General features: G+C 39.0%; 1 protein-coding gene and 8 non-coding genes across 9 annotated transcripts; 7 read left to right on the forward strand and 2 right to left on the reverse strand.

Moving 5' to 3' along the window:
* Positions 1-218: 218 nt before the first annotated feature.
* On the reverse strand, positions 219-290 carry TRNAA-UGC (transfer RNA alanine (anticodon UGC)). Its single transcript has one exon. It is a non-coding gene; the product is annotated as a tRNA-Ala (tRNA).
* Positions 291-14,112: 13,822 nt separating this feature from the next.
* On the forward strand, positions 14,113-83,885 carry LOC150088989 (potassium channel subfamily K member 18-like). Its single transcript, XM_090370988.1, has 3 exons — positions 14,113-14,732; positions 23,785-23,908; positions 82,508-83,885. The coding sequence occupies exons 1-3, from the start codon at positions 14,454-14,456 to the stop codon at positions 83,611-83,613; spliced, it is 1,509 nt and encodes a 502-aa protein (XP_090227114.1). The 5' UTR covers positions 14,113-14,453; the 3' UTR covers positions 83,614-83,885.
* On the forward strand, positions 48,216-48,287 carry TRNAA-UGC (transfer RNA alanine (anticodon UGC)). The gene has a single exon. It is a non-coding gene; the product is annotated as a tRNA-Ala (tRNA).
* On the forward strand, positions 49,558-49,629 carry TRNAA-UGC (transfer RNA alanine (anticodon UGC)). Its single transcript has one exon. It is a non-coding gene; the product is annotated as a tRNA-Ala (tRNA).
* On the forward strand, positions 54,543-54,614 carry TRNAA-UGC (transfer RNA alanine (anticodon UGC)). Its single transcript has one exon. It is a non-coding gene; the product is annotated as a tRNA-Ala (tRNA).
* On the forward strand, positions 55,659-55,730 carry TRNAA-UGC (transfer RNA alanine (anticodon UGC)). The gene has a single exon. It is a non-coding gene; the product is annotated as a tRNA-Ala (tRNA).
* Positions 57,359-57,429, forward strand: TRNAA-UGC (transfer RNA alanine (anticodon UGC)). Its single transcript has one exon. It is a non-coding gene; the product is annotated as a tRNA-Ala (tRNA).
* Positions 83,886-104,259: 20,374 nt separating the features above from the next.
* On the reverse strand, positions 104,260-104,331 carry TRNAA-UGC (transfer RNA alanine (anticodon UGC)). The gene has a single exon. It is a non-coding gene; the product is annotated as a tRNA-Ala (tRNA).
* Positions 104,332-106,236: 1,905 nt separating this feature from the next.
* On the forward strand, positions 106,237-106,308 carry TRNAA-UGC (transfer RNA alanine (anticodon UGC)). Its single transcript has one exon. It is a non-coding gene; the product is annotated as a tRNA-Ala (tRNA).
* The last annotated feature ends 20,814 nt before the right edge of the window (positions 106,309-127,122 follow it).

Here is a 127,122-nt window from a genome sequence, read left to right on the forward strand (position 1 = left end):
TATTATTATTAGTCATATGGCACAAAGAAGCCTGAGGCTTATGCTGCACCAGCTAAAACAAAATTTCCGAGTTACCCTGAGAGAGAGAGCGAGCAAAAAAGAGTCAATAGTAGAAAGAATCACCAAGAAAGAGAAGAATGATGATATCCAGCTGAGGACCCTGGGTGTGCCAAGCCCATACTCACCAGATGTGAGCCCCTGGGGTCAAAAGAATCTTATGGAGGTGCCGGGTTTCGAACCCGGGGCCTTTCACATGCAAAGCGAACGCTCTACCACTGAGCTACACCCCCACTTATTTTCACTAATATTGGTATCAATATATGTTAGTCAATTCATTGTTCGTTATGTCATGTTATTTCACTTGGCAAGAGGCCGAATTCATGCATCTGGAATAATTATTCTCCCAACGGATCTTATAGCTGGTTCTGCCTAGTTGTGATTTACATTGAACTTCCTGATGAGAAAATTGCCAGATAAGTAGTATGTCTTATTACCTCCAGGACAATTATCACTGAGAAGCCGGTGATTGCCCATGATGCAGACGTATGTAGAAGTCATTTAGGGACTATTTAAGGACGCCACTCAGCGCTTCTGTTACTTAAGGAAGCTTCTCGCTCTGTCAGAAATTCAAGCTAACTCTGACCTTGATTTCCTCCCACAATTAAATCTGTGGAAAGAAACATTACTGTGAAAACACTTAAAAATAAATAGGACCGAAGAACATTCATTACTATAAATAGAGATAACACAAATAAAACGTTTTGTTGTTTTTAAAAGTCCTCTCGGTGACACAGTGGATGCAATTTTCCTGAGTTCGAATCAGGATTGGTGTAGGATCCTGACGTGAGGAATTTTTATGGGCTATGTTTTGGCTCATTTAGTCAGTCTCAGGCGAGGATTACTTATATATATATATATTTTTTTCCCTCTCTCTCTCTCTCTGAAACTCGGGGATTTTCGTGCAGCAAACAGACCGAAGGACACATGTAACACATGCAACACATGGCACTATATTTAAAATAACGTTTCTTTGAAGAAAAAAAATATAGTACACATAAGAAATAATGCCTACATTTCCTCTTCCAACATAGGTTCACTTGAAGATAAAGCTGATAAAATGTTGTTCCCCTAATCCCACTCACGGATGGGATTAGGGGAACAACGTTTCCACACTCCCCTGTGGGTGCTTAAAGCAAAAAGGAATCTTTCCTTCATAACAACTACAGAATATCTAAATACCATCACATTTCTCCAAAATGTAGTGGTATTTTTTTTTAATTTTAGGATTAAGAATATCGTTTTTACTATGTTTTAAATACACGCTTGACAAGATTAACTGAACAAAACGTTTTTCATTAGTATTTTATTGTGAATATGCATTCTGGCATGCAAATTCTGATTATCGATCTATCACCTTACAGAGCTGAACATTGTGCAAATTATTCATGCATATAAAAACACTGGTTGCGACCACATCACTTCATTCCCACTTTTCGGCTTGCTCAGTGGGACAGCCACATCTCCAGTACTCAGGATGGCAAGTCATCGTCGCTTAGATGATTCTTTGAGATTCCGTTTAGACATCTAAAGAGCCAGTATTCAAGTCCTAGAAAGACCTTAATACTGCTTTCAGAAGCCGAAGACCAGATTTGTGACGCATATAGAGGAATAGAAATAACACATCTGTTCATATACTGCTTCATTAAACTTGGGTTTCTAATGCTGATGAGCTCCTGCCTGGTTGTCCAGAGTGCAGCGTATGTTTTCCTATGAATGTGTGCGAAGTGCGAAAGGCAGTTCAGTCCTTCTTCCCATTTGAGTCCAAAGTCAACATATGACTGAACCTTTCGAACAAGGATTTCGTCTGCTGATTCTGATCAAGGATTTCTGATCTTCTGATGCAATAATTTTTTTTATATGATCTACATATGTGATGAATTGCAAAATGTTTAGAGCTAAGAAGGGTTCTAGCGCTCTGGCAAAAAATGTGGCCAACAAGAATCCACATTGTTGAGAGACTGTGAGACTCCTTTATCAAAGTGATACGCAGCACACATGTTTCCATTTGTTACTGCAATTTGTCTGCGCCGAAGAGTGTTCTTTAAAAAATGGAGGATATTTCCCGTAATGAATAAGTATTCCCGCAGAATAACTATGAGCGCTAGGACGGATATGATGTTGTCATATGCGGCTGCCACATCTAAAAAAACGACATCCAGTTGTTGCTTGTTATTTAGCTCTGTTCTCTGATGAGTCCCGTTTTAGACTACAAACAGATTCTACACGTTTTTCATCTGGAGACAACATGGAATACGGTACCATTCCTCCAACATCAGAGAAAGGGACACTTACGGTGGAGGCAGTGTTCTTGTGCAAGCCGGAATACTGATCAATGGCCGCACCCATCTCCATGTTTTTGATAGGGGTACTTGTAACTGAACAGAGATACCGAGAACAGATCGTCCAAACCTATTTGCGACTTTATAGCGGTCGGCCTAGATTTTCTTTTCATGCATGACAACGCCGCTGCACATAGAGCTCAAGTGGCGGAGGAATATCCTGAAACTGAAGATAGCCAACGACTGTCGTGACCAGCACGATCATCTGATTTAACTCCGATCGCACATGTGTAGGACGCCGTTGGGCATTGCATTGCACGCCGACAGCCGATTCCTCGATCACTTGGTGAGTTAAGGTCTTAGCTGCTGGAAGAATGGGATTTGTTTCCACAGAATCTTATAGATATCTTTATATCGAGCATAGCTCACTGTCAGGCCTGGTTAACGGTTGCAGGGGATCTAAGGCTGTACTAGCATTAGCATTAGCATTAGTAGAGGCACATGTGCAAGAAAGCAAGCTTATACAGCATCAGCCAGTAAAAAAAAAAAAACTTCCCATTTCACTGATCCATTCGTTCCAAATGTTTATCTAGTTCTACCTTGAATTTATTTAAGCTATCAACTTCCACAATAACAAATGGAAGTTTGTTCCAGCAATCAACCACCCACTGGATCTTCTCGCAGCTGCCTAGTCTCCAGAAGCTGCAATTTGCAGAACTTAAGCCTTTCTTCATAAGAGCATCCCTTTGTTCCCTTTACCAGTCTTGTTGCTCCTGTCTGTACTTGTTCTAGCAACTCTACATCCTTCCTAAAATGAGATTTCCAGACCTGTGCGCAGTACTCAAGGTGTGGCCTGACCATTGTCTTAACAAGGGGATAATCACCTCCTTATCCCTGCTCGCAAAATTCCTGTATATCATTGACAAGACCCCATGACCTACTCTGGCAGCCTGTCAGAAAAATTCATATCTGACTGCACAATTGCCCCCAGGTCTCCTTCATTCTCCACTACCTAGTTGGTACATTTCTAAAACTGATGCCATATGACCATATTTTTGAATACCTTGTATCGACTTCTGTAATGTGACCTTTTTGGTGATTCGCATACAACTCATCAAAATGTCCCTTATATCTGTCCGCAGTTTCTCGCTGTCTCCTCATATCATCGTTCTTCTATGGTACATCACCATACCAACTTTTGCCCCACTCCATCACAAGCTGTACGACTTACACCACGTTTTTGACGTGTTCTGCTGATTTTGTCGAGCAGTACTTGGAAAATTTTTATCTTGAAATTCTGTCATGTTACTGCTAAACGTTTGGTGTTTTGGCTGTTTAAAAGAGCGACACCTATCAGAGATATGGAAATAACTGTTATCAGAAAATTCTCGTCAGTTGGCACTCTTCTGCTAATTGCATTACTTTTGACAGCTGGCCGATGAACGTTACTACTCTTGAAAGTATAAATAACCCAAGTGTGTGGAGAGCCAAAGCAAGCTCATTTATCAGTTCTTGAGGGCCGCCAAAAAGATATTATTAATAATAAAGAAGGAGTTTAAAAAAGTCCTCGTTTGCCCTAGGTAATTAGATTATTTCAAATTATGATGTTAAAGACTCGCGTTATGATACTAGAGTTGTGGTGCTGTTCCATCTAGTGTTTGTACTATTTTGTTATGTTAATTTTCTTTTCATTAATTTTTTAAATTAAATTATTATTAAATAATACAAGGAACGACATTCAATTTAATTTCAATTAATAGTTTAAAATTGGGAACGTAGTTATGTACAGGTATAGATTGTCCAATCACTGCGAAGCAGTGGGCGGAGCTACTTCACTCCTTTTCGCAAAGATCCATGGGTAATTGCCATTAGTAAATTCCAACCATTTAGTTAATTATTCAATAATAATTTAATAAAAAGTTAAATTATAATTATATTAATAGTTTGATCAGCTGATTAAGTTTTAATTTGGTACGTTCTTCGTTTTTTGACTTACAAATATGATTGTATAACGTTTAATCATTAATAATCTTTTTTCTAAATGGTATTTACTTTTTTTCCCTGTCATTTCCTAATTATATTTACTTTTATTTTTTAGTGTTTGGGTTTTCACAACCAACTGATTGATATTAAACTTGATCTAATTTTCTATGAATTTTAATTTATTAGAAAATTCAAAGTGCAGTAATCCTTAAAACTGTGCTGTAGTATCGATATTTCATTTTTTAAAACATAATATCATAATTATGATATTATGTTTTAAATCCGGAATCTAATCGTGAATCTCGCGAATGTTTTAACCCCTCGAAGTGCATAATTTTTTTTCTTTTTGGGGTTTATTATTTTCCAAGTGTAAAGTGTAAAACCTTGCATTTCTGAGTATGGAACCCATCACTTGCAAATTTATCATCACATTTGTATCTCTGCATTCGTTCATCGGTGTCGTTTAAGAAATAACAAACAGGTCAGCATCAATCCCCTAGGGATCCGAACGTGTCTAACCCTAGCCCATTCTGAAGAGTAATCATTAATTACAACCCTTTGTCTCCAGCAGTCCACCTAAGGATCTGCCTCTGATCCCAGTACGCCACAGCATACATAGCAATTTCTTGTGAGGGAGCAATTCAAATGCTTTGCTAAAACCCTCGTAGGTGGCGCAGTAATTACGATCAATGTCTTCAACACAACAATAAAAGACCAAGGTTTGAATCCCATGAAGACGGGAATAATTTTTATGGTCTTTTTCACACTGTTGCAGAGTTAGTTGTGTCAAGAGAGGATTGCGTAATCTTATTTCCAGGAGATCGGCCGAAAAATAGATGATATTCGATAGAAAATGTATTGGCACCTCATGGCCTTAGTTTCCCTTTCGCTTAACATACATCTCCACCTTCTATTTTTTGTTCAACAGTCTCGCTAATTTTGGAAAACTTGGTGAGCAGAAAAGAATGTTTGCATTATTTATTTCTCCTCCAGACTAAAATGTCTGAACCCAGCATTGGATCAAAGGGTTTGCGAACCCATGATTTATCAACGAATTATTACCGAACCCCTTCAGCTCACTAGTGATCACCACCATAGCCTTAGTTGCTTTGCACAAGAACAATAGGAACAACAAATAGTTTTTCTGAAGTGCAAATAAACAACATCAGCACAAATAAACATCAAAGTAATTTTTTGGATCCAACTCATGAGTGATACTGTCATAATAGTTTATGAGATTACGAATATATAGCAATTTTTTACCCACTTCTTTAATATATCCACCATTATGGATTGGAGAAAAGTTGGCGCTTCTCTAATACATGGAATCACCCCAGTGTCTAATGAAGCCACCATGATTAACCTTAATGGTGTCATGCATTCCCTATCTGCTTCCTTTAAAACTGGCAGCAGAACAGGAGGAACGAATTGTTGCGTATCGAAATTTGATTGAGATGGTAGACAGTGATCCAGATTACTTTTAAAAGTTCATAACTGGTGATGAATCCTGTCGCTTTGCAAATGAACCCGGAACAAAAAAGGCGATTAGCTGCATAAGTTGGAGAAAATTCGCCGAGGGGCGAAGAAAATCTGGTTGCAAAAGTCTCAAACTAAAACGATGTTGGTTGTTTTTTTTTTTTTTTTTTGATTGGCAATGAGTTGTACACGAAGAATTTGTACCGGAGGGACAAACAGTCAACTCTGAATTTTACAGATGAGTGATGGACAACGCGACCATCGTCAATCAGTTTCTCGCACGAAGGGGCGTTACAGTACTTCACCATTTTCCTGATGATTATTTTCTGTTCCCCAAAGTGAAATTCCACCTGAAGGGACACCATTTTGACAGCGTTTCGGAGATCCACACCAGAGTGATGAGGACGTTAAACAGGGTTCACAAGGTAAGTTCCACAGAACCACCTAGAAGCTGTACGAACGTGCAAAGAGGCGTATCAAGTTACGAGGGATGTAATTTGAAGGCAATGTCGAGTCAGTTTGGTGTGACATAAACACCGGGAAAAGGAAAATGAGAGTAGGAGTGCGTTATAAGCCTAATGACTCTAATGAGTACAATGAACAATTGTGCAGAGAAATAGAGTGGGTCAGTAAATCAGAATGTCTTATAATGGGGGATTTAACTTTCCAGATATTGACTGGAACTTGTGGTTTAGCCACTCGCACGCTAGCAAGACTTTTGTTGATTTATTGGAGGATTGTTTTCTACAGCAACATGTTTGAGGGGCAACAAGAGGGAGAACACTCTTGATCTGATTATCAGCAGTGATTATTCATACATTAAAAATTTGCAGATAAGGAAACCACTAGGTGACAGTGATCATAGTGTACTGATGAGGGATTTAATTAAAGATGTAACTACCATCAAGGGTAAAGGGAAGGGTTTTTGCTTTCATAAAGGTGACTACAGTGGTCTCAGACAGTTTTTAACGTTTCTAAATTCTATACAGTGGGATCAACTGATGATGTTACAAACGGTGAATTCTAAATGGGAAGCCTTCAGGGACTTAATATTGGAGACTACTAGGCTTTTCATACCAATTAAGAAATACTGTTCAAGGTTCAGGCCTAAATGGATGTCAGATGAATTAATGAGGCTTGTGGCAGAGAAGAATGTATGGGATGCATATAAAGTATCAGGTGACACAGAAGACTATGGCAGGTATAAACTAGTCTGTAATCCAGTCACAAAGGAGGTTAGGCAGGCGAAGGCAGATTACGAGAAAATCTTGGCAAAGGATACAAAGAAAAACAACAGACTTCTTTACTTATGTAAACTCTAGAAGAAAGGGGATGAATCAGATTAGTCCACTTGATATTGATGGTTTGACTGCTGATGATCCTGTACGGATAGCTGACAAACTGAATGAATACTTTGTATTTACATTCACATATGAGGAATTCTGTAAGGAAGGGGAGGACAGAAGTTTACTAGAATCTAACAAAGAGTTAAATGATTTTTAAATAACAAAGTGGGGGAGAAATTGTTGAAGATAAACATAAAAAGGCATCTGAGGTGGATGGAATCTCTCCAGATGATATGAAGGAGGCAACGAGGGAAATAAGCAAACCCTTAGCTATAATCATGAGAGCATCCTTAGATTCTGGGAAGGTCCCCATGAACTGGAGATGTGCTATTTTTTTCCCCAATTCACAAAGGGGGTTCAAAGGGTGACGCAATTAATTATAGATCTGTTAGTTTAGCTTCTGTTCTGGGGAAAATAATGGAGTCACTGTTTGAAGAAGTGTTGCAGCATCACCTAGATAAGACTGCAGTAATAGTTCAGACACAGTATTAGTTTGTTAAGGGAACGTCTTATCTGACCAATTTGATTGGATACTATGGTGTAGTCACAAAGGAACTGGATGCAAAAAATAATTTTGATATCATATACTTGAATTTCAGGAAAGATTTTGATACTGTTGCACACGGAAGACTGCTGTAGAAATTGCAGTGGTATGGTATTAAGGGAAAGTTGCTACAATGGATAAAGGGATGGTTGAGTGGGAGACCGTAGAGAGTGGTAAGAAATGGACACTACTATACGTGGACTAATGTTATCAATGAAGTTCTCCAGGGTTCGGTGCTGGACCTATTGTTATTTTGTGTATTTATCTATGATATCGATGAAGTTATATCAAGCTTTATGTCTAAGTTTGAAGATGATACAAAGGTTGGCAGGGTTGTTAATGACAGTAAAGAGTATGCTACTACAACAGAATCTAAAAAAGTTAGGCAGATGGGCTGAGAAGTGGCAACTGAAGTTTAACCTTGACAAATGCAAAGTACTGCATATGGGTAGAAGTAACCCCAGAGAAACGTACCAACTGTGTGGTACTACACTTAGGGTGGTAGAAAATGAAAGCGACTTGGGAGTAATTGTGCAGTCAGATATGAAGTTCCCTGAGCAGATGCAGACGGGCTGCCAGAGTAGGTCATGGAGTCTTGTAAATGATATATAGGAATTTTATTAGCATAGACACGGTGGTGATTATCTCTTTGTGTGAGCAATGGTTACGCCACATCTTGAGTACTCCGTACAGGTCTGGAGGCCTCATTTTAGGAAGGATGTATAGTTGCTAGAACGAGTACAGCAGTGGTGTAACTACCATGTAGGCAGACAAGGCAATTACCTCCGGGCCCTTTAGGGGCCCGGCGTCTTTGACTGTCTCCTGTTTTTGCAATTTTCATTAATTAAGTAGGGCCCTAACATGTTCTTTGCCTCCGGGCCCGAAAAACGGTAGCTACGCTGCTGGAGTACAGAGAAGGGAAAGATTGGTGAGAGGAACAAAGAGAGGCTTAAGTGCTGCAAATTGCCGAGTCTGGAGACTAGGCACCTGCGAGGTGATCGGATTGAGGTGTATAAGGCCTTGAATGGCTTGAGCAGGCTCACTGCTGATTGGATCCTTCCGTTTGCTCAGATTAATAACCTGAGGGGTCATAAACTGAAATTGAGCAAAGATCGTTATTGAATAGATGTGCGAAAATTTGCCTTTAGCCGTCGGGTAGTTGATTGCTGGAACAGACTTCCATCTATTGTTGTGGAAGCTGATAGCTTAAATAAATTTAAGGCTGAATTGGACAAATATTTGGAGTGACCCGATGGCAGAAATGGGAAGTTTTTATTTATTTTTTTGGCTGATGCTGTATAAGCTTGCTTTCATGCATCATATGCCTCTACTACTGCTAATGCTAAACCTTTTTCTCTGTACTTTGAATTTATAATCGCTAGTAATGGAATCGTTTACAATTGAAAATATTGATTCTCATTAATTTTACTTCCACCTCTCAGAGATTTATAAATAAAACAAGTCTTTCTGTTTACACTCTAGTACGGCCACCTAAGGACATAACAGTTCACAAAATGGCGAAAATACAAGAACATTATACTGTATTTAGTAGTCACATGAACTTGAATTACGTAAAAGCGTGGACATTTTTACCCTTATATTTGACCACTTGGCTACGAAGGTCTTCAATCATTTCTTTAAGGTGCCTAGTTACCAACATATTCGAATACTTTTCTAATATCGACGCCCCTTTCGCAGATCTTACCAAACCGGATGCCTTTCGACTCTTTCAAGAAGCTCGATGTGGTTTTTTTTTTTTTTTTTTTTATAGGTGTGGTTCCCATAGTCGAACACAGTACTCCAATATTGCAGTCTTACAATTGCCATATACAGAAATGTTCTAGAGAGTTCATTTGTCTGTCGAGAAGCATTTCCTTAGGATATTTATTGATTTAAGAGGAACATTTGATTGAATATGGTGGAAGGTGTTATTGGACGATTGAGAAGGGTAGGATGTTAGCCTAGTGGTCAGGCGTGCGGGTGCATAAGTACATGTGCCTTGAGTGAGCGAGGTTCAAGCCCGTGACTACTGAATACGGTTCTGTTTCTTGTATTCTGTCTATCTTATGAACTCCTCTGACCGTTTGGTCGTCCCGGAGTATAAACAGAAAATTTATTTATTTTATGTTCTTATAATCTATATGAGATTATGAGAGATTATTTCAATGAGAGAAGGGTGGCAAACACATCTAAATTTCAATATTTGGAAAAGACTGTAACACGTAGTTGTCTACAAGGATACATTTTGGAATTGTTTTTGTTGGAATCTGGTATTAGAAGAATGTCTGGAGATAGATGAGAGGATAAATATGCTGATGGCTTGATTTTGTTTAATTGATTTTCTAGATTAAAAAAAGGGAGACATCAAGGAAAGATTTGGTTGATTTAAATAACAATTTGTAAATATTAGTCAATATAATGAAAATATAATGACTCTCCCTCCTGCTGAGAGATTTGTCGTTTTAAGAATTACTAGGGCCTTCCAAACTGTTTCTAGCGATGCTCTCTAGGTTATAGAAGGAAACCTGTTATAAATGAAGAATAACATTTCGGTAGAAATATTGTTGTTCGTGTACGCCTAAAAATAGATAAAGATTATGGATGGGATGATTTGAAATAGAAAATAAGAAATTTTCTGTGGAATTGGAAAAGATATTGTAGAATCGTTGGGAAAGGATCACAAAAACCAGAGTAACATATACACTGAGTTGGCTTTTAAATAGCAACACCTAACTAATACCTTGTGGCTACTTTTTGCCCGTAATACAGTCCATATACTTCTTAGCATCGACTCCACGCCGTGCTGCATGGTGTCCAGTAGTGCTACCCATGAGTTGCACAATGTGTCCCAATTGGCATGTTTGGGACCTACTAGAAAAAGGACATGCGACGCTATTACCATCCACCTGACAATGTGCAGCATTGTGTCAATATGTGCATAATGCTGCACATTGTCAGGTGGATGGTAGTAGCGTCGCATGTCCTTTTTTTTAGTGACAGATTTTCACGTCTCTGGTCACGTGTTGGTGCTGACGTCCCCATGCAAGGCACAGTTTCTTCTGTTTCTCAGTGACGAAATTGGTGAAGTACTCGTTGCCGCTTGACAGAATACGCACACACATACACACACGTGGCTTTCCCTTTGGCTTGTTCGATCGCTGTTGAGCCAGTTATGGTAGACTCATAACACCACAAAACAGGCACACTTAAGTATGTTGACGCTTGTTGAGATGCTGGCACCTGCACATCTAGCCTCTACAATCATCGTTTGGAAAGTCGGTAAGATCTCTTAGCCAACCTATTCTTCTTCGTAGACACTCAATAACTGATCGCCAGCGTTATAGACCAGTCCATTCCTACATAAGGGAGCGCTGCTGATGCAAAGCCAACTCAGCGTATATGATGTCAGGGTTACTATGAAGGCAGAATAATGGTTGAATCTCGGGTTATGTGCAGTTTTAGTAATTGGACACGATTTTCCTTGTAAGTTGTCGAGTTTAAGTTAGGTAGAGAATGATGTTTGTCCTTATGGATCTGAGGAGGAGGAGAGCCATTGTATTGATTTTCATCGTGAATGGTATAATGAGTATAGATATGACTTGAAGCTCTTATTAGGGATATTGAGAAATGTAGACTTATCTAGTTTGTTGAGTACTGTTTTCAAGTACAGGCTCTGAGCCTGTGCAGAAGATATTTCAGAAGGTGAAGAATGTTATGTTAAAATAAATTGTTGCTTTTTAAATTATAAATGGTTTTTGTGTTGCACAGTCGTAATTAATGCGTAGATAACGTATATTGATTGTAGTACTTGTGTTATACAGATCTAAAGCGTGGATGGGCATAGTGTTTCAGAGAACATTAATAAGAATGGTCAATGAATATAATAGTAATCTGAAGCCAGAATTATGACACCTGATATTAACACTCTTGAAATCCATCAGTATAAAATTACTTACATTTATGCCTTCTCCTCCATTTTTAAACTGAATTATGTCATCTCCTTATATACAAGGTGGGATTCATGAGGAAGGGACATGACTTCGGGAGTTGCCATTGATCATCTAGGGCAGAGTTTCCCAAATATATTTTTTTTCCAGATAATAGACCATTTTTATATTTGAGCTAGAGCCCATGGATCACAACAAATATTAAATTATACATGCAGATATATTAATAACTATTTTTTTAAATATAATGATGGTGCACCATGCATTAGGTAGTTTGGGACCGACATGTTGGTCCCAAAAAAAACCTGATAGCATCACTTTTCCAGCGCTTGGTTGCACCTTTACCTCTTTTTTTTTTTTTTTTTGGGGGGGGGGTGATTCTGCATGCTTCCGTTGTTTGGACATTTGTTTAGTTGCGAGATCATATTGATGGATCCAAGTTTCGTACATGGTGACTAGCCATAAAAAAAGAAACTTCTCTTGCTTTTCCTGGCACATTGACAACATCTCATGTGCACGTTGTGCCTTTTCCTTCTGGTAATGGGTCAGAAGTCTAGAAATCCATCTAGCAGACACTTTACTTATATGCAACTGTTGATGGATGATATTCTCCACGAACCCTACACTAATTTGTACCTCTGTAACTAGTCCTCTGAAGCCAATACGGCGATCTTCCAGGATTAATGCCACAATTTTTGCAATACTCTTCTGTTACAGCAGTTTCTGGGCGTCCTGGGATTTCTTCATCATGAACTGAGGTTCTTCCACATTTGAAATTTATACTAATGTATACAACAATTTGTAACCTGGGCAGTCTTCTCCATGAACAGTGACCATTTCTTCGTGGATTGTTTTGGCGTTTTCTTTGGGGGAAAGAGGAACCAAATCACTGTATCTATATTCCACTTTATCCATTGGGACACTTTATTGAGCCCTGCAAAGGAAGAAAACGAATTGCCAAATTGAAACCAAAATTTGTGTGGTTGCTATAGTGATTACAAGGTATCAACCAAAAAAAAATTCATCTTTTTGTACGTGAACCATGTTTACGTTTAACTCATTTTGCGTTAATTTATGGTTTATTTTTACTTTTTTTACACATCGGATGGTGGGCTACTAATATGAGCAGCGCGGGTCACAAGTGGAATGTCTGTCGCCCCTCACCTAGAACACATGGAACCACAAAGAAATATGGCAGCAAGCCACAAATAGAAGTTATATAAATCGTGCCAGTCTCATTCCTGATATAATACCTACAGGTTTCTTGGAAGAGGCCACTCACCGATGACGTCATCGACGCCTGTTTGCATGTCAGCCCTCTAATAATTTCTTTCTGACAAATAGCACTCTTCCGTCTGTAATTCTATCTTGAAAGCTGCTAAATGGTGCTGCCGCGTGCTTCTGGAAGGAAATGATGGTGAGGGGAGGAAAGGGGGATCAGCTTATTTTAGAAATTATATTGTTGGCAATGATGTGCGAATAGAGTAAATATGGAGTTTAAAAGTGCTGATTCCATTTCGAGATATTTTCGTATTCGAAAAAATACTAAATGAAAACTTCATGAAGTAAAAATTTATTCTTAGAAAAATTTAAAAAAAACTTTTAAACTAAAATTTTATGTTACTCGTTGAAAGAGATTTTTGTTTTCAGAACAAGCCCCCACCAGGCCTTGATAAATGGAGGAGATTAAAGAGACACTAGATATTTGAGAGAAATAGATAAAACAATTATTTCATTTGATTATTTTGATTATTGGATCCTTTTTAATACCAATAGTAAATAATTTCAAAACAATCGAAGTTACATCAGCAATTAGGACCAGGTTGTATGGTTGACTATTTAAATAACTACATTTATTCAGAAATATAGAAAGCGTATTATGCAACTGGCTTTTCACAGCCAGGAGGCCCAAAGGAAGGAATGAACCCGGGTCGTTTCACATGCAAAACGAAAGCTTTAGCACTGATTCCACCCATCTCTCAATAATTAGAGAGGACTCTGTAGCTTTTTCAAGCAATGGTCAGTTAGTTTATCTCCTTTAGAAAGGGTACAAGCCTACCTTAGAACACACTACATACTAATGGCTTTAGTTGCCATTACTGACCAAAATTTGCACTCTACTCTTCAGCTATTTAAATTTCATCCCTGTGAATTAATGTCAACGTGTCTATAGAGCGTTACATTTATTCGACACACATAATTAGGCAAAGAGCAACACAGATTGCCCCTTTTCTTATTTAGCGATGACTGATTGCCAGTTTCCAAGGTAACTCACGTGCATCCCCAAAAATCAAGTGGCGGTGAAACATTCTCTAACGTCATTGGACCTCGTCTGAATGCAATAAGTCGTAGACATGCGCAAAACACTTCCAGAATCTCTGCGAACAGAAAACACAGTTCAAGAAACATTTCTAAGAATTACTTGGCAATGATCACTGCTGTAGACTGGCTTCTGATGTCTTGTGACATTCGGAAATCCTGGGATCTAGAGTAGCTAAGAAATGGCTGCAGACTGGGACTTAACACGCAGGTGATGCCTTGGATGTCCTAAGAGGATGCGTGACTTCTCGTAACATGTGATAAGGAGATTTGATGAGAGGGAGATTAGGGGGAGGGATGTGTGGCTTAGGTAGGAGGCGCTTCGGTGAGCGGAAATATAGCGAGCGCCTTTTGACATTCATCATGTATACAGTACTGGTGAAAAGTATGGGTGCTAAAAGTTCTCATGGAGATTTTTAGATCTCAAATCAATTGTGACTAAATGGACGTTGGCCATTTCAATTGAAAACTTGTGAGAACGATCGCCAGCGATCAAACCATGAGGGGACCAACATCTCGCTGTTCCAAGTGTCGTCATTACTGCAGGGCGGCTCTGACTTTTCTGTTCTCCCACGTGGGCTTGTGTGGCCTAGTTGTTGGATACGCTATTATTGGAGCATTCACTTTCGAAGCTCTGGAAGCGAATAATGAGCGAGATAAGAGGGAGGTCATGACCCGAGAACGTCATCACGTGGTTGAAGAACTGTGGAATCTTACAATGGGAAGCTCCACTTTGATGGAAACTAATTGGAGTGCACTTGCTACAGTGGCCCTGCAGGTAAGCGCATTCAAATTGCAAATTCTTTGAGCATTCATAAACTGTTTTCAGTTTTTTTTTTCCAGTTTACATGATAAATTTCCTTTCACGGGATGCTCTCCTAATTTTATTTCATAATGACAGTTGACAGATTTTGTTGATTTAGCAAGATTTTTTGGGAAATGGGAAGAACTCAGTTCCTCTCAGCTGTCATTAAATAGAGTCCTACGTACTCGTACTCTGGAAGTTAACTTCTAAGAAGAAGAATGGACAAGACGAAATAATGCTAAGAGTAGCAAAAGGAAATCTAGGACAGTAATTGAGATGTAGCTATTTGTATAATGAACCCTGTTAATGAAAGCAGTTTAAGAGATTTGTTCCTTCGAGATTTTAATGATGTCCAAGTTTCCTTGATTATACAAGGCATTTCTTATATACTTTTTTTTTTAATATTTATCCTATTATGATATACTTAGCATTATGAAAAGCTCTCACGACACACTCAAGACCAGGACAAGCAATGCTTATCAAATTTTTTTTAATGGTTTCAGTTTATCCTGACAGGCCCCTTAATCAGAGCGCACAACTCCTTGTACCTTTTCATAGAAGGGAATATCATAGCCAACGACCGAACAGGGCTCCGCTCTTATCATTAAAAAACAAGAAGGTGCGGTTAAAATAGGCGCAGGAACAAAAATACAGGATAATAGAGGATTGGGAAAACGTTGCCCAGTCTGACGAATACCTATTCCTGCTGCTGCTGCTGCACGCCGATGAGAGAACCAAAATGTGGCGAAAACACGACACATCTTCCACGTGTCAACAAGGCTGGTGGTGGCAGTAGTTTGGGGAACGTTTTCATGGCGAATATTGGGCCTCTTGATTTCAGTGGAGCAACATTTGGATACTACAGGATATGTGGAAATTGTTTACGACCAAGCGCATCTCTTCATGACTAGTGTATCCATCTGCGAATGAGTCCTTTCGTAGGATAATGTCTCACGTCGAATTGTGCAGAAGTGGATCTAGGAACATGGGAGTGAACTCAACCTAACTCACTCACCTTCCCGGTTATCAAATCTCAGTCCAACTGAGTACTATGGGACGAAGTTGAATGAGCTCTTCGGAGTAGAGATCCGCAGCCATCCAGTTTCAAACATGATCTGCAACTTGCCGGAAGAATCCATAAATAGAATGAAGAGAAATTCCAATGATTTTTCACTTCCCTAGTCCCTCATCTCGCAAAAATTAAAATTATGATATTAAGGTCCCCTGTAAATGATTACATCTACCAATATATTTATTTGTCCATAAATTGCGTGTGTTCTCTGGTCTATCTGCCTGTTTTGCTGGACGAAAAAACTCAGTTTCTGGGAGAAAAACCTTGCTATCTACGCCTGAGACCCACTAAATCAGCCACGAAGTGAAAAAAGCCCACTAAAGTTCCTCGCGTCATCGACGGGATTCGAACCCGGGCCTCTTCCACCCGGTGTGGGGAGGACGGTGACAATACCACTCTGCTACCGCGCATACTATATTTAAGACCTCGTGGGTAACATAGTTGGTAGGATCGCCGTCCTCCTCACACCGAGTGGGAAAGACCTGAGTTCGAGTCCTGTCGATGACGTGAGGAATTTTTATGGGTCTTTTTAACAACATAGCAGGGTTAGTCGGTCTCAGGCGAGGGCAACCTGGTGTTTTCTCCTGGAAATTCGAGTTTTCATTTCATCCAGCAAACAGAAAATCGACCACAGTACACACGAAATTTACAGACAATACACGGAGCAGCATAGCCTTAGTCACCGATGCCCCTAAAACCCAACAACAACAACAACATCTTAGGCGTCTCCTAACATCCTCCTGCTTTGGGATTTGAATGAAGGAACTGATCTTGTATGAACTCGCTACGATAGCCCCAAAATCACTAACGAATTCACTTTTCTTGTAAAAAATAAATCAGCAGTAATATCTAGACATGAATGTTTAAAAGATTGTAACAAGTTTTAAAGAATATAGTGGGGAAAAACGGGGGGGGGGGGTGAGAGAAAATACACAACACGTGCTGATAAAAGACACCTGCGCTACAAAATTAAATAACCTAAATTTTGGATGTTGTCCAGAACTTCAAGGACGCCTTTTTTCTTTATGAAAATGAACTTTATGTATCCGTTGGGAACTAAGAAAAGAAATAGGTTTGTGTGAAACAAGACAGGCCACTGTAGCAAGAAATGTCAGCGTTCCAACGTGACTCAAACTATCTATTTGTAACCAAATGATTAAAGCAACATTTTAAATGATATTCCAGACACGCTCCTAACAAGACAAATTGGGCTATTCTTCCATTCAACACTGGAAAGCAGTATTAAGGTCTTTAATCAAGAATTTTAAGAGTCAAACCTTTTTTTTTTAATGGTCACTGTACAGGGCGATCATTTTAAAGGAGTACCCATAAAAATGCGAATAATTGGAGTAAAAGAGTGCTAGAGACACGAAATTTACACGCACATTCTTTATTCTCTGAAATTACTTAAATCGTTATAAAAATGTTGAAAATTATCACCATGATCACAACTGAAATAAACACAACCAATCATGTTCGAAAACACTCTCTGCAGACAGTTGTTGTTGTTATTGGGTTTTAGGGTCGTCGGCGACTAAGGCCATGCTGCTCCATGTATATTCGATTTTCTGTTTTATGGACGAAAAACCATGCTACCCTCGACTGAGACAGATTAACTCAGCTACGTTCTGAAAAAGACCCATAAAAATTCCTCATGTCATCAGCGGGACTCGAACTCAGGTCTTTTCCACCCGGTGTGGGGAGGACGTCGATTCCACCAGCTGTGCTACCCACGATATCTTGTTGAACCCACGCTTTAACAATCTCGTCCTCAGTAAGGTGACTCAGGAATTCATGGCCTATGTCAATGTTCCAGTGGTTATGGTTTCTGTGAAAAACATGGGCTCAACAATCACGCAGGCTGTCCGGTCCACGTTTATAATAACTGCTTTTTTCCACAGTATAGTGGTAAAAACGTGCAAACACCACTTTCAACTTTCACGCTTCCATTTTCTCTGAGCATTTTCACGAGTTTTCCATATTGCAGATTTTGATGGTTCCTTACGATTTTCAAACTGCCTATGAAAATCTAGTTTTAAAAGCCTGTTTTAACTTAATGTTCCATCACGAACACAATGCTGAACGCCATGTTCATTTACTGCTTGAAATGCGCATGTACACTGGTGGTTTTATAGGTTCTTAACCAATGGTGACACCATGCACAAAATAAAGAATGTTACTTGTAAATTTTTTATTTCTAGTACTCTTTGCTCGAAGTTATTTGCATTTTAATGTGTTCACATTTAACTCAAACACTACATACTTGACTTCTTATCTTTTGTCTGTATTGTCTTCTTGTAAACAAGAATAGCGAGTCTATTTTTAGAAACAAATATGCAAACATTTGTTTTTAAATGTGATCTCTAACATCAAACGGTTGGCAAACTCAAAAAAAGTTGTTGACACTGGAGATGAATCTATTTAGGGCTAGGTTTTAGGGTAAAAACCAAATAAGCCTAACGCCAATGGAAAAGGATAAATAATCATGATCTCATCACCTATAAAAGTGAATGGGCTCTATTTTTAAGGCGAAAAAGAATGGTCCACAGTATTCTTCTTGAGATAATGCGTCACTGAAAAAGAATACACGTTTGCTCAGAAATATTCTGTAATGGAAGAGAAGACCTTCATTGAATTAACCTTGGAGCAGCCCAATTCTTAGCTTAATCAATTCATCTTTCCCACAGTAGGGTTCATGAGCAACCTGGGATTCATTGGTCTCACCATTCCAGAGACAAACTTATCAAAATAATAACGAAATTTCCACTAAAGTCAGTAGTAGATCTGGACGGATTTCCGCATTTTTATAATTTTGCAACTATTCAGTGTCTACTTGATAACCTGCTGCATATCTTTTAGGAAACCCTCATCAATGCGAGTCCCACAGATATTTAGACCACATACTTTGTGCACTCCGATACCAAACGTAAGCATCCCAAGGGACCAAAGGATTCCAGGCCTATTGTCACGAGTTATGGATTCTTGAAACTGTTTGTTAAGACCATTCAGCCAGCGTTAACAGAGCATTGTTTTAAACACAGGGATCCAAACTATAATTAATGGTTGATCTACCAGTACCAATCTCTGTTTGATACATAAAATTAGAGAGACTCTTCGGGGATCGAAATTTAAAAATGGACGCAATCAATCTGATCTTATTCAAGCTGGTCTGGATAACTTTGCTAGTCTAAGAAGCATGCTTTTGCTGAACACAATTTGACTTTTCAACAGACCAGCAATTGATCTGGACAAACTATTTCAAGCTATATTGGAGAAACTGTTGAAAACTTTCAACGCCTTCAGGAACTTATTCGTCAAAATGGAGGACGTGTTGAACATGTAAAATTAGAATGTTTTTTCCCAAGAACGTGAGCCTGAACGCTTGTAACAATTAATGAATAAATGAATTCCTTAAGAAACGCGGACGAACGCTTTAGCCAAATGGTCAGACGCGTGGGGCATAAGTACACGTGCTTTGAGTGACCGAGTTCATGTCCCCGTAATTACTAAATACGGTGCTGTTTCTTGTATATCTTGTGAACTCTTCTGACCGTGAGATCGTTCTGAAGTATCTGCTCTCTATTTGCATTCGCGTTGTTCTCATCGTTTACTACTTCGGATGGTGTTCCGAATATTCTGAGAGGGTAGTGTAATTAAAAAGATTAATTTAACAATCAACTTCGAATGATGTACTGTAAATATACTGGTTACAAAAAGTTAGTAATCACAAAATGAAAAGTATTTCAGGAATTAGTGGACTGGAACTTGTCAAGCCGATGATTAAAAAATAAATAAATGAAATTTATTTTTATACTCCTAAACGGCAATACAGGACCACAGAAATATGGCACTATCGTATTTAGTGGTCACTTGGTCTTGAACTAGGGTCAGCTCAAATGTGTTTGCCACTCTGTTCTCTACTCTAGCAAGTACACTGCGATATTTGAACCTGCTGAAGTAAAAGTCTACACCATTTTGCAAAAAAGGAACCGGTCAGCTATGTTTCAAAGAAATTTTTATAGAAATGTTTTTGCAATAGCACAGTAATTATAATCATTGCCCTCCTAACACGAGTGGAACAATGTGGGTTCGAATCCTATCAGTGACAGGGAGAACTTTTATGAGCATTTTTCACAACGTGGCTGAGTTAGTTGGTCTCAGGAGAGAGTAGATGTTTTTCCTCCCGGAAACTTGGGTTTTTTGTCCAGCAACAGAAAAATCATATACGGCTCAATATGACCTAAGTCACTAATGTGTCTAAAAATCCTATAACAAACAAACAACAGCCACCTTTGGCTTTAAATGTAAATTATATTCTCGTTGGTAGATTCCCAACCGCTTTTTGATAAGTGGAAGGCTTTATTTTGGTCTACAGCGGTCAATTCAACCATTCATTGTGAGCGTATTGGCCTACCAGAAACTTATCATTTCCTTCATCCCAGAGGCATTCAATGGGATTAGGTCAGATCTCTGGGCAGGTCAATGAAGCTTTTGCATGACCATGTGTTCAAAGTCGTGGACGCGCAAAAGCCATTGTCCATGCCCCTGTGTTCAAAGTCATCACAAGTTGTGCTGTACATGCTGAAACATTATAGGGCCCTCCCTATACTGCTTCCATTGTGTAGGAAGAGAGGAATTATCTTGAATATTAATGTACAGCATGACATTTATTGTAACAAGAATGATGGCTAATGATACAATATGAAACCACCAGCAATAATCGCCGACCGTCACAGAACTTCAGCCAACGTTCCTAGTGGGATGACACACTTTTGTCTCAGGGCAGCCACTAGATTCAAACACAGCCATCAGATTGGACAACTGTGTGCAATGCTTTTCTACTCCATAATACAGCTTTTCGATGTTCCAGTAACCACTTGCAATGATTTGTGCACAAGGAGGTAGATGCTATGAATTTCTCGCTGTGATGTCTGTGTGATGCAGCTCTTCTGCATCACACAGACACCTCATTGAATACTGTCTGATTGACAGTATTCAATGAGGGCTGAATAGGATCTATGTACCGCTTTTCTTATTATCCTCCGATCTCTCTCTCTCTCTCTCTCTCTCTCTCTCTCTCTCTCTCTCTCTCTCTCTCTCTCTCTCTACCTTCTGACGTCTACCCCAATGTTTCCTGAATATAGTATCACCAACAATTTATAGTTGGTGATTACATCAGCCACCGCTGATGTAGTGTGTTGCTGTAATGGCACGAACAGATGGATTGCTGATATGGAATCCTATGATAACTGCCAGGTGGACGTTTCTGAGCTCAATGCCTCGAACTCTATAGTGCATTTCGTTGATCTCCCAGCGTGGAATGAGAATAGGATGCCACGTAAGCAGTTGGTGTGTGTATGTGACATTTCACCCACACCAAAGATCCCTAAGTCGATAATTTACAAAAAAACTGGTGGAGAGTTTTCACACGGGAAATAAAGGTTGTTGTAAAGGTTGAAGATTTTAGCACAGTTATTAGTTTTCCTTGTAAATAAAGGTTATTTGTAGATATGCAGGTGTCCGGATATTAATGGTAAGTCAGTGAAATGTAATGGTAAGGTCTTTCGATGAGCGTTTAGAAGATGCTACAGCAAAGACAACTCTGCACTTATCGAGTTTCCAAAGAGTAATATCATTTAGGTGTTTAACGAATGGAAAAATGTCAGACGCCAGTCATAATAAAGTGGCCAAGAAACGTACGCTAATACTTTTGGTAACGTAGCTTATGTTTCCACTGATTTTGTAAGAACTAAAATGCATATTTCTCTTAAGAAGATGCATGGCTGGATTTAGACACTATGAGACTCTTAGGCTAAGTGGACCCGAAACTTTCTTCAATATCCATTTGACATTGTTACGAGGGGTGGTTAAAAAGTTCTGAGGACAGGGTGAAGGAAATGTGCTAAAATAGGTTATTTTGATAGCTTAATGTCTTCAAAAATAACAGGAAAAATCTTGTATGTCAATGTCGTATTCGGTTTGTAATATTTAATTTTTTTATATTGGTAGGTGGAAGAAGAAGAAGAATGTCCAACCAAATTTTTGACTGTAATACATGGGCACTTTGGGTATGCCCAAACTTTGGGTATGCTCAAAGTTTGTGCAAGATGAGTTCCCAGACACCTTTCCATTCATGAAAAACAGAGGATGAAGTCATCAAAAGAGAATTTAACATTAATTCTATTCTTGCAAATCGAGATAGATTTTCAATCCGTCTGGTAACTGGTGATGATCCTGAATGTAAATTGGATATTGTGCATTGGAGAGCATGCATAAGGGTCATCCAACTTCAAAAAATTTTCGAATTCGACTATCAGGTGGAAAAGTGGCCTCAATTTTCTGACTCACAAAAGTATTGCTTTTAATTGATTACCTTGCAATTAAAACCACAATAACAGGAGAATGATATGGGAGTCATATGCCAAAGTTAAAAGCAGCAATTCGAAGAAGAGAAGAGGAAAGTTGGGTCATCGGTTTTGCCTCTCCAGAACAATGCTCCCGTGCACAAAGCCTGGGTTGCACATAATAAAATTCATGAATGTGAATTTGAACAATTAAACCAACCACAATAAAGTCCAGATCTGGCTCCAAGTGACTATTATTTATACAAAAAACCTTGTCTCGTTTTCATGGAACTTATTTTAAAAATAACGAAGAAGTAAAAGCAGTTGTGAAATCCTGGTTTGGTGCCCAAACGGAAGAAGAATTTATCATATATACTCAGTGATCACTGAATTATGACCACCCCATCCTAAATGGATATGTCACATGTTTGCAATATAAAAAGCCGAACAGCTTCTACGCTAGAGAAGTGGTAATTTGCATCTGGTCGTGCGAGTCAAAGTGATAAAGTAGCAGTTGTGGGACGTAGAAAAGCTATCACGGAGTTTCAAAAGGGTATGATTGTGGGAGCTCGTGCATCAGATGCTTCTATATCAGAAACGCCACTTCTTGTTGGTCGCTCACGATCTACTATGGTTAAGGTTACAAAGAACGGTGTCGAAAGAGTCACACCACCTCCAGCCGACAGAATCGTAAAGGATTCCACAGCCGACGACCCAAGAGACACCCTCTGCTCACCGCTGATCATCGTCGACAGCGAATACTGTGGTGTCGACAACACGCTTGTTGGACACTGGAGGACTGGAAACGAGTGTGCTGGTCGAATGACTCCTGGTGCAACACGCCGACGGACGCCTTTGTATGTGTAGTTCAAGCAACACGAGTCCATGGACCCATCGTGCATGGTGTCCATCGTCCAGGCAGGCAGGGCAGCGGTTGTTGCTTAATATAGGGCATGTTTTGCTGTCAAGAACTGACCCCTCGTGCGTATGGACTAACGTTTCAATGGCGAGGTCTACCGGCAGCTCTTAGGAGACCATGTTGCATCTTTTCCTGGACAGAAACGGGATCTTCCAAGACCATAATAGGCTTTGTCATCGAGCATGCACTGTGTATGAGTGGTTCAAGGAGCACAGTGAAGATATTGCCCATCTTAATTTGCCTCCAATCGCTTTACCTCAATCCATTGAACATCTGGGAAGTTTTGGAACGGGAAGTGAAGCGCATGGACACGCAACTGCCAAATATTCCGACACTGTGGAAAACAGCATGGCCACAGATCCTTACAGACGTCCTCAAACATTTAGTGGACTCAATTCCTAGGAGTATAGCGATTGTTATCAGTGAAGACAGTAGCCTAACACGATATTAGGTAGGTGGTCATAATTCGGTGATCACTGAGCGTATATATTTTGAAGGATTAAACTCTTTTCAGACGAATGTATCGAACTTCGTGATGAATACATTTAAGAGCAAAAGAAAAACAAAATTTGTACCTTTTCTTTTATACCCCGATCTCAGAACTTTTTTGCCCACCCCTTCTAGGTTCAAATTAATCGCTTTAAAACGATTAATTTGAACCGATTCTAAAAGTGTTATTTTTGTTCGTAGAGTTTCGAAGTGACCTTGGTGCGATCAGTGAGAAAGGAGGGATACGATGGCAAAGATGAAAGTCCTCTGCAATGGTCCTTCTCGGGAGCATTACTGTATTCCATTATTGTAATCACCACAATAGGTAAGTGTGACGTAATGACCATTAAAAGCTGTAACCATGGCAACATCTGTCATTGTAAAGGTAAAACTTTCTTCCTTAATAGTTGACTGTTCTTTTTTCGGGTTTCTTTTTAGCTTTTATTAGTGGCTGCTAGTAATGAGTTAATGGTATGTCCCGGAAATGCCTTGATGAGGTAATGGAACTTGATAAAAGTTCAACTTCCGATTTTCTACACCAATATCCGGTGATGACATCCCTAAAATCAGCCTGCAGAAGGTTAGAAAGAAACGTCTGGACATACATTGTAGCGAATCATTTACGTTTTCATTTTATTTTTAATATTTCAGAAAGTAAACATCGACGCTCTCTTTAATATTTGAGGACTTCTTCCATAACTTATTATGAATTGTATCGCACGGAATTTTTAGGGATTTGTGAAAAATATTTTGTTCTACAGAATATCACCTTACCTTTAGTTTAGAACCTGTGGTTGGCTTTGCATTAGCAACATCTCTCTTGTGTGGGAATGGACTAGTCTGTTACGCTGGTGAAGGCTCAAAGTCGAGAACGGCTGATATAAGATTGCAGTTCTAGTTCTAGTTATCTTGTCCCTTAACACAGCAGCAACTCTGCACAATGGCTCACTTAACCACCCAATACAACGTACAACGTAGGAACAGCAAGACTAATCAATATCTACATGGAATTTTTTAGTGTTTCATGTCTTGCGGCTTGCGTCGGATACAGATAGTGTGGATTAGTGTGTTTGCGTAGTGTTAGTGTAGGTTGTGTTGATCTGTTATTTAACTGGTCACTTAGCCAGCCAGGGGGAAATTTTAGGTTTCGGGGGGAGAATTGGGAACACAGATTGACAGACTCAAAGTGTTGGAATATTGATCTTTCTACAAACTACAATTCTACAGATTGTACATAATCTAGAGGACATCACACTTTATTGGATGTCACATATTAAATTAAAAATAAAGATAAATATTTCACTTTTTTTATCTTTTTGGAATGCATCTTTTGAGTCAGACAATCTTGGAAAGGGGGAATGACATCAATCTGGGAAAGGGGGGAATGATATTCTGACGTATGGTGAAAAGGATGCATGGGGCAAAAAAGATTGAAAACCACTGCTCTAAACTTCACACAAGGGTGTACTGAATTTGCGCAGCATACGTACTCCGACTTTTCCAATCGACACACATCCCTTATAACATTCACAGGCTCCTTCATATAAATGTGCCCCGAATGCCCCACAGTCAGCGTCAGATTTTTTATCTCCTCCAGGTGACGAGCCAGCCGCAGGGCTCACCAGGGCACCCAGAGTCGTCCAGCACCAAGGAGGAGAGTCCTAGCAGATTAGTATTAAGGTCAGTTATAGTTTTCAGTGGTATGTTATAGTCATTCGTTGGGCGTGGCAGTGAGACTTGCACAGCGAATGACTGGAGAGAAAGTCTAGGTTAAGTCTGACTTAGTCAGTTAAACGGGTATTTTGCAATTCTTGGCGTTGAAGATTTCGGATGTCTTTGAAATCCGAAGAAATCTTCAACATTCGCACTGATTGTGCGAATTGGGTGAGGGCTTTATAGTAAGCCTCCTCCATAATAAACTGATGCTCCTGATTCCTTGACAAGGGATCTTATAGTACATGAATATATATCTAGCACTTGTCTACATAGATTATGTGCCTGACATTAGTTCGTTTAGACTATGGCAGTGGAAGACCTTTCACGGGTACCCACGTTTACTGAGAGACACAAGAAAATGCACCTTGTATGGGCACATTAGCATCAACACTGGACCACCAACATGTGCAGATCTGTTGCCTGGCCTGATGAATCCCGTTTCCAACTTTATCAAGCTGATGATCATATCCTTATTTGGAGAAAGCAACATTAGGCAATGGTACCTGGATGCACTGTTTGGTGCTCTGCAGGCTACAGGTGGTGTTAATTATGGTTGGAGACTATTTTCGTGGGATGTTCTGGGTTCTCTAATCACTGTTAATCAACGGTTCAATGGGAACGCCTATCTTTTTATCATCTCCGATCAAGTACACCCCATCATGATGACGGTTTATCCAGACAACTCCGGGCCCTATCACCAAGACAACGCTCCATGCCACAAGGCCCAGTAGGTTGCTAGCTGGTTTCAGGAACATGACAATGAATTCTCCGTCCTCCATAGCCGCCCAACTCACTCGAACTCAACCCAAATGAGGATGTTTGGGACCTACAGAAAATTTTGTCCTACGATCACCAACTGACAATGTGCAGTACTACTGGACGCATTGTGCAATACTACCACAGAACACCCTGTAACACCTTATGGAGTCCATGTCATGATCTTTTCGGGCTGTATTACGAGCAAAGGTGGTCCCACGAAGTATTAGTAGGTGTTTCTGATATAAAGCCAATTCAGTGTACAATACTTAGAATTTTTCCAGGTTAGATATGGCAATGTCTATTGATTCGTGTTGTAGATACTTCCAGTTTATTTCTGTGAGACCTGCAAGGATGATTTCTGGGTTTAACCACTATATTGTTTTGGTCATAACTTCGTTCCTGAATGCTTCGTCAGCGTTTGAGTTGTTAATAACGATGAACTCAAACGTAGTGGGAGAGTGATTAGAAAGGAAGCTGTGGTATTCAATGGTCCGACTAAGGTGAGGGAGATTGTAGAATAATAGATCCAGCATCTGGTTTCCCCTGGTAGGAGGCTGAAATAAGCTAAATATCCCAATGACTGTTACGAGATCTTCAGTGGCCTCGTTATGTCTAATGAATTAGCATAAGAAGTAATATTTTGTACACAAAAATAAAAATAAAATTAAATGCATGTACGTTTCAAGAATTTAATTTAAAATCTCATCTTCAGAACAATTCCCATTTGCATTTCGCCATTCTGCTACCCCATGCATATACTTTCTGTTTTCCATCTCATCGCTTGTAAATAGCTGTGTACACCTTCACAACAGTTCTAGGATAACCCAAGGAGTTACCAACCCTCGTGCTACTAACAACGGTCTTTTCGAGCTCAGACATGGAATCCAATCTGCCAGTAGATTAGTTCACGAATACAATTAGTAATGTGAAGTGCTTGATAAGTAAAGGGACGAGTCCCTCATTAATTTTGGTAGGACAGTGTATGTTACAAAATGGCCTAAAATACAATATCCTGAAGCAGTTTCTTATTGGCATAATTTTTCTTTTTATAATCGGCGCCAAATAGCGAGTTACTTTTGAAACCTCCTGTTGTCTAAACAGCTGCGCCATATGGATTTGAATGGAGGTAAAATGAAATATTGATTTATTCATAAACAGAACAAAATCTTCAGTTGTGGCAGTTTTATTCATTTGTTTGAGTATTTTTTTATTGGAAGTAAGAATCGCCACGCTAATTTCTTCATTAGCCATTAGAAAAATGTATTTTTACCTTCAGTTTGTTATGATTGCAAGTTTCAATCGAATAGCTGATCTCGACATGTGGCAGACAATGCCTCCTCACATTGGTTGCTCTCCTTAATCTCATAAATCTCTTTATCTGATAAAGGAAATTGTTAGACAACCATTGTGGTTTATTTTATGGATTTAAGACTGAGGTCTTTATACACATTGAATTGAATGTAATGAGATTCCCATTTCAATGTACATATTCTGAAAAAATATTTGTGCGTGTGTGTGAAAGAGAGAAGAATAAAAAAGGAACAAAATGAAAGGAAGAAGAGCCACAAAGATTTAATTTCGTATTCTACATTAACTTGGTGTTGCCCAAGCCATGGCTGACGTTATTCAAGGTTTCTATTTAACCGTTCCAATGTAAACTACCAATACGGCAAGGGAGTCTATTTTCGTTCTTAATAGATTGCTTACCTTCCCTTTTATCTTCTACCACATGACAGATGGGGTGTTTTAAAAGGCAAAGGTGCACAGGAGGCGATGGGCAAATAAAAACAAATGTTCGCAACGTTTGGGAGTTTATTTTTAACTCTAACTCCCACTACTAACGGCTAGTCGACTGTTGCATCACACGAGGGGGAAAAAGGAGAGAATTAACCTTTACTATCTCTTAAACTTCATTTCTCTGAAGTTCATACCACCGTAAAAAATGCGATTACAGTAAAAGCAAGATTGGAAAATAAACTGAACTTCAGTCGAATGAGCCACTGTACGTTACTGTGGAGTTCTGCCAAGGATAACATAGAGGAAATCTTCTTCTTGTCGAGATTATAAATCTGAGGCTTTATTCTCTTCTCTCACTTATGATAAACTAGCAAAACATATTTTCCAATAATTAACATGATTGTAAATCTTTGAACAATTTTAATTTGCTTTCTTATGGATCTTGTGTCAATGCAAATATGGAAGGCAGCATTCGAACCCGTGACCTTTATTTTGTAGGCACGTACCAATCCGACAGTACCATCTTATGTCAAACGCATATGAATATACACCGTTATAATTAATCACTATTAATTATGGAATTGAGATACGTAATCTTCAAATAATTACCATTGTTAAGGGAATATTTTATCTAATAATAATAAATTCCTGTTTATACTCCGGCATGACGAACAGATCAGAGGAGTTTACAATAAATTATCAATACAAACATTAATCGTATTTAGCAGTCAAGGACACTCGAATCCCGGTCCATTCAAAGAGCGTCTGCCACTGCACCTTCGCTCCTCACCACTCGGCTACGTCAGGCCAAGAGAGCTAATCTAAGACACAAGCAGGAGCGCAATTATTCCATCCTCATGGACGGAATAATTGGTAGAATCGCCGTCCTCCCCACATCGGGTGGAAAAGAGTTCGAGTCCCGTCGATGACGTGAGGAATTTTTATGGGCCTTTTTCACAACGTTGCTGAGTTATTCGGTCTCAGGCGAGAGTAGCATGGTGTTTCTCCCGGAAACTCGTGTTTTTCGTCCAGCAAACAGAAAATCGAACACAGAACACACGCAATATGGTCTTAGTCACTGATGCTCCTTCCTTAAACCCTACAACAACAAGACGGAGGAAATAGGAACACCGTTCTATTATGTCACTCGACTGATCACTTGAAGTTCAATTGAAACTTAAAGTTTATGACTTCATATAAATAATCAATAGATAAAGTTAATCCTTGATATTCAACACGAATAAATGTTTTGATTTAATTATATATCTTTCCCTTTTTCAGAAGCAAAAATCCACCTGAAAACTTATTGGAACAAAATCTGCGTTTGCCTTTCGATAGTTTTCAGTGATTATAAAATAGACCTTATATTTTCCTATACTGCCTTTCAACTAATATCTTAATGAGTGAAGGTTTTTTAGGAGTGGATTATTAGAAATATTGATTTAAAGCTGTTTAGTTTTCGGAGTAAGAGTACCTCAAATGTGTTTACCAAGTCCATAATGTGTGATCGCTAGTTTATTATTAGACGCCAATTACACATAGTTTACTTTGCTTAGTTTTTCTCTCCCTTTCTTCCTTCTCGTCTGTCTTTGCTAATGTATATCCATATTCTTTTTTCGTTTCCTTTATTTCTTATCATTTTTATATTTTTTATTTTTATTTATCGTTTTCTTTTTTGATATATTCAAATTATAAAAAATATTTAAATATAATATAAATATACATAAAAACATATCAAATACATTTTTATATATTTAATATCTTTTATAAATATATTATATATATATTAATATATAAATTTATATATATTTTAATATACAGTATATATTATACTATATTATTTATTTAATATATTTTATTTATTTCGAGAATACATATATTTATATAATTCCAGGGAGCGCTGCTGTAGAGATATTAGTCTTAAATAGTCTTCTGTTTTTTTTTTCAGTTGCTCATAAATAAGAAACTAAGATTAAATGTTTTAGCAAATAACCATGACGATTGCAATATTTTAAATTATATAGAAAAATATTCCTCATTTTTGATTAGAATAATTTTTATTATATTTAATTTTAATTTATTTTTTACTGTATTAGTGCTTTTGAAACGTAATTTCTCTTATATTATAATTGTTATGATTTCGTGTTTATACGTACTTTAATGTGCGTATTGTTATATAGATGGCGCTACTAGATCCTCGTCGTTCACTAACCTACTTTTTCATAATTGGAAAAATATAAAAAATTAAAAGGTGAAATAACTTTTGAAATAGTTCGTTACCTAGCACAATCATTTTCAAGGATGTAAAGGGTGCAGAAAATAAATAAATAAAAACAATGACGAGATTTAGATGGAAATTAAAAAGAAAAGAATACAAGCAGTTATTAACACGAAATTTGAATGCTTTCAAAATGTTTATGTTAGAAAATCATCAAGTGAACATTTAGAACAAAAAATTGCTTTTGTTTGGATTTTGGAGAATTGAAGTAAATGATTTCACTATTTCATACACTAGGTGAAGAAGTATTTTATCTTTGCTCGCAAAGGAAGGCAGATAATACGCATTGAATAGAAATGTTCATATGCTATGGAAAAGTAAACACTTCCACTGCTTATCTCGAATATTGTTATTTTTTAACGTTTTCCACGTGTTATTTATTTTTTCCCCCAGCGTACCTGTTGACAACAGAGCAAAAGTCTAATAAAAAATTTAAAAAAGGCTGCTGAGTGAATGTATTACCCGAAAGAAGTGGGTGTCAGTTCCATTATGTGACTGCGAGAAGGAAGGAGTTATGCTTGAGTTCCTCTCCTGAAAGGAATATGAAGTGTTTTTCAGTTGATTCGTCCTTGCCGTGTTCAAGGTTACACTGTTTGTGGTGAATTACGATATAACGTCTGAATTGCAGTTTTCCATTTTGGTTTAGTTCCTCGTCCTGGTAGTTACATCAGCCGCTTGACCCAGTTACCCAGTTCAGCTGTCCAACGTGACTTACACCTTCTTTTAGTAGTATTTGAACTACCGTAGGGATTATTTGGATTTCTTTATCTAAGTGACAATGAGATACGTGACTGAAATTACAAAACCTACATATAGTAGGTTTTGTGATTTCAGGAAACAGAAAACCGTGAAGGAAGCGATCCGATTTTGACCAAAGTTGTTGAGAGGGATTATAGGAATAAATGATTAAATTTTCAAATGATAACCATGAGTTTTATTTGTGTTATCAATAAAAAAATAGTTATACTGTTCAAATTTAATATTAGGGATGACCCTGCATGCTTGAACACAAGCACTCGCTCTGCCCTGCATTCAATCGAAGAAGTGTTGGATATCATCATGCAGTATGTCATTCTGAGCTTGTTTCACTTGTGCTTTCGACTAAGGGATCGAAATTGCAGCTATATAATTTGAGGTCAGTTGCCTTGAAATCATGTCCTAGCCATTTTCGACAGATCTGGTGCTCTTGCAGGCCAGGGAAGGACATTCATGTTTGAAGAGCCAATCTGGGTAAGTTAATGGGGATTTTCCCGTTGGAATATCGCATTAGTCATATGCACCAATAAAACGGGATGTCCACTGGGTTTATAACATTTCCAACGTAATAATGGGCTATCACACTGCCCTTTATAAACACGATAGCTGTTTTCGTGTCATAATCGCTGGCTCCTAAACCACTGCATCGGAAGTTTGCTATGTGTGTGTGTGTGTGTGTCTCTCTCTCTGTCTCCCTTATGCAGATTGTTTCCCCTCCCGAGCATCTTCTGATCCTGGTTTATCTTAACATTACCTGATTCTGGCAATGTGAGACTAGCCTGCCTTTTAACTGTCTGTTTAGCGTATTGCTTATTATACACAGTATAATATGAACAGCATTCGATATACAGGGAGATGGACAAAATAATGGAAACACCTGATATGAAAGTAATAGTTTTGTTGTTTTTTTTGTAATGCATGAATGACATATTTTTGAACATGAAGTGATATTTTTTTTTAGTTTCTTGCAAGAAAATCTGTGTTAAGGAAAGACGATAGAAGCCGAATTTTATTTAGAGGTTATATAAAAAAGTAATTCTCTAGATCTGAATCCAATTTCGAATGTGTGGTATATGTTAGAAAGGGCAGTTGGATAAATAGCAGCTGGCAAATATCAAATAAATCTATTGTACAAATCAACAAGCCAGCAATGTGACATCTGATAATGACATCTATCTTGAAACGTCAGTTCAACTCGGCCACTGTATCGATAGTGATGTCTGCATTCACCAAATATGGAAAAACAGTCTGATAGGACGAATTATGGCAGAAAATCGAAGCCTACTGAAAGACACTGCTGTCACTGAAAATGTTTATAGCCCGAAAACATAAAACTACTGCCTCAAAAATAACTTCAGAATAATGTAAGTCTCAGCAATCCAGTTTCTCAGTAAAATAGTTTGGGAAGAACTTCATAACACTGCAATTTATGGCAGAGCCGCTATTGCCAAGCCGTCTTTTATTGATAGCAATACTAGAAAGAGGATGCAGTGGTGTATAAAGCATAAAAACAGGACACTTGAAGATTGGAAGCATGTCCTATTTTCAGCTGAATCATCAATCACACTTTTTCCAACATTAGGGATAGTTTACGTTTGGCGAATGCTGGAGGAAGCTTATCATTCTGACTGTCTTGCGCCAACTGTCAAACATGGAGGAGGATCAACAATGGTTTGGACAACAACACCTTGGTATTCTTTAGGTCCTATGACCACCCTGAATGAGCGAATTACTGCCACTGATTACTTTGATATTCTGAGTGACCAGGTTCATCCCATGATGCAAATATTGTTTCCCAAAAAATGCCATTTTTCGAAATGATAATGCTTCAATGCACATAGCCAGATGTGTACAATATTAGTTTGAGGAGAATAAAACTGTCCTACACAGTCTCCAGACAATATAAGTTGAGCCACTGTAGGCATATTTGAAGAAGAAATGTGAGAAGCAGGTTTTTCCTCCATCACTCAAGGAGCTTGAAATGTTCCTCCGTGAAGAATGGCCCAATATTTCTTTTACTTCAGTTCAAGGTTTATTTGAAACTATTCCACTCAGAATACAAGCTTTTGTTTTAAAAGAAGGATGGCTCAACATATTAAAGCATACCTGTAGCTCTTATCACAGGTGTTCCTATTATTTTGTCCACCCCTTGTTTATCATTTGAACAAAATAATTGGCTACATTCATTTCATGTAAGGAACAAGTAGATTTTTTTCCAAATTTTAGTTATGCAAATATTGTAGGTTTCACTGGAACTGCACAGAGGTAACTCAAATAAACATGGAATGAGTTTAGTGAATTCGAAGTGGATAGGTGGTGAGAAGGGGTAAGCCAGAACGTAGTAAGCGATTTATTTCTGAACTTCTCAGCATTCCTGAAACGTCCAATTGGAACATCGTATGCAAGTTTAAGGCAACGGGTCTTATTAATGTTTGAACTTGACCAGCGAGACGTGTTTTGACAATAAATCTCACAAAAAAAGTAGGATGTGTTGTCTCTTGAAAAACATTGCCCAAATTTGCCGAGAACTTAATCCATTTAAGAAATTATAGGCGCAGTCATAAGTGCATACACTGTACGCAGAGCATTGCATGAAACGAACTTCGCAGATAAACTGCCACTTATAAACTTTTCATCAGTAATTTAAAACAATAGTAATGAGTGTTATGATTGCAGGAAACTGACCTCAAAAGAGGTAGAAAAGGATTCTCTGGAGCGACGAATCTCGATATATATATAAAGTGCTTCCATTGGCTTGAAGACCTTAGTTGTAATGCCAACCGGATAGCGTTTCAAAAATAATTGACTTCTCCCAACTTGGAATCTTGGTTGGAAAGTCTAGTAGAATTTTTTTTTGGTATATTGCTATGAATGGATAAATTGTTTCTTCATGAAGATGCATAAACCATCTTTGTCAAGAAGGATTTTATTTATTCGACATATTTGATTCGCTCAATGGAGTTTATTTTCCATAGATAAATAGGGAAAGGTGAAAGGTGTTCCACAAGATACACCTTTAACCATATTGGCAACAGAGTCCTTGGATAGCAGTGATGCGATAAAAGTCTATTATGTAAATGCGTCACTCTCACGATAGCACACTGAGTGTTAGCCTCTAATATTTTTATTTCTTTGGAGTGTAAGGAACAGCATGCCTCCAACTTGTACGATCACACTACTTTTTTAATCTACACTAATTATCAACAGTATTAGCACGATTCTTTTCTATCCACAAGTGCACTCAGTATTCCGTACGTTAACCACTTTCGAAAGAAAAAGATATGTAGTCGTACAAGGAAGTTTAATAGCCCAAGAAAGTAGTGGCACGTGCAAGTATTGACCACAGTGGAGGCAAGGAAGGGTTTAGAGGAAGTTTAATTAAACGGACACGATACACTGAACCCGGTATCATAATCCAATTTTAAACACCTGTTGTGATATGTTGGGAGTACGTGCCAAGGCTACCAGCGCCACCTCTTGTATAGTTCTGGAATACCTCGTGATTTTGGAACTGGCTAGTATACAAATAGTGACCTCCCCAATGTCCAAGGAACTCTTTGCGGTTGGTGTATCAGCAGTGATCGCAATTTTTCAACACCGGTGGAAAAACACCTGGATTCTAATTCTCTTATGAGAGAAGAAATTTTAATGAGACTTTTCACCGTAGCTGAGTTAGTCGGTTTGGAGCAAGGATTGCATGCATTTTTCCATCGAAGAAAATTTTCAGGAATTCATAGAATGAATAACCGAAAAAACAAACACCCACAATGCACATTAAAAAATAATACGCTATTATATCACGCAATCAATGCATAATTATGGAACGCGATAAATTCTCTGTTAGTTAAGTAAAATTAATTAGCTGAAATAGTTTTAAAGACGATTAGGATATATTTGATTCTGTGGGGGTTGGGGGGATATTTGATTTAAAGGTAGCTTCTTGTAGGATTTTAGGCGCATCACTGACTTAGGCCATATTGCGCCTTGTGTGTTATATGTAAAAACTGTAGAAATAAAATATTCAAAGCTGATCAAGACAAAAACAGGCATCCTGGCATGCAAATTCAGATTATCCAATAGAAATCGATCTATGACCTTACAGAAACGTATGTTATGCAAATTATTCATGCCTTTAAAAACGCTGGTTCCGACCACATCATTTCATTTCCGTTTTTTTTTTTTTTTTTTGACTTACTCAGTGGAGTTTCCACATCTCCAGTACTCAGGATGGCAAGTCACCTACGTTTGGATGATTCTTTGAGATGGCGTTGAAGGACTTGAACCTGATGAGTTGGAGGACTTGAAGTTGGGCAGTCGTGGACAGAGGTAGAACGTTGGCTTAATGTGTTACGCTGTGTCGTCTCGGCACTATAGAAGCAGATTGTCTGCGCGGTAGCGCAGTGGTATCGTCACCGTTCTCCCCACACCAGGTGGAAAAGGCCCGGGTTCGAATCGCGTCAATGACGCGAGGAACTTTAGTGAGCGTTTTTCACTCCGTGGCTAAGTTAGTCGGTCTCAGGCGTAGATAGCAAGGTTTTCCTCCCAGAAACTGGGGTTTTTTCGTTCAGCAAACAGGCAGATCAGCCAGAGAACACACGCAATTTACAGACATATGTATGGGTAGATGTAATCATTTACGGGGGACCCTAATATCATCACCGTATGGAAGCAGATTCAGGAACAGTCCCGAACCATTACAAGACGATCTCACCAAAGTTGCCCGAAGGCTACGTCAACCAGTTATCTGGCTCTAACAGCAAGACGGAACTCTATGTTGTCCTGTCATCAACTGTCTCGTGAGTTTGCTGTGGCCACAGGTGAAAATATTTCCAACCAGGCTGTGTTAAGAAGGCTCAATTCAGTGGACTCTACGCAAGGAATCTAGTGGTTTGTATCCCATTAATCCCAAACCACTGCAGAGCGCGTCGAAACTGGTGCTATGAACATGCGTCTTGGAGCACTGACAATTGGGGTACAGTTCTGTTCTCTGATGAGTCCCGTTTTAGCCTACAAACAGATTTTAGACGTTATCTCTTCTGGAGACAACGCGTAACCCGGTACATTCCTTCCAACATCAGAAAAAGGCACACTTACGGTGGAGGCGGTGTTCTCGTGTGGGGAGGAACAATGATCAACGGCCGCACACCTATTCATGTTTTTGACAGGGGTACCAAGAACAGATTCTCGAACCCTATGTGTGACATTTTAGGAGTCTGGTTGGTCCAAAATTAACTTATCCAATATCCACCATCAATTAATATCAGTCTGCTATGGAAGGCGAAGAAAACTTAGTTAACTTCAATACTTTTAAAGCTGTGTCCTCTCTTATTGCTTCCAAAAAAGAGTGTATCGTCATCGATGACAATCAGATTTCTAGACAAGGTATTCATATGAGATGTTATCCTAGCTTCTAATTTCTCTTGGTCTAAGCATATTACAAATATCGCTTCCTATGGAAAAAAAAATTTTTTGGTCTCATTGTTCCTTCTCTTCTGAACAACTGCTCTCTCTGTACAAATCTCAAATCAGTACTAAAACGGAATATTGTTGCCAGTTGTCAGTGGTGACCACAAAACTTTTCTCAAACTTCTAGACTCTGTTCAAAAGAGGGATAACCTCTTTTGAACAGAGCCAGGTTAATTAATGATTCACCTCGTACAAAGTCTTCTTCCAAACCAGTCCCAACACGTGCTGCAAACAGTCAGCACCCGTTCGCTGATTTACTCCAATCTCACAGAACCAAATTTTTTTATATTCTTCAATTTTGTTTCCTTCACACGTATTTCCCCAAATTTACAACCTACAGAAATTCAAATTCACTTTCTTTCTTTGCATATCTTCCGAAATTTCAACCCATGTACACTCTCGACTAGCCCTCATGGGTAGCACAGTTAGCAGACCCACCACCCTCCCTACACCAGGTGGAAAAGACCTGAGTCCATAAGGTTCAAGACCTTATAGAATCAGGTTTTTCGTCCAGCAAACAGAAAATCGACCTCAGAACACACTCAATTTACTAACAATATACTCAGAGCAATATGGCCTTAGTCGCTGATGCTCCTACAACCCTGTAACATAATTCCTGCCTAAAAGTTTGAAATCATGGCACGACAAAGATTTTCTAACATTTTTGAAATAATAGTGTCCTTGAGTAATATTGTTCCAAGCGATCTGCAAGGTTTCCCTTAAATTTTGTGAAAATGGGCAGACTTCATTGACTTGACGATCTAGAATCCCATAAAAGCTCTATTGGGTTTAAGTTAGACGATTAGGGCGGACACACCATAATTTGCAATACGCCTCCTGTTGTTTAGTTGCTAGAAAGTCATTGCACAGCTGAGCTGTGCTTTGGGTCTTTGTCTTCTTGTAATATAAAATTTATTCCTTAAAGTCAAAGTCCAGAGGATATTGAATTATGTTTAAAAATGTTTTTATATCCTACTTTTCTTAAAATTCCTTCAATTCTGATGATGCCACCCACTCCAGAAAAAATAGAAGTAACTCCAGATCATGATGGAAAGAACACTGTGCCTGACTGTAGTCGCTAAATAATGTGGCACCATTTTTCCTTCAGTCTCACATAAACTCTACGCTTTGATATAAAATTTCCAATTTTGATTCATTCGTCCAGACTAGATTTTTCCACGGTTCAGTTTTCCAATTTTGATGGTTTCTCAATGTTGATGGAAAATCGAAAGAAACGGTTGGCACAAGCCAAACGTTTCTTTCGATTTTCCTGTTTTGATAAAGGTTTTCGGACCGCTACACGACCATGAAATCCTGCTTGTTTAAGATGAAGTGGGTGTAGACACGGGAGTTTCTCTGTTATTATTGAACTCATCACGGATTTCAGCTTCAGTAAGTTGCCAGTTGTGTATAGAAATCCGTGTTATGATCTTATCTTGTTCTTCCGTTGTTATATGCGATCAACCTGATCGTGGTTTGTCCATTAAACTGCCAGTCTCCTTAGTCGTCGAATGCTAGTTTGTACTCCTTTAAATGAAAACCTCTAGTTTTTTGCCAATCCTTTTCATGGAATAACTTTTTTTTATATACAGAGTTATAATGACGCTTCTTTTTTCAATACTCAGTTCCTTTCTTGCCATGTTTATCACGAAACACACAAAACGTACAATAAGCACTCTTTATGAAAGACGGGTGTTTCATTTTATAAGTTACAGCTTTTACTCCCCAATGCAAAACACTCCGAAATCATCTCCCACTTTGTAGAATATTCTAGAATCATCTATAACGTTCTACCACATTCGAGAATCTTCTACAACGTTCCACCACTTTCTGGAGTCTTTCTTATCCAGAAATTTCTTAAATATTTTTAAAAATATTATTTAAGTTTTTGATTTCGCCGGGTGCTGGAGTGGCGGGGGTGGCGGAGGGAGGAAGTGGTGTGGGTTTGTGGGGGGGAGAAAGAGTGTGGGGGTCCTGTAGGTTATGATGAATTAAGAGAATTATAGGCTGAATTGCAAGGCTAATTAGAGGTGAGGGAACTGCAAAGTGAATTGATTGGTGCCAAATGATTGAACAAATAAAATAAAAGGTGGAATTGCTGTCATCAGGTGTGGGTGGGCAGGTTTGGTTATGGGTCGGGTGTAGGGATGACGGGGGTCTGATGCAGGGATGACGGGGTTCTGATGCAGGCTGAAGTAAATATTGATATATTTACTTCCTGACCATGTATCAATGCTGAAGTAAATATTGGTATATTTACTTCAGCATTGAAGCAGTACCAATATTTACTTCAGCAGGCTGAAGTAAATATTGGTATATTTACTTCAGCCTGCGTCAGATTTTTGCTGTCCCTGTGTTCGACTTCTGAATTTGCCCATCCATGTCTGATTTGTTTAATCATTTGGTATTGGTCATTTTTCTTTTCGGTACCCTCACCTCTAATTATCAGGGCTGGATATCATCACTCTTCTTTCTTGGTGATTCCCTTCTACTCTCTCTCTCTCTCTCTCTCTCTCTCTGTCTCTCTCTCAGGGTAACTTGGAAATTTATTTTAGCTGTTGCAGCATAAGCCTTAGGCTTCCTTGCACCATGTGGCTAGTAATAATAAGAATAAGAATAAGAATTTTTGGACATAAAAGAAAATATTTTAATAAAAATTAGAAAACAAGTTAGTCCTATTTCAATAAAAAGTTGAAAATTAGTTAAAATGAAACGTGATTACAAACGTTTAGGCTCTAATACCTTTCGTCTTTGAAGTCAACATAAAAATAGTTATCAATTTTGGCTATTAATCTTTGAAAATCTTCACCCAAAAAACTGCTTAAAATTTCCCCAGAATTACAGGAGATTTTTATGATCAAAGTACAGACATATACAAAATATTTCTCCCCCCATCCCTGCCCACGTGAATCGCAAATCCGGTGTCTTTAGAAACAGTTTCTTTTGAACATTAATATACCTTTTAGAAAGAGAACTTCAAGAAAGCGAATCTAGTTCAATCACCTCCCCAAACAGCCTTAGGTCTAGTAAACGGAAGCACTTGCTCACGGTCCATTTCAGAGGAATTTGTCGAAACTCTTCATAGTCATGCTTGCGATAATTTGCCACTTTCTGTACGTAATTTTGTTTCTTGATGGCTGGTACATATAAATGGCAAATAACATTTATTCGTCTAGTTCGCATATCTTCTCAAGAACGATAAAAAATATATTTAGTGCAAATTTTTATGCTAACTACGCCCAGGGAACAATGACATTTTTCTGGTCTGAAACGATTTAATTTTGTTTACTATAACTCTTTCGATTGAGGAAAGTCCATAATGGTCCTTGTAATGGTCCATAAACCTTGAAATATTATTGTAGGCTAATAAACCCCAAGTTCCAAAATCCTACTCAGAAATAAAACATCTGCAACCCCTATTTAAACGAAGTAATTAACAAAATTACTTAATTAAATAAAAAATGTGGTTTTTGAGGTCACGTTCTTCAATTATAATTTATTTCTTCACTTAAAATAAACTGGATTTTTAGGTCGAATCGAGGATTATATAATATAGAACTAATGTTTATTTTGGCCATATCTTAGGTGGCGCTGTGTGTAACAAATCTCTTGTCATGTCTAACCACATAAGAATTAACCGGAGAAAATTTAAAACAAACAAAACTTCCGCGTGTTAGAATGAAAACGAATTTTAATTAAAGAATAATAAGTGAAAAAATGGGTCATGGCACCAAAGAATGTGAATTATTTTATGCAACTTAGCAGTAGGAGGTTATGACAACTGGAATTATAAAAATTTATGCCTCATACGTTGTTGTGAAAAACAGATTTTTTGTTAATTTTGAGATTGTGTTTTATTCTCTCTCTCTCTTTTTTAGCTTCCATTTTGAAAAATGGAAGCTAAAAGGATGGATATCGATGGAGTAAAAATAGAACATGCAGAGCACTTTAGGTGTCTGGGGCAGTTGGAATGTCTTGTGTCTGGACACAGGACATTTCATGTCAAACTGGGATTCAATCCAGAATTGCAATGGCAAAACAATCTTTCAAGAATAAATTTTCGTTGATTACACAGAAGAAGATGTCGCAGGAAATTAGGAAGAAGATAATAATGACATATATCTGGTCAGTGGCACTATATGTAGCAGAGACATGGAGTTTAACAAAAAGAGACTTGAGGCCTTCGAGATGTAATACTGGCGCTGGATGAAAATTAAATGGATTGAAAGAGTGGGCAATGTGGCTAGTATTAAGATTTGTCCAAGAAGAAAGGAAAATTTTAGGTAGAATAAAATCAACAAGACTCTAATGGATGGGCCACGTGATTCCACATGGTGGGTTGCTTCTGGATGCAATGGAGGGGACTTTGAAGGGAAAATGCCCTAGGGGTTGACCAAAAAAGACCTTAATCGGGACGTTGCTGGATGAAGCAGGACTTCGAAATTTTGAGGAACTAAAACAAACAGCACAGGAGAGACAAATATGGCGACAGAGGAACTGACCAAGACTCAATTACTGATGATGATGATTTTGAAAAATGAAAAGAGGACTTATGAGACTGCCATGTTTGTGTAGTTCTCTGTTTTCTCCCAATACTTTCTACATTTCTCGTGCAGCTTGCGATGAAGCGCGACAAAATTTGTTATGGTGGTGTACCATAGAATAACGATAACATGAGGGGACAGCGAGAAAATTCAGACAAGTATAAGGGACATTTATAGGGGTTGTATAAGAATTACCAAAAAAGTCACATTACTTCCAATGGCTAAAGAGGACTGACAGCGGTGATCCATATAAGGTTATCTATTACATTCTGTGGCAACAAATCCCATTCTTCCACCAGCGCAGACCTTAGCCCAAGGGCGTTCCACACATGTTCGATCGGATTTAAGTCTGCTGATCGTGCTGGCCACGGAAGTCGCTGGATATCTTCAATTTCAAGATATTCCTCCTCCACTTGAGCTTTATGTACACTGGCGTTTTTGTGCATGAAAAGAAAATAGCGTAAGGTTTAACTGAAAACTAGATAGCGAGTATAGTAGTGTCAATTAATCAGTAAAATTTATTAATCTTATTAAATTTCATTGTCAATTGAATTGTACTTTTTTAACTAAATAAATATAGCGACCTAGTTATTGCAAACGCAACATCATAAATTAATACAAGTTGACAGGGGATAAGAAAATCATATAATGTAACTTGGACATAATATTCGATACTGAAATACGTATATATAGTGTTACAACTGCATTGGGATATGGGTTTAGGGTTATATTTTGTATTGAAATTTTATTGAACTTGAATAGAAATCATGTCTCAGACCAGAGCAGCAAAGCAAAAGGCTCAAACTAGTGGAAGTGCTGTGGCTCAGGGGAGAACTGAGGGGGGAAGTTGTCCTCTGAATCACAGTCTATTGAAATGCACTGCTTGTTTGATGTTTGTGGAGCAATCAGGAACGGGACATGATATTGCCAAAGGGAATGGCTTTGTGTGTGCGCGATGTAAGTAGTGCAAGGAAATCAGGCACAAAATCGGCACTGTTATGGGCTTATATGAGAGCTTGAAGGACAGGGTGGATGCCCTCGAAGGATTTAAATTGAGGGGCCCATCAAGCTCTAAGGTGCCCACATCAATGCCAGAGCTTGCACTTGAACATCACGCAACACAGCGGTAACCCCCAAGGCAGAATGCGTTGGTCCTAAATGAACTAGTTGTGTAGGTTACTCTATTGTCAGGGAAACGGGAAACATATTGTGCAAAAAGGATAGATGGAACAGGACCAGGGTATGTCTACCAGGGGAAAAGGTTGATGACGTTGTAGGGCAGATATCATCCCTTAAGGGCACAAAGGGTGATATTGTTGTACACGTTGGCACTAATGATATTAAGAGTAGGAGACCGGCAGAATTACTTAACAAGTACAGGTCGCAGTTGAAAAAAAGCCGTGAATTAGGGTTGAATTTGAAAGTGTCTGCAATTCTGTCCATACACGATAGGAGGGAGAATATGATGAGAGCCTTGTCGATCAATTCGGCCCTGGAGAGATTATGCAAGGCTCAAGGCGTAGAATTTTTCTCAGCCTGGTCTGTACTTGTTAACAGGAGAGACTGCTTCTACAGGGATGGGATACACTTAAATAGAAATGGTGCAAGAATATTTGCTGATGCTATCGAGGCAGAGTTAGGTGGGTCGGAAAACTGCTGGCTTGTAGGGCACGCTTGGGGATACACGAACTAATAGATTAACAGTAGCCGCTGGTAGAGGTAAAAGTGATTCTTGCACTACTTCTATTGAAATGCAATTGAGCAGCAGCCTGGAAAGCAAGGCAATGGGAATTCACAGGACTGCTGGGAGTCATAGTGGAACAAGTAAATACATGGGTTGTGTTAGGGTAACTAAGAGTAGAAACAGGTGCATGTATACTTGCATGTACCAATGCTAGGAGTAAGTTATTGAAATCGATGAGCTTGAAGTGCTAGTCAAGACATCAAAGGAAGATATTGTTGGAATATCAGAGAAGTGGTGTTACACAGACATAAGAAGTGCAGAACTGGAATTTGGGGAGTACAATGTGCACAAAAAGTATAGACAGGATAGGAAAGGAGGAGGGGTTATGCTATTAGTTAAGAAACACACAAAATCTAAGGAAGTGCATCCAATTGATGTTGGTGGACAATGCAATGTTGAGTCTGTTTGGTGTGACAAAACACTGGAAAATGAAAAATGAGAGTAGGTATGTGTTATAGGCCTAATGAATCTGATGAGTATAATGAGCAATTGTGCAGAGAAATAGAGTGGGCCAGTAAATCAGAGAGTCTTATAATGGAGGATTTTAATTTCCCAGATTTTGACTGGAATTTGTGGGTTGGTCACTCACTCACACACAAGCAAGGCTTTTGTGGATTTATTGGATGATTGTTTTCTACACCAGCATGTTCGGGAGGCAACAAGAGGGAGTAATACTCTTGATCTGGTTATCAGTAGTGATTCTTCGTGCATTAAGAATCTGTAGATAAAGGAACCACTGAGTGGTAGTGATCACAGTGTGCTGAAGTGGGATTTACTCAAAGAGGTAACTACCATCAGAGGTAAAGGGAAGGGTTTTTGTTTTCGTAAAGGTGACTACGCTGGTCTGAGACAGTTTTAAAATTCTGTACAGTGGGATCAACTGATGATGTTACCAACGGCAAATTCAAAATGGGAGGGATTCAAGGAACTTATCTTGGAAGCTACTAGGCTTTACATACCAACTAAGAAATATTGTTCAAGGTTTAGGCCTAAATGGATGTCAGATGAACTAATGAGGCATATGGCAGAGAAGAAAAATGCATGGGATACATATAAATTAACACGTGACACAGAAGCCTATGATTGATACAAGTTGATCTGTAACCAAGTTACAAAGGAGGTTAGGCAGGCGGAGGCAGATTACGAGAAATTTTTGGCAAGGGATGTGAAGAAAAACAGCAAAGAGTTCTTTACTTATGTAAACTCTAGAAGGAAGGGGATGAATCTGATTGGTCCACTTGATATTGATGGTACAACTGTAGATGATCCTGCTCAGGTAGCTAACAAACTAAATGAATATTTTGCATCGACATTCACACATGAGGAGTTATTCAGCGAGGGGAATGAGAGAGGTGTATTCAAATCTGGCAGTAAGCTAGAGAATCTTGTAATAACTAAGAGTAAAGTGGAGGAGAAATTGTTGAAGATAAATACAAGAAAGGCAACTGGGGGTGGATGGGATCTATAAAGTTATATTAAAGGAGGCAGCAAAGGAAGTAAGCAAACCCTTAGCCATAATTATGAGAGCTTCCTTGGACTCAGGGGAGGTACTCATAGACTGGAGATGTGCAAATGTGACCCCAATTCACAAAGGAGGATCAAAGGCTGACACAAGTAATTACAGACCTGTGAGTTTAACTTCTGTTCTGGGTAAAATAATGGAGGCACTGGTTAAAGAAGCACTGCAGGATCATCTAGACAAGACTTCAGTTATACCTCGGACACAGCATGGTTTTGTTAAGGGGAAACCTTGTCTGGCCAGTTTGATTGGATACTATGATGTGGTCACAAAAGAACTGGATGCAGGGAATAACTTTGATATTATATACTTGGATCTTAGAATGGCTTTTGATACTGTTGCACATGAAACATACTTTTGATACATGCTGCACAAATTGGAGCAGTGTGGCATTGGAGGCAGATTGCTGCTAGGGATAAAGGGGTGGTTGAGGGGGAGAAGATAGAGAGTGGTAATCAATGAACACTTCTCATCGGGAACTAATGTTATCAGTGGAGTCCCTCAGGGTTCAGTGTTGGGTCCATTATTGTTTTCTGTATTTATAAATGATACTGATGATGGTATATCAAGCTTAATGTCCAAGTTTGCAGACGATACGAAGGTTGGCAGGGTTATTATGACATTAAAAACAGTACGCTGCTGTAACAGGATCTAGAAAAGTTGAGCAGACGGGCTGAGAGGTGGCAACTGAAGTTTAACATTGACAAATGTAAAGTACTACATATGGGAAGCAGCAATCCCAGAGTGACGTATCGACTCTGTGGTACCACACTGACAGTGGCAGAGAATGAAAAGGACCTGGGGGTAATTGTGCAGGCAGATATGAAGTTTTCTGAGCAGTGCAGATGGTCTGTAAGAGTAGCTCATGGTGTCTTGTCAATGATAGACAGGAATTTTTCTATCAGGGATAAGGAGGTGATTATCCCCTTGTATAAGGCAATGGTCAGTCCACACCTTGAGTTCTGTATACAGGTCTGGAGGCCTCATTTTAACTCATTTTAGGAAGAATGTAGAGCTGTTGGAACGAGTACAGAGAAGGGCAACAAGATTGGTGAATGGAACAAAGAGTTGCTCTTACGAAGAAAGGCTTAAGTTTTGCAAATTACAGTGTCTGGAAATTAGGCCCCTGCGACGTGATCTGATTGAGGTGTATAAAGCTTTGAATGGTTTGAGGATGGGATTGCGAATGGGATTCCCTCTTGCTCAATGCGGATGGGATTCCCTCTTGCTCAGAATAATCGCCTGAGAGGGCATAAATTCAAATTGAGGAAAGATAGATGTAGGATAGATGTGCTGAAATTTGCCTTTAGTCAGCGGGTAGTTGGTTGGTGGAACAAGCTTCCATCTGTCGTTGTAGAAGTTGATAGCTTAAATAGATTCAAAGCGGAACTTGACAAACATTTGGAGCGGTTGGATGAGTGAAATGAGAATGGGGTATGTTTCTCTGTTTTTCTTTTTTTTTTTTGGCTGATGCTATATAATCTTGCTTTCTTGCATCATGTGCCCTTGCTAATGCTAATGCTAAAATCTGGGAAAACTGCTCCCCTAAAAAGTCGCATATAGGGTTCGAGGATCCGTTCGGTACCCCTATCAAAAACATGAAGAGGGTTGCGGCCGTTTGTCATTATTCTGCCTCATGCGAGAATGCGGCCTCCACCGTAAGTGTCCCTTTCTGTGATGTTGGAGGGACGGTACCGCATTCCTCGTTGTCTACAGATGAAATAACATCTAGAATTTGTTCGTAGGTTAACACGGAATTTATCAGAGAACACGAGTATAACACGAGTTACACCACGTTTTCTAACGTGTTCTGTTAATTTTGTCGAACAGTGCATTGTACATCAGTCAAATTATCATAACATTAAACTAGTTTTAGCTCATAGTTGGCAGCAAAATAACTTAAAATTTCGTTTAACAATATTAAATGGAAAAGACAAATGCAAGTTATTTTCAAATTATTGTGTTGTAACTCTATTTGGAGCTTCTGATGTTTATACCGGAAGGTATTTACATTATCGATATCTATCTATCTATCTATCCAGTTGACCTGTGAATTTCTTCAAACTGCGGAGGCAACTTGTTACAGCAATCAACGACTCGCTGGCTAAAATAAAACTTCCCACAGTCTAGTCCAAACGTCTTCCCCTGTAATTTGAATTTATGGGGCTTAGTTCAGGAACTCTTTATAACAGTGAACATCCCCTTATTCATTTTATAAACTTTTCTTTAGAGACTTATAAACATCAGTCAAGTTCCCTCTGAGGTGCCTAGTTGCCAAGCTCTGTAGCCCACATAATCAGAGTCTTTCCTCGTATAGTCGCCCTTTAACTAATCTCACAATCTGAGTTGCCCCTCTTTGGACCCTTTCAAGAAGCTCGATGTCTTTTTTTCAGATGAGGTCTCCATACTTGAACACAGTATTCCAAATGCGATCTTACAATACAGTGGAATTATGATCACCTTATCTGTACAGGATAATGTTCGATAAATCATTAATAGGACACCATAGACTTTCCTGGCCGTCTGTTTACACTGCTCAGATGAGATCATATCTGCCCTTACCATAACTCCCTGATCCTTTTGTTCCTCTACTCTTTTTAATTCAACTCCACCAAGTGTATTTATTTGGGGGTGCTATTCCCCAAGTGTGAGACCTTGCATTTTACGGCATTAAAACTTAGCTACCATTTTTCTGACCATTCTTGAAGTCTGTCAAGTCATTATGAAGGATCAATGCATGGCATTGATCATTAATGACTCTACCAATCTTTAATTCTGCAGTTTAACTCACGCCCTTTATTCGTTCGTCAATGTCGTTTATGAAAATCAGGAACAACAGTGGCCCATGATGTGATCCTTGGAGAACTCCACTTCTGATGTTACACCAATTCAAGAATATCCATTAATTGGACCATCTGCTTTCTGCCCTGCAGCCACCCATCAATCGATCTTAGAATCTTTCCAGTAATCCCAACATGTTCCAGCTTATACAGTAACTCCTCATGGGGGACTGATGCCTTGCTAAAATCCAAATAAACTATATGAAAATTGTTCCCTACATCTAGCTCATGAGTAATTGTGCCAAAATAGTTTACTGGGTTAGTTAAACATGATTTTCTCTTAAAAAAACCACGTTGTGTGTTCTTCAGAATGCAATTTTTAACTAAACGTCCCTAGATTGCACTGTTAATCAATGTCAGAGTTTTCTCCACTGTAAATACGTGTCTTAGAACGCATCCATTTCCACAACTGTATCGGTTATACCGAAAATTTGTTCAAGCATGCAACCAACCCCAAGTTGTTGTTTATTCTATCTCCCCATACAGGAAGCAAACAGTAACTTTTCTGATGGCGCCATCTTTAATTTCCTTGAGAGAAATTCGCTTTTTAGCTTGTCACAAATGTCAACTTGGAAATGATTTGCAACTGTTCTACTTTTGAAATTATGAAATCTTCCAAGCTTATTATAGCTTTCGGAACTTCCTATGTTATACTTGGAAAACTAGTAGATAATTTACCAATCAAGGACCAATGTCTTTTACAAATCATAAAAGGAATAACGTATTTGTATATTAACTGAACCATGACTTCCTTTCAAAAATACTTTCGAATTTACTGCATTGAAGAGAGCTATTATTTTAATCTCGGTTGTCTATCTCTCTTCTGTTACTTTTAAAAATTTCAAAGTTAAACTATTTCCTGTTTATACCTAAAGATTTTTGAAATGCTTAACAAGCCATATTTTATACCTTTCAAGAAGTAACTCTCTTTTTCTTTCGTTCCACAGATGGAACATTGAATTGCATTTCCTTCATAAAAAACAACTTTCTTTAGGTTCTTTAGAGCTACAAGTAAGAAATGCAACTTCTGAGTTCGAGTCCCGTTGATGATGTGAGGAATTTTTATGGACATTTTTCACAAAATGGCTGAGTTAGTCGGTATTTGGCGAGGGTAGCATGGTTTTTTCTCCCGGAAACTCTGGTTTTTCGTCCAGCAAACAGAAAATCGACCACACAGCCCACGTAATTTTTTTTTTTTTTGTATTCCATTTAAGGGCAAGGACGGTGGAATTCCCTTTCTTATAAAACACGTTGCCAAGTGCTAGCTAACAACGGGGGTGTAGCTCAGTGGCAGAGCGTTCGCTTTGCATGTGAAAGGCCCCGGGTTCGATCCCCGGCACCTCCAGTAGTTTCGATTACTTTTTTCCTTGCTAAATTTTGAAATTCAGCTCACATCCTAATATGTAGTCAACATTTTTGTAACATACTTTCCTTATTTCTTCCTGAATTTCAATAACAATTGAAAGATAACATGTATTGTAAGTCTCTCGACTGAGATTAACATAATAATCAATGATTAATTATTGATGATTAGCAATAATTCGTCATTAATGTATTTAGTAAACTGATAACAAACAAGTTAGTTAATTTAGCAGTGCGTTACATTTCAGTCGCTTTGGCCAATGGTAATAATTCTTGATTATTAATTGAAAGAACAGAAAGCAACGACTTTTATTTGCTAACCAAGAACATTTCCTTTATGCACATCTACCACATTGCTTATTCGTTTCTTCAACCAGAGCATGACAACAAAAGAATATTCAGTGATTCGGCTCCAATATACGGTATATGGATAGTTTATGTAATATGTATGAAAATAAGAAATAATAATTGCCAGATTTCTATTGGTCTGATTTTAATTAAATCATGGAACTCGACAGATTGTTCTAAAAGCGCGAAATATAAAATATGATGAAAATCCATCCACTGGGAGACAAATAATAATTGTCGGATTTTTATTGGTCCGATTTTAATTAAAATTGGAATGGCTTGCCAAGATTCTGTATAAGGCTCAAATCAAAAATTTCGTGGAAATGTATCCAATAGTATCCGAGTTATTTATTACATGTGGATGGACCGACAGACGTGGTAAAGACAATTCCACGATCGTCTAATCCTTGTCCAAGAAAACCAAGTTGTCACGAGTTTGAAGAGGGTGGAACAAAATCCACCCATCATGATTGGATGGGGTCTGCGCTGGACTGTCATAATTTATAAATTTTAAGTAGAAATGCGATGAATTCAAAAGGGAATTATTTGAGTCACAGTGGTCTTTCTTCATCATAAATTGATATTTTTCCACATAAACATATTTTACCACAATGGGCCGTGAAGAAACTTCTTTGAAGGCTCTGAATGGAATATTTTCCATTCGTTGGTATTCTATTTAGTGAAAGGGACAATGGAATGGAAATATATGGATTTTATAGGTGGTAGTAATGGAATGCAGGACCCCCTCAGTCAGGAGAGAACGCTGTACCACTGAAGTATCAGTACGTCGAGTAGAGGCCATCAACAGCTAACAAATCGTTAACGCTTCTACAAGGACATCAGAAACACGAACTACTTTAAAAGGCTGCTTTCTTATGACAAATTGCAAACTACTGGAGTATAACGGGGGTGTAGCTCAGTGGTAGAGCGTTCGCTTTGCATGTGAAAGGTCCCGGGTTCGATCCCCGGCACTTCCAAGTTATTTTTATTCCAGCTTATATTCCGTTTTTTTTTTTTCATACATTTCCAGTTGACCCTGCATAACCAAGAATGGACAGCGTATGTCATCATCATCTTTTCAAGGATTTAGACCACTTGGCCTGTTCCGGACACAGTCCATCTTTTCTTCGGACGTCCTGGATCTCTTCTTCCAATTGGCCGATATTTCATAATCTTCTTTGGTAGTCTTGCTGGGTGCATTCTGTCCAAATGATCAATCCATTTTCCTCTGTATTTGTAGATTCTGTCTATTATTGAATCAATACCTAATTATTTGCGAATATCAGAACTTTTCTTCTTGTCTAATAATCTATAGCCACTGCGATTCCAACTTTAAATTCTGATACAAATTTACAGTTGGAATCGTAGTCTTGTTGACTGATATTATCAAGTTGAACAGTCTCTTATGGGTAATTTAAAGGAGTTCAGATTTAGAAGGTTAAATCCATCTAAGAAAGAACAAATTCGTTTACCCTCTGGAAAAGAAGAGTTTCAGAGACCATCCCCTATTGACAACTAGATATTTAGGAAGAAATCTGGTTGAGGCTGAATGTGGAAGGTGTGTACTTCTTAGAAGATGAAGAAAGAACATGGGTGTGTGTGGGGGGGGGGGGAAGAATATAAAATCTCAGGGAATAAAAGAATGCTGGATCCAATGAAGTTCATCTATGGGCAGTCGGTGGTGGAACATTACAAGAAATTTGCTCCCAGCAAGGCCGAGGCAGTAAGTCTGAATGATTCCAAAGGGGAATCAGATGTCTACCTTGTTGAAAGTGGGATTGTATGAATCTGATTTATTATAGAAGAACTCTTTATTATATACAGAAAGCACATTGCTGTGTACAACTCCCTTCACGGCTACAAGCCAGGGGTTTACATAAAAGAAATCACATAAACACAAAAAAAAAGAAAAGAAAAAAAAAAGCATTATGACTCCTGAAAGGTTTGAACACTGGGATGATAGATTCTAGGCAGTGATGAATAGGTCTCCTGGAGCAGGTTCTAATGTCCTGCGACGTGGTCCTGGGAAGGATGTCGACCAAGTACTTTCTGCCTATATTCCTTGTCGACTGCGAATTTGTAGAGGTCACCGTCTAAGGACTGTATGTCTTACAGCATTTGCACGGCTGGGAACCGATCAGTTAGCTTTAACCGGTTTGAAATGACCTGTAGGATGGTATTAGCCCTAAGGCTTGGGACCGGGATCCTCCATCCGCTGTTAGCCCAGAAATCTGGTACTGAAATAATGCCGACCATCATTTTGATGGCAAAGACGAGTCTTCTCTCGTGAGTGATGACAGGAAGACGTCTGATGTTGAGAGTTGCCTCCATCTGGGTGGTCCTTGGTGTAGGGGGAACCCGAAATTTCCATATGGCCCACTTCAGAATCCAGAATTCCCCCGCGAAAATCCGTCTAAGATGGGTCGTAGCAGTAGAAGTCCAGACTTCGGCGCCATAGAGTATGACCGGATAAACACATATCTTAATATATCTGCACCCAACATCCTGGTTATGGCCGTGCATAGTTGTTGTTTAATCATCCACCGGAGTCGACAGAACTTTATTTGCAGGTGGTCTATGTGCGGTAGAAAGGAGAGCTTTTGATCAAAAATAACGCCCAGATCTGTATGTTGTTGGAGGTAGAAATCGCGGATCCTCTTAAAATGGGTTGCACTATTATTGGGTTCCATTTGAGAGAGAAAGTCAACTGTTTTGACTTCTCAGGATTGACTTAAAGTCGGAAACCGGAGAGGAAAGCCTCAAGGTTCCGGATTTTCTGAAAGATTAAGGTATTGATGTATTCAGCAGTGTCTCCAGCGCTGATGGGAGTAAACAGTTTTATGTCATCGGCAAAGGTGACGATGTCAATTCGGCTTGTCACAAATGGCACGAGAACAGCTGAGAACAAGATTCCAGACAGGACCCTGCCTTCTGGGACTCCAGCTGTAATAGTCATGGTGTAACACAGATTGCCATCGCGAACAGTAATGGTCCTGTTTTCCAGCATTGTCTGAATAAACCAGAGCACGTCTCCACTAATGAGGTAATACTCACGTAGTAGCCTTGCCAACGCGCAAACGGATATGGAATCAAATGCTGCCTGGACGTCGATATACGTAATGGTGATTTCCGAACTGTGCTCAAGTGCCTCGAGGACCTTGGTAGTGGTGGTGACTAGATTTGTAGCGGTGGACCTTGATCGGGTAGCATAGTGGATCTGCGGCAGCTGTTGTGGCATAACATGGATGGTTAATGTTCTCAGAAGAGATTTCTCAAAGAGCTTTAATAGGCATGATGCAGAGGAAATTGGAAGGAAGTGACTGGGCTGAGAAGCAGAGCGTATTTTCAGCATCGGTCTTACTAGATTGACATGCCACATAGGAAAAAAAAAATTTTGATTAAGGATCTTGTTAAATGAAGACAGGATAGGATCAACAACAAATGTACTGAGGCGTTTCAGCATAAACTGAGGAATTCCATCGGTACCTGATGCAGCCGTAGGTGCTAAGCTATTCATTGCGTCGATCAGCTGGTATTTGGTGAGGTGAACTGAATTTGAGGGGTCTGTCGAAATCGGATTGATTGGGAATTCCACTGGTGTGGTGGATTCTGGCTGAGCAGCGAATCTAGTTATATGGTCGAGCCAGCTGCTCATATTGAGTGAGTCAATGGCGTCCTCTTATTGGATTCTATGGAAGGGTTTCCCCTTATTTATGGTATCTTCTAGGTGAAGTTTTATCGCCTCCCTCTTGTTCCGAATAAAAAGCGCCCTAGCTCGGGAATAGGCAGTTCTGTCCGAGGGTGAGCCTGAGTTTTTCCATTTTTTGTGCAAATTCTGTTTAACGTGTAAACTTTCAGAAACTTTTGGATTCCACCAGGCCCTTGAATGCTCTGTAATGGTTAGCTTCTTCGTTGCAGCATTGAGAGAAACAGTGGCTATCCATCTTGTCATCAGGCCAATCCCAAGTTCGGGATCGCATTCCTCGAGGACATCCCATGGGATTGCTTGAGCCGCATAAACACACTTTTCAGGATTAGGGTATTTGGGCGCTGTAATTGTTTTGGTTGTGACTTTCCTTCTTCCAGAAGTGATGGGCATTTCTATTTGCACAGAGAGAATAATGGGGTTATGATCAGACTGTATGTTGCTTGTAGGGTTTTGATTAGCCACACAATTTGCTGACACGAACGCAAGGTTTAATGTGCTTTCGCCCCTCGTGGGTGGTGTGCTAACCAGTTTGAGATCTAATATATCTAGACGCTGACTCAGTCTCCGCTTGAGGCTTCCCTGAGAATTCGGGAGATTGAAATCCCCACACACGACGTGTTTCAGTGATGAATGGAGATGGTTAAGCAGCCAATTGAGGAGTTCATCAACTACTTGTGCGTCTGGAACCGATGGGATATACACTGCGACAATGTCGAGAGAATTGTTCTGGCTGTTATTGTTTTTAGATTTTAGCGTAACTAGAATTGCCTCGAAAGAGTCAGACTGGCTCGATACTGAGTGGAGGATAGAAAATACCTGCTCATTGAAAAAAATTGCAACTCCTCCTCCTCCTCCTCCTCCCCTCCGGTTTTCTCTAGACGTGCACACCATCTGATACCTTGCAGGACAAATAGAGGAAAGTGTTTCTTCATTGGGGTCAAGCCAGGTTTCTGCGAAGCAAACCACGTCCATTGAACTGGACAGCAAGAGCTCCTCAACTTCATTCAGTTTATTCCTCATGGATCGCACATTTTGGAATAGGAGTTGGAATGAAGCCGTTCTCATTACCGTGGCGAGGGATGTACGCGGTCTGATCCGTTTGTGATGAGTCGCTGGTCTTCGATATGTTGAAACCATGACAGGGATCGCAAAATTCGGGGAGAGAGATGACAGAGAATTTGGGTAATTTTCGATCTCATCATTTTCAATCACCGTTGGGAGCCCCTTTTCCGTGGGTATGTTAAGGGCGAAGCATGGATTTACTTTGTTTTTCCTAAGGCTATTCCCATGCTGAGCAGTTGGGTTGTTAGTGGAGAATAGAGATACATCGTATAGTCAGAGTCTGGACTGTTGTGGACACATCTCAGGAGCGTGTATGGATATCACTTCTTTTCTACTCCGTGCTTCATAAAATGGCTGGAAGTGAAGAGAAGAATAAATTTTGGATGGACAGCATTCAGGAAATATAGTCACATTCTGAGGAGCAATGTCCCAATTTGTCTGAAACGTAAAATAATGAACCAATGTATACTCCCCAGACCCTTCTAGGCAATTCTGAAGTCTTAAAGTAACAATTTCAGTAATGGGTGTAGCTCAATAGCAGAGCGTTCGCATTCCTGGTGGAAGGTCTCCAGTTCAATCCTCCGGTTGTTGTATAACGTTGTTAAACAGCCATGAATGTCTATTGAAACCATACGATCTTTGGGGACACTGTTCAAGGAGACAGAGAATAGTTCAAAGAAAAGGTTGACCAAGTGCTCTAATTCGAGAAGATAAATTTAAACGAAATCACGTGAGATGTGTGGTGACTAGAATAGAATTATAAATTAGGTCACCTTCTCTGGTCCATCCCCTCAATTTCAGTTTAACTGATTTATTCTAAATTGGTATATGGAGGATTTTCGCTGTCCTTACTACGAATGGAGGTGGAAGATACAGAAGTGGCTCAAAATTAGGATAACCGAATTCATCCATTTTGATTTCAAGCTTATTTTTTTTTCCAGGGAATGCATTTTAATGAATAAATTATATAAGTCGTTTATTAATGTTTGGCTATAAAGGAACAAAGAAGCCATTCAGAAAGCAAATTTTGATTTAAATTGAATGCTCTGCCACTAATAGATATCACCCATTCTTCGAAGCATTATTGTAAGAATCGATTAAGTGCGCTACTGAACAAGTGGGGGTGTAGCTCAGTGGTAGAGCGTTCGCTTTGCATGTGAAAGGCCCCGGGTTCGATCCCCGGCACCTCCAGTAATCTTTAATTACTTTTTTCCTTGATAAATTTTGAAATTCAGCTCACATCCTAATATGTAGTCAACATTTTTGTAACATACTTTCCTTATTTCTTCCTGAATTTCAATAACAATTTAAAGATAACATGTATTGTAAATCTCTCGACTGAGATTAGCATAATAATCAATGATTAATTATTCATGATTAGCAATAATTCGTGATTAATGTATTTAGTAAACTGATAACAAACTAGTTAGTTAATTTAGCAGTGCGTTACATTTCAGTCGCTTTGGCCAATGATAATAATTCTTGATTATTAATTGAAAAGAACAGAAAGCAACGACTTTTATTTGCTAATCTAGGACATTTCGTTTATGCACATCTGCCACATTGCTTATTCGTTCCTTCAACCAGAGCCTGGAAAAAAACAGAATATCCAGTGATTCAGCTCCCATATACGGTATATGGATAGTTTATGTAATATGTATGAAAAAAAAAGAAATAATAATTGCCAGATTTCTATTGGTCTGATTTTAATGAAATCGTGGAACTGGACAGATTGTTCTAAAAGTGCGAAATATAAAATTTGATGAATATCCATCCACTGGGAGACAAATAATAATTGTCGGAATTTTATTGGTTCGATTTTATTTAAAATTGGAACGGCTCGCTAATATTCTGTATAAGGCTCAAATCAAGAATTTCGTGGAAATGCATTCATTAGTATCCGAGTTATTACAACGCGACTGACAGACAGACAGACAGACGTGCTAAAGACAATGGGTGCGCAGAGCATCCATTGTCTTTACCACGTATTCTTAATCGTATTCTATTTAAGTGCAAAGGACTATGGAATGAAAATATAAGGATATTATAGGTGGAAGTAATCGAATCCAGGACCTGTCAGTCAGGAGAGAACGCTGTACCACTGAAATATCACTACGTCCAGGAGAGGCCATCAACAGCTAACAAATCGTTAACGCTTCTACAAGGACATTAGAAACACGAACTACGTTAAAAGGCTGCTTTCTTATGACGAATTGCAAAGTCTAAGAGTATAACGGGGGTGTAGCTCAGTGGTAGAGCGTTCGCTTTGCATGTGAAAGGTCCTGGGTTCAATCCCCAGCACCTCCAGATTCTTTTTATTCCAGCTTATATTCGTTTTTTTCATACTTTTCCAATTGACCCTGCATAACCAAGAATGGGCAGCGTTCTGCCTGTTAAGAAAGGGAAGTCTCGTATATGAGGCGGTCAAGTAATTCTTTTTACAATGGCAATCAGTTTCTTATTAGAGATCCAAATAGAAAAAAGCACTCACAGATTGTTATATGTGATCATCATCCTTTCAAGGAATTAGAGCAGATGGCCTGTTCCGGTCTCAGTCCATCTTTTCTTCAGACGTCCTCGATCTTTTCTTTCAACTGGCCGATATTTCATAATCTTCTTTGGTAATCTTGCTGGGTGTATCCTGTCCAAATGATAAATCCATTTTACTCTGTATTTGTAGATTCTATTATTGAATCAATACCTAATTATTTGCGAATATCAGAACTTTTCTTCTTGTCTAATAATCTATAGCCACTGCGAATCCTGATGCGAATTCTGATGCGAATTTACAGTTGGAATCGTAGTCTTGTTGACTGATATCATCAAGTTGAACAGTCTGTTATGGGTAATTTGAAGAAGTTCAGATTTAGAAGGTTAAATCCATCTAAGAAAGAGCAAATTCGTTTACCCTCTGGAAAAGAGTTTCAGAGACCATCGCCTATTGATAACTAGATATTTAGGAAAATATCAGATTGAGGCTGAATCTGGAAGGTGCGTACTTCTTCGAAGATGAAGAAAGAACATGGGTGTGTGTGGGGTGGGGAAGAATATAAAATCTCAGGGAATAAAAGAATGCTGGATCCGTTGAAGTTCATCTATAGCCAGCCGGTTGTGGAACATTACAAATAATTGCCTCCCAGCGTAGCCGAGGCACTGCGTTTCAATGATTCCAAAGCGGATTCAGATGTCTACCTTGTTAAACGTGGGATTATATGAATAATCTGTTTTATTATTATTATTATTTTATTTCTTTACTTGCATAATTCGGTCTTACTAACTCTTCTTACAATGAACATTTGTAATTATACACTCAGCTGGATAATTAGAAGTAGTATTTTAATGGTTAAAATAATTGGTAAATAGCTCTTTATTGAATTTGCTTCTATAAGAGGAAGAAGATAAATATGAAGTGGAGTTGTTGCTTTGTAAGTAACCTGCATCTTTCGCATGCAAAGAGATCTATAATCCGGCTACACCAATTGAGAAAGGCAAAGGTTATGTCAGCTGCATAACAGTACAATTGGGACTCTAATATTTTTTCTGGGGAGTGTATCTTAATGATTAAAGCTTTGGCTTGCAGATTTTAAATCAATAACAGCTGTTAGAAGAACGTCCACTACTCATTATAAAAAAGATGCGCCCCAGAAAAAGCCAATAAGTAGATGGATGAAAAATTTTAAAGAAACTGGATCAGTTAATGACCAACCACGATCTGGGAGACTTCAATTCAGTCAACAATGATGGCGGCCATGTTGAAGTGTGATAATTAAAAACTGCATTAAGAATAAAACTTTTTCTCGAGTGGAGGCCCTCAACAGCTAACAAATCATTAACGCTGCATGAAGAACGCTTACACTTCTAAAAGAACATTAGAAACCAAGAAGTACTTTTAAAGTTTCATTTCTTAAGACATAATTCAAGGCTTAAATATGAAAGGGGGTGTAGCTCAGTGGTAGAGCGTTGCTTTGCTTGTGAAAGGTCCCGGGTTCGATACCCGGCACCTCCATTTGAGTTTACCTTACATTTCATTCCTTTATCGGCGATTTTTTTGTTACATTTCCAATTGACCCTGCATAGGTACCTGTCCAATTGTACCTATTAAGAAACGGATGGTCCATGTATGAGGAAGTAAATTTATATTTTTCCACCATGGACTGTGAAGAAACTTGTGTGGAGCCTCAAAAGGTTGGTGGTTCAATATTAAATTGGACCACCAACCTGTAAATATATGTCTCTTTTTTTGGTGAAATTTAAACACCACCACACATCCTAATATGCAGTCAACATTTTTGTAATGTACTTTACTTATTTCATCCTGAATTTTAATAATAATTGAAACATAACATGCATTTCATGTCTCTCGTGTGTGATTAATATAATAATCCATGATTAATAATTCACGATTAGTAATAATTCGTGATTTAATTATATTTAGTAAACTGATAACAAACTAGTTAGTTAATTTACGCAGTGCGTTATATTTCAATCGCTTTGACCAATAGTAGTAATTCGTGATTAATAACGTAAAAGAACCAAAAGCAAGGAATTTTATGCGCTGACCGAGAACATTTTGTTTACTGCCACATTTCTTATTCGTTCCTTCAACCAGAGCATGGCAAAGAACATAATATCCAGTGATTCAGGTACAATATATGGATAGTCTATGACACGTATGAAAAAATAAATAATAATTGCCAGATTTCTATTGGTCCGATTTTAGTGAAATTTGGGTACTCGAAAAATTGTTCTAAAAGAGCGAAATGTAAAATATGATGAAAATCAATCGACCAGGAGACGAATTGGTAATTGTTCGATTTCTAGTGGTCCAATTTTAATGAAATTTGGAATGGCTCGACAAAGCTTTCTAGAAGGGACAAATAAAAAATTTCATGGAAATCCATCCAATAATATCCGAGTTATTACATGCGGACGGACAGACGGACGTGGTGAAGGCAATGGGTGCTATACGCATATATGATAAGGCTCCTACAATTGTTCTCTTTGAAATAATAAATGAAAAAACATATTTTTATAACTTCAAAATTTTTTGGAACATACAGTAAAATACAAAAAGTATAGGTTACAAAAATCATGTAAATACTAGGTCTTTTATCTCGCCTTCCCTTTCCTCACACTCTCTTTCAATCCACGAATTCTTGTGGTCCAATTTGTGAACTCCTCGAGACCCTTTGTGTCAATTCTGAACCTTAAAATAACAGTTTCTATAATGGGTGTAGGTCAGTGGGAGAGCGTTCCCTTTGCAGATGAAAGGTCTCCGGTTGTTGTATAACTTTTTTATCTTGCTGATATTTGAAATCCATCTCTCATCCTAATATGCAGTCAACATTTTTGTAACATACTTTACTTATTTCTTCCTGAATTTCAATAAGAACTGAAAGATGATATACATTTCACGTCTCTCGAGGGGATTAATATAATAATCCATGATTAATAATTCATGATTAGTAATAATTCGCAATTTATATATTTAGTAAACTGATAACAAACAAGTTAGTTAATTTACGCAATTCGTTGTATTTCAGTCGCTTTGGCCAAAAGTAATAATTCATTATAACATAAAAGGAAAAAAAAAAACGACTTTTATGCACTAACTGAGAACATTTCGTTGAATAAAATACAAAAATTACAACGTACAAAAATCATGTAATTTTGTATAAAAATACATTAATTTCTTGTAAGAATAATACACTTTAATTTTTCTGGATCATTTAATACAAATTTCATCTACAGTCGTCGATTTTGTATGCAAATTATTGTAATGTAATTTGAGATATTAATTTTTCATATCTGAAAAATTAACTCTAAATTAGGGCTTGACACGTTAATGCTTATAGGGATGTAGCTCCGTGGTAGAGCATTTGCTTTGCATGTGAAAGGCCCCGGGTTCGATCACCGGCATCTCCACATATGAATTTCTATTTATTGTAAAATTTTTCTTTATTTATTTTTGTATACATATTGATTACATAACTGAAAGGATTATACCAAAATTACTTGTCTAAGGACAGATAAATACACTCGCTGAAAAAAGTTAATGTACATGCTGCTTAAGTTTGGGCATGACCTTCAGTAAGTTATTTATCGATTTCTTCGATGATTTTCCCAATAATATTCCAAGTAATTATATTACTGGTGTTCAGTACCCTTTGAGAGGTACCACAGGAATCCAATTGGCAATAAAGGCAGGTATTTTCATGTTCGATAGGGATGGGTTTGAGTTTGACGTGGTACAGAGAGCGAGTCTTAAAGAAGTCCACGATCAAGACAATGCTGATCATGGTTTTCGACAAACTGGTGCAATTTACAAAGAATTTAAACCTGAAGAAGGAAGAGTTCTGCCTTCTTCGAGCTCAAAATACACCAGTTTGTCCTTCTGATTATAGAAAGTTGTTGTTGTTGTTGTAGGGTTTTTGGAGCATCAGCAACTAAGGCCTCGTGTCTGTAAATTGCGTGTGTTATGAGGTTGAATTTGTTTTCTGCTGGACAAAAACCCGGGAGAAAAAACCATGGTTCTCTCTCCTGAGACCGACTAACTCGGTCACGTTGTGAAAATGGCCCATAAAAATTCCACACCTCATCGAGGAAACTCGAATTCAGGTTTCTTCTACCCGGTGTGTTGAGGACGATGATTCCAGCAACTGTGCTACCAGTGAGGGCTCTAAAAGGGTGCCTTGAGAAAATTTAATAAACAATCCTAACATAAATACACTATTTAAATGCTGAGTGTAGGATTTAGTACTTATTGTACTCACCTTGAACCTAAATAGGAAATTAGTGAGTGATTAGGTAGATTTTCCCCAAGGATTTTTTTTTAAGAAGTGGAGGAAGTTGAGAGGGAAGGTTGCTTGGTTGGTTAGACGCAGAATTTGACCTACTTTACAGATTTTAACCGCTATTAATTCGATTTATTGCCTTCCTGGATGTAATAAAGATCATTTTTCACGCCACGCATTTAAAGCATAATATGGACTGGCTTTGGACAAGTGTATGTTGTATTGGTGTACGTGTGGATGGCTGAAGTTGCTTTTGTGTCATAATGGATGAATCGAAATCTGGGAATATCTTACAAAAGTCAGTTAAGTTCTAAAATACTAGTGTTGTTTATAAAATTAAGGAAAATTATAATCAAAAGCTTTGCATTTCGACGAACACAAAAGTTGGGGTATATTATGGGTCCTTCTTGAAGTCACGTATTTTATCTGATAAGAATAGGATCATGAACTTTAATATTAAAGTTGGATTTGCTTTTTCAAATGAAAGCAGATTTGACGGCTTCTTGTTTCCAAAATGTTAATAAATTTTAATGATAAGGTGTGGTTTAAATGGAGGTGTAGCTCAGTTGTAGAGCGTTAACTTTGCATGCGAAGGGCACCGGGTTCCATCCCCGGCAACTGTTTCATTGCCTGGATATCGATGGTTCGACTGTTGATGATCCTGCTCAGGTGGCTAACAAACTAAATAAGTATTTTGCCTCTACATTCACCCATGAGGAATTATTCAAGGAGGGGAATATGGCAGAGGTGAGTTAAATTCTGGCAGTGAGTTGGATGGTTTTGTAATAACTGAGAGGAAAGTGGAGGAGAAATTGTTGAAGATAAACATAAAAAAGACACCCGGGGTGGAAGGGATCTATCCAGTTATATTAAAGGAGGCAGCAAAGGAAGTAAGCAAACCCTTAGCCATAATCATGAGAGCTTCCTTGGACTCAGGGGAGGTACCCATGGACTGGAGATGTGCACTGACCCCAATTCACAAAGGGAGATCGAAGGGTGACAAGTAATTATAGACCTGTTAGTTTAACTTCTGTTTCAGGGACATTAATGGAGGCACTGGTTAAAGAAGCACTGCAGGATCATATAGCTCGGACACAGCATGGTTTTGTTAAGGGGAAGTCTTGCCTGACCAATTTGACTGGATATTATGATGCAGTCACAAAGGAATTGGATGCAGGGAATAACTTTGATATCATATATTTGGATCTTAGAAAAAAGTTTGATACTGTTGCACATGGAGGACTGCTGCACAAATTGGAGCAGTGTGGCATTGGTGGCAAATTGCTGCTGTGGATAAAGGGATGGTTGAGGGGTAGAAGACAGAGAGTGGTAATCAATGGACACTGCTCATCGTGGACTAATGTTATTAGTGGAGTCCCTCAGGGTTCAGTGTTGCGTCCATTGTTGTCTTCTGTATTTAGAAATGATATTGATGATGGTATATCAAGCTTAATGTCGAAGTGTGCAGACGACAGAAGGTTGGCAGGGTTGTTAAAGACACTAATGACAGTACTGCTGCAATAGGATCTAGAAAAGTTGAGCAGATGGGCTGAGAGGTGGCAAATGAAGTTTAACATTGACAAATGTAAAGTACTACATATGGGAAACAGTAACCCCAGAGCAACGTATCAACTCTGCGGTACTACACTGAGAGTGGTGGAGAATGAAAAGGACCTGGGGGTAATTGTGCAGGCAGATATGAAGTTCTCTGAGCAGTGCAGACGGGCTGCAAGAGTAGCTCATGGTGTCTTGTCAATGATATACAGGAATTTTTCTAGCAGGGATAAGGAGGTGATTATCCCCTTGTATAAGGCAATGGTCACGCCACACCTAGAGTACTGTATACAGGTCTGGAGGCCTCATTTCAAGAAGGATGTAGAGCTGCTGGAACGAGTACAGAGAAATGCAACAAGATTAGTGAATGGAACAAAGGGGTGCTCTTAGGAAGAAAGGCTTAAGTTTTGCAAATTATAGTGTCTGGAGACTGGGCACCTGCGAGGTCACGTGATTGAGGTGTATAAAGCCTTGAATGGTTTAAGCATGCTCAATGCTGATGGGATTCTTCCTCTTGCTCAGAATAATCATTTCGGAGGGCATAAATTCAAATTGAGGAAAGACAGATGTAGGATAGATGTGCGGAAGCTTGCCTTTAGCCAGCGGGTGGTTGGTTGGTGGAACAGATTTCCATTCTCTGTTGTGGAAGTTGATAGCCTAAATAAATTTAAGGCTGAGTTGGACAGGTACAGGTTATTATGATGCTGTATAAGCTTGCTTTCTTGCATCATATGCCTCTACTAATGCTAATGATAATGCTAATGCTTTTTGAATCCTGCATTCTAAAATAAGGTTGGTTGGTTGGTTGTTATAGGGTTTAGGTGAATCAGCAACTTAGGCAATATTACGCGGTCGTAATGTCTGTAAAGTGCTTGAGTTCTGTGATCTCTGTTGCTGGATGGAAATACAAATTTCCGAGAGAAAAACAATCACTCCACCAGCTGACGTCGACTAAGTGGATTACGTTGTGAAAAAGACCCATAAAAATCTCTCACGCCGTTGACAGGATTCGAACTCAAGTCTCTTCTACCCGGTGTAGAAGGATGGTGATTATATCAATTGTGCTGTCCACAAAGACAGTCAAATAAGCTGCCCAAAACAGTAAAATCCGCTCTGCATTTGATAGAATTGCTTACACCCTGTGAATATATTTCATGGTTAAAGGTGGTTTTCTACATTTCCTACATACTGAATTGTCCACCAGATCTGTTGACACTGGTATTCCATAAGGTGGAGGTCCTCTCTGAACTGTTGTTTTTAGGACTTTTCCCACCCCTTTGTTCAAAGCAGAAATGTACTTTTATGCTATGCTCATGATTTAAAAATAAAGATCCAGTTCAGATTTACAGATTATTATTATTATTGTTGCTCTTATATTATTTCTCCCTGATTGGGGGATTCCACTCCGTGACGGGTATTGCTACCAAGTATGCAGGGTGGATGCAATGTCTTGTGTTACTGTTGGTCGAGGAAATCTCTGACTGTCCTGCAGGTGTTCAGGATTGCGACTTCCTGGAGTTCCTTGTAGGTGTTTTCTGAGAGACCTATTGCTGCTAGGCTGCTATGTAGAATCTTTGGTACCATACTGGTGGTTGACACAATAATCGGGATGGTCGATACTTCTTGCATATGCCACATCTCCTTGACCTCATGTCTCAGGTTCGTGTACTGTACTTCCTAATTTTTTCATCATGGGTTTTCTGGACATTGCTAGTGTTGGGCACTTCTATGTCAATCAGGTAGGTAGCCTTTTCCATCTTGTCCAGAAGGGTTATGTCCGGTCTGTTGTGCGGGATGGTTTTATCCGTTATTATGGCGCGGTCCCAGTACAGCTTGTGGGTTGGGGTTTCTAGTACTGTCTGGGGTTCGTACATGTAGTATGGCACACTTTCTTTGGTTAACTGGTATTTCCTTGCTAGCTTCTGATGTATTATCCTGGCTACCTGGTCGTGTCTATGAATGTACTCAGTCTGGGTGATCACCTTTCACCCTGCCGTGATGTCCTGGATCGTTTCTGATCGTTTATTATTATTATTATTATTATTATTATTATTATTATTATTCCATCAACTTTGCGAGACCGCGAAAGATATCCTTAGGTATCCTGGATCACTTGACAGAAATATGTTCAATAGTTCATAACGAAGCAAAGCCCGTGTGGGCTGGCGAACGTTACGTTCCACCACATCCAACAAATTTTCGATGGGATTGATGTCAGAAAAAATTACCAGCTAGGGGATCACACGAAATGCTTGCTCATGATCCTAGAAACATTGTTGCGCAATGCAGGCCTTTCGACACAGAGATATCTTGTTGAAAGAGTCCAGTGCCATCTGAATACACTGTTACCATATAGGGCAAAACTTGGTCCGAAGTAATGTGGAGGTTGGATCTGGAAGTGAAGGTGTGTTCAATGGAGATAAGGGGGCCCAGCAATGTCCACGAAAACATCCCTCCTCAAATATGTACTTTTCCATCAACACAATGGAAATGGAACTCTGATTCACCAGACCAGGCGACTGTTTTCTAATCTTCAAAATGTACAGGAACGGTGCTCCCATGGCAGAGGTGTCGGTGACAGTCGGTCATCATGGGCACGCAAAAAGATCGCCTTCTCCTCAAGAGCGTCCGTTGGGTGGTGTAATCGGAAACGTTTTTCTGTGTGCCTGGTTGTAGTCTGTCATTAATGGAGAAATTCTGAGCTGTCTGTTGTTCTGGAAAGCATGAGCCAACTGTCGTTCACCTCTACTGTCAACTAGCGGTGGTCGCCCCGTCCTGGCACGTTGGGTAGTTGTGTGTCCCTTTTTGGATCATTCCCGCCACATCTTAAGTACGGCAGCCTTCGAGCAGCCAAAAATGCTAGCAGTTGCTAAGATGCAGCCCCATACCTTCCTAGCACCTCAAATCATTCCGAGATCAAACTCTGGTCTTTCCCTTTCCCCATTGCATGGATCCAGTACTGACGAAATGGCAGGTACTACTTATGTCGTCACTATATGTGCTGCGTCGGTCAGTGAGTGACTCCTAGGTACTGTAGGATGCCCTGTCTTGGAGAAAGGGGTGGTCATAATGTTTTGACTCATGAGCATATATGTGAATTCCCTAGCCTTAGCTTGCCACGAACAGACAGAAATCATGGGATATCTACCTAGTAACGGGTAGGCCCACCTTTCGCCCGGATAAGGGCAGTCACACGGCGAGGCATTGAGTCCACTAATTCAAAAAAGCGTTCCACAGGTATTACCATCCATGCTCTGCACTGCTGTCCATAATTCAGTTGCATTCCTCAGTGGAGGTTCCAAAGCTCGAACAGACCTTTCCACAGCATTCCAATGCCGCTCACAGGGCTCATGTCCGGTGAACAAGGAGGCCATTCCATTGTGCTAAAATCTGCGGAATGCTCTTTGAACCGTGTTCTAGTACCACGGCTCTGTGGGGAGGCGAATTGTCCTGCTGGAAAAGTCCATTACCCTGTGGGTGCACGATGACCATGAAGGGATGCAGATGGTCTGCAGGGATGGACACACAACCTGGACTGTTTAGGGATGCGTCTAGACATACCAGAGGTCCCAAAATCTGCCAGTTGAACACGCCCCAGACTATTTCCGACCGTCCACCTGCCCAACAGTAACTTGTTGACATGACGGATGCATAGCTTCGTGCAGTTTCTGCCAGATACGCACCCTCCCATCTGCTCGAAATAACTGGAAATGGGATTTATCGGACCAGGAGACCCGTCTCCAATCATCCAAGGTCCAGTGCTCATGTTTTTTTAGTCCAGTTGAAGCATAGAGTCCTGTGTCGTGGTGTTAGTAATGGGAATTTGGGTCGGTGGCTCGCGTAATCTATTGCGGCTAATGATCACTTGATGGTCTTGGTGGAGACGTTACTAGTAACTCCCTCGTTGAAGTCGGCGGTGATTTGTGGCATTAGCGGTCTCCGGTTGGTTGAACAATGTGAGACAGACGTCGACGGCCACGTTCATGCACCACCTTTCTTCACCCACAGGAACATGGTTCTCTATGGCTTTCTTAACCTAGATCTTGGTAATGTCAAATCTCAGGCCTGTGCAGATGATCTGATCCTGATGCTGGCTGAAGACACCTGGGCCAAATTGGAAATCTCAGCTAACTGTGCAATAGACATCCTACAGGACTGGACTGCTAACAACAATCTCCGTATATCACCGACCAAAACAAGCTCAATACTGCTAAAAGGGACCCTGGATATAAGGAGACCTCCCCAAATCCGGATTCAAGATACTACCATAAAGCTGACCACGGAATTAAAGCATCTCGGCGTTGTGCTGCATAAAAACCTGTCATATACACCGCATGTGACCTATATCCAGAGGAAAATCAGAAGTTACTCTGCACTGTTTGCGAGAGTCTCCCGCAAAGACTGGGGCTTGCATAGGAGGGCCGTCGAGCTTTTCAACAAAGCAGTCTTCTTGCCGGCTATTTCGTATGCTGCTGGTGTATGGTTTCGCAAGGCCACCACAGTGGTAAACAGAAAGAAATTGGAAACTACACAGCTATATATATATATATATACTTCTTACCATTTCGAGATCTCGCAGCACCGTCAGCACCCACGCACTCCAGCCCTGACAGGAGCCCTTCCCCTAGATCTGGAGATCATCTGCCTTGGAATGCTCCACCAGCTTTCAAAGGGTAGAAGTGTCACCTGCCTCGATTTCACGACAGATCCCGCAAATGACTCTAAAATTGAAAAGAAACACCTCTTCACATACCTCCAGCAGGCCTAGCAGACTCGCTGGCAGTCATCAACTAAAGGAGAAATTTATACCCAACATACAAGAGGTTTACCCCAACAATTCTCCTTGGCCCTCCCCTGGTCTTCTTACTTCCTATCTGCTTACTGGACATGGGGCAATAAGGGTTAAACTGCAAGGCTTCGGACTCACCGACACCCTTCTGTGGTGTCGGTGAGTCCGACAGTATATTAAGTGTACGTTAAGTGGTACATTAAGTAGTACATTAAGTGTCCCCACGTTTCACGCTGTGGCCAGAGTGAAAAGTGGGGACACTTAATGCACCACTGCTGTCTGTACGAAGATCTTCGTTGCCAACTTATTACGCACATTCACCTATCACTGCAAGACCAGGAACATCTCGTCCTAATCGAAGAGGACCTGTTCAAAGCATTTACCCAGTTATCCCAGGACGACCTCTTCACAAGAAGACGGACATACCCACAACCGCAACTGCAACAATAACCAATCAATTATGCATCCTGCATCACTGACTGAACCACTGGATTCTGGCAAACCACCAGCGAACAGCAAGCCTCTCCCTGCCTACAAATCGTTCCGATCGCACACCTCAACAGAAAGAACCACACGGACTTGCACGATGGACAGGAGTCAACCCCATGCATGTACATAAATCCTGAAGGAGACATCATCTCGTGAATGACTATCCACAAATCCTGGACGGGACACCATCCCATGAGAAAGACTTCACATCAACCCTAGATAGGACATCAATCAATTAATGACGGGACATCAACCAAAGAACCTACCATTCTAAAATCCTGGACGGGACCCCGTGCCATGTTGACTTCTGCAGTTGGCTATATGCCTTTTGGCGATCTGAGCTGGGTGCCCTTGCCTGGCTCACTTTCACTCCTTTTCCCTGGTGGTGGGGGAGGAGATGGCAACTACGTCTCCCCTCGCCGAAGCCCCTCTTTCTCCTCCTCGTGAGGCATGGGCTGCCCCACAGGCCACTCCTGGGGATGCCTTCTCTATTGTCCTCATATTTCTGACTTTTCTCCGCAGCCTTCATTCTTTCTCCCCCACTCTACCTTCACACAAGCGAACGTCCCAATAGGGGTCCAACGGCTAAATGACCAGATGAACAACAGTACACGACACTACACATATATACACTTTTAAACCACTGGCATTGACAGTGTTCTATTTCATGCCCACAATGTATACTACGCGGAAATGGGGGAAACCCCTGGTGCCGTTTGACCCTAAACACACTTTACACTTTACTTTACCCACAGCACTCAAACTTATCCTTTAAGCAACATCTTCTCTACCGGAAGGAGAAACTCAGAAAATACACGGTCATGATTGCAAGAATCACTAGAAAAGACTTGGGGGCTAAAACAAAGAACTCGGCACTGTACTACAAAGCGATTTTTATCCAGGCAATAACCTACGCCTCACCTGTATGGTTTACCAAGGCAGTTACAGCTGTTAACAAAAGAATTCTTGCCCCGACACCATCCAGAGAAATAATCTACTAATTATAACTCGTGCCTGTTATACGGTGAGCACTCATGCCTTACAGACCCTGGCAGGCATGCTTCCCCTTGATCTAGAGGTGGTACGTTGTGAGCTAATGTACATACTCTCTGGAGGAATCCAAACGACCTTCATAGGGTACGCAACAGATCCGGCGAATAATCGAAAACAGGAAAAAACGCGGCTGGTGCAGGCATGGCAAGAGAGATGGTCAAACTCCTGTAAAGGAGAAATCAAAACAAAATTCATACCTCAAGTCAGCAGAGTGTACCCCAGAACCCCACATTGGTTCTTCCCAGGATTACTCACTACATACCTACTGACAGGTCATGGTGCCATAAATGCCAAGCTAAATAATACTGGAATTGTAGACGACCCAAATTGTAGATGCAGAGAGTTAGAGACTTGGCAACACATAATGTATGAATGTGAATGTTATGAGGATCTCAGAAGCATCCTGATAACCAAGATTACACACCTTCCTCGTAATCGGGAACACCTTTTACTGGACAGGGAAGAAGAATACAGAGTTCAGTAAGTTTGCGCAGGATCTTTTCGCAAGGAGGAGGACATTGATTGCGCTGCACAACAACGCAGGAGATTAACAAAGTAGACCATAGACCCGCACCAAATGAGCAAGAAAAGAGCAGCAGGGAACCTAAGTAAGGGAATGGTGCCCCTATCAACAACTCCTTACTGACTGAACACCCAGAAATGCCACCTAAACTTAACGCTTCTAAATAGAAAAGGCAATGAACAAAGAGGAGGATGCCTATGGCGACACGACACTGATGATGGATAAGTCCCAACTCAGCCTCATGTCTGATGGATCAGCACTGACTACCTGCAATGCCCCAAGTAGCAGTACAAGATTCCATACCAAAACCGAAACTAGCAAATGGAAAAACTGGAAATACAACTGAAGTATAACAAATGCCAACTAATGGAACGATCTTCTAGTCCCCCAGTCGGGGTGTTAGGAAGAACCACATCCCAAATCCGACCTTCTGCCATTTAGCGCTCTAAACCGGGTGCCCTAACCTGGTTTCTTCAAATCCCCATCCCCTGACATGGGGGAGTGTGCGGTTCCCGTCTCCTCCCCTCCCTGAGAGGGGGGAGGGTTTTTCTGTACTCCCTCTTCGCCTCCCCATATTTTCACTCTGGTGGGGCATAGGCACACCCCCACTGAAAATGGGGGTTACCTTCCTATCCGACTCCTCTTCTTCCTATTTCACCCCCCAGTCTTCACCCTCTCCTCCCAACACTTTCTCTTGTACAGCGACTACCCCATATGTCCAAATTTAAATCACATCAAATTGTGCCCAACCTATTAGGCTCTGTAGAAACCGTTCTTTCAGTGTAAAACCCCACTCAGCGCTTTCTAAATGCAGTTTTACCGAAATCAACCGCGATCGTTCCAACCTTTATTTTAGGTCCTAGCCACTAAATCTCAGGAAAGTAAGTGGCAGGACCTTAAAGAGTATAATTAGTCTCTTGGTACACCTGGCCGGCCTCCCCGTCGCTAGGTATGGAAACGCCGGGTTCCACTAGGGGCCTGGCGGCCAACAGGCCGGATGAACAATGGGCACAACAAACTACATACCACATTACCCATACATTAAACTTTTAAACCTCTGGCATAGACAGGGTACTATCACTTGATACATAGAACATACACGGAGATGGGAGAAATCCCCAGAGCTGTCTGACCCTCAACATACCTATACCCACAGCACTGTCCACAATGAGATGTTATTCCGGAAATGGCGTATTCCTGATACACTCTTGATACTGTCGAACGGGGATAGTGCAATTTCTGTATCACTTGCGCGATAGAGGGACCCATGCGTCGGGCATCCACTATCATTCTTCTTTCAAAGTCTGTTAACTCACGACGTTTATCCATACTGACATCGGATTACCATCTACGTGAATGCAGTTTACCTATATACCTGCCAAGAGGTGTGTTTGTCCACTAGCGAGATGGGTGACAGCGTCACGTTGCCCAGGAACCAGGTATCCCCTGAATTCTGTTCTTTCAGTATATATCAATAATAAACAAACAACATTAATTCACAGTTAATAACTTTTGAAGTAGGATGTAAGATATATAGAAAGCGAAAAACTGCTTCGGGCACTATTTTGATTTACTAAAAATTAAAATATTATTTAAATACGAGTATATGGTTGAATTAAATACAGTTTGCAATTAAATTGTAAATATTACCAGAGAATATTCATTTTTTCACGTTAAATTACTTTCATAGCAGCGACCTCTATTAGCAGTGAGGAGTAACAGCAAATAGCAGACGACAGTCGGACTGGCTGCTGCTTACAAACGTTTCGAGGGTTAAGCGAGGACAGATTAAACTACGATGTTTGTAAGCTTCGTTGTGAGGGGTGTTTTGGGTCAGTGACGTGGAGTTGTTTCGGAGACTTGCCGTAGATGTACGAACAGATGGCGGCTTGTCGGAAACTTATTTCTCACCTGCCATAAAAGAAGGACGTTTGGAAATGTTTTTGTGTGGCTAATGCAATAGGAATAATGGAATTTGTTTTGAATTTATGGCCGTTGGTTTCTTGCTGTTACTACCTGAAAATGAAATATTAATTCAGGTAAGTTTTAAAATCTTTGGGAATTATTCGATGCAAGTTTGACGTTAATTAACTTTATATAACGAGTGTATGCATTCTCAAATTAATGCTCGAAAATATGATAAATTAAAATATTAAATAATACAATTGGAAGTATTACGACAGCTAGTGGTAGAAGTATTTAAAATTAAAAATGAATATTACTGTAATTTAACGTATAATGAGCTAATTATGTAAAGTTTGTGTTTTATGTAATATTTTAATGATCGAATCGTTAGGCCTGGTTACAGTTATTGGACTTATATAATGAATCTACGCATTCTATCAAATTATTAATCTAGAATTCATAAATCAAAATATTAAATAATAGGGTTGGAAGTATTGCGAAAGCTAGTGGTAGAAGTATTTAAAATTAAAAAGAAATCTTAATGTAATTTAATACAGTTCCCTAATTATGTAAATTGTGTGTTTATGTAATATTTTAATGATCGAATCGTTAGTCCTGGTTACAGTTATTGGACTTATATAATGATCAAATTATTAATCGCGAATATCATAAATGAAAACAATAGGGTTGGAAGTATTGCGAAAGTTAGTGGTAGAAGTATTTAAAATAAAAAAAAGAATATTAATGTAATTTAATACAGTGCGCTAATTATGTAAAGTTTGTGTTTATGTAATATTCTAACGATCGAATAGTTAGGCCTAGTGACAGTACTGTTATGTTTACACTGTTGTATCGAGATATTCGTATAAATTAGAAATGATTTAAATTTCGTGTTTTATGGTTTAATAAAATTTCTTTATCGTATATATGAAAATATTTCCTTATATATATATCCTGCTGTGCATGGAAACTGTGTTTTTCCTCGGTAATTCGCGCTAGAATGGGTTTTACTCCAGGTATATGTTGGTATGTAAATGCCCTATTTATGTCTGCATGTAAATAACGGGAAGCGGAAGTACTATCACAGTTTGTGCTTTTTCTTTTTAATTTCTTGTTACTTAAGCATGTATTGAATTTTTGTTTTAATTTTATTATATCATTTAATAAAAATTTAAGAATATTTTTATTTAAGAATTTTTGCATAGTACAGTTTACTTTGTGTTATTATTGATAATACATTCCAGGTATTTGGAACATAGTTTTAGTTTGGGTCGGACTATAAATATATGCGTTCAGGTGCCCTGACTAAGGACCCAAGCACTTTGTCCGCATTATTTATTTATTTATTTATTATTTATTTTTTATTTGGATTTTAGATTGGCCTGCAAGCCTAAAGTGTTAATCTAAGGGACTGTTCAAAAATTTTTAAATATTAAATTATATCAGATTCACATACATATTTATTATTGCTTTCAAACAAGGAGACCAAGTAGTGGTTTTAAGATCACATCTGAGCTCCGCTTTAATTGTAATTCCATTAATTAATATCTTAATTTATTCAGCGTTCTTGGAGAAATAATAAATTGATTAAAATGTCACTACCCTGCGCCATGTTTTGTATTTTTGACTACCAGTGACAAATCATCAGCAATTACTTCACATTCTAACGTTATCTGGCAGAAACATCTTTTGTGTCCTATATGATGGAATGCCACTACATTTTGCAAGAAATTATGTGATAAAATTCTCTCAAAGATTGATTGGTTTGCTCGAAATAGAGCTGGTTTCATTGAACTTGTATAAACTGTAGTCAGGCCATCGGACTAACAAACTTTCATGGATGGGGGGGAGAGAAGGAACCCCAGTCACAACGTTTCTTCTAATATGTTGATTTTTACCAAAGGTAGTGTTTATCTATTAATGTTATCGCTTTACCAGTGAAAATAAAAGTGATAAATAAATAATAAATATTGATTCTCCCCCTTCTCCCATTAAATACTTTATTAAATGAATTCGCATTCCAGCGTGTTAAAAGTAGTGTGCGATTACTTTTCTAATAATAAATGTTTGTTTGATTATGTTTATGTGACTGAGTTAGTCGGTCTCGAGCGAGGGAAGCATGTTTTTTCTCCCGGAAACTTGGGGTTTTCATCCAGCAAACAGAAAATCGACCTCAGAACACACGCAATTTACAGACACGGAGCAATATGGTCTTAGTCGCTGATGCTCCTAAAACCCCAACAAATTCCTTGGAAGTATTTCTTAATTTAAATAATGCATTTCTGATCTCGTACTTTTATGTCACGAAATTACTACTAACGTCCACAAAACGATTTCGTTCTGGAACATTTTGAAAACCATTGATTTTAAATCATTATATTATTGAAGTTACCCTACCGATATTGAAGCATACAGTTCTAGGAGCTTATTTATACGAGTTCTTGTGAGTTCTTATTTGTAAAGTTCTTAGACAAGGACCATCGTGGTAGCGCAGTTGGCAGAATTGCCGTCCTCCTCCACCGGGTGGAAAAGACCTGAGTTCGAGTCCCGTCGATGATAGGAGGAATTTTATGGGCCTTTTTCACAACGTAGTTGAATTAGTCAATCTCAGGCGAAGGTAGCATGGTTTTTTGTCCAGCAAATAGAAAATCGCCCCCAGAACACACGCAATATTCACATAGCAATATGGCCTTAGTCGCTGATGCTCCTAAAACTTTACTACAACTACATCCTTGACAAGGACAGATCCGGGAGAGATTTGGAAATCCTTAAGGTTATTTCGAATTCATGTTCTTGCGTATTATAATTCTTCATTCTCTATAAACAAAACAGTTTTTTGTATGCTGTTATCCCTCCTGCTCCCGACTAGAGTATCCTTATTTTCATATGCATGCTCTCCTCCTCCAAAAAAAAAAAAAAAAAAAGGGCTGGATATGTCCTTGTTCCAGGATATTAAAGCAATAAAAAATGAGTCCAAATTTGATAGTTGTGTTTTGCAATGCCTTCAGAGTAATCACCATTGAAAGTAGTTTCTGAAAGGCCGTATTGCTCCTTGGTGACGACTTTTTGTATGCTGCTACTGATTCAAAACGAGTTCTTTTCATTGTTTTATGTCTTTCAAAAAACGAAATAAGAAAAAAATTGTAAGTAGGCAAGACCCAATCACAGTGATTTTGTTTTGTTACTGAAACTTCTCTCAGAGCGCCATATTCTGCATGGTGGTGATGAAGAATCCTGTTGTATTGTCCATAAAACGTATTTTTTCAGACGTTCTAACGATTCCGGGTAAATTGATTGGTTTGTCCTGGAGACCTTGTGGGATTACCCACAAGGTTTTTGTTTCTCGAAAAATACAAATCAATATCGCTTTGACTTTCAATTTTGACGTAGTACATAGTTTATTTTAGCTTTTAGTTTCCATGTTGTTCATGCTGTAATTTACAGAACGAACTCTGCGATATCTCTCCTTTGTCTTTAAAATATCTGGACCATGCGCTTAATGAGCTTAATTGCGAAATATCAAATGGTGTTTGTGATAACAATCCTTGTAGCTATCTTATCTCGGGAAATTGCATTTTTCCATGTTTATTCGTTGTTCCTGGCCATTATCGCTGTCTTGTCCTTCCTCTTGAAGGCTTTGGACCTTGGAATACCTGTTCTAGATCATATCTTGTTTATTTTATTATTATTTTTTTTTATCTATTTCTCTTCTCCGATATCTCCATGATGTTTTTGCACTGTGCTTTGCATTAGACGAGGTGTGGCAATAAAGTTCATGGATTGGTGCAATTAAAAGAACACGAAGTGAAGAAGCTCAAAAATGCTTTTATTTTTATTCAAATAATCACCACCTGATTGAATGCACTTCTTACACCGTTCTAAACGTTTCTGAAAAGAGTTAGTGAAGTTTTCCAAAGAGATGATATTTAGTTCGGCGGTTACGTTTTTCTTTGTCCTCAACATCTTGAAATCTCTTTCCTTTGAGGGCAGTTTCCATCTTGAGAAAGAGGAAGACGTCTGCCTGGTGCTAGATCGGGGAGTAGTGTAGTTGGTTGATCTGTACAATACCATGTTTCATCAAAAATGTCTTCACAATAAATGAGGAATGGACAAGGGCTTTGTCGTGCAACAAGAACCGGCTGCCTTTCTCTCGAAATGACGATCTCATCCAGGAAACGCGCTTCACTACTGTTTGAAGCACATATACGTAGAAAACAGCATTGACTGTCTCCTCTTCAGGTAAAAATTTCTTGTGAAGCACATCCTGTTTGTCGCATAATCAGCATCGTCTTGATCCTGGACTTATGTAAACGAAACTTTTTTTTTTTTTGGGCCTTGGCGATGATTTTGAAGTCCACTGCATGCTCTGACACTTCGTTGATATTCGTTCGCTGCTCCATTGCAAAATTGTGACACGGAACGTTAACTCTTTTAACGAAACTGGTTGTTTCTTGCAACCTGTCAACTTAATGGACAATCTCTGCCACCATCTGTTGGAGGAAGTTTGAACTACAACATACCACTTCCGTTTATTTTGAAACTCATCGAGCATAACCGCAACAGTTCGGGAACTTTATTGCCACGCCTCGCACTATTTCTTAATTATTCTAATTCCCCCACCCCCCCTCTTTGATAATTTGATATTTTTGCAATCTTTCGAAGAAATGTCATCACTATTGCCCCAGTTTTATATCGGATGCTTTTTGTTGTTGTTGTTGTCGTCGTCGTCCCAGTAGGCCTTAGTGGGGTTTATTTTATTAATTCAAGAAACATTTCGTTATTGTCATTAAATTGCAAATACAGTGTTTCTCAACTAGTGAGTCTCCTCCATTGTTTAGCCTACTTTCGAAACATTGAAAGTGGGATTTTGAAATCATCACGTCTGTCTAGTGATGTATTTTGATATTCTGTGGCCTTAAGCTTCATCTCAAGTTGGATACCCCTACCTGTCCCTCTGCTGGCATTTATGTTGCACGATAATTTAGCTTATGCTCAGATTTCGGATGGTGATGTAAAATTGTTCTCGTGCCGATGGCAATGGAACCGAATTTCTTGTCATTAAACGTTTGATGACCTTGACATCAAATCTCTTACCATCTTAGACATTCGTTTTTATTATAATAATCTTTCAATTATATTTTATTAACATTCTTACTAAATGTTAATTTTGTTAGATTATTGTGCTTTAACTTACCATTTCTGTAAATTGTGTATTGCATGGTAAGTTTTAGATTTGCTGGATGAAAAATCCTCTAGCAGAAATTTCAAACTGTTAGGAAGAACGGCATGAGCAACATTCACAGACGTATTATCAGATTAAAGGTAATTTTGTTATGACCATTAAAGAAATTATGTACGTAATTTTGGAACAACTCTGCACTAATAAAAAAAAAGTATAAAATACAGGTAATCCATGTCACATAAGCTCTTAATACGAAAGCAGGAAGCTTGCTCAGAAATGAATTAATAGAAGCCGGATGAGAACATCCACAAGGATGAACAGCAGTAAAGCCCACAGCAGCGAACAACACCAGCTGGAAATTGTTACGGTGCCTGGTCCTCACAATGATAAAATTGTCTACTTTGGATTGCATCGTTGATTTGCTTGACATAATGGAGATAATCTCATCTCAGTATGCAATACAAGCAATCTGTTGTTTTCGAGTATGTCTTGTATGTGGACCACTGAATGCAAATGAGTTTTGGTTTTTGGCTATGCTGGTGGTATTAGAGTATCGAGATGTGACCATATTCTGGATTTCCAGATCTGTTTTTTTCTTTCCCCGTAATCTCAATGCAAACGGAATGGTTTTCTAATATTCTGGCAAGGGGTGTAATATTATACAGAGTGAATCAAGATTCACGTAACCCAAAATGACGTTTGTGAGGAATCCATTATGACGTATTCTAAAAATTTATGGCTCTCCAAACTTCGTCAGTTTATTATAATTTGTAAAGCTATTTGAAAGGCTAAGTGTATAAAAAATAATCCCTACACACATTGGAGGAACTGGAATCCAACACAGAATAAAACTGAGAACACAGATGTTCAAATATCACAAAAGATGTCGTCAAATATGAGGATAAGAGTTTGCGCATTATTCAAGAAGGAGGCGGACAATTTCAGCATCTATTACAATTTTTATCAACCGTGTAAAGGACTCTTTAAGGTACGGGGTACTCAGGTCTTTTCCACCCGGTGTAGGGAAGGATGGCGAACATACCAGCTGTGCTACTCACGAGGTCCTTTGTCCCATTCAAAGGAATTAAGGAAAAATTCAAACCTAAAAATCTTTTGTTTACTTTACAGTCTTTTATGCTTTCAACATTAGAATACAGTGTTTGTGTTCGCATGTCCAACCCATTATTAACCTATTGAAACCAAGGTCATTAAGCACAAAGCAAAGTCATTAAAAGAAGCAGTCATCATTGTCATTATTACACAAGGGTTTAAGTTTACATTTACAGCCATCCATCATCGAATTTAATTCAGTAATCCAACTGCACATTCGCTTCTATAAACAAGACCTCACAAGTCCAGCTTCGGAAAGGACCATGTAGGTCATACGAAAATACTTCTACCTTCCGATTTATTAACTTAATCGTGGCGTTTTACAAAGTAGAAATAACAAAATTGGCTTCAACCGGTTATAATCATGTGTTTTCTGATGTTTCAACCCAATTCTTTCCTCCATGAAAAACAAATGCAAACCACTTTACGACTAGCCTTTAATAGCGGTTTATTAAAAAGAGCTATTGAAATTTGCGTTGTTTGCATTCTCCCGGTAAAATTTTACTTTTATTTGTGTTTTCCCAAACCTCATTTTTATTCCTTCTTACGTTTCTGTTGCGCCATCTACTCATGTCATTATACAGTTGGCCAAAGCGTGTCCTCCTTCCCAGCGCTCACTAATGAAAACCGATGGGGAACCCATCATTTGGCCCCATGTAGTCAACAACCACAGGGTAAAAGGAAAATTTTGGATGTAAACACAGCTATTTGCGAGACTTGTCTGATTTTCTATTGTGTCGTACTTCCCAGTGCTTGTAACGATATGCAAACTTCCTCCAGGAAAATGGAGAGCTGGTCTGTTTTCATATTGGAAGATCACAATGCTAATATTTAATAGTGAGTTAAAATTGTTTTTATTGGAGAGTCATTGCCAATTATTCTTATCTCTTCTTTCGTGCGCAACCGAGTTAAATCCTGGCAGTCTACATGATAAACAACGCCCATCTTTTACTGGCAAGGTCAGTACCAGACAGGTGATAGATATGTGTGATGATATCAAGGTCGTCAAGCAGCCGCTTTGTATTTTAATAACATCCAATTTTTCTTTCCTTGTTTGTGACTGAAAAGGGTTGTAGGTGTCTTGGGAAAAACACCTGCTACTGTTTTAAGTATTCATTAATGTAAGGATTTTGCCTGCGACGCATCGGACAGCAGTAGCCAAATCTGAAACGGTAGAAAGACTTTGAGCTGAATTGCATCTCTTTGTTGGAATTTCGTGCAATCAACTGGTAAGGATGACCTTTTTTTTTTTCGTGATATTTCTTGGTTAAGTATGTTTGATATCTTAGTTCGTTGATTGTTTTAGGCTCACTGAATACTTTGATCATAATGATTGTTCATATGGTCTTTACTGGGTATTATCTCTCTCAAAACATGGAATAACTCACGAGACAGCTGGGGGGCTGGAGTCCCTAATCCCTCTGCCTGAGATCGGATATTTTCAACTTCTAGTGCGGATGAGTTTAAGCATTTCTGCAGTTTTACATGGAATTTTGAGAGGTCTAGAAGTTAAATCCAGGCCTCTCCAAATGTCATGGACCGCTGAAATCTAGGAACTGGTAGCGTTTTACTTTAGAGATGTATGTAGTAATTAATGGAATGTACCATTTAATATGAATGTCAGAATTTTAATTACAAAAACTTTTGATTTCATGTTAATGAAGACCAATACTGTGAAGAAGGTCACAGTATTGGTCTGGACATTTTGGACTGAATAAATACGATACATACTAGCTGACAAACATCTTGATAACCCAGAAAAATAGCACTATGTAATTCGTTTTGATGATGCTTTGAATAATTTAATTTGAAGTTAAAAAAGAACTTGGTTAACTATTTATCTTTTCGAAAAATATTGTTGATGATAACTTGATTAAAGAATTGTTGTTGTTTTATCTAGTGCTACATCCCTGGAAGTTAAATTCCCTGGAGAGCATTAATTTTGAATCCAAACATAGACTCGAACGCCCTCTAGATGAATTAGAAGGTCCCTAATCAAATGATTTTCTGAATAAGTGCCTACTATAGCAATCCGGTGCACGGAGAATCAAAATTTTGGTACACAATGGGACCTGCTAAGTTTGGATCTAAACTTAGTTGATCACCTTCCCATATGTACCTTCTGGTTTAAGTGGTTTCTTACTTCGTCCAGGGGAAGACTGAGACTATGTGTGAATTCAAAATTTTATCTTCTTAGGGGTACTGTAGTGCAACAAAATATCTATTCTGGAACGATGAAAAGAGTTCTTTTGGGGCGACTAGTACATATTGTTCAGGTTAAGTGGTCGAATGTAGGTTTGGAAAATTCTACTTACCAAGGTGCGCTGTTCTAACAAAGAATTTCAAAGAGAGTGTGTGATTGGTTGTGAAAAAGGCCCATAAAAAGTCACCACGGAACCGAACTCAGGCCTTTTCCACACGGTGTGGGGAGGACGGCGATCCAACCAACTGTGCCACGAGGGCAAATATTTGGGAGTGTAGTGCATTTCGTATCAGGTGTTAGACCTGATACGAAACATTGATGTTAGACTGCAATCTTACTATCCTTCTGTGGAATTATAAGGTTTTAATTATGCAAAGTAATGAACTATGTTTCTTAACAGAGATTTTTAGCCATTTGAATTGCATGTTTTCTTGAGGAAATTGCAAACTGAATAGTCTGTACGAATTGATAAAATCTGCGATGTTTTTTCAGTTACTGCTGCTATTTGGAGTTTGTGTATATGCAAATCTATTCCCACGTCCTTGAACACACAACAGGATGTTATTTTGTTACAGTTTATGCTCTGGTTCGTTTTTTAAGCCGCCAAGCTATTGAAGGTAAAACCAAAACTGGATGGGTGTATCAGGAAAGGGGGGGGGGTGATATTCTCATAAAAAATCTGCATATTAATAGCTTATTTTAATGCCAATCAGTTAACACTATAAGCCAGTTTTGTAATCACAAAACTATAAGCGTTTTGTGAAAACGAGAAGTGGAGTGTAAAACGCGCATGGGAGATAAAATCCTCTTGCAAAGTTATCGCCATATTAGATACTGTTTGTTGTTGATATTCACTCTAGACAATTACAATCTGTTGGTCAAGTTTTAATATGGAGATCGCTGAGACTATCTCCTGATCATACACAACTGTCTTAATGGATTGGGCAAGCTGTCCTATTAAAAACAGACAGGTGAGCCCATAACAGCACACCTCTGCCTTCAGAGATTTATAAAATGTGTGTATGTTACTGGCATTAAGAGAGCTTAAATCTGTTGATGTCCTGTTGAATATCGTTAATGACTCGCACTTGAATAAAAGGCTGCTTGAAAATTAATTAATGAAGCAGGGGTGAGCAGGTATGCGTAGTAAAATATAAAATACGGTCATTATGCGTTTTTCAGGAGAGTCACAGAAGCAAAACTGCAGGCGTAACTCTTCACATAACCCGAGGTCAGTTTCACTGCGTGACTATTCTCATGGTTTTTTGGACGAAGGAGAATCGTGTGAGTGAGCGAGCGAGAGAGAGCATCCAGGTAATTATTCATCCTTGGTATAAAAAGTGCTTCATCCTTGGTTGGATCTAAACAGGATGTGTGCACTACATCACCATCAAGGTCTTCCCTTCTTCATTCTTTGCGAGCGCTATATCAGTAGCAATCGTTCAACATGCAGTAGAGTGACTCTTGTTCATTATTTGGACACTTGACGTATTCGTATGTATTTTGTTATGATTGTAATTTACATCGTTTAGATATTTGACGTACTCCTGCGTATTTTATGATTGTAATTTACATCGTTTAGATGTATGACGTACTCCTGCGTATTTTGTTATGATTGTAATTTACATCTTTTGGATATTTTGACGTACTCGTGCGATTTTATGATTGTAATTTACATCGTTTGGATACTTGATGACGCTTGCGAATTTTGTTATAATTGTAAATACTCCAGAAACTATTTTCATTGTACGTAAAAGTAATTTTTAGATTAATTTTTACTGTTTGTTGCTATCTAAAGTTTTAATAGTCAACTTTAAAATCACCTAGTGCAAGTATGAAATTGAAATTTCGATATTCACTATTATTCATTGTAATATTAGTGGGGCATGCGCCCATATTCTGTGAAATAAGTCGTGCAATCAAATACTTGCCCTTTTAGTTCGTACATCTGACTATAAAACGTTGACCTATATTGTACAAGTGGCTGTCAGTTGGGGATGAATAAGCGTGACACATGCGGAAATATGCTGCCCAGTTATTAGTCCATATCTGTGTAAGTGTGGGCATTGTGCGCGAAGTTCACTTGGTGCGAAAGGGAAAGTTTTTAGATTAACATATACACTAATTGACGCTAATGGAATAAACACTCGATTTATTATATATATTTTTTTCTGATATAGTAATTTTATGTGATTTGTGACAGGTGGCGCTATTCGCTACAATCGTGCCAAGCGATTTTGTAATAAAGTTATGGGTAGTTTGGCAGAAAAAAGAAGTTTCCCCGAAAAAGGGATATAGAAGATAAAAAGAAGAAATATATAGAAGATAAAATAAAATTTGAGTTTGTTATAAAAAAGCTTAATTTCAGGTACCTCCTGATGTATGATATGAAATATAATTTCTAAAACTATATTAGAAATCGCTATAAATATATAACGACTAATGTGTATTCAATTTATGTTTAATTTCTTATTTCTAATCTAGCGAAATCAGTAATTTTGATTTTTTTTCTCTTCTTCGTCTTCTGCGAACTTTATTTTTATCAGTAATTTTTTTATTTGTATTTTTTTTACAATTTTAACATATAAATAAAATAATTCTGCTTTTTTATTTATATTTTTCGAATAACATCTAAAAACGGTCTTGCACATGAATAATGACTTTGCCTTTACTTATAATAGAACCAATAATAAATTATCCTTAGAAAGCATACATTTTAACCAAACGATATATATAAAAAAGTCTATAAATATCAGTGCCAAACGATATATAAAAAAACCTCTATAAACATCAGTGCCAAACGATATATAAAAAAACGTCTATAAACATCGGTACCAAACGATATATAAAAAAAACTTTTATAAATATTAGGTTTTGTCAACATTGAATCGAACATGTTATATTTAACTTGAAAGTAAAATCATCTAGAATCATCCTTCTAGCATGTTTGGTTTTGTTTATTTAATGATGAAAGAGAAAACATGGGTAGATGGCTAGGCACCGACGGATTTTAATATATAGACGTTTAGTTTCATGCTTTGCTGAGTGTAATGAATGTTACGTTGGATCTTTTGTTCAATCACTGCAATCAAAAACGAAGATGGTAGTTACAGCTTTCATTGTAAGTGGAGTGAAGAATCGGATCGTTATCAATGTTTTATGGACTTAAAACTTTTGATACAACCAAACTTCGTTTTTCATTTCAGAAGAGATATTATAAATCAATTTAATAATTCAAACATGAGGAAGTTTTCAATATATTTCCAATATATCGCTCCTGAGCTACGTAGAACGTTCAATCATTGAATACGTCTTCTCCGAAAGGTTATGCCAGAAGCTTAAAAGATAATAGATGGGATCTTTTTAATCAAATGATAAACATTTCACTGAATAAAATCTTGATAAGTTTAATGTTGTTTATCTAATTAATATATAAAATAAATGTGCATGGATAAATAACTTTAGTAATTTCTTCCCTCCAGGTTACGGAAACATCGCCCCTAAGACTCCCTGGGGCAAAGTGGTGACAATCCTGTATGCCATCATCGGCATTCCTCTGTTGCTTCTTTGTCTGTCCAACATCGGGGACGCCATGGCCCATTCATTCAAGTTCCTTTACTGGAAAGTGTGCTGCTACTTATGCGTCAAACCCAAGACACGACGGAAAGAACGGGTACGCTACGGCCATCATCGATATCCCACCAACATACCACCTTCTAGCATACCGGACTATGGTGCAGTTCAACAGGAATCTCCTCCCGCAGACAGCACGAGTCGGAGCAGTTACTACACAGCCCCATTATCTGCGGAAGAATTTAGTTCTGGCGAGCTCACTCCTCCTCCTATTCCTCCTCCACCCCCTCGTCCACTAGTTGCTGGATCTCCCGCATCAGCGCGGTCCATTCGTCTGAGTCCAAGTCGCTTGGCTCCCGTCCACTCTCCTCGGAGATCGGTCAAGTGCCACGATCGTGTCGACATAACTCTTGTGCCTATTATTTCAAACAAATATGTTTTGCAGAATGCAGAAGACCTTACCATGGACTTACCTCCGCCCACTGTTGGTCGAGCAGAGCCGGGACACGTGTACAGTATTTCAGCGAGAGATGTTCATTGTTCTCGGTTGCCTCCCCCTCCTCTTCCCCTACACACTGGAAAACCTGGAGAGAGGGACCCTTGGAATTTTCGCTTGGAAGAGACAGACATCACTCTTGTAGATGAAGATTCCGGATCTCAGAGTACTGATACGGAAGAGGAAGTGAGCGTGCCCATGTGGTTGTGTTTGATGTTAGTGGTCAGTTATATCTGTGGTGGAGCAGTTCTTTTTACCTTCTGGGAAAAATGGAATTTTCTGGACAGCTCTTATTTCTGCTTTGTTACTCTCACGACAATTGGTTTTGGAGACTTGGTGCCTGGAACAGCCGTCCTTTCCGACGATGCCCAGTTGACTCTGGGACTTTGTTCATTATATCTGTTGTTTGGCATGGCTCTACTTGCCATGTCGTTCAATTTAGTTCAAGAAGAAGTGACCAAATCGGTGAAATGTGTTGGAAGAAGGATTGGAATTATTTCAGACGATGATGATAATTGACCCTCCCAGTCTGGAACACATTTTCATTAGGAAAATCATGCATATTTTTGATGTTGCTTTGTAAATAGACTCATCCATGCTTTCATCAGTGATAAACCGGTATAATTCCCAAGAGAAAGAATGATTTCTGACTGGATTATTTTTTGAATTATTTTTTCAATGTATTTTTGAAGTTTGTAACTAACATTATTATTACGTTTAGGATCCTAGTGCCACATAATTGGATAGTCACAAGGCTAAAAGTTACGTTTCAGCCAATAGGGCCTTGTCCTTTGAAGCCAAGTAAAGCACGTTTTGTTGTTTATTGATAAATAAAAGAATTTCTTTGACATTCTTCGATTAATTAACTCTAAAGATACCGAATTGTAGAAGAGTTTCTTTCTCTTTTTAAAGTAAAACCTCGTTCTGTAAGTAGCAATGATTAGCAACTAAGTTTGCTGCTTAGTGCATTTATCTTATTGTGAGGACACTTCCCTACGAGTTACCTTGGTATTGCACTATTCTAAATAAAGAGCATAGTTCCAATAGATAACTATATTGCTATTTATTTAAAAAGTATGCAATTACCCATTAGTTTTGATCCTGTTTAAGGTCTCTCTTCTGACAAGTGGAATAGATTTTAAATAAATAGCAATATACAATTACTGGCCAAAATATTAAGAAACATTTTTTTTTTCAATATCTAGTAGGTCATCCACGTACACGAAATTATAGTCCGTGTACGTGGTGGCATGGATTCCACTAGTCAAACCCAAATTGTGTCTGAGGGAGTCTAGCAACGTATTTGAGCTAGATTGCCTCAGACAAATATTTGTAAGCCAAACAGGAACATGTCCTAGACATTCACAGATTGGACTGAGATCTGGAAAATTAGGCTGCTAGAATAGGTGTTGTCCGTGAATCATTCAGACACAATTTTTGAAAGATTGGTAGTTGTATTGCCGTCTTGAAAGAATCCATCGCAATCAGGGTCAAAATGGAGCTTGTCGGTTGAAGTTTTTCAGATACGACAGAGAGAGATATTTATTAGTCTTTTTTTTTCACAACGTGACTGAGTTAGTCGGTCTCAGGTGAGGACAGTGTGGTTTCTCTCTCCCAGAAACTCGGGTTTTTCGTCCAGAAATCAGATAATCGACCACAGAACCGCAATTTATAGACGGTATACATGGAGCAATATGGCCTTAGTCGCTGATGCTCCTACAACCATACAACAACCGAACCAGAAAAGCGAATACACAGTTATGAACAGTGACAGCTAACGCAACAGAACCAAATAAGATGGCACACCACGGTAACTGCGTCTAAAATCAAGTTTTAATATTTGGCTCAGGCTATTTGAAGTACTTCGTGGTTTTGGAAAATGACAGTCTCGAGATCCTTTTCTTCAGTTAGGAAAAAGACCAAAGAACTTAATGTAGACTGTAGTGATTCAGGCTTTACAACACTAATCTTTGAATTGGATTATAAATTGCTATGTTATAAATTGCTGTTCAAGGCAAAATTCTAAAATCATTGGAACTTCCTGGTTTATTGTCATTCAACAACGAGTTTTGCAACCGGTATTTTGAGAGTTTTTGGAGAATAATGGTGCATTGATTGCCCTCATCACTAATGTGCTCGCCCTTCTTTGAACCCTTTCGAGATGTTCTGTCTTCTTCAGAGTGCAATCTTCCAATTGCAGTCTAACGATGGTAAGACCGCATTTTGAAAACTATAAGCCCTTCTAATCCCCGTTCACCTGTTTATACTGCATGGCAAATATGTTAGATTGAGTCATAACTCCTAAGTTGTTTATCATCTTGACTCCCTAGCTTATATTGTATGTGATTTCAGGATTTCTATTCCCCAAATCCATAACTATATTGTCAGAAGCATTAAACTTTGGTTGCCATTTTACAGACCTTATAATCAGCCGCCGTAGCCGAGTGGTCATGCGCGCGGGTGCATAAATACACGTGCCTTGAGTGACCGGGGTTCAAGCCCGTGACTGCTAAACACGGTGCTGTTTCTTGTATTCTGTCTACCTTGTGAACTCCTCTGACCGTTTGGTCGTCCCGGAGTATAAACTGAAAAATTATTTATTTATATGCAACAGATGAAAGTCTTTTTGAAGCAGCATGGAATAGCTTGAAATGTTAACTACCTCACCATCAAATCAGCAGTAAACTTGGATAGTTTCTGTGGGATACCTTCAACAAAATCATTTATAAAAATCAGAAATAGAAGAGGAGATCTAACATCGAACTCCTGGTTTATCCTGAAGACTATTTTACAGAAATCTGGCACTTAAAAGTCCTCTAAGATTCGAGGAAGGAGGGTTGGTAGTTGTTGGCGCATCGGCTTCTGTGGCCATAATGCACCTCCCAAGGTTTTTGCAGTACTTTGATCCAAGCCCGAGGCGGGATTCGAACCCGCGACCTTTGGGTTGCCAGGCAGGCACTTTACCCACCTGGCTAGCCCGGTCGGCCTAAGATTCGAGTTTGCTTTCGACTAAATATCGATGAGAAGTAGCTGTTCGATTCATCTGCTGTTTCTGTTTGGCTTTCTATGGGTCTTTCACTACTACTAATTAAGGGACCTACTTGATTTACTCTCTTCTTTTTTGTATTCACATAAGGGGAACATAAATATATCCCCATGGTTAGCTCCCTTTGCTGCTGCTGCTTTCTCGAAATCAGTTTTCTCCTGTTTTACTCCATTCAGTGATTTTGTTACTTGTTCTCTTATAATACTCGTGCAAATCGTAATCACACGATGGTCTGTACCGTTGTTTCTTTCCATTGCTCAATTAAACTCTTAACTTCATCTGCTATTCATTTTGACATGTTACAATGGGGGTTCAAAGAAGGTTTACATTTACCAGGGAGTTGTGATAGAAAGATGATTTTTTTCTGTCACATTTTATTTTCAGTTTGTGTCTCTGAATAGCACTAAGTCTCAATAAGTCACACTACACTAGCATTAGTTAATTTGATTGAAACCTCAAATTAATTTGTTGACAATACTCCAGGCATTACTGTGTACAAAAATTAAGTTTTGTACTTTATTGGTTTAGACAATAATGCTTCCTCAATGATATTAGCAAAAATCCTTAAACCTCCTCTGTTTAAGTGAATACCATCTTTGCAAAATAAATTTCTTCAACCAGCCATTTTGGGAAAATTTTATCCCCATAAGTCTTGCAGAATTCCTCAAACCTGAAATTAATCTACAAGGCTTTCATCACTAAATCCTTCCTATCGTGCCTGAACAGAGTTGCAGACAAAAGAACATCCTATCTAGTTATACTTAAGTGATGCTGAATTTGGGGAGTACAATGTATACAGGGAGGGGTGGTGAGGGTAATGCTCTTAATTAAGAAGCATTTTAAATCTAAGGCAGGGCAACCAGTCGACGTGGGTGAACAGTGCAATGTTGAATCAGTTTGATGTGATATAAGCACTGGAAAACAACATTGAGAGTAGGAGTGTGTGATAAAATGCTTAATGACTCTGATGAGTACAACGAACAATTATACAGAGAAGGCCAGCAAATCAGAATGTCTCATAAATTTTCTCCCGGAATCTCGGTTTTTTTCCAGCAAAACAGAAAATCGACCACAGAACACAAATTTACAGATAGTGTACATATTGAGCAAAATTGACTGTCTCTGATGCTCCTAAAACCATGCGACTAATTGGCAATTTGATGTCAATGGGCTAATTGTTGATAATCCATCTCAGGTTGCTGACAAGTTGAATACGTATTTTGCATCTACATGAAGAATTCTTTAGAGGAGGGGATGCCAGAAATTTATCAAACCTCAATGGGTAGTTGAATGACTTTGTGATAACTGAAAGGAGAGTGGAAAAGGAATTTTTGAAGCTGAACATAAAAAAGGCAGTTGGGGTGGATGGGATCTATCCAATCATATTAAGAGAGGCAGCAATTGACTCCCCACTAAAGACTACCTCCTAAAGCATTTTATGCCAGTGTTAACCCATTTTTGGGCCAGATTCGCAAGTATGTCGCTTACCTCAACATTGTCAATCCACTGCAGGATGGAGGCCTAATCAACAAGACAGTTGAGGAAATGGATCACAATCTGCCACGTTGGTCCAGTGCGGGTTGACCGACCGTATTTAGCCTTCAACCTAGATCTAGTCAAAGAGCATATGCTATTGCACTCCTGCACCTTACCACATCGCTACGGAAGCATACCTTCTATATATACAAGTACTTACACCATTTATGATGTTTTTATGATGGCCTTCAGTCTTCGCGGCATGCTATCAACCTGCTTTTTATAAATGTCAGGTGATCTGTTCCTCCACTCGGTTTTTAACGCAGCAACTGATTGGACCTTGTTTTTTGGGCGATCTCGACGTGTACATACTCGATGATCTAATACATCCCAAAGATGCTCGATAGGGTTCAGATCAGAACTCTGGGCTGGACAATCCAACTTTTCCACACCCATGTCCTCAAACCACTCTGTTACAACCCAAGCAGTATGGCATGGTGAGTTGTCTTGCTGATACAGGTATGGACCTTCCTCGAAGTATTGCCATAATATTGAAATGCATAATTGTCCAGGCTGTCCTGGTATTGCACAGCATTCATGGTTTTGTCGATAACGACTAATGGGCCGAAGCCACACCATGATACTGCCTCCACCAAACTTCATTGTTGGGAGGATATAATCAGGAAGGAACTGTTCCCCTGACATTCGCCACACCCAGGGGAACGGCCACCAGACTAGTAGAGTGCGAACCTCGACTCGTCTGTCCATAGGACTGTTTTTTACTGCCCTACAGTCCAGGATTCGCGCTCCTTGCACCATGTTAATCGACGTCTAGCATTTGTTGAGGCGATCAATTCTGTTTAACTGTTGAGGTAATTCTGTTGCAATTGTCTGTTCGAAACCCACTGTGCATATTTATAGCAGGTTCTCTAACGTGTGGCATGCATAGGACTGTTTCCCCCCATGGAGGGGTGTCAGGATATTAATGGTAGGGTAGTGTATATATACACACCACTCCCGTCTAAAAGTTTGGAATCACATTTTAATTTTTCTTAATTTTTAAAATAGGATCAACTTGTTTATTAATTTTTTTATTAAAATAAGTTATATTTTGTTTTAAAAAAATCCAAAATCTTAAATAATATTTAAGAAATATCTGAATATTCTTGAATACGTTAGAACATTATAAAGATTACTGAATGTGGTAGAACGTTGCAGATGATTCTAGAGTGTTTTGCAATAAAATAAATCGAGGAGTAAGAGCTGAAACTTATAAAATCGAATACCGGTCATTCAGAAAGAGTTTTTGGTGTAAGTTACTCCCTGAAAAGTACTGGCATTTTAAAGGACAAACCACAACCAGAATTTCTAAACGCAGTCGATGAATTGCTGAATCTGAATTGTAAGCTGAGTTCAATCCGAACAGAGAAACTTCATCTTAAACAATTAGGACTTCGTGGTCGTGTAGCGGTGCGAAAACAGTTATTAGAACCAGAAAATTGAAAGAAAGGTTGACTTGGGCTATGGGCCATCAACATTTTAAAATTGAATAGTGGACACCGTACTGTGGACTGATGAATCCAAATTTGAAATCTCTGGATCCAAGCGTAGAGTTTATGTGAGACGATCAACAGAAGGGAAAATGGTGTCACATTGTTTAGCTCTTACAATGCTGATGGTTCCATCATGTTCTAGGGGCGCTTCTGTTTTTCTGGAGTGGGAGAAGGAATTTTTAAAAAAATAAGGCTATAAAACATTCTTGAACATATCCTCTGGACTTCGACTTTGTGGAAGAAATTTTATATTATAACATAACAATTACCTGAAGCAAAGCTATAAGCTGCTCAGGGTCTTTCTACCAACTAAACAACAGGAGGAGCATATTGAAAATTATGGTGTGGGCACTCCAATCGCGTGACTTAAACCCAATAGAGCTTTTATGGGATCATTTAGCCCTGCGAAATATGCCGATTTTCACAAAATTTTGGGGAACCTTGCAGATCGCTTGGAATAATGTTAGTCAAGACACTATTATAAAATTAATCACCAGAATGCCACCTCTGTGAAAGGCAGTGATAAATTCTCGTGGATAATGTTGAAGAAAAATTAGTATAATTATTAATCATTTTAATGTCTTTTGCTGTAAATTTTTCAACGCTTAATAAAAAATCTTAAAATACTTTGAGGTGTGTTTTTTTTTAAATTAAACCTTACATTGTCTTACTAATTTCAAAAATAATTAATGAAAACTGTTGCCATACGCTGTGATTCTAAACTTTTAGACGGGATTATATACATATATATAAACGCATCTCTTCTGAAATCCTTAAGGCTACAAAATCTAGTTATAGAAAAGAAGGTTAACTTTACTTTTCCTGGACTCGGTATGGAATGAATCCTTTTTTGGTCTGCCCAGCGAACTGTCACTGGATGGAGAGTGACAGTTCAATGACCAACTGTCACTGAAATGAAAAAGCCAAAGGCATTGTTTCTACCAGATTTGGAGCTATTTGGCTCTTCATCAGCCAGCAGGTAGGCTCAATTAGCAACCTTGTATCGAATGGTGAATAAACGTACCGAATCTAAACGGAAATCGCTCCACTGCAAATCCCCCCCTTCCAAACTCCCCACAGGATTAATATCTCGACATAATGTATATATTGCCTTTCTCTACATTTCATAATTAGCCCTTATTTGGCAAGATTATAACGAGGAAATGGCATATATTTATTGAAGAAACGTTTATTGCTAAATTCTGATTGTTTCACAAGAACTGTCCCACAAATTATCCCTGCAATACACCCATTGCATTAGTAATAATTTCCTGGTTTACACTTTAGAGAAAGAAAGAAAGATGAAAGTTATTTTATTAGGTAGTACCGAGCACCATTACAACTACATGGTACTACCTCTTCAGTAGAAATTGTGTATTCCTTGGGTGTTTTACAAGTATTTTTAGTTATTAACCATAATACACATTAAAGCATATCGGCATCAACTATTCGTGTCATGGTAATGCACATCTGGTATTTTTTCACATGGGAACTAAATTCACCTCAACCCCCACAGCATCTGTGAATAATTACCTTTCTCACTTCACGACAAAGGATCATCTTTTATGTACGCTTATCTTTCCTTGTCACGTTTTTTCATGCCTAATTTTACTTAAGTCACTTTGTTTGAAGAAAGACAACACCCACTAGTCCCCTAAGGGGTTTCAGTCTGTTTAGAAAACCACCCAACAATAGCTCGAGTTTGTTTGCCTGATATTTTTTGTACAACTAGTTCTTTTGAATCTATATAAACATTTCAGTGATGCCTGTTTATGGGTAGTTAGATTTGTTAAAATATTTGTGATAATCATTGATATCGTTAAGGAGGGACCGGAGGAATCCCCTCCTGGATTTTAGATAATTTTACTTTTTATATTACTTCATATATTTTACAAGACTCTCGATAGGCAGATAGATACCAGCCTTTACAATGTACGCGTCCTTACTCTTAGCAAAACATATGGTGACTCTTATACGGATCGTTGATTGCTGTTGAAGTAATTTCCTCATCAGTTGCCCTCGGTTATGCCCGGACGAAGACCAAGCAACAACAATCTTCTTAACTGGAGGAGATGGATACAACCGAACAGTCAGTGACACGCATTAATGTGGAAATGTAAATAACCGTATAGTAAAACGATGACTTTTATTTAAAGAAAAGAAGATAATTCATATTGCTAACATACCACGTGATGTAAGTGTATGTTAAAACTCATTTCTGTTAAAGTATGTTAGTTTTTGAGTATTTATGCAAAAATACATTTTCACAGAAACTCAACTTTAGTATTTATGAAAACGAAACTACAAATTGTCTGTCCCTAAGCTGTTTTCGAAACTCCTTCTCCTACCTTTTACAATAATACTATATGTTTTTAATGAATATTTTATTATGAACAATGTCGCCAAAGACGAGTATTGGATATAATAGACATCCTGGCATGCAAATTCCAAGTATCCAATAGAAATCGATCTACCATCTTACAGAGCCGCACATTATATCAAATTATTCATGCCTATAAAAACACGGGCTGCGACCACATTACTTCATTCTCGTTTTTTTTGGCTTGCTCAGTGGGACAGCTACATCTCCAGTACTGAGGATGGCAAGTCATCGTCGTTTAGATGATTCTTTGAGATGATGAGCCGTTGGACGACTTGAAGCCGTGCATTGCAGGCGGATGTGGCACATGTGGCTTAATAGGTCACTCAGTTTCGACTGAGCACTATGGAAGCAGTTTCTGGTGACAGGAATCATTACAAGAACAGCTAGCCAAGGTCACCCGAGGGCTACATCAACCAGAATAGACCGCTATCTGGCTCTAACAGCAAGACGTAACCCTACGATGTCCTATCAACAACAGTCACGTGAGGTTGCTGCAGCCATAATTGAAAACATTTCCAACCGATATGTGTTAAAAAGGCTCAATTCAAGTGGACTCTACGCAAGGAAACGAGTGGTTTGTGTCCCATTAACCCGTAGCTCGTAGAAACTGATGCCATGAACATATGACTTGAAGCCCTGACTAATGGGGTACAGTTCTGTTCCCCATTAATTCCCGTTTTATCCAGAGGTGTATTGCTAAAAAAAAATAGTACCGGAACGCTCGTTCTCCAGAAGACTATATGATAACGCCACATCGACTGTACAGTAACTGAATCAGACTTCAGACTCACGGTTCATAGAACAACCAGTTCTAGCGTTCAGCTCATGGCGAATCAAAATGTAGCTTTCGCACGCATCACAATATATCTCATTCGTTGGATCTCTTTATCTAACACATTGTACTTTAGTAAGAAACGTTCAAGTTTCATTGCGAAATTTATATTTTTGTGTTTAAATAAATTTTTAACGAAATCTATTAATTTTAAAGATTACTATAAATATATATTTTTAGTAGCAATGGGTAAAATAGATATTTCTCCCTCCCTTTTGATTAAACCATTGTTTCATAATATTAGGTAATATTATGAAACAATGAAACAAATCATAACAATGAAACAATGAAACAAATCATAACAATGAAACAATGAAACAAATCATAATATAAATTTAATGATTTTCTATTATGACATTTAGAAAAAAGTACCGGAACATCATTCCGGTGCGTTCCGGGTCCGAATACACCACTGGTTTTAACCTACAAACAGATTCTAGATGTTATTTCATCTGGAGGCAACGAGGAGACGGGGTTCACGCACGTGTGGGGCGACATAATGATCAACAGTCACACCCCTCTTCATATGTTTGATAGGGCTACCGTAACTGCGCACCCAGAACAGATACTATTTACAACTTTCTTGGGTGCGGTTCGCCCAGATTTTCTTTTCATGCACGACAACGGCACTGCACATACAGCTGAATTGGCGGAGAAACATCCTGAAACTTAAGATATACAACGACTGTCATGACCAGATTTAAATCCATTCAATTGGCTCAATTAGCAGAGGAATATCCCGAAACTGAAGATATCCAACGACTGTCGTCACCAGCACGGTCAGCAGATTTAAATCCGATTGAACATGTGCGGGAGTCCCTTGGGCATGGCAATGCACGCCGATCGCAAACTGCTCGGTAACTTGATGAGCTAAGGTCTGCACTGGTAGAAGAATAGGATATGTTGCCTCAGAATCATATATATATACCCCGATATCAAGCATAGTTCACCTCTGTCAGGACTGTTTAGCGGTTGTAACCGCTAAACAGGCCTGACAGCGTGTGACCAACATCTTGTATCGAGTTCTGTAATGTGACTCTGTAATATTCAACTGTATAAATTTCCTTATATCTGCCGAAGTTTCTGGCTGCCTCCTCATTTCATTGCCATTCCATGGTACACCACATACCAAATTTTGTCGAGTTTTATCGCAAGCTGCACGAGTTACATCACGGTTTCTACATTTTATTAATTTTGTCGAGCAGTGTATTTGCTTTTTATTTTTGGTCCCAGGCAACTGAATCCAAGAAGCGTCACTGCATTGTGTGTATTCTACACTCGGTTTGAGTTTATATTGGATGAAAATCCAAAATAACAATAACAATAATAATAAACCTACTTGGTATTTAAAAAGATAAATATCAAATAAAAATCTTGTTTTCAACCTCAAATTACAACTAAATAAGAAATTAATATTATTATAAATTATAGATAATTACGATCAATTTATAATATCTAATTAATATAATTTGATATTTCTTTAAAATTTAATTTTAAATCTCATTACTATTATTCAGTATTGATAAATAATTATGAGAAAATTAACATTAGCACCATTTAACCATAGTAATACTGTATTTTAAAATAAAATGGTAATTTATTTATTAATGAGAATATTCGAGAAATGTTTATAGGTGGCGCCAAACATTCGTCTGCTTTCTATAAATAAATTATAATTTAAGTGAAGATTACTCAGATACATCATTACGTATTTATAAATAATTTAATATAAATAATTATATATTCTAGTAAATAATCTATGCATTATAACAATTATTAATCTGGTGATAATTATAAATTTTAGCAAATAGTATGAACATGAAGTAAAGGTAACATTTTTTCCTTTTCGTATTTCATTTAAATGTCTGCATTCGGAAGGAAAGGTAACAAGCATGTAAACTCATTTTAGGATTTAGTTGCTCTGTTTATTATGAGAAATTCGATTTAAGGTAATTATTATTAGCATCCTTCCCCCCCACTCACCCCTTTCCTTATTGTATAAATATAAATAGTGCTTTTCTATGCGAATTCTTTACTTACTATAACGGAACTTTATAGAATGAAAACCAGATTGAATTAAAAACAAATTGAGATTAATTTTTTTTTTTAATTATTGACTTGATATTATATGAGTGTATATTTTTGGTATTAATTAATACAGATGTATATTAAATGTATATAAAATAATACTGTGGATTATAAATAGGTTTTTTAAATATTATTGCTGTTTAATAAAGCGAAGCGTACCATAACATTCAAGTGACGTCACCACTTGTAGATAATTTGGCCTGCTAACCGGAAGTGGGGGGAAAACTCGTTTTACCTACATACAGGGTGACCAGAATAATGGTTGGCCTACTGAAGAAGTAAACAGAACGATTCCAACAGTCATCTAACCATTTATTATTCAGAGACCAGGCATTAAAAAAAAAAAAAAAAAAAAAAAACGAGTATTAGCCAAAGGGGATGTGGGGTGGAATTAGCATTCTGTCACCAGGAGGCGATAAAATCGTTTGCTCATCAGAATTCGGTGACTGTAATTCTGCTCATCTTTTATTGTAAAAATGCATGAATTTTTTTTTTTTTTTTTTTTTACATTGAACTTGGTAACGAATATATATATAGTCATGAGCAAAACATTATGACCGAATATCGCTTACATTTAGGGTGGTAGAAAATGAAAAAGACCTGGGTGTAATTGTGCAGTCAGATATGAAGTTTTCTGAGCAGTGCAGACAGGCTGCTAGAGCAGGTCATGGGATATTGTCAATTATATACAGGAATTTTGCTAGTAGGGAAAACGAGGTGATTATCTCTTCGTATAAGGCAATGGTCAAGCCACGCATTGAGTACTGCGTCCAGGTCTGGAGGCCTCATTTTAGGAAGGATGTAGAGTTGCTTGAGCGATTACAGAGAAGGACAACAAGATTGGTGAGGGGTACGAAGGGTTCTCTTACCAAGAAAGGCTGCTTAAATTCTGCAAATTGCAGCATCTGGAGACTAGGCACCTGCGAGGTGATCTGATTGAGGTGTATAAGGCCTTGAATTGGTTGAGAAGGCTCAATTCTGATGGGATTCTTCCTCTTACTCAGATTACGAACCTGAGAAGGCATAAATTCAAATTGAGGAACGACATTTTTAGAATGGATTGCCTTTAGCCAGTGGATAGTTGGTTGCTGGAACAAACTTCCATCTGTCGTTGTGGAAGTTGGTAGCTTGAATAAATTCAAGGAGTTACTGGACAAACTTTTAGAGGGAATGAATGTGTGATTGGAGACGGATCTCCTGGTCCGATGAGTCCCGTTTCCAGTTATTTCGATCGGACGGGAGGGTGCGTATCTGGTAGAAACCGCAAGAAGCTATGCACCCGTCATGCCAACCAGGAACTGTTCGGGCAGGTGGACGGTCGGTAATGGTCTGGGGCGTGTTGAACTGGCAAACGTTGGGACATCTTCTACTTCTAGACGGATCTGTGAACAGTCCAGGTTACGTTACCATCCTTGCAGCTATCTGCATCCCTTCATTGTCATCGTGCACCCACAGGCAACGGACTCCTCCAGCAGGACAATGCGATTCCTCAGAGAGCCGTGGTGACTAGAACATAGTTCGAAGACCATTCTGCAGATTTTATCACCATGGAATGGCCTCCCCGTTCATTGGACCCGGTGATGTCAATCCTAGCTGCTGTGGGATGCGTCCTCTTATAGAGCTAGGGGTGGTTGTGATGTTTTGACTCACGAGTGATACTACCATCTGAAACATATTGGGACACATTCCAAAAAATGAGTCGGTCACCATACCAGTAAGAGGGTATTTACACCTTTTCGAAATGGCGTGCTAGCACATAAGTTTGTTTCAATAAGAGGTATGGCTGCAGATTTCTTAATATTATTAATTATAAAATATATTTTTTGAAATATAAATTTAAAACGGTTTTAATTTTTTAATTTTGTTTAATGATATTTAAGGTTATTATAAAATAAATTTATTCGGACGTCTTTTACTTTTTTTATTTTATTATAATGACGTTTGTAAGGCGTAACTACAATTGGTGTTGTAGTTAATTTTGGTTGGTCAGTAAGTATTCTTTATTGAACTTGAATTCGATTTGTAGTGCGTTATTGTACCCTTACTTGTTTTTAGATGTATACACTTTAATTTTGTGCGGTAGATCAATTCTAGCAGGAGACCTACAATGTTTGGAAAAATGCGCTTGACACTGATAAGGTCCAGTAGTCAGAGAGAACAATGCTAAAGTACTAATTATCTTTTTCTTTCTGTTTTTTCTTATTGCCTTCTAGTGGCCTTCTACTGTGACATCTTGTTTTTATGAAACCCTGAAGGTTAAGGATGCCGGTATTGCGTGGTCACGTGCATATTCCGGTCAATGTTCAGACTTCGACCTCTTTTCTTAACGACACGAAAAAAATCGGGTTTTTCATCGAAATTCCTATTTTCTTCTTCTGTTATGAGACTACTGACACGTAGTCTCTCTCTCTCTCTCTCTCTCTCTCTATGAAAGGCAGAGCTTGGTACTACAGCATTCGAGTGAAGAATGGGCTGGAGGCGTAACCTAATCGAATTCCAACGTGGTCTGATCATTGGTGCAAGATTAACAGGAGGCGAGTATCTCAGACACAACCATCTTTGTTCACTCTTTCCTTAAAGCCGTATTTTGTCTGTGTGAAGTGTGTACCAACAGTGGAAGAACCTCCACAGATATTCCACACTGGCCAACTGCGCGTGGTTGATCATAGGGGTGAGAGAGGATCCAATGTGCCGTCTAGGGGAATAGACTTCCACAGTGTAACACGCCGACCGGGCTAGCCGGGTGGGTAAAGTGCCTGCCTGGCAACCCAAAGGTCGCGGGTTCGAATCCCGCCTCGAGCTTGGATCAAAGTACTGCAAAAACCTTGGGAGATGCATTATGGCCACAGAAGCCGATGTGCCAACAACTACCAAAAAAAAAAAAAAAACAGTGTAATACGGGGTGGGGGAGTGATATGACATGACATACTGTTTTCAAAAAGGAACTTCATACGCTAATTGAAACGCAACGTTAATTAAAAAAGATATCGATTTAAGAAAAGAAAAATAATCTGTCTCTTTGTTGTTTCTTCCTTCTTTATCCGTCTTTGTTTTTCTGTCTTTGTCTCTATCCCTCTCTCTTTATTTTCTATTTCTTTATCACTCTTTCTATCTGGCTGTCTGTTTCTCTCTCTCTCTCTGTTGTTTCTTTTCTTCCCTTCTCTTTCTCTATATTGTTCTTTTTCTTAACTGCTCTCTCTCTCGCAACCTACTCTCGCTCTATTGCTCTCTCTCTATTCTTTTCTCTTTCTTTATCGCTCTTTCTGTCTGTCTCTCTCTATTGTTTTCTCTTTCTTTATCGCTCTTTCTGTCTGTCTCTCTCTCTATTGTTTTCTCTTTCTTTATCGCTCTTTCTGTCTGTCTCTCTCTCTATTGTTTTCTCTTTCTTTATCGCTCTTTCTGTCTGTCTGTCTCTCTCTCTCTCTATTGTTTTCTCTATCTTTATCGCTCTTTCTGTCTGTATGTCTGTCTCTCTCTATTGTTTTCTCTATCTTTATCGCTCTTTCTGTCTGTATGTCTGTCTCTCTCTATTGTTTTCTCTATCTTTATCGCTCTTTCTGTCTGTATGTCTGTCTGTCTGTCTCTCTCTCTCTCTCTCTCTCTCTCTCTCTGTTGTTCTTTTTCTTTCTATATCGCTCTTTCTTTCAGTCTCTTTCTCGATATCCCTGTCTGTCTATCTCCCTTTCTGTGTATCTCTCTCTCTTCTCTTTGTTTCATTCTCTTTCTCCTTTTGTCTGTTTCCGCCTCTCTCTCTCTTTATCGCTCTCTTTTCCTTTCCTGTAATTTTTCTTTTTTTCTTCTTTGCTTCTCTCTCCTTCTCGCCATCTGTCTATGCGTGTCTCGCTCTCTCTCTCTCTCTCTCTCTCTCTCTCTCTCTCTCTCTCTCTCTCTCTCTCTCTCGCAGTCTACCATTCGTTCGCTTTCTGTCCATCATTTTTAATCTCTTTCCCTGTTTCTTTCTATCTCTGTCCGTCTCTCTCTCTCTCTGTCTTATTTGTCCTTTTTTTTAATCTCTTTCTCTGTCTATCTGTCATTCGTTTCCCTTTTTGTCGTTCTTTTTTCTGCCTATCGTCCTTTTTCTTTTTTTTCTGTCTCGTTTTATATGTCTGTCAGTCACTCTCTCTGTCTTTTTCGTCCTTTCTCTTCGTCTTCCTTTCCATGTATGTCCATCTGCCTATCTCTTTCTCTCTCTCTTTTTTTTTTTTCGTCTTTTCTCTTATTCTTTCCTTTCTGTGTGTATCTGTTTGTCCCTGTCTCTGCTTTTTTGTCCTTTCTTTTCTTCTTCCCTTTATGTGTCTGTCTCGCTCTTTCTCTTTGTCATTTTAGTCCTTTCTCTTCTTCTTCTTCCCTTTATATGTCTGTCTGTCTCTCTTTGTCTTTTTCGTTCTTTCTCTTCTTCCCGTTCTGTGTCCGTCTATCTCTCTGTCTTTTTCATCCTTTCGCTTCTTCTTCCCTTTCTTTGTCTGTCTGTCACTTTTTTCCCTCCCTATCGCTCTTTCTCTCTCCGTACTTGTTTCTCTCTTTCACTTTCCTTCTATCCGTCCGTCCTTCTCTGTAGGGATTGTTTCAGGAAGAAGAGAACCTAAGAGTGGTACTCAGAAGACGACGTTATCAAAGTTCCGGTTGGAAGTGTCATTAATAATCTGTTCATCTTTGGAAAATTCTCTTCCCTTTTCTTCCTGCACAATACGTATGTGCTGTTGTTGAAGTGTAGCGAACCAAACTCTTCGTGCAGAAACTGGTGGCTGTGCATCGACGATTTTTTGAGCAATGAAAATGGAAAAAATGTGATTAGTATCTTCGTTAAAAATCCTTCTTGCCTACTCGATTAGCAGGATCAGTGGCGCACGTCAGTTTTCTAGGTGTTGTGTCATTTAAATACTTCACAAACTGCACGAAATCGAAGAATATTAAAGAAGCCTAGTCACTCTCACTGAACGGTCTATTGCGCATGTGTAGTGCATAACCAGGCGTTTCAATTAATTTAAAATACAACAGTTTGAAGAAAGCGGCAGTAACGAATTCGCAAAAGGGAAACAAATTCTTCACATCACTGACAATATCCCGTTTTTATTCTTTTAGTGTACTCACCTCTCTGTAATATGAATAAAATGACTATTCTCCAAATGGATTTGGGACCCTGAGATAAGAAAGGGACAATGGTTTTGGATGCAAAGTTTAATATCCGGTCTGGCTACCACTGACTCCAATTAACGTAGTAAACTTGTTAATACACTCATAAAAATGTTAGGTGATGCACGCGTTACTTTTCAGACGCGTCAGATTATTAAGTAAAGTACCTCAGGAGTTAAAAGCTTCTTTATACTCAAGGAGGTTTATCATATCTTTATTAAGGGACGGGTAGTCGTCAGACGAGAAAGGGTGTACGAGGAGAAATTGATTAATCTGTCGAAATGAAATTTAGTACAAAGTTCCTGAGAAGATTTTGAATAAGCCCTCAAATTTTGAAAAGGATCAGAGATGTTGTTCCAGACGTTGTTCCCTTCTGGAGTAATGCACGAACATCACAAACTTAGGAAAACTGTACACTGCAGCCAATCTGTACTTGATTCTCCATATTGATCCTTGGTTTGCCCATGTGTAAAGGTTGTTCTTGGGCAAATCTATATGTTCTCTGATCGGTTTTCCTGTTTTGCTAGACGAAAACTCCAGTTTACGGGAGAAAAATCCCTGCTATCACCGCCTGACACTGACTAACTCAGCTATAGAGTGAAAAAAGCCCATAAAAGTTCCTCTTTTCATTGATGTTAGTATGCGGAGGAATATAACCAGTATGCTTTAAGCAAGGACCATATTAATGATCAAAGTATTGAAATGGCATGTTTATGCAAGGAAGTGAACTTATTTTGCATCTGCCAAAAGAAAAACGCACATTATGATTACCATCAAAAAGTGCCCATCCAATTCCTCTATGAATTTTTCCTCGTCCTAAGATAAACTGTGTTCGCGGTGGTATAGTGTGGTTATAATCACCATCATTCCCACACCGGCTGGAAAAGGTAAGGGTTCGAACCGCGTCAAAGATTTGAGGGCTTTTTTCAATACGTGGCTCAGTCAGTCTCAGGCGTGTAAAACGAAGTTTTTCCTCCAGATAAACAGTCAAATCGTCTAGAAAACACATACAATTTGTGGACATAATCAGGGTTGTGCAAATGGAGGTTTATTGAATGCGCTGCACCTGGGCCCCAATCTAGAGGATCCCAATGGACAGAGCCATCAAAGTCTCAACATAAATAAACGAGGCCTTTTAACCCCTTACATCCGGCCGTACAAAGGTACTGGAGGCTGGATGCAAGGGGTTAAGGTACAAAGGCCCCAAGTACCTTTTTACAGCCCTGGGCAAATTGGTTTTCGAGCGGCCCTAATATGACATGTCTAAAAATAAACTACTTAAGGTCGTTTAGTCTACTGTTCATCCCTAAGATTTTAGTTACGCTCTCTGGTTCTTGCCACATTTACTACGGACAATGTTCCTAACCAAAAGCTACCTTACATTTGGTTGATTTGCTGTTTCCTGGATTAAAAATCCAAGTTTCTGGAAGGGGAAAACCATGCTACCTCGCTTGAGACTGCCTAATTCAGCCACGTTGTGAAAAAGGCCCATAACTTTACTCCGGTGCTATTATAAAATCAATCATGTGCAGCAATTACTATTACAAGATTTATTCGCTAAGTGAGTATTTGCGAATATTGAGCAAGAAAAAAATTGGGTGTTCACACTTCTGATCTGAACACGGACAACCTAGATGCGTGCATCGAATCTGTTCTACAAGTACCACAGGTACTGGTAGAACAGATTCCCTACCGCATAATTATTCATTGGTCCATTTTTCTTTGAGGAACATTGTGCCATTTCTTTGAAAACTTGGTCGCAGTTTGGCACAGGGGTCGAAATGATCTTATTAAAAATATCTTATTTTTAATAACCAAGTAGATTACTATAAACCTAAGAGCAAATATATCCTATGTGATTAATACAGTGATGTGCAAAATTTAAGAACCAACACTATTTTTAAAGGTTACAACCACAAAATCTTTACTTAAGGTACTCTTTACTGATGAGAGTAGATTCAGTCTCACCAGTAATTCTGGACGTCAGCTAATCTGGTGAGAGGTTGGCACACGGTATCACCCCGCAAACATCACTGTAAGGGATCGATATGGCGGTCGAGGTGTTCTCATCTGGGGAGCGTTATCTGGGATGGACGTACTCAACCCCAGATACTGGAAGGCGGTACTGTAACCGGTGCACGCTACTGTACTGAGGTAATCTTTCCCCATGTGCGTCTGTTCCGAGGTGCCATTTGCCCCGAGTTCGTGTTTATGGATGATAACGCCACACCCCATCGCACTGCAGCTGTGGATATGCTTTTTGGAAAGTGAGGACATTGTTCGTATGGATTGGCCTGCCCGTTTCCTCCAATCTAAATCCCATCGAACACATATGGGACGCTCTGGGGAAACGCCTAGCTGCACGTCCACACCCACCAGAAAATGTTCACCAGCTGAGATGGCGCTGACAGAGGAATGAACGATGTTACCGCAAAAACTTATCAACAACATTGTTCTAAGTATGGACAGGCGGTGCAAAGCCTGCATCGACATTAGGGGTGGCCATATCTCCTACTGAGGACCACCTCTTCCCATTGTTCCACCTTTGGCAGCGATGCATCTGTATCATGACAGCCAGTGCTATATTGCTATTTTTGAATAAAGCCCCTCTGTACTGTTTTTTTTCCGATGTGTCGGTGTTGTTTCCTTCATCATTTCTGTACCTCACGAGGTTCCTTTGGTATGTTTTTCCCATAACCAGGCCACTCCTATGAGAAGATAGAGGTGAAAACCTGACTGGTCCTTAAATTTTGCACACCAGTGTACTTGAAAATTACAAAAGAGTTACCTCAATATTTCTTCATAGGATGACTTCTCTTCTCTGCTCTCCAAGTCCGATTTAAATTGATTTAAACTTCATAAAAATCCATAAAAATTTCTTTAAAATTATTATTGTGTTCACCACTCTTAGTACATGAAATCCGACGTCCCGGGATCATAGTCGAAAGCCCCAACCTTACCCCAGACCCATCAAACCCCCCACAGAACCTCGAGTGTGTGTCAGGTATTTTAAAATAGACGCTGATAAAAATATATATCATGAAATAAAATAAATCTCCTAAATAAAACGCGAAAATGAAATAGTTTGACGATGAATTTTAAATAATTTTAAATCGGACCTTGAGAGTAGAGCATAGAAGTCATCCTATTGAAGTCACTCTTTTGTAATTTTCGATTAACCAAGTAGGCACACAACATTACCGATTAGTGTGACTAACCGAAACGGCGTTCTGATGCACTGTGGTCCTTTCCAAACCTGGGTTTGCATGAAAATTCGACGTATTTGTCGACCTTTTATGTCACACCGTCAACTTAGCCTTCAGCAAAGACACACAGTCGACGCCATCACATTCGTGAACAGTGTTGTGCCATCCCTATATTGGGCACCAAGTGAAACAATTATTCTTGACAGCCTTTCCCAGAAACCCTATACTTGGCAGATATTGGCCACATAAATGGCCCAATGCCGACCCCATATAAACGTGGGAAGAAGGCGAAGATAAAGAAGAGGCCACATAAATGGCCCTTTTGATCCAAATCCATTCGATTTTTTGTTATTTGGATATTTCGATAACCGTTCGGTTATCCGTGATTATCCCAATTTGAGCGTAAGTTTCCGTTGTCCCAAAAATGTTTTGATAATGCTGTATTGTCTTGTTTTTGATGCTGGACGAAAAACTGAAGTTTCAGGAGATAAAACCATGCAAACCTCGCCCGAAACCTACTAACTTGGTCACTTGGAAGACCGATAAAAGTTCCTCTTGTTAGAGGCAAAATTTGAACCTTGCATTTTACAAATCTCTGGAAATACCGAAGCTGTACCAGTATCTTATTATTATTTTTTTTTTCATAAGGTGTATTTTGATTTTTGTATTCCTATAGTTACTGTTTTCTTATATAAAACGCGATAATTTCTTCTGGATTAAATTTTTTTCTTCTTCAAAGTGCATTTTCTCCTGATATTTTCATCTTCAGAATTCGTTTTGTCCTGCTTTTCATCCCTAAAAAATCTGTTCATCCTGGCTATAGAACTACCCCAGGTCTTGATTACACAGAAGTAATCCAACATGTCTGGCCTCTGGTAGAATAATCGTATTTTTATTTTATTTATTTATTTATGGTTTCTTGATGATAGTGAGATACTATTGTGGCTCCATCTCTCGAAGATTAAAACAAACGTTGTAGCGTAGAAACAAAATATAGTCAAAGGACTGATTTGGGTACATTTTAAGCTTTTCTGTCACTTAATATTTCATAAATTATAAATGCAAACAAATAAAAACGGAATCTAGATTATTCGGAGATGAGTTATCTGGGTTGCAGATTATTTTTTACATACAGTCTGTAAAATTTACACCTGTTGTCTTTTATATATATTTTTAATAAGCGTAATATTTTATAACAATATAGTATTCTTATAAAAATTTATGATTTTTTTGGTTTATTTGGTATCCCTTATTTCTCAGCCCCCCCGAGGGGTCGTTACTGATTTTATAAACTTTATTTTCGCTTTTAAAATAAAATTTTGCTGAATTGTAGACTGGGTTGTATTTTAAGTGTACGGCTATAAATTACTGAAAAAAGTAAAATTATGATTTTATTGGTTTTTATGATTTGATATACGAATCAAAGTAATCAAAAAAAGGGAATCTTTTGGAGGTGCCGGGGATCGAACCCGGGGCCTTTCACATGCAAAGCGAACGCTCTACCACTGAGCTACACCCCCACCTTGCTAGATAATCCTTATAAGAAATATTATACTCAGTTCTTCTAATCTTGTATCAAAAATTCTTTTTGGAGTAAATGTCTGATCCATGGCGCCCATATTTTAGAAAACCTGAATTAAGGTCGCAGTGAGAGATCTAGGTCCAAGAATAATTCTGTTGGTTCGGATTACCTAGCTACCTTCGGATGTTGGGCAACCCATTCGCCTCGGTAAAATTTGCTAGCAGGATTAAGGAGGTCATTATAAAGGAAGGATATAAAGCTGCTGGAACGAGTACAGAGAAGGGCAAAGAGATTGGTGAGGGAAATAAAGGAGTGCTTTTACCAAGAAAGTTCTGCAAATTTCAGCGTCTGGAGACTAGGCACCTGCGAGGTCATCTGATTGAGGTTTGAATGATTTCAGTGCTAATGGGATTCGGATTACGCACTTTAGGAAGCATAAATTCAAATTGAGGAAAGACAGTTGCAGAATAGATGTGCGGAAATTTGCCTTTAGCAGAGAGTGGTTTGTGGAGGTTGATAGATTAAAGGAAGAACTGGACAAACTTTTGGAGCGAATGGATAGATGAAATGGGCAGTTTTTTTTTTTTTTGGCTGATGTATAAGCTTGCTTTCTTGCATCATATGCCACTACTAATGCTAAATACAGCTTTTCATCAGTAGATCATTATTTCAGCGTATCCATAGGTGGGCTTTGTCTTATTATTACCTCTTTAAACTTGACATTGCTGTTCTTCATGAAATCTGAACTAGAAGAAAGACATAAAACCTCTCTCTGTAGTAATGGCGTATCCAGGGCCATCTTTATGCCATTGGGTTGCCTGAATGAGGGAACCCTTACACTTGGTGTAAGCTCTCTCTTTTTTATAAGTAGGTCATTATTATAATCCCCAGGGGCTCACATCTGGTGAGTATGGGCTTGGCAAACCCAGGGTCCTGAGCTGGATATCATCATTCTTTTCTTTCTTGGTGATTCCGTTCTACTTTCTCTCTCACTCACTCACTCACTCACTCAGGCAACGCGGAAATTTTTTTTGTTTTGGTTGGTGCAGCATAAGCTTCAGGCTTCCTTGCACCATATGGCTAACAATAATAATAATAAAGATTAAAACTTACGGTAAAAGTTTAGAATAGGGTGCACACTCCAGACTTTTGGCAAGAATAAAAGGAAGAAGGCGACAGTTGATTGACCGGTGGAGACTCCTCCCACTCACTGCTTTTTCCCTCTTCTTCTCGTTCATTACAGAGAAAGGTCACGTGAGGGACAGAATGAGAAACTTGCAATTCGAAGGAGAGAAACTCGTTTCCTACCTACCTACACGGGGGGGGGGAGGTTTGGGTTCGCTCTTAACTAACCCCACAGATTAGCACCGAGGGTAGGAATTTCTTTTCCCGTTTTACCTTTTTGTTCGTTCCGTGACATTTTCCTGAATCGTAAAGCGATGAGGGGAGGAGCAATCACCCAGCGGCACCCTGTTCTAAAGTTTAGCCAAACTTACTATTGCTAAGTTCTGTTTATGTTACAGCACGTCTGCGCAGGTCAGAAAAGTTTACAGTTAGTAGCAAAAATAAGAATATAATTATTAAACGTATTTAGCAATCACGTGAGGCTCGAACTACAGTCAACTTATAAGTTTGTTGTTTTGCTTTCATTGCCTCAGAGGGAAAGGACCAAAGGATCCAGACAGGCATATTTTTTTATATTCTTGTTATGATCCTTGAAAACATAAAATGAAGTGGATATTTTTGGGGTATGTAACCCCTTAAAACACCTACTCTTCGGTCGATTGTTAGACTAGAACATGATCCAAAGTCCACGTTATTGCAAAAGTTCAAGTTTATCACTATAACCACCCAAGCATATTCTTGTAGTTATTACCCTCACAGTTGGAAAGTGTACCGTTGTGGGGGTGTAGCTCAGTGGTAGAGCGTTCGCTTTGCATGTGAAAGGCCCCGGGTTCGATCCCCGGCACCTCCAATTAGATTTTTATCTTTTATTGGTATATATGGAGTCATCCAGTTAAAGTGCAAACCAGTTTGGAATACAACAAAGTTTAATTAAAATAGTTACAGAATCTCCTTTAAGTGTCCCCCTTTTTTGTGGAGAAATGTTTTTTTTTTGTGCTCCTCTACGAATAATATGTTCATCGATGGCACGAATGTGATAATGGTCTATTTAGAAATATAGCACTGAATTTATTTAATATTAATATTATTAATAATAAGATAGTTATTTTTACTATTAATTAATTTAATAATTAATATTAGTATTATTATTTATTTATGAAATCCTGGCTTTTGCAAACTTATCTATTGGAATCAGCTGCCTCCATGGGTGTATGAGGCTGACAGCATGGGGAAATTCAAATCTCAGCTAGACAGATAACCGAATGTTTATAATTCAAAGAATATGGTTTAAAAAAAAAAAAAAAAAAAGGTAGTATTAGGATTACTTTAGATTGAAACCTCAAAATATTTGAAAAAAAAAAAAAAAAAAAAAAAGAAGGTAGAGTTATGGTGGGCGCAGGAACACCAACATTGAACAATAGAGAATTGGAAAAACGTTGCTTCTGATGAATCCTGAATCCTACTGGTTCATGCTGGTAGAAGGGTTAGAATATGGCGAAAACAGCGTGAGGCCATGGACCCATCCTGTTAGGCGGCAACAATGGAGGCTAGTGGTAGCGCTGTAATGGTGTGGGGAGTATTTTCGTGGTGCACATTTGGCACATTTATATCATTGGAGCAACATTTGATTGCCACGGGTTATCTGAAAATTGCTTCTGACCAGATGCAACCCTTCATGGCTGCAGTATATCCATTTGCATATGTATTCGTCCAACAGGATAATGATCCATGTCAGAAAGCCAGCATTGTATGGAACAGGTTCCTGGAAGACGAAAGTGAATTCCACTAATGTGGTAGCGTCCGTAGTAATCGGATCGTATCCAATTGAACGCCTGCAAGATGAGATGGAAGGATCCCTCCAGATTAGAGACCTTCAACCATCAATTTGCAACAATTGTGCAGAGCATTTGAGTCAGCATGGATCAATCAACATTCTCTGGCACCTTTTCGACACTTCATTGAGTCCATGAAGAGGCTGTCCCCAGGATGGAGCCCTGGGGACAGCCTCTGGTTAAATGTCGGGTGATGCAGTGATATTTTGTTTTGATGCTCACCTTGCGGTTAGAAAAGTAACTTTTGAGGCAGTCGTAGAAATTCCAGGTACAGTCAGAGACTTTGGCACTCTGGAGGACGCCCGGCCACCTCACTGCGTCGAAAGCTCCTTTGAAGTTAATGAAGATTGCGAGTACATAAGTTGCATCTTACTGTTTTAGATAGGGCATCAACTGTGGTGAACCCTGATTTTAATCCAAATTGAAAAGGGAATGTCAAATCTTTCGCTTCATATTGGGGTTGGAAGCGGGAGAGCAGCAGTCTCTCAAAAACCTTGCCAACATTTAGATCCTACGCTGACTACCAAGTCAGCGTAGGATCTATTACCAAGTATCAAGAAATCCCATTACCTCCAGCAGTGACCTTTTTTAAAGCTTTTGCTTTGGCAGAATTCTAATGCTATAAGAAATATCCTGACTCTCGCAAAATTACAGACAGAGAAACTGGATACACCTGGCCCTCGTGGGTCGCACAGTTTTTTTGAATCACCGTCCTTCCCATACCGAGCGGAAAACCTTTGAGTTCGAGTCCTGTCGATGACGGGAGGAATTTTTCACAGCGTGGATGAGTTATTCGGTCTCAGGCTAGGGCAGCATAGTTTTTTCTTCCGGAAACTCGTATTTTTCATCCAGCAAACAGAAAGTCGACCACAGAAAGCCTTAGTCACTGATGCCCCAAGAAACCCCCTACTATGAACAACTATCAGATATTCCAAAACTTTCATAAAATAATAGAAGTATTGGTTACAGCTGTATACATTTATCATCTAGACCAGCTAAACAGTTTTTGGCTTTAACTTTATGAAATTGAGAAGATTGGAAACAGGAAATATTGGATTTTGGTTGGTTGATTATTGATTCGTTGTTATAGGGTTTTTACGCATCAGCAATTAGACCATATTGCGCCGTATGTTATATCTTTTCCACCCCTTGTGGGAAGGATGGTAATTATACCAACTGTTCTACCCATGAGGGTCCTATATGAGGAGGGAAGCATATAATTTGTATTTTCTTATCTACTTTTTCTTTTCACTGCAGCCAAAGCCTGTGACTTCCTTGTATTATATAGCGAATACTGTTGCTAAGAAACAGAGGAGTGATTCCATTTATTTACACAGTGTGGTTTATTTTAGATTACTTTCCCTACGGATAGATGGCGCCAGCATATGTGGAAATACCTATCTTCAAAATTCATAGCAAAATTATTCTTCTAAATAAATGGATAATTGTTTTCAAGATTATTATTATTATTATTATTATTGTTGTTGTTGCTCTTATATTATTTCTCCCTGATTGAGGATTCCACTTCGTGACGGGTACTGCTACCAAGTGCACAGGGTAGTTGTAATGTCTGGTGTTACTGTTGGTCCAGGAAATCTCTGACTATCCTACAGGTGTTCAGGATTGCGACTTTCTGGAGTTCCTTGTAGGTGTTTTCTGGGAGACCTATTTCTGCTAGGCTGCTATGTAGTCTTTGGCACCATACTGGTGGTTGACACAATGATCGGAATGGTCGATACTTCTTGCATATACCACAATTCCTTGACTTCATGTCTCAGTTTCGTGTACTTCCTAATTTTTTCCTCATGGGTTTTCTGGACATTGCTAGTGTTGGGCACCGCTAAGTCAATCAGGTAGGTAGCCTTTTCCATCTTGTCCACAAGGGTTATGTCCGGTCTGTTGTGCGGGATGGTCTTATCCGTTATTATGGCGCGGTCCCAGTACAGCTTGTGGATTAGGGTCTGTAGTACTGCCTGGGGTTCGTACTTGTAGTATGGTACACTTTCTTTAGTCAACTGGTATTTCCTCGCTAGCTTCTGATGTATTATCCTGGCTAGCTGGTCGTGTCTATGAGTGTACTCAGTCTGGGTGATCACCTTGCAACCCGCGGTGATGTGTTGGATCGTTTCTGAGGCCAGGTGGCATCGTCGACATGTGTCATCTGACATTCCGGGTTCCTTTGCAATGTATTTTCTACGGTTTCTGGTGTTCATTACCTGGTCTTGGATGGCTAGCATGAAACCTTCAGTCTCTGGGAGGAGTGTCCCTCTTGTGAGCCATGCATTCGAAGCAATGTTATCGATGTGATCTTGATGGAGGTCATTGTTGTGTCTGCCATGGAGTACCTTCTTTGCCTATATTTCTAGCTTCGTTTCTTGTGCCGTGTGGGCAGGAGGGGACTCCTCGCTTAGGTTGAGTGAGGTATACCACTTATCTATCTTCCTTATTTCCTGGTGGAGTGGTGCTGTGTTGTTCTCGAAGTAATCATTCAGGTTAACAATCGCTGTTTTCTATTGCTGTATCAGGTCTATCAGGCCCCTTCCTCCCTTTTTCCGAGCTATAGTCAGTCTCTCCACTGCTGACTTCGGGTGGTGTTGCCGTCTCTTGGTCATCATTGTCCTTGTCTTTCGCATGATATCTTCTACCTCCAATCTGTGACACCAAAGGAGTATGTTAGTACTGCAGCTACATAGGTGTTTATGGCTTTAACTGTGTTCCCTTTGTTCAATTTTGCTTTCAGTAGGCTTCTGAGTCTCTGATGATATTTTTCGGTCAGGCACTTCTTGATTTCCTTGTCCTCTAACTTCTGAGCCTGCATCATCCCTAAGTATTTGTAAGTCTCTCCTTCTGTCATAGCTTCGATCTCTTTACCAGTCAGCAGCTGGTAGTTTCGGCCAACTAATTTTCCCTGGTGCAGTGTGTGGGTCTTGCATTTGTCTAGACCGAATTCCATCCTGATGTCCTTGCTGAATTCTTCGGAGATCCGGAGTAGTTGCTGGAGTTGCTTCTCGGTTTCTGCATAGAGCTTGATGTTATCCATGTACATCAGGTGGGTGAGGGTGTACAGGTTCTTTCTTCTTTCTTTGAGATTATATCCATACTTGCTGCCGTTAAGCATGGTGGATAGCGGGTTCAGTGCTAGACAGAACCACGGTGGGCTCAGGGCATCTACCTGAAAGATTCCTCTTCTAATGGGGATTGGCATGGTTGTGATGTTCTCGACCTTAATGGTGGTACTCCATTTCGCCATTGTTGCTCCTAGGAAGTTAGTCACTATCGGATTGACCTTGTAGATCTTCAGGGTCTCTATTAGCCAGCTATGAGGTACGGAGTCGAAGGCCTTGCGGTAATCAATGTTTATTATTATTATTATTATTAGTCATATGGTTCAAGGACGCCTGAGGCTTATGCTGCACCAGTCAAAAAAATTCCCAAGTTACCCTGAAAGACAGAGAGAGAAGCAGAAAGGAATCACCAAGAAAGAGAATAAAGATGATATCCAGCTCAAGACCCTGGGTTTGCCAAGCCCATACTCACCAGATGTGAGCTCCTGGGGTCGATATTGCAAGCATGTTAAATATATACCACGTCACACCTTTGGAGATCAGTACCACTATAAACATAACTGTGTCTTTTTTCAGATACATCTGTTTTTAAAGGAGTGGCGCCCTCTAACGTGGATAATGAAAATGAGATTCCTTATTCCTTGTCAGGAGTCTCATTGCACGTGTAGAACTAATGGGTTGAACCAATATCGGCTCAAAGTTCATAATAAATAAAGAAATAAAAATAAAACCTTACTCAAATTATGCAATGCCATTGTCACACTTAGGAGATTCTTTGACAGTCAGTCTTTTATATTTCATAAATAAATCTAAATGGAATTTTATATATCTTTAGAACATCAATCAAAAATTATAAATATATAAAATTATATAATAAATATTATATGAAATTAATCATATCAGACACTTAGTGATCACTGAATTATGATCACCAACTTAATACTGTGTTAGGCCACCGTTCGCATGGATAACAGCCGCGAATAGTGTCTGTTATCTGTGACTCAACTAGATGTCTGAAGATCTGCAGCCATGCTGCCTGAAAGGTTGCTGCCCACAATGTCGGAATAGATGACGGTTGCGTGTCCATGTGCCTCACTTCCCGTTCAAAAACATCACACAGGTGTTCAATTGGATTAAGATAAGGCGAATTTGGAAGCTAATCAAAATGGAATATCTTCGCTGGGTTCTTCAAACCACCCGTGCACAGTGCGGGCCCGATAACGCGGTGCATTATCCTCTTGGAAGATTTCGTTTCTGTCTGAGGAAAAAATGCAACGTGACTGGGTGTACATGGTCTCCTAAGAGTTGCTGGTAAACCTCAACATTGAAACATTGGTTCATATGCACCAGGGGTTATAGTTCGTTCCAGAAAACATGCCCCATATTTTGCAACCGCTTCCACCTGCCTGTACAGTGGGCACTGTACACGACGGTCCATGGACTCGTGTTGCTTGCGCCACACACTAAGGCGTCGGTTGACGTGTTGCACCAGGTCTTTGGACTCATCCGGCCAGCACAGTTGTTTCCAGTCCTTCAGATGTGAACAGAGGATGCCTCTTGGGTCGTCTGCTATGGAACCCTATACGTCAGAGCGTGCAGCGCAGCGTCTTTTGGATAGGATATTGTTTTTACTTCCCCACCTTGTATTGCGATGCCGGCTGTCCCACAGTGACCTGCTGTTGAGTCCAACCTGTGTTATCCTTTACAAATCTCTCGGCGGGTAGATCTTAACCACAGTGGTCCATGAGCAACCAACCAACAAGATGTGCCGTTTCCGATATGGTCTGCGTGAGTAGCACACTGGTATCACCGCCTTCCTCCCCACACCAGATGGAAAAGGCCTGGATTAGAACCCCGTCGATGATGTGAGGAACTTTTATGGGTTTTTTTAGTTCCCTGGCTGAGTTAGTCGGTCTCAGGCATAGACAGCAAAGTTTTTCCTCCGGAACTGGGGTTTTTCTTCCAGCAAAACAGGAAAATCGACCAGAGAACACATGCACTTTACAGATACAATACACACGGGTAGTTGAAATTACATTTCCAGGTGGCCCCAATAAAATATTTTAGATTTTAGTTTTTTTTTTTTGTTTGTAATATGGAAGAAGCCGATGAAACCTCCCACAATCCCTTTGAAATTATAACTTTACTGTCCTATAAGATGCAAATTATCTCTGCTATAGCGCACGAAGCTGTTCGGTTTTTTATACTGTGTGCTATGCGGCGTAATCCATTACCGATATGGTGGTCACAATTCAGTGATCGCTGAGTATACAATAAAATTATAATAATTTTATATTAAAATATTGATTTAAAATTTGGAGACTCCAAAACCAATTCTGCACCTTGGTCCCCAGATACCTAGCAAGGCCCTGGTTTTAAAAGATCTATCCTCGTAGGTAGCAGATTTCATAGGATAGCCGTCCTCCCGACACCGGATGGAAAAAGACCCGAGTTCAAACCCTGTAGATGACGTGAGAAAGTTTTGCAGACCGTTTTCACAACGTGGCTGAGTTAGTCGGTGTCAGGCGCGGGTTGCATGGTTTTTCCCCCGAAGACTTGGATTATTCATCCAGCAAACAGAAAATCGACCTCAGAACACACGCAATTTCCAGACACCAATATACATAGAGCAACATGGCTTTAGTCGCTGATGCTTCAAAAACCTCACTACAACTCAGATGAAACCGCAATTTCAAGAGAAAAGCAGCTGGTTCTTGTGGCACGATATGCTCCACTTGTGAAGACATTTTTGACGAAACATGGCATTGTATAGATTAGCAATCCATCCTACTCTTCCAATCTAGCACCTTACTTCTTCCTCCTTCCCAAGTTGAAAACTGCCCTCAAAGGAAAAAGATTTCAGGATGTTGAGGACATAAAGAAAAATGTAACCGATGAACTGAACATCATCTATTTGGACGACTCTTTTCAGAAACTTTTAGAATGGTGTAATAACTGAATTCGATCAGGTGGTGAGTACTTTGAATAAAAATAAAACCATTTTTGAATTCCATTTTGTGTTCTTTTTATTGCACCAGTCCAGGAACTTTATGAATGTACTTTATGTATATGAATGTAATTTTAATAATTGGTAATTTTAGTAATTTTAACGTATAGCTCTGCCAAGTAGTGTAATGTATTAAATATTTTAGTATTTAATTTTTAATTTTAACTTTTAATTTAAAATTTTAATTTTTAATTTAAAATATTACTTTTTTATAAAATTTAAAAAATTAGCGCAACCTAAATGCAACTGTTCGATTAATACACACCAATAATTTGTTCTATTTTATTATTATTAATCCCATTAAATTAAGCACCTTGTTGAAGTATTCATTGCTGAAATGACTCGTTTGGAACTGAGCTGGTGTACACTTACATGCAAAGAGTTTTATCATTAATTCTCGTGGGTATTTTGGCGTCACTTAGCAACAGGATATGCTGGAACTAAAAACATGGAAAGAAATTTTTATTATGTTGTTCGGGAAACCAAAGGTTGGTAGTAGTAGTGGTAGAGTTGAAGAAGGAATACGGTGTAAGTGACAAGGTGGTGCTCTTGAAACCGGAAGAAATAACACAGATTTTAAGGTGGAAACAATAAGATTGTGGTTGTGGTACGGGATCCTTCAACAAGGATGAGGTGTGTAGAATCCCTGTAATGATCTTTGTCTTTAGGATTGCTGAAGATATATCCTGGTAAGTTATTCTATTTATGCGTAACTGATCTTAAATATCAAATTAAAATTAAGATAAATTAAAACGATCAGTTCCAATCTTAATTTGACACTTGAATTCTTAGTTGCATAGTGTCATTAGTCAAAGGAAAATCATACCATTAAGTGCCAATATTATTGGCACTTGATGATATGACTAGTGTGTTTGAGGAAACAGTAATAACAGTTGATTACTGTTTCCTCACAAAGGACTTTTTCCATCCTGTATGTGAGAAGTATTATAACGACTCTTCTTCCGCCGATGGTCCCCAATATTAGTAGCAAAATGCTTAATGATATTTATGAGGATTCTTGGATGCTCAAACTGTCTAAGTTACTAAGACTCACCTTTGCTGAGCAGCGTACATTTCTATAATGTCTCTAATGACATACACTATTCTTCAACATGCATGAAAACACTAAATAAAAGAAAAAAAAAGCTGTTAGAAGAAAAATTCGGATACTATCATGTTTAGAGAAACACGAGTTGTAATGAACAAGTTAACAAGGCGTAGACCTACCTTTGGTCCTAATGGTATGGACATTTAGCAGTAGTTTGTGTGATTTGACTCCTTCAGTGCGCAATCCCCACGTTAGCTGTAGAAGAAGAAGGGTGCATTGGATCAGGCGTTTCAGTTCATCCCAATGTTGTTTGATTGAATTCGGGTCTGAACATTGCAGCAAGGCCAACAAGGCAAGTTGTTGGCCTTTCTTTCATTCGAACTGGAACACGGAGGTAGAACTGTCCTTTCGTAGAATTGTGTCATTGTACTATTCTTCATTGATAGTTTTTGGCACTACAACCAACGGTCAGAATCTGATTTCGGTAATAGGTCCCACACCATTACCCTGGTTCCTCCAAATTTTAAGCACGATACAGGGTAGATGATGTTCCACAGGCAATATCCAAATCCACATTCACCCATGCAATCTGAAGATTCATAAAGCGACTCCTCGCTCCATAGAATCTTTCACTTTTCCATGATTCAAGAATGGTGGGCTAAGCATCCCCACAAACTATGTCGTTCATTAAAATGATGTGATGTCAGTGAACTTGATGTCAATGCCAAGAAAATCCATTAAGTGCAGCTCCCTACAGACCGTGGACACACTAACAAGCACTTCTATGGATATCTGGAGCTCCAAGTAATGTTTTTTCAATGGATTGGCAATATCCATTAGATCTCACCTACGCCACACGGCATTTGCAGCACATGTTAAACATAAAATACATATATAAAATTAAACATTTTAATATAGACAGAATGGTATTTCTTGTTAAGCATCCATTATCGGATTAAGAGACACGAATCCTACGTACAATTCGTTCAGAAGTCACTGCAAAATTTGTTTTTATTTATTTGTATTTAAATTAAACTTTGCTCAAGTTCAAATTCTTGGACATTTCAAGGTTTGAGAGTAAATTAATTGTGCTTTAAAAAATTCTTTATTAATTTCACTTATAAAATGATCTTTATCTGGATATAGTTGGATTTATTTGTTGTTATTGATGAAGTCCAATTCATTAGTTTGAAATGAAATACTGTATTAAAATAATTCCACATTCAAATACATTCCGATAGATGGCGCCACACAAACACAATAAATTGCATATCGGATACGTATGTTTTCTTTCTGTTCTTTTACTATTTCTCTCTCTCTCTCTCTCCACATGTATAATAATATTATCAGCAAAAATTATAATAATTATTCTAGCGCATCGGTACGCATATCACAGGTGGTACATCTAATTGTACCAGATGGTACAACCCACAAGAAAAAAATTGAAAATTAATCACAAATATATAAAAACGCTGGAATAATTTATTATTAAAACTTAATCAAGAAATGTACTTACATTGACATAAAAATATGTCGATAACCTGGGCTCACCCATCAAAAGTTAGTTGAGAGTACACCCAATTTAATATCGCTGTATTAAAAAAGCACATCAGTGCAGGATCTAATCTGGGCATGTGGCCCTGCACCAAAGCACGTAAAGAGGCCTCAAAATATGGGCCCTTGTGGGTAGCACAGTTTGTAGGATCGTCGTCCTCCCCACACCAGTTGGAGAAGACCTGAGTTCAGTCTCAGGCGAGGGTAGCATGGTTTTTTTCTCCCGGAAACTCGGGTTTTTTTGTCCAGCAAACATTGACCTCAGAAAACACGGAATTTACAGACAATGTCCAGGGAGCAATATGGTCTTAGTCACTCCTAAAACCCAACAACAACAACAACAACCCAAAATATGGAAATTTAGATTTTTATTTACATAAAAGCGTCCAGAAACGGCACCTTATGCCTAAATCCTGCACTGATCAGATGTAATCAATACTCAGTTTTTTACCTTCCGAAACTGAATATAGACCAACAAAATTTGAATTAGCTTTGGTCACTTCATTTTCTTTGCAGTCCAGCCTGCCTCAATCTACACCAAATAGCTCACCTCGAATAGCGTACCACTGAACCGCTCTAATTTATCTGCTTTGTAAATGACACCAGTCACTGTTTTCTGAAATCGAACGGACCTTTCCACAGCATCCCAAAGATCCTCCGCAGGGTTCGTGTCTGGTGAACAGGGAGGCCATTCCATAGTGGTAAAATTTGCGAAATGATCTCCGAACTATGTTCTAGTCACCACGGCTCTGTGAGGTGTATTATCCTGCTGAAAGAGTGCACTGCTCTGTGAGTGCACGATGACCATGAAGGGAATCAGATGGTCTGCAAGGATGGTCAGGTAACCTGGACCGTTCAGAGATGCGTCTAGAAGTACTTGAGGTCCCAACGTGTGCCAGTTGAACACGCCCCAGACCATTACCGACCGTCCACCTGCCCAAACAGTTCCTTGTTGACATGACAGACCCTCCCGTCCGCTCGAAACGGGACTCATCGGACCAGGAGATCCGTCTCCAATCATCCAAGGTTCAGTGCCGATGTTCTTTCGCCCAGTTGAGGCGTAGAGTCCTGTGTCGTGGTGTTAGCAATGGGACTCTGATGGGTCAGCGGCTCCCATAACCTATTCCGGCTAATGATCTTCTGATGGTCTTTGTGGAGACGTTTCTGGCCCCTTCCTCGTTGAAGTCGGCGGTGATTTGTGCCATTGTCGCTCTCCGGTTGGCTGAAATAATGCGAGACAGACGGCCACATTCATCCACCACCTTTCTCCTCCCACAGTGCTGTCCACGATGAGATGTTATTCCGGGAATGGCGTATTCCCGATAAACTCTTGATATGTCGAACGGCGATAGTGCAATTTCTGTACCACCTCCGCGATAGAGTGACCCATGCGTCAGGCACCCACTGTCATCTCTCTTTCAAAGTCGGTTATCTCACGACGTTTATCCATACTGACATCGAATTACCGTCTACGTGGGTTATCTCACGACGTTTATCCATACTGACATCGAATTACCGTCTACGTGAATTCAGTGATGCAGTGTACCTATATACTTGCCAAGCAGTGGGTTTGTGTACTAGCGAGAGGGCTGACAGCGTCGCGTTGCCCAGGAACTAGGTGTCCCATGAATTCTGTCCTTTCAGTGTATAGCAGGAAATATATTGTGATTTTACATAAATACTATGTTGTATCATGTAAATACGTTTTATTTACAGTGTATTCTTGCTGTAAATACTGCACATGTGGTTGTCAGGGGTTCGGATGTCCTGAAATATTGTCTTTTATAATAAATAAATAAATATAATTTATTTTCACAGTTCAGTTTATTCCTTTCCAATGGACTAAGAGAGCAAAGTTAATCTCATTCGAGGTCCTTCGTTCATAACGTGGTAGCAGAAAGTATAAATTACCACACCTGTTCCTGTTGCATAACTTTCTGACATAAACGATTCTATTTCAGAAAGGAAAGTTATTTCTGGTGCTTCCACTTGTCGTGCTGTCACATCCGGATGAAACAAATGCCTTGATAAAATGTTTCAGTGTTTCTGCCAGAAATTGGCGATTTGCCAATTGTCTTTTGACCAATCCATTAATCAGTGCGATGTTTGGACTTTGAAACTTTCTGGAACATTCATTTTTAATCATAAAAATTCTCATTGTACTTATTCACATGTGTACCAACTTGTAATCTGCTTTTCGTGTACAAATGGTGGCCACTTTATTAGATACACCTGCCTAATAGCGAATAGGTGCCTTTAGCCTTCAGTACAATCCAGATTCATCGTAGCATGGACTCAAGAACTGTGGGAAGAGTTCTTCCCGCAGTTCTTTCGAACACTATGGTTTCGGATTAGATGGACTCTGAAGAACATGTTCAACCTCTTCCTACAGGTGCTCAACTAGAGGAGATCTGGTGATTGGGGAGGCGACCACATCACAGCAGGCTGAATTTACTCTTATGGTCCAGGAACCAGTTCTGTGCGGTTATGATATGGTTCATTGCCCTGTTGGTAGAAAACAGATTTATAGATGGATACACTGCAGCAATGGGTTCTACCAAATGGGAAGTGTACCAATGGGAAGAGCATCCCTTCATAGCTGCAGTGTATCTATCCGCAGGTAGATACACTGCAGCTATGAAGGGATGCTCTTGGTCGGAAACAATTTCCACAACCTGGCATCCAAATGTTGCACTACGAAAACACTTCCCACACCATTAAACAGCCAGGGCTATGTTGCCGTGTTAACCTCTCCACGGGCTTAGAATCAATGTCAGCTTGTCGTTCGGTAGGCATAACTGCAGACCCCCTAAAGGGTTTGTGGGTGGTATAAATTTTTATTTACCGTTGACCTTGCTACGTCAGGGTGGGATAGACAATGTATTTCTAGGGACTGCCACCATGGCTCTGCTGCGAAGACTAGACCACTATTTCCCTCTCCTTCCCTGTGGGTTCCTTCTTTTTCCAACCCAATTTTTTGTCTTTTCCTTTCAATCCTCTCGCTTTCTTCCTTGTCTGTTCTTGTGCATTTTAAGGGTTCTCCCTCCTGTTTTCATCTCGGTTGTACGGAGAGGAGTCTCATCGTCAGATTAGAATATACTGGTCCGCCTCCTCGCTGCAGGAACGGGTACAAGCTGCAAGTAATCGTTGAGTCCTAGTAGCAAAGTGGCTAGTCTTCAACACAACATAACTCACACCATTCACAGAACTGACCTCGGCAGAGTTTTTGTTTCAACACAGAAGATTTGCGATACTGAGGGCAACCGAACAGGCTCTAATAAAAGTAGTAGATCTAGAACGAGAGGAGAGGGGATACAGCTTTTTATAGATTATTTTAAAATTAGAAAAGTGAAGCGCAGAAAGTAATGTTGGTAGTTTTCTGTGCAAGCAATGTGGCACTTCTATAAATTAATAAATGTATAATTTTACTTTGTCCTGTGACCAGGCCGGTCTTTGGGGTGGGGAGACAGCGAATGCAACGCGTCGGAGCCTTCGAGGGAAAAAAAATTAAAATCCCCCCCCTCCAAAAAAAAGGGAAGAGGGGCTCAGTTCCAGCAAGTATGACCAGATGAACCTAACTCTTAAATTTCGCACGTATACCCTTGAACTATAGAACCGCATTGCCTGCGATTTAAGCCTCATTATCACCCTTGAACCAGATGATATTATAGGGCTGACAGTACAGGAACCATTATCAGGGAGTGATCACTGAGTTCGGAGTTGGATGATGAAGAGAGAGGTAGCAGTTGTCAAAAGCAAAGGAATTGGTTTTGATTTCAGGGAACTGTGACAGCTTAAGGTGCTTTATGGCCTCTGTCAAATTCACACATATCAGAGGAAGGGTGGATATATTAGAATTGTGAAATACCTTCATAGAAGCCATGAATGCATATATACCATTAAGACTACAGCACAAGGAGAACGCCGAGATAGATGAATACGGATCTGGCCAGTGTAATAGAGTAGGAAAAAATTGTATGAAAGCTATAAGTACTGAAACCTATTACTTACAAATTGAAAATTCATCTGAAAGAGTACTGCAGGAAAGGCTGGCAGAGACAGATTATGAGAAATCGCTAGCTAAGAGGATAAAGAACAAAGACAAGGGGTTTCAGGTATGTGAATACAAAGAAGAGAAGAACGAATCATATGTCTTTCGTTGTATATTGACGCGGAAAACTCTTAACTAACCCAGCCGATGTTGCAGATGAATTGAACAGATACTTTGCATCGATATTTACAGAAGAAAGACCCAGCATAGTGAGGAAAAAAGTTGAGAGTGAAGCTGCAAAGTATGAAATTGGTGATATTGAAATTTCAGAAGATTATTTATTAGAAAAATTTGAGCCAAAAGGCGAGAACTTGGGAGATTTCCTTGGATTGCAGAAGTGCCAATGTATCGCCAATACATAAAGGCACTTCTGAGAGTGAAGTGGGGAACTACACCGGTGAATCTGACTTTAGTTGTAAGGAAAACCATGGAGGCAATGATGAAGAGTGCATTGCAGGATCACTTAGACAGAAAGAGACTTCTGAAGGAAATATAGGATTTTGGAAAGGAAAAATCATGTTTAGCCAACCTGGTTAACTATTTTGACAGAGTCACTCGTGAGCTGGATGCAAGAAATAATTTCTACATGGTTTACTTGGATTTCAGCAATGCACTTGACTCAGTCACCCATGAAAGGTTGCCGTATAAGCTGGAATATGTTGGAATCACAGGGAAAATTCTTAGATGGATCGCAGAACGGCTTCAGGGCAAAATACAGAGCACTGTGTTTAATAGTTATTCTTGAGATTGGGGTTAGGTTTTTTTTTTTTTTTTTTTTTTATGAAAACCCCAAACACGAAAGGCATCAAAACCTATAGTACTTAGTACCGTGCATGGGTTGAAGGAGAAGTATGGGGGGGGGGGGGATGCCGGAAACTTTGCTCTAGAGACTAAACATGGGTTTCACCACTTCAAGCCTCCAATAAGCAAAGTGGTGGTATTTCACCGGTTGATGAAAGTCATCTACCACCTGGGAAAAGAAATGGTGTTACCCAAGGATCAGTACAGGGACCACTGTTGTTTCTGATTTTCATAAATGGAATGGACAGAGGGACGGGGAACGTGATGTCAAAATTTGTAGATGATGCGAAGATTAGAAGAATGGTTAATAATCAACGCCATGCACATCTTCTTCAGGGCTACTTATATTTCAGACCTGGTTAGAAAAGGTATGTTTTAATGCAGCAAAATATTTACATCTAGCGAATAGCAACCCAAAAGTAATTTACTTACTTGGTGAGGCTGAACTGAAAACAGTAGAAGAAGAAAGGGATTTGGAAGTTACGGTACAAAACATGAAATCTCTAAGCAGTGTAGACAAGCTGCAAGGAAGGCTCATGGTGTCCTATCGATGATTTAGCGAATATTTGCTTGTAGGGATATGAAGGTCATAATCCCACTGTATCAGGCAATTGTAAAACAACAAATGGAACACGGTGTTCGAATATTGGGACCGCACATAAAAATGACATTGAGCTCCATGGAGTACAAAGACGAGCAACAACACATCTAGTAAGATCGACAAAGAAGATCGACCCTATAAGGAAAGATTTCGAATATGTGGGTTGTAGAACTTGGTAACTAGTCACCTTAGAGGAGATACAGGGTTCTGGGAGTAAAGATAAAAATGATGACGAAATTTTCACTATTATAAATTATTCCCAGACTAAGGGCAATAAATACGGGGAAAGAGTTTTAGCCTGGATTGCAAGAAGTTTTTTTATTTTTTAAGGGCCTTTTTCACAACGTGGCTGAGTTAGTCGGTCTCAGACAGGGTGGCATCCTTTTACCTCCTGTAAACTCGAGTTTTTCGTCCAGCAAACGGTAAATCCACCCCAGAATACACGCAATTTATGTACATGATATACAGTGATGGCCTAAATTGCTGAAGCGCCTAAAACTCTTCAACAACAATAATTTGTGGTGGGAGTAAAATAGGACAGGTGTTTTATTTTATTATTTATTATTACTGTTTTTTAATTAATTAATTTTTGGCTAATGCAGCAACGCATTGGCTGACATCCGGTTGTGAAAGCTTAATTTTTAAAAATTAAGCTCAAAGTGTTTCCGTTGTTAAACTTTCTCCTTTTGAGGGCTGGTGTTTGGCTGCTCTACCAAAGACATCATTAATTTTCGTTACTTTATATTCAACAGTCTGTGAATGATATGAAATAATATTAAAAAGTAGTATAAAATCGGTGAATAAAGTTTTTTATGTTGTCCTTTCCTGGCAACATCCATGCTGGTTGCCCTCTGTCTCTTTTGTTTTTACCGCCCCCTCCTTTTCCCTTATCGGCGAAATAGTGAAGCTACGTACCTCTCACTGTTTTTTCCCAATGAAGTTCGCTAAGTCAAGTCACGCTCAGAGCGACCTTGGAAAGATATGCCAAGGTCTGATGCGTTGAAACTAATATGGGACAGAACTGGAAGCAATGTTACTAATTTGAAGGGCTAAAGAAGTTTGTGAAGGGGGAAGTCTTACGTCTTCAAGATCATTGCCAAGTAGGAAAAATAAAAAAAAAATTGCGAGCGACAGAAGACACAATTCAATACTGGAAACCTCCAAACCACTCTGAAGGAATTTTATTTCTTTAAAAAGTAAACATATAGAAAAAGTTTTAAAAATGTTAATGAATTGCCTCAAACTTCAAATACTTCAATTAAAAGAAAATGTAGAAATTGAGATTCAAGTGCTCATAAAGAGGTTGAGTGTGAAATTGTACAGGGTGGTCCCAAAAATACTCTGTATAATATAACTTTCATAATATTGTTTTAATTCAATTTTACAGCTTAAAGCAGAGTTGGATTGGAGTCAGTTCGCGATCCTAACCTTGGTGGTAGAAGAAAGAGAGGATTGCAAGAGGATAGAGGGCTATCGAAGATTGGATGGGTTTATCATGTCTGTTAATTGCATACCATTATTATATTGTATTTGTAAATTGCATGCCTATTCCTCCAGTCTGCTACAAGAATCAGGACATAGACCCTTTTCCAAACCGATGGTAGTGATGCAGGGCCGTATCGAAACTTTTAAAGGGTTTCCATGACTTCCATTTTAACACGACCCTGATCGATTTATCAGTACCAGGACGAAGGCCTCTCCAGTTGCTGGATGATGATGATGATAGATTTATCCATCCTGAAAATCAAATGGAAGAAATTGACCAATGTATGGACATCTCATGGGCTTAATTGCCTCGCCGCTTAATTAAAACGACTGCACAAAGATTCCTAAAAATGTACAAAGTATGAATTTTGTACTTTCCCTTTCTCTGGAACGTATACTGCCCTGCCAAAATATTAAAGAATTCAGTTAATAGCGAACTGGTTCTCCTTAAGATTGCAGATATCCTCTATAGCTGGATTATGTATGCTGCATACAGGTTGGTGTTCTTAACCATTTCTTGTGAGAATATATTCTTTAGAATTCACATATCTACAAGATTGAAATCAGGGGACTGTGGAGCATAAGAAAGTTGCCACATATATTCAAGCGTATTCTTCTAACTTTGCACAATTACAGCCCTGTGAGCAGTGACATTGTAGTCTGGAAATATTTATTTTCTTCTTAATAGGACATTAAGAATTCAGAACTTGGTCCAAGCCCAACTTTGACAATTTCCTCAAGGATAATAAGAAGAACAGTATCATATCACAGAAATATTGCCTACTCCGAAATTATGTCTAAAATCCAGAGATGGAGAAGTTTTTCGAAAAATAAATTTCTTGATATTTTATTCTTAAAACGTGACCTGTTACCGAGAATGTAAGAGTGGACACTTTCAGGAAATCGTGAAACCGAAGAAATACAATATACCACTAGATAATGACCATGCCTTGCCTCCTTTTACCCTATTTTAGGTATCGTGTTGCTTGAATAAAATGAGATATTCCACCTGCATCTACAATTGGAGAACCGTATCAAAAGGAAAACTCGCCAAACTTTGGCCTTTCCGATACTTTTGCTGCACACTTACAATTTACACTCCCACCTAAAAGTTTGGAATCACAGCTACAGTTTTCACTATTTTTTTTTAGAATTTAGCTAACAATGTAAGGATAAATATACAAAAAACAATACTTTACAAATTATTTTTATTAAATACAACGAAAAATTTACAGCAAAAAATATTGAAATGATTAATATTAATAACTATATTGATTTTTCATCAAAATATCCTCCTTGAGAATTTGTCACTGGCTTACAGAGTTGTGGAATTCAGGAGATTAATTTTATTATAGTGTCTTTATTGATATTATTGCAAGCGATCTGCAAGGTTCCCCATAAATTTTGTGAAGATGTATAGTGATTGGGATGGCCACACCATAATTTGCAGTAACTCCCTCTCCCTCCTGTTGGCTAATGGCTAAAAAGTCTCTGCACTTTTAGAGACGTGCTTCGGTCATTGTCTTGTTGTAATATAAAATTTCTCCACAAAATTGACGTCCAGTGGATACTGAATTATGTTCAAGAATGCTTTCATAGCCTTCTTTTCTTAAAATTTCTTCAATTCTGAAGATGTCATCCACTCCAGTAAAACAGAAGCAACTTCAGATCATGATGGAACCATGCTTGATCACCCCATGCACCCCTGAAGGCAGTAAACAATGCGATATCATTTTTTCCTCAATAAATCATCTCACATAAACTCTATGCTTGGATCCAAAAATTTGAAATTTTAATTCATCCGTCCTCATTACATTTTTCCACTCTTCAGTTGTCCATTGTTGATGGTCTTAGCCTAAGCAATGTTTCTTTTTTGAGGTTTTAATAAGGGTTTTCGGACTGGAATCATCTAGACGGCTACACGACCATGAGGTCCTGCTTGTTTAAGACGAATTTTTATAAGGGATGTAAACATGGGAGTTTCTCTGTTCCTATTGAACTCAACTAAGATTTTAGGTGAGTAAGTCGCCGATTGCGTTTAGTTATGGTCTTATCTTGTTGTTATCTCAGTGTTATGGTCTTATCTCGTGCTTCAGTTGTTACGCGCGGTCGTTGTGATCGTGGTTTGTCCTTTAAACTACACTGGTGTGCAAAACTTAAGGACCAACACTATTTCTGAAGGTTACAACCACAAAATCTTTACTTAAAGTACTCTTTACTGATGAGAATAGATTCAGTCTCAGCAGCGATTCTGGACGTCAGCTAATCTGGTGAGAGGTTGGCATACGGTATCACCCCCCAAACATCACTGAAAGGGATCGATATGGCGGTCGAGGTGTTCTCGTCTTGGGAGGCGTTATCTTGGATGGGCGTACACAACTTCAAATACTGGAAGGAGGTACTTTAATTGGTGCATGCTACTGTACTGAGGTAATCCTTCCCTATGTGCGTCTGTTACGGGTGACATTGGCCCCGAGTTCTTGTTTATGGATGATATCGCCACACCCCCATCGCTCTGCAGCTTTTATGCTTTTGGAAAGTGAGGACATTGTTCGTATGAATTGGCCTGCCCGTTTCGGCCGGTCTAAATCCCATCGAACACATATGGGACGCTCTGGGGAGACGCCTAGCGGCACGTCCACACCCACCAGAAAATATTCACCAGCTGAAGATGGCGCTGACAGAGGAATGGACGATGTTACCGCAAGAACTTATCAACAACATTGTTCTAAGTATAGACAGGCGGTGCAAAGCCTGCATCGACATTAGGGGTGGCCATATCTCCTACTGAGGACCACCTCTTCCCTTTGTTCCATCTCTGGCAGTGATGCATCTGTATCATGGCAGCCAGTGCTATGTTGCCATTTTTGAATAAAGTCCCTCTGTACCGTTTTGTTTCCGTTGTTGTTTCCTTTATCATTTCTGTACCTCACGAGGTTCCTTTGGTATGCTTTTCCCATATCCAAACCACTCCTATGAAAAACTACAGTTGAAAACCTGACTGGTCCTTAAATTTTGCCCACCTGTCTCCTTGAATCATTGAAATGGTAATTTTCATTCCTTTAAAGGAAAATCTAGTTTTTTTTGCCAATACTTTTCATGGAATAACTTTCTTTCTACAGAGTTGTAATAGCACTTCTTTTTTGAACACTCAGTTCCTTATTCCTTGCCATGTTTTATCACGGAACCCACACAACTTGCACCAAACTCTTTTTGAATGACTGGTATTCGATTTTATAAGTTACAGCTCTTACTCCTCAATTTATATTATTGCAAAACACTCTAGAATCATCTATAACCTTCTATAATATTGAAACGATACTCTCACTTTCTAGATTGTATTGGAATCATCTAAAACGCTCTACCAAATTCAGGAATCTTCTTCAATATTCTACCACATTCAGGAGTTTTCCTTGCCTTTCTGGAATATTCTCGAATATTCTAGAAATTTCTTAAGTATTATTTATTTTTTGATTTTTGTAAAAAAAAAAAATAGAAAATATTTTAATAAAAGTTGGTAAACAAGTTGGTGCCATTTTAATATCAACTTTTAAAAATAAGAAAAATGAAACGTGATTCCAAACTTTTAGGTGTGAGTGTAGATGTATCTCTGAAATGACCTTCGCAGTATTTCTACGGTTAACCTTACCAATGTTTTAAAATTTAATTAATTAGTTAATAGGCGCGTTTGCTGATATGCATAAGCGCTTATGGTCTTCACCATGTCCGTCCGCATATAACAAATCCACTCCAGGTGGATAGTTGTTGTTTTAGGGTTTTCGGAGCATCAGCGACTAAGGCTATATTGCTCCATGTATACTGGCTGTAAATTGAGTGTGTTTTGAGACCAATTTTCTGTTTGTTGAATGAAAAACGCGATTTTCCTGGAGGAAAAACCATGCTACCCTTGCCTGAGAGCGATTAACTCAGCCATGTTGTGAAAGAGACCCATAAAAATTCCTCCCATCACCAACTGGACTCGAGCTGAGGTCTGTCTTTTATACCTCATTCGAAGAGGATGGCGATCCTACCCACTCTGATACTCATGAGGGTGACTTATTTTTTATAAATCTTGAATTATTACTAATTTTTAACGCGGTGCTGACTCGATATTCCTAATAAGGAATGTTTTCGAAAACTGTGGATGCATATAAGAAAGGTGTCCAATAAGTTTTGACCCTTAGGAATTTGAGTTACAGTGGAGTTAAGGATTTAACGTT

Source organism: Mastigoproctus giganteus, chromosome 3, assembly GCF_048544385.1.
Source record: "Mastigoproctus giganteus isolate SK-2022 chromosome 3, ASM4854438v1, whole genome shotgun sequence".
NCBI lineage: Eukaryota > Metazoa > Arthropoda > Arachnida > Uropygi > Thelyphonidae > Mastigoproctus > Mastigoproctus giganteus.

Bases quoted from the DNA above. Each gene is read 5' to 3' on its own strand.
- LOC150088989 (XM_090370988.1), top strand. From the start codon at position 14,454: ATGAGGGGACCAACATCTCGCTGTTCCAAGTGTCGTCATTACTGCAGG. The intron at 14,733-23,784 runs GTAAGCGCATTC...TTTTGTTCGTAG, and splicing joins TTGCTACAGTGGCCCTGCAG to AGTTTCGAAGTGACCTTGGT. The intron at 23,909-82,507 runs GTAAGTGTGACG...TCTTCCCTCCAG, and splicing joins TATTGTAATCACCACAATAG to GTTACGGAAACATCGCCCCT.